The sequence below is a fragment of the Sitophilus oryzae genome, unplaced genomic scaffold, assembly GCF_002938485.1.
Source record: "Sitophilus oryzae breed Bouriz unplaced genomic scaffold, Soryzae_2.0 scaffold_1385_pilon_pilon, whole genome shotgun sequence".
In the NCBI taxonomy this organism is placed as follows: domain Eukaryota; kingdom Metazoa; phylum Arthropoda; class Insecta; order Coleoptera; family Curculionidae; genus Sitophilus; species Sitophilus oryzae.
This window is the reverse complement of record NW_022146043.1, coordinates 1,040,880-1,184,922: the sequence shown is the minus strand read 5'-3', so window position 1 is coordinate 1,184,922 and position 144,043 is coordinate 1,040,880. Positions and strand designations below refer to the sequence as shown.

At 32.0% G+C, this 144,043-nt stretch overlaps 10 protein-coding genes across 20 annotated transcripts; 3 read left to right on the top strand and 7 right to left on the bottom strand.

Moving 5' to 3' along the window:
* Positions 1 to 2,428: 2,428 nt before the first annotated feature.
* On the bottom strand, positions 2,429 to 4,573 carry LOC115875421 (ankyrin-1). 2 transcript variants are annotated; one of them, XM_030890877.1, is made up of 8 exons: positions 4,340 to 4,573; positions 3,984 to 4,182; positions 3,817 to 3,932; positions 3,616 to 3,765; positions 3,388 to 3,561; positions 2,921 to 2,998; positions 2,686 to 2,861; positions 2,429 to 2,611 (listed from the first exon to the last, which is right to left on the bottom strand). In XM_030890877.1, the coding sequence occupies exons 1-8, from the start codon at positions 4,410 to 4,412 to the stop codon at positions 2,429 to 2,431; spliced, it is 1,149 nt and encodes a 382-aa protein (XP_030746737.1). In that variant the 5' UTR covers positions 4,413 to 4,573. The 2 variants fall into 2 exon arrangements, with proteins under 2 accessions (XP_030746737.1, XP_030746738.1); XM_030890878.1 differs by having other exon boundaries at positions 3,394 to 3,561.
* Positions 4,574 to 5,000: 427 nt separating this feature from the next.
* On the bottom strand, positions 5,001 to 10,074 carry LOC115875420 (transcription elongation factor S-II). Its single transcript, XM_030890876.1, has 5 exons — positions 9,830 to 10,074; positions 9,153 to 9,552; positions 8,926 to 9,100; positions 6,111 to 6,217; positions 5,001 to 6,046 (listed from the first exon to the last, which is right to left on the bottom strand). The coding sequence occupies exons 1-5, from the start codon at positions 9,896 to 9,898 to the stop codon at positions 5,904 to 5,906; spliced, it is 894 nt and encodes a 297-aa protein (XP_030746736.1). The 5' UTR covers positions 9,899 to 10,074; the 3' UTR covers positions 5,001 to 5,903.
* A 701-nt stretch (positions 10,075 to 10,775) lies between these two features.
* On the bottom strand, positions 10,776 to 16,039 carry LOC115875419 (putative defense protein Hdd11). The gene is made up of 5 exons (XM_030890875.1): positions 15,924 to 16,039; positions 13,586 to 13,811; positions 11,227 to 11,333; positions 11,067 to 11,155; positions 10,776 to 10,975 (listed from the first exon to the last, which is right to left on the bottom strand). Exons 2-5 carry the CDS (start codon positions 13,794 to 13,796, stop codon positions 10,906 to 10,908), a joined length of 477 nt encoding a protein of 158 aa, XP_030746735.1. The 5' UTR covers positions 13,797 to 13,811; positions 15,924 to 16,039; the 3' UTR covers positions 10,776 to 10,905.
* A 10,906-nt stretch (positions 16,040 to 26,945) lies between these two features.
* On the top strand, positions 26,946 to 32,646 carry LOC115875418. Its single transcript, XM_030890874.1, has 6 exons — positions 26,946 to 27,389; positions 29,690 to 29,907; positions 30,657 to 30,765; positions 30,829 to 31,010; positions 31,070 to 31,251; positions 32,344 to 32,646. The coding sequence occupies exons 1-6, from the start codon at positions 27,331 to 27,333 to the stop codon at positions 32,509 to 32,511; spliced, it is 918 nt and encodes a 305-aa protein (XP_030746734.1). The 5' UTR covers positions 26,946 to 27,330; the 3' UTR covers positions 32,512 to 32,646.
* Positions 32,647 to 36,403: 3,757 nt separating this feature from the next.
* On the top strand, positions 36,404 to 42,976 carry LOC115875417 (isovaleryl-CoA dehydrogenase, mitochondrial). Its single transcript, XM_030890873.1, has 8 exons — positions 36,404 to 36,709; positions 36,824 to 36,950; positions 37,967 to 38,151; positions 38,366 to 38,527; positions 38,598 to 38,793; positions 41,062 to 41,216; positions 42,534 to 42,702; positions 42,763 to 42,976. The coding sequence occupies exons 1-8, from the start codon at positions 36,581 to 36,583 to the stop codon at positions 42,894 to 42,896; spliced, it is 1,257 nt and encodes a 418-aa protein (XP_030746733.1). The 5' UTR covers positions 36,404 to 36,580; the 3' UTR covers positions 42,897 to 42,976.
* Positions 42,977 to 43,947: 971 nt separating this feature from the next.
* On the bottom strand, positions 43,948 to 46,231 carry LOC115875416. Of its 2 annotated transcripts, XM_030890872.1 has the most exons (3): positions 45,797 to 46,231; positions 45,670 to 45,757; positions 43,948 to 44,842 (listed from the first exon to the last, which is right to left on the bottom strand). In XM_030890872.1, the coding sequence occupies exons 1-3, from the start codon at positions 45,806 to 45,808 to the stop codon at positions 44,235 to 44,237; spliced, it is 708 nt and encodes a 235-aa protein (XP_030746732.1). In that variant the 5' UTR covers positions 45,809 to 46,231; the 3' UTR covers positions 43,948 to 44,234. The 2 variants fall into 2 exon arrangements, with proteins under 2 accessions (XP_030746732.1, XP_030746730.1); XM_030890870.1 differs by having other exon boundaries at positions 45,670 to 46,231.
* Positions 46,232 to 48,050: 1,819 nt separating this feature from the next.
* Positions 48,051 to 100,918, bottom strand: LOC115875414 (PDZ and LIM domain protein 3). 8 transcript variants are annotated; one of them, XM_030890868.1, is made up of 11 exons: positions 91,807 to 92,178; positions 86,380 to 86,528; positions 75,670 to 75,782; positions 73,945 to 74,084; positions 62,049 to 62,183; positions 60,133 to 60,183; positions 57,558 to 57,646; positions 56,383 to 56,394; positions 53,736 to 53,877; positions 50,291 to 50,332; positions 48,591 to 48,729 (listed from the first exon to the last, which is right to left on the bottom strand). In XM_030890868.1, the coding sequence occupies exons 1-10, from the start codon at positions 91,918 to 91,920 to the stop codon at positions 50,300 to 50,302; spliced, it is 978 nt and encodes a 325-aa protein (XP_030746728.1). In that variant the 5' UTR covers positions 91,921 to 92,178; the 3' UTR covers positions 48,591 to 48,729; positions 50,291 to 50,299. The 8 variants fall into 8 exon arrangements, 7 of the variants coding, with proteins under 7 accessions (XP_030746726.1, XP_030746723.1, XP_030746729.1 ...); XM_030890866.1 differs by lacking the exons at positions 50,291 to 50,332; positions 91,807 to 92,178 and adding an exon at positions 100,792 to 100,918 and having other exon boundaries at positions 48,051 to 48,729; XM_030890863.1 differs by lacking the exon at positions 50,291 to 50,332 and having other exon boundaries at positions 48,051 to 48,729; positions 91,807 to 92,177.
* Positions 100,919 to 102,023: 1,105 nt separating this feature from the next.
* Positions 102,024 to 119,236, bottom strand: LOC115875413 (protein ELYS). 2 transcript variants are annotated; one of them, XM_030890861.1, is made up of 23 exons: positions 119,012 to 119,236; positions 118,651 to 118,943; positions 118,449 to 118,593; positions 118,249 to 118,395; positions 118,025 to 118,193; positions 117,749 to 117,968; positions 117,441 to 117,687; positions 117,235 to 117,387; positions 116,991 to 117,181; positions 114,665 to 115,256; positions 112,833 to 113,011; positions 112,552 to 112,779; positions 111,507 to 112,205; positions 111,112 to 111,455; positions 109,245 to 109,651; positions 106,647 to 109,184; positions 104,990 to 105,182; positions 104,809 to 104,933; positions 104,572 to 104,751; positions 104,317 to 104,487; positions 102,385 to 102,582; positions 102,229 to 102,326; positions 102,024 to 102,149 (listed from the first exon to the last, which is right to left on the bottom strand). In XM_030890861.1, the coding sequence occupies exons 1-23, from the start codon at positions 119,100 to 119,102 to the stop codon at positions 102,108 to 102,110; spliced, it is 7,650 nt and encodes a 2,549-aa protein (XP_030746721.1). In that variant the 5' UTR covers positions 119,103 to 119,236; the 3' UTR covers positions 102,024 to 102,107. The 2 variants fall into 2 exon arrangements, with proteins under 2 accessions (XP_030746721.1, XP_030746722.1); XM_030890862.1 differs by having other exon boundaries at positions 111,759 to 112,205.
* A 4,192-nt stretch (positions 119,237 to 123,428) lies between these two features.
* Positions 123,429 to 134,425, bottom strand: LOC115875412 (palmitoyltransferase app). The gene is made up of 10 exons (XM_030890860.1): positions 134,112 to 134,425; positions 133,886 to 134,054; positions 133,669 to 133,829; positions 133,430 to 133,614; positions 133,266 to 133,377; positions 132,759 to 132,913; positions 132,577 to 132,698; positions 132,256 to 132,349; positions 131,156 to 131,228; positions 123,429 to 124,600 (listed from the first exon to the last, which is right to left on the bottom strand). Exons 1-10 carry the CDS (start codon positions 134,161 to 134,163, stop codon positions 124,113 to 124,115), a joined length of 1,611 nt encoding a protein of 536 aa, XP_030746720.1. The 5' UTR covers positions 134,164 to 134,425; the 3' UTR covers positions 123,429 to 124,112.
* A 201-nt stretch (positions 134,426 to 134,626) lies between these two features.
* LOC115875411 (DNA-directed RNA polymerase III subunit RPC2) lies at positions 134,627 to 141,888 on the top strand. The gene is made up of 17 exons (XM_030890859.1): positions 134,627 to 134,800; positions 134,852 to 135,006; positions 135,068 to 135,244; positions 135,300 to 135,588; positions 135,650 to 135,964; positions 136,139 to 136,390; positions 136,444 to 136,644; positions 138,178 to 138,340; positions 138,394 to 138,648; positions 138,704 to 138,904; positions 139,083 to 139,276; positions 139,333 to 139,530; positions 139,985 to 140,225; positions 140,285 to 140,428; positions 140,481 to 140,682; positions 140,842 to 140,955; positions 141,239 to 141,888. Exons 1-17 carry the CDS (start codon positions 134,726 to 134,728, stop codon positions 141,456 to 141,458), a joined length of 3,396 nt encoding a protein of 1,131 aa, XP_030746719.1. The 5' UTR covers positions 134,627 to 134,725; the 3' UTR covers positions 141,459 to 141,888.
* Positions 141,889 to 144,043: the final 2,155 nt, after the last annotated feature.

The following is a 144,043-nucleotide window of genomic DNA, read 5'->3' as shown; positions in this document are numbered from 1 at the left end:
GCAGGTAAGTCAAATTAACATATCTAAATTCTTTGACATCTAATCTTTGACAAGTAATAAATAAAAGCTAAAATGCTTTTTTAGTTAATTTAAGTGAATTTCATAAATGATCAGTTTACTACACGTATGTATATTATATAGTCACTTACTAGCGAAAAGTTGTTCCATTATTTCACTCAATTTTTGCCGAGATCTACCGCACGCTGCACAACCAACGATTTTAGAGTCTTTTTCGATAAATCGCTATAGTGTCACTGTTAATTTAAGTTCTGCCACAATTTCCATCTAGATTTACTACCTTTATACAACTATCAGTAGTAGAATAAATAATAAATAACATAAAATAAGCTCCGTAAAGACTGACAAATCCACAAAATTTCAAATCAAATTCAAATGTGTCAAATGAATCGTCGAACAGAACTGTCAAGGATCCCCACCCTAGAGTGCTTTTTCCGCCCACCGTGCATGAATACATGGATAGCATTATGCTCCTTCCTTAGTCTTCTTATTCAAAGATGACATTGACAGTTTTCATTTCTACTCACAAGTAAATTGTATTTTCCGTAATTTTTTGAATGTCGTGTGCCAAAATCATTCCTGGCTCGTTGGGCAGTCTTTAGTATACTGTGAATTAACAGTTAACCGGAAAAAAAACGGCGTCACAGTGATCTTTGAAATCAGTGATAATTCCCTTGAGCATTAACTGTAAGATCGAAAAGATGCCGTTAAGTTGGCTTGAAAATAACGATTGATGACTCCATTTATCATATAATTTAAATATAATATGACAGCGATCTTCATTTCCAACTCTGACTCCATTTTGTGTTCCAAAAACTTGTGAAAAATTAACATTTAAATGGAAAAAAGTAGACACGCTAATCATTCATGCGCAAATCTAATAAATAAAAACTAATATTTTTTGAAATAGAAATTTTTAAATCAATTTTTAATAAATGATATAGAGGTCATAAATTGTCATTTCAAACGCCACTTTGACATTGTTTTTTAATCATAAATATACAAGTGACAAATACTCCCAACTATAACTTCACCTTTAGAAAATATAAAATAGACTATTTCGGTATAAATATTCATTTCTATATAAAATAAATATCAACAAAAATATAAATCATTAAAAGAAAACGTGTTTAACAATGTTTAACGGAGCTTTGCAAATTCGAAAAAGTGATTTTTGTTTATCTTAAAATATTTTTACGTGTAAAAACATTTTTTTTACATTACGGATTTTTACACGTTCATCCTCGATATTAACCATTATCTAATCAAAATTTGACGACCTGTGTCCTTAAAATTATAACCTAAATATATGAAACTCGCGACATGAAAAAATCATCTGAAGTTAAAAGACACAGAGAGAGAAAACGTCTATTTTATATTAAAAGAAGTGGGAGCCATTTGTATCATCTAGTATAAAATAAGTACAAAAAGTACTAAGTAATATAGTAATAAATTTGTGCATTTAAAAATTCACTCATAATAAATACTAGAGTTAAACAGTTCTTAGAATTAAAAATACAACTTCGTGATTTGTTTTTAAGCTTTAAAAATAAAAATAAATAAAGCATTTTTACGCTTAGAATTTTGAGATCAGGAAAGTCCAAAAATATCTATTTAAAACCACCCAAATTCGTCCATACATAAATATTTGTGGACACTACTTGGTAGGGGCAGTGTTTTTATTCTATTATGTAGTCGATTTGAACCCATTTTTCGTCTTATTACTATTCTACAAATATCTTTTAAACTCAATGTTTGAAACTTCATATAAGCAATAAATTCATATATAGGATCCTTAGGCCCTCTTCTCAAATTGTCTGGATGTTTAGTAAAGTTTCTAAACTATAGTAAAAGAATTAAAATTTTCACACCAATCTTTCTATATATCCCATACTTACATCAAAACCTGCATATATAATAGTTTTACAAAGTCGCAATGTTCCATATCGATGAGCCATACTTAAAGTATCCCAACATAGTTTTTCTTCTTTTAAATTTACGTCAGCCCCATGTCTTATAACAGCAATTGCTGCACAACTGTTTTCTGCAGAGGGCAAATGTTATTAATAATAAGAAATATAACATGTTTATGAATTTTCTAGTATAGTCTGTGAAACGAATAACTTTGAATTTGACAGTTCCCGCGGGCTTTTCTAGTGTTAATTTTATTAGGTTAGCACTTGGTTAGCAACTTGCGGCCATGCTGACGCAATGCCGTCTCTAATAGAACAGCCTGGAGCGAGATTTATGACGTCACACTAGTTAGATACTACAGATTAATAACTATGTTGTAGAATACATGGGAAATAATTATTCCTCGATTTGTTGGTTTGTATTTTAAAAATGATATAGTTTACATGAAATATACATAATATACAGTTAATAAATACAATATATATACCTATTTATATTAATATGTTTTTCTAGTACAAGCTATCATAATTGGGGTGTATCCATATCTATCAGGTACATTAATAGGTGCACCAGCATCTATAAGTGCTATTACCATCTCCAAGCTATGTTGTATTATAGCTGCATGTAACAAATGTCTTGATGGAACAATCCGTGCACCTCTTGCAAGTAGCATTTTAAGCTGTACAAAAAAATTGGTTGTTAAAAAGTTTATTAGAAATGTACACACACGAAAATATATATTTCTATTCTTACTATATCTTCACATCCACTATGAATAGCTAGTTCCAAAGGAGTTATATCGCCGCGCTCCTCACAATTGACAAAACAGCCTGCTTCGCATAATATTTTTACAGATTCCAAGTCACACTGTCTTACAGCCCAACTTAATGGAGTCCTGTCCTCTGAATCCAGAGCATTAATATTGCATTCTGAGAAAATATTCAACTTAAAAATATCAGATATGGGTATACATCCTATAGGTTCTTACTTGATGCAATTAGAAGCTTGATGATTTCATGATGACCAAGTTTTGTTGCTATATGTAATGGTGTTTGTCTGTTTCTCCCTATTAAACAAAATATAACGATATTCTCCTAGCAAAGTTGACTGGTAAAATCAATCCAAACAAAATAATAGATGTACCAAAATAATTAAGAAGTTAATAAAGTCAATTTAATCTATGAAACAAGAGATTAAACAATAACTTATAAGAAGAATGAGTTGTGTTATTCAATGATTTTTTAAAATCATGTAATCAAAATATATATTTAAAATGAAAAAAGCGTGCTCTAAGGATATAATAAATTAAATAGGAGTCAAAAATGTTGATGATGTCCATATTTCAACATATCACATATAAATATACCTTATTTTCATTTTCATCAGGAGGCATATAATTTAGTAATAGATCTCAGAAAATCAGACTTCAGAAAGAAAAATAATTCAGACACTTACACTTACCCGCCAAGGCATCAACATTTACTCCTTTTTGGATTAAATGTCGCACAATATCAGTATTTCCATAAGCAACAGCTTTATGAATACAGTTATACCCAGTAGAATCATTTTGTTCATAACTTAATTCTCTACCAAAGTTATTTATTAAATAATCTGTCATTTCTAAGTTTCCTATAACAAAACTCTATTCAATTATTAATCAGTAGCTAAATATAAAATAAATACCTGACTGAATAGCATAATGTAAAATACTTTGTCCGTGATGATCCAGTCTTCCTAGGTCTTGTTCTGGGGACACCAACATAATTGAAGTTCGATTTAATATACGAGCATACCACTCATAAAGATTAGTATTTTCATCCTCAACTGGTTCTTCTAAAATTAAGCAATTAGAATAAATAATTTTATATGTAATACCTAACTTACCTATATTAAAATCATTTGTATCATTTACTTCCATGTCCCATTCTAATGCTTCCATACCTTCAGGTGTTGGACCATCACCAAATTCATTGTCATCTTCCCTTATTACAACAAAATATCTAAAAATATTAAATTACTAATGTTTTATGGTAAAATCTATAATATATTACCCAATATTTTTACAGCGCTTTGGATTACTACCATCTAATTGTAAATATTGTGGTTTCTTTTTCTTGTCTTTTGTGTTTGGTGGAGAACTTATATAATTGTGAAAATCTAATAATAATTTAAGTAGAGGTAAATTTCCAGTTTGAGCAACAGCTCCTAAATGAGTCATTCCATTGCGACAAATTTCATTAACACGAACATCTAAAAAACAAACTGTATCTTTAGACAATCTGGCTATATCAAATGTTTCATGGAATATAAATTAGTTTAATACCGCAGTAAAAACGTTCAAAACTATAATAATTCTTAAACAGTATATAATCTTTAGTTCCGCAATACTAAATAAACTCATATCAACCTTTGCTTAATGTGATCACTTTCAGGTCGTTATCATGGATTGCTTTCATTAGACGCTCGTTTGATCCCTCCATCTCGAGAAAACTTTTCTACCTTAAGATATTTCTAGGAAGCACCATTTTTAACTACTCACAGTTTTCATTTACTAAAACTTAAAAAAAGTATTTTAAAACAATGATAAAATTCATTTCCAAATTTTTGACAACAACTTGACTTCTTGCCATAGAAGATAAATCACGAGAATTTGACAACTCAAAAAGGGATCACCCAAAGGGATTACCTGGTCTTCATCACCATTATTCTAAGGATAGCTCTTTTATAGTTAGGTATTTATATTTATTCTATGGAGTTATCATCATATATAAAAAAGATTTCTACATTTTCGACATACTGTACCGCTTTTATTTAATCAATCGAGGTCATATACCTATTTATACAAAGTATTTATATAAAATATTTCAACATTTAAGGATGTTACAACACAGATTACAACATTTATTTTAATTTATATACCTAGTTTAATTCAAATAAAAAGGTGTTTATCTTGGCCAAATTCATTTTTCCCCTATTTAGATTTAGTTTTTCGTCTCAGTAAATTTCTTTTAAGAACAATAATTCTTATTTTATGGGAAAAGGATATGTAGGAAATAAAAAAAATATAGTAAATTAAGATCATACAATTTAATTATGAAAAAATAGTACACACAAAAACCAATAATGTTTGAATAAAATATCAAATCTGCACAATAAAGAATTATTTTGAAAATGTTACTGAACAGGCTAAACAATCAAATAAAGAAAATTATTATTTCGAAATATAACTAATAACTAAATAATGGGTATGTGTAGTGTACCGAAACAGTGAACAGAAGCAAGACTGTGAGAATTCTAATTAAATTAACAATATTTTAGGTCCGACTTTTGTGATAGAGCGTCTATTAATGGATTGTTAATAATGTTATTAATCAGAATATTTTAACAGCTTCCATAATCCAAAATCCCAAAAAATTATAGGATACTTTTACCATTCATATGTTACACATTGCCCTAAATAATATATTAACTTACTTTGGGTTTTCTTATTACCGATTGTGAACCGTCCTAGAACTGTGATACGCATGCTCAGAAGCAAATATGTGGAAATGTTTTCATCTTCGCATGCGCTGTAGAGTTCTAGGATACTTCAGAATCGTTAACAAAAAACCGAAGAAAGTTAATGTAAATAAATATGACCTTTTAAAAAGTTTTATGAAGTGGATTTTGAATTTAATCAGTTAAAAACATTTTTTTGTAATTTTCTAGATTTTTATCTGTCACCATACAAAGCCCACTTGATCATATTGTATTTAAAATACGTCGAATAAGAAATTTGTTTACCAATTTAGTCATTTTTAGAAAATTTAAAATAAAAGAGCAAAAATTTTTGCATGTCCACAATTTTTTTGCAAGGCAAGCCTGTCAAAACCATTCATTGTAAATGCCCTTAAGAGACATGTCATCACAAAGAAATATTCTTAATGAAATATTTAAGTTTTTCTTCTTGTATTGTACATATTTCCAAATACTTAGCAAAACTTCCATCTGTTGCCGCACTCGTTGCATAACACAAACGTTGTCATTGGTTCGTCGGACGATCTTGTTTGAAGTTGATTATAGGTGCAGTTGCGTTTCTTGCATTTGCCACATTTCAGCATGTCTGTTTTAGTGCCTATAATTAACCATAATATAAATATTAGATATGGAAATAAAGTTTATATTGAAAAATAACGTACCCTGGGCAGTAGCCAATTGTGCATCGTTTATAGCTTCTTTGTTGAATTTGTCTCTCAACTGTTTCATATCGTCATTTGCCATTTCCTCGGCGGACATTGTTGCCAATCTACAAAATATTAAAAGTAAAATAACGCACATACAAAAAGAGCGTCAAGTCACATCATAAATACTGATCAGTGACATTTACTATATAATTTTACATACAGGGCACGCCAAAAACTTGGGGAGAATTGGCAAAATTTTTATTACCGAGTCAAAAAAAGTTTATTTCGGCGTACCCAATAAAAAAATGGTTTTCTGATAACCTTTCAAAACAATATTTAAAATATGGTATTTTATTAGTCTTTGCATATTTACATATTTATGAAACTTATTATAAATGTACAATAAAATTTCAAAAATCTTTTTACTTTTTTCGATATTTTATCACTTAATATCCCATCCTTTGCATATTTGATAGAATTTTTTGTAATTTGCCACCATAACAATAGTTGATTTGGTTTGAACATGAACATGTCAAAATTATTTTTTTGTTAATGGACATGCTGAAACAATTCCGCGCATTATCTTTTTTTAATACCTCAGTAACAATACAGTTGAGCGTTGGAACCTTTGGTGTTTCAAACTGCAAAATAAAACACCAATTCACCACAATACACCAAAACTCTTTTACACTGGACGCGCGTTTCGCTAACCAAGTTAGCATCATCAGCAGGTGATTAAAACTAAACTAATATCTACAAATATAGGTGCTACCTTTATATAGGCGCTCAGTTGGCACTGAGTAGGCGTCAGAAAGGTGGAAGAAAACTGGAAGGATTGAAAGGAAGAAATTGGATCCTTATCTCTGTTGACGCTCTCATGAGTCAAATTAATAAATTTAAAGATAATATGAACAGAGATAACGGTCCACTTCCTTCTAGTTCTTTGTTCCTATTGCTCTAGTTTCGGTAATTAATTGTATTAGCGTAACTAGCAATTTATCCTGGGGTGGGCCTTAAATAATTTAAAAAAACACATTTCTTGAATAAAACGTTTACATGAATTTCTCTATCAATAAATTTCACAGACTTGGTTATCAAACCGTGTTCCCGTAGATTACTTAAATACCTACAAATTTTCTAAAAAAATAAAAATTAACACATGTTTTGTTTGTACAAACAAAACTAGAAAACGTCATTTTTACTGCATCACAAGCAAATAAAAATTAATACATAGCCAAAAGTCATAATTCAGGATTCCTCTGGGGGGTGCCCAGCAGTACATGGGGGGAGGGGCACCCCTGTAGTTATGCCAATGATTAATTGGTTGATTTTGACTCGCTTGGCTAGTTCTGCCACGCCTACTTAGTGCCAACTGAGCGCTTCTATAAACGCTCAATTTATAGCTATTAATTTAGTTTTAATCATTTGCTGATGATGCTAACACTGTTAGCAAAACACGCGTCTTGTGTAAAAGTAAAGTATTTTGGTGTATTATGGATAATTAGTGTTTTATTATGCCAGCTCAATACATAATTTTTTTTTGCCATTTGTTACAAACTTAATGAAACACACTGTATAGAAGAAGTGTGCTTTGATTTTGACAATTAAAGAACCTAATTTAAATTCCCATAAGAACTGTTTATTTGTCACTATACAAAATTACTGTATATGGTGTGTTCAAGAAATTTGTACAAAATATGTATAACATAAAAAAATATATTACTAACAAGTTTATTGCATAGGATTTTTCTAATTCTAGTAAGTTTTAAATCCAAAGAAGCAGCAAAAAAGTAACAAATATTTTTAAGGATGTTTATTTATATACCGTGGACATAAACTACTTATTTTGGAATCAAAGTAGTCACACAGCTTACACAATTTACCTCTATCCAAAAGTACTTTGTTTATCCGTTAGAGGGCATCAAATTAAAAAAAAATGCCACCGCGCATACTTTTTGAGGAAAAAAAATATTTTTCCAAAGCTGACTACCAAAAATATTTTTTGTCACATCAAGCTATGTAGGCGCATATAATCTAGTATGCACTAATAATCTAATTGGCGAAAATATGGAATTTTGTGTTGGTATCACAAATTATATTTGACAGCAAGCTTCAAATAAATTTTAAGCCCTCTAACCTCTCTAAATTGTGCCGAACTAACTTATTTTGATTCAAAAATACATAGTTGTTCCATGTCCACGGAATATTGGGACACCCTGTAAAGAAGGAAGCTTCTTCAAAAGTAGAGTTTACTTAAAATAGATATATCGACACCGTGACCCGATATAAAAAGAAGTAATAAAATATAAGGGTTTTTTTTCAAACATTTTGTTCAAATTTCCGAGTTAATTTTATATATGGTTAATTTAGATTGTCATTAATTCCAGTACCCTATGATTAGTTAATTTATCACTCAGTTAATGCTTTACATTAATTATGTATAGCACGTTTGTGTGAAATATTATAACTGTTCTTATTCACGTATATTGGTAGTAAGTAAATACAGGACTAAAGTTAAAAAAATACTTAATATATTATTGTAGTAAACTGTGCCTAAAAATAACATCTAATTTTCAAATTATATAACTTTCTTCTGTAAATTTTTATCTTATTCATATTCAAATGACATTACTCTTTTAAATTTTTTAAGCTCCTCTGTATAAAAATTAATATTCTTAAATTTTGACTAGAATATTTGTGGTTCGCTGAGGTGCTTAAAATTTTATCACGAATAAAAATCTGTCAGAAACTTTATAAACTTTTTCTGCATAATCAATATAAATTTCTTGAAAGCATATTACTTTCTACTAGAGCAATTTTTAGTTTTTACCTAGTCGCTCCAATAGCGCCGATTCTAAAATTGGTTCTTAGAGTTGGATTTTTAGGATCTTTTAAGTTAGCAAGTCTAGATCTGATTCTGTTTTTGTATCTCATATCTGTATTTTTGAATTCAGCGAATATAGCTTCCTCTAATTCTTGTGCAAGTTCGTCCGCACTAGCACAACCTTAAAATAAATATTTAATTAAACAAATTTCTTTCAAATTACAGCAATTCACCTTCAAAATCGTCTTCCTTAGAATTTGTCTTTATAGCAGAAGCCAACATTTCTCTACATTTTAATCTTACAGAATCAGTTGTGTTTGAACTTGGAGGAAAAGAACTCGGTAACTTTCTATCTTTTTCTCGTTCCTTTTCTTCCTTTTTAGGTTTTTCTTCCTTTTTCACCTTTTTACTTTCTTTACTATCAGAGGAAGAAGACGATTTATTACTTTCTGAATTAGATATAAACTTCTTCCAGTTCTTAATTAACACTTTAGCCAAAGTAATTACTTCATCGTCTTTGCTTGATTTACGAAGAGCATTTACAGTCATACCAATTCTTGTTTTTGTTAAAACGTCTAGGTTTACATTTAGACTTTGTAGTTCCTTAAGAAGGTCCAAAGCCTGTTCTTGTCCCTATAATGACACTATTTCAATATATGGACAAAAATAAAAGAGCATATCATAAAATATAATTAATAAAAAAGATGCAAAATGCATATTATATTTGTTGTAAGTACATTTTTAAATTAGAAATTTCTAATATATGTCCATTGAATTGCAATTTAATTTTTTATGGTTCTATTGCAGTATAACGAACTGAGTTTAAACTTGTAATGAATAGAAATCATTTCATGTGACTACCGTAACACAATATTTTGTTACTAACAAAACACACGAGAATTACACCTACACTGCCATCATCTGATGTCATTTTGCTCAATTTTTTTTGAATTTTCATTACTTCCTCCTCGACACTCATTGTTGTTAATTTGGATCTTTAAATAAAATCCTGTGAAATCACCAAAATCTCTATTTTCCAAAAAATGGAGATAAATACGCACGACCTAAATAAATGGAATGGAATTCGAGAATGCTGAATGACGCTCCATTGACGCTCTCTTTGACAGTTCCCGCTTCATTTTTATTTTCATAAATTCTATAGTACCCAGAGATATATAGCACCTTGTGTCTTCTAATCATATACGTTTAATGGGTAGTAGTTGCTTGACTGCGCCCTGACTGCGCCAGACGCCAGACACCTGGCTATAGCAACATTGTAACGTAAAAGTTCCAATCATATATAAAATTATCAGATTGATCAATTTAAAATTTTACAGCGTTTTATCTAGGCAAATCTAGGTTTAATGCGATTAGTTACTTATTCTATGGTTATATATAACGTATGTAAAAAACGAGCGTGTTAATCAAAGGTGTTAACAATTTAATTGTATATGATGATGTCAGGTAAATAATCATGTCATGTCATATGCATCATATGTACTTAGCAGAAGTATTTACGATCTACATTTCGGCTTCTGTGGCAAGCTTTCCCACTACCCGCTAATAATTCAAATTTTGAATTTATATAAATTTAATACTGGTATATTTTTTTATCGAAATTATAAACTATTGTGTAAATAGAAAATAATGTTCAATATTTTCGAAGAATTTGTAAAAAGAAACCCTATAATAATGAGGTGCAGTTTTATAAATTTCTGTCTTGAATTGTGTTTATTAACGACACTTTGTGATTACGATTTGTAGATTTTAGCACTTTACAAACGGTAGGATATTTTTTGATGTTACTTTTTGCCTCATTATGTTATTTTAGCTCCAATACGCTGAGTGTATAATATGAAAAAGACTTAAATCTACACAAGGTGCGTTTATTAATTTTCTTAGAAAATATTCAACTTAGCACATATAAAATATTTTACAGTTAGATCCATCAAAATTGATAAAAATATTATATTATATCTTATAAACTTATGCTACTTTAATGGTTCCACTTGGTTTCGCTACCCAGAAGACTCCTCCATCTTGTGCAACAGTTGCGCTGTAAAGAAAAATTATAAATTATTCTCAAATTAATTATATATAGTTGTATAAATAAGTCTAATGTCAATAGAAATAAAAAGATTACTTACTAGACGGTGTATTTTCCGGGAGTTTTTGGAGCTTGCCAAATGAATGTAATATCTTTCTTTGGTTCCTTGTTTTTGTGAGTAGCGCTGCTCTGTAAATAATATTAAGGTTATTAGATAGAGACAGTGCATGCATGGTTTATATAATGTTTTGGAAACTTACTCCTTTGTTTCCGTGGCAGTCTATGGCTTTGAAGTATTTGTCGTTTCCGGGTATGGGGAATGTTCCTACAGCCTTATTTTTTTCGTTTCTAACTTGCAATAATACTCCTATAACATGATATCTATGTTAAAATTACAGATAAAAAAAAACAAAACAAAAAAACGACATCGCAGCTCTGATCGCAGCTAGATTTTAGAATGACAATGACATAATGACATAATGATTTCTGTTGTCCTGTCCTCTATATGTCATTATAGTCATTATTCGAGAATTAAAAAAAGACACATTTCTTCAATTTTTGAGAAGTTTTTATGTTCATTTTTAAAATGATATACTCTAATCTATATACTATAATCTCATTTATGGAAAGTCTTAAAAAATGGGACAGTATATTAACATGTCGCTGAAAGCTGTTCGTTTATACAGGATTTCAAAAAAATTGTGTATCTAACTTAGGTGGTAATCACAAAACTTTAATCTATTTTCGTATTGTAACGGAATTTTAAATTGTCTTTATTTTCGAGAAAATTTAGTCCAAACCTAAGGAATATTTTGGTGATGTTTGACAATCAAAATCTTAAAAATAAAGAAGTTGTCTAAAAATGTGCTATAATTCGGATATAGTATAATCCTTTATCTTTAATTTCCTTCTTCATTTGTGTAAAAATACCTAGCCAGTTTTACATAAAACGTTAAATGCCGAACGCTTATTTTGCTACTTTTTCGGTTTACCAATGTTCTTAAAAATAAATAAATAAATATATTATTTTTATTTCACCTTTCGAGGTCTGTAATTTCTTGGGGAAGCATTTTAGGGCATATGTTCATAGGAACTTTTTGTTTTATTTTTATCTGTAGAATCGCCCACTGAAGTTATAGATACACTATTTTTTTGACATCCTGTATATTCCGCATATTATTGTATCAGCATATTCTGCAGATAAAAATAAGTAAAAAAGTTTGTATAAATGTATGTCCTAAAATGCTTAGTTTCGGAGATACAGGGTGTAGAAATTTCATTTTTATTTCGATTTTTTCCAAATAATTTCTGAAGTAAAGTCAATATTTGGATGAAAATTGGTGTCTAGGAGTTTGTTGACATGAGAAATTTGATTTTGATGTCAATATGACTCCTACTTGTAGGGGGCGCCACCTACATATTTTTTAACTGATTCGAAGAGTAGTAACTTTTCGTCCGTACCTGTATAAAACTACTGAGTAAAAAAAATATACATTTACCATATTTTTTACGTAAAAAAGGTCTCTTGGTAAAAATAGCTACGAGTAATGGTTCTCGAGATATTTGGAATCGAAATTATCAATGCCTATCATTATTGAAATAAATTAAACATGTTCACTAAATACAAGCTAAATACCGTATGATCGAATAAAATGGCGTCAGCGATGGCTATGAAATTAAGATCGCTGTCATTTATAATATGTAAAATTATATGGGAAATGTCATCGATCGTGATTTCATAGCCATCGCTGACGCCGTTTTTATTCGATCCGGTAGTTATTAGACTGAAATCATAAATTCAAATGTTTTTGTGCCTAAAGTTCAACAGAAATAGTTTTATCATAATTTTTTAATCACAACTTTGAAATGTTTTTGTGTCAAAAGATTAACAGATACTGTTTTATCATTTTTTCGCAGAAAAATTTATGATTAATTTAAAAAAATAAAAATTTCCCAAATTTATTATTTCAGTCAAATAACTATCTACGCAACGTGTTTATTTTTTGTCAATAATGACTATTTCCATTCTAAATATCTTGAGAACGGTTGCGCGTAGCGATTTTTGCCAAGAGATATTTTTTATGTAAAAAGTCACGGAAATGTATATATTTTTTCACTCAGTGGCTTTATACAGGTACCGACTGTGGTACCGACTAAAAGTTATTACTCATCAAAACAGTTAAACACATATACGCCCTCTACAATTTGACATTATCATGTCAAAAAACTTCCACCAATTTTCATCCAAATATTGACGTTATTTCAAAAATTATTTGGAAAAAATCAAAATAAAAATGAAATTTCTACACCCTGTATCTCCGAAACTAAGCAATTTAGGACGTACATTTATACGAACTGTTTTACTTATTTTTATCTGCAGAACGCTGCCGAAGTTTCCGGAATACAATTTGGACCACCCTGTATAGTTCAAATTACGTTACTTTTAAATTAATCATTCAAAGGTTAAATCATTGAATTAAAGAACTCTAGTTCCGGTACAACAGGAAGTCCGGAAGTACTACGATACTGAACATTTACACACACCGAAAACAGTACTGTCTCAAATATTTAGATCATTGGGTATTATTTATTGAGATTAATTATAAATATAAATTATACCTAAAAAGAACTTTCCGCCAACTTTGATCTCGACTTCTCCTCCAGGTCCAACTTCTTCCTTATTAATGGTGATTTTGTAAGGCATTGTGGATTTTTGCGGATCCACAGGGTGCTTGGGCAACATGTCATCGCACACCGATAACGGAGCTCCGGCAGAGAAGCCCCAAGCAGTGGCGGCGAACGACGCAACGAGGATTACCAATTTAATCATCGTGTAATATTTTATCTGAAAAAATTTGCATATGATTTCGAGACAGTCCTACGCAAACACTGCTTGTTACTAAAATTAAGGTGCAAAGTTTCACTAATTTATGAATTACATGTTTATTGATTTATTCAGATATAAGTATATGTTTAAAGATTGCATATTGCAACAGAGTTTTGGTAGATCGTTTATCTCTTGAGGTGACAGGATTTTCGTAAATAGTAAGAGTTTAGACAGATTTTTTGGGTCGGTAAAGGTCAGTAGCGGCTCGTGAGGAAAAAAATGATTGTGGTGTGTACGCTCACCCCTTTTTTGTCTATATATACAGGGTGACTACGTATTTATGGAATCAAAATAAGTTCATTGGACACAATTTACCTCTATACAAAAGTGCTTCGTTTGTCCGCTAGAGAGCATCAAACTTTAAAAAAACAAACACAATTTTTCAGATATTTTGAGAACAGTTATTCTGATTTGAATTATATTTTGGGTGTCTATGTTTTGGCAAGTGCTTTAACATTTGGCTTTCACAAAAATTAAGGAAAAGTACGGAAAGGGTAAAAACTACCTCCGCACCGAAACAGTATACACGGTGGCGTTTTATTACAAGAGACAAAAAATGTAGTAAATACTAGAAGAACAATTTTACATAAAAAATCGGTCGTCGGTCGAGTTGAAAAATATTTATACTAAAATTTATGTATGGGTGGGGGTAATTTTCACCCTTCCCGTATTTTTTCTTGATTTTTGTGAGAGTTAAATGTTAGAGCACTTAGTAAAACATACACACCCAAAATCTTCTTCAAATCGGAATAACGGTTCTCCAAATATCTAAAAAAATGTGTTTAATTTTTCAAAGTTAGATGCCCTGCGCTAGAGGGCAACCAAACGCAACCTCTCGCCACCAAACCAAACCAAGCACTATTGTATAGAAGGTGATAGAAGTTAATTGTGGCCATTGAACTTATTTCGATTTCAAAAATACATAGTAGTTCTATGTCCACGGAATATTGGGACACCCTATACATAATTAAGTACCTCTCGGGACGCTACTGGACCTTGGATTTTAGTCTAGTTCTAAATGATATTTTTTATGATATTTCATTATATTGTTATATATATTTGTGTATATTGTTTAATATTTATACGAGTATAAATACGTTAAGTTATAAGTTGTTTTATTAAAAAAATCGCTATATGTCTGATATTCATTAACCTTTTATATGTAAAATGAAAGACACTCTCCCCTACCGCATATTTTAGTTCAGAGATATATTATAAATAAAAAGAACTTCGTACTGTAAGTTATGCATTTTCCACCAATAACAAAGGCAGTTCTTTCGTCATTAATATACTGTATAATTAGTTTAGCCTTAGAAAATCCTTTTCTACATGAATATAATGATACTGCCAGTCATTACTATTAAATAAAAAATAATGACATTATAATAAATTTGCATATTTATAACTATAATTGTAAAAAAACTAAGTGTTAAACAGATAAGATTTTTATTGCGCGGTTTCTTACTTCAAAAACTACACATAGGCAAAGATATTTGATATTTTAATTAACAATTAAAATATCAATTAACTAAATGAATATAAAGAGCGTTATTAAAACATAAAATGAAAAAATCGAATAAATGTACCTTTAAAGAATCAAAATTAAATTAATCACAATGTTAGTAGTAATATTAATACACACATTAAATACAATGTGATTAATTAATTATAAAACTTTTTGATTATGCTATCATAAAACTATTTTGAAGAGTGCTTTGTATAATGATTAAAGAATGACTAACAATTCTTATGAAAACTTACATTTGAATTTGTTAAACTTATAAAATTAAACCCTGTTTGATAAAACATATCAAACATAAACCTTTTTGCTTCATACAGTATTTACTAATTATACCCATTCAAATAAAAGTTTAAACACCTCTATAATTAATTATGTTAATTATGTACTATAATTAAATAATTATAAATTCTTTATATTATCATAATTTCTTTAAAAATTACAAAAATATCAAAACTTTTAACAAGAAAATAAGAGTAAATAATTTGAAAAACATGAATATACACTCTACTGATGATTTTTTTTCTGTAATATATAAATCGTATACATACCTGCAAAAACAGATTAAAAATTCAAAAAATCTTAGACCCCGCACTGGTAGTGGCCCGGCAAACTTGAAACTGGCTAATAGCGGCCAAGAATTGAGTTTACTTTCAAATCCACCGAGTACCATTGGAAGGGGTTCTGTAGCACCATAAGTACTAATTAGTCTTATTACACAATAAGATTTAAACACATTAATTAAGGGGAATAAATATCTTAGAAATACTTGTCCTTAATGTAAATTAGTTGAAACCGATATGGATTAAATTTGGAAGTTTTATACTATGTTTAAAAGATAAATGTATGTAGTAGCCTTATCCAGCTTATTCAAATACTCCGAAAAAATAACTTAAAAATGTTACTAATCTAAATTTGGAGGAAAATAAAATGATATCTAAATTTGGATGAAAAAAATATACAGAGAGTGGGTCTTAAATAAGTGCAAATATTTTAGGAGTTCATGAGGATATTTCAACCCCAGAAACATGTATGTATATGAATTTTTTTCGCAAAAAATGGATTTTTTTAAATTTTTAGTTAAAAAACATATTTTGATTATATCGCACATACAGGGTGGCGCACCTCATTCGCCTTGGTTGATTATACGAAAACGGAAAGATGTAGAAACAAAATATTTTATGGGTATATGTGGGGAGACAATGTGCACAATTTGAAATTATTTTAAAATATACAGGGTGTCTCAGAACTAAGATCCATACCAAAGTTATATTTTTTCTTATAGAACACCCGGTAATTTATTTAATTTTTGGATTCTTGAGCTCAAAAAAAGGAATTTATTATAAGGGTTAAATATGTTCAAAATCTTTAGTTTATGAGATATTTAAATTTGCGTGCTACAATAGAATAGATTATTAACACCCTGTACATTACTTTTCAGAATTAATTATTGTGCTGAGTTTAAAGGTAGAGAAATAAACCAAAAACCAAACATTTTAAACATATACCTTTTTTTGGGCCCAAGATTATTCCAAAAATGAAATAAAATACGGGGTAAGAAAAAAATATAACTTTGGTATGAATCTTAGTTCTGAAACACCCTGTACATTTCAAAATAAATTTAAATTGTGCACATTACCTCTCCACATATACCCATAAAATATTTTGTTACTACATCTTTCCGTTTTCGTATAATCAACCGAGGCGAATGAGGTGCGCCACCCTGTATATAGGTAGTAGATTAAATTTACAATTAGCTCTTTGAACACCCTGTATGTGACATATCTAGATAAGTATTCTATAAAAAATCACAATCAACAATTTTTTGGTGACTAATTTTTAAAAAAAGCATTTGTGAATTTGGTTCAACCTATATAGAGTATCTGTCCTATATAGAAGAAAACATTCAAGATTTAAATTTCAGAAATTGAAATTCAATTTGAATTTGTTAAATTTATTCAAGGTGCCTAGTGCCTATTTTGCCAGCGTATAGTAAAAAATATTTTCATTAAAATTAAAATATTTTATAGAGTATATATATTGTTAAATGTATAGTTTGTCCAACATATTGAGTGCGATAGGGTTTATAGGTATAGTTCAAAATATGGAAGGTAGAGGTAGTTTAAAGGTCCAACAGAAGGATCCCTGACAATGACAGTTGTATCTGTCATTTTAATTCAGAGGCAAATTTAATTTTCTGCAATTTGTTTGATATCGTCTGTGAAAATATTCCCTGTCTCGGTGGACACACTTTATAGTTTATGCCTGTACTATTTACATCACCCTATATATTATTCTTTTACTAAATTGAGTTAATACAAGAACTTTTTTTAAAAACTGGAAAAAGATCAGAAATATTTACTGAATAATTGCGTTAAATAAATATATATTATAAAATGTAATGTTAAATAAACATTGATTAATAAGAGAAATGTTAATGCTTTTAACGTATTTATTTTGACGGGGTGTAGAAAATACAAAGACGAGGACAATACCATCCATCTCTAACAATTTTTTTTGCATATGTATTAAGTATGTACCTTTAAGAGTTGTATTGTATTTTTAATTTTTGGTTCAAGGTTCTTAATGTGGTTACTACAAGAGTCAACTAATCTATAGATCAGTATCGTTTAGATTTACATATACATACGTATTAGCACTGTATAGAGAGGTATACCATATTTCCTTAGAGTATATATCTCGTCTAATTTGTAAGATTCCCATATTCTGGTATTGGTATATAGGAATTGTAGAAGAAATCATAGAAATAAAAATAAGTAAATAATCATTTTCAATTTTTATAATTTTATTTCTAGTATATTAATAGTTTCTACTATGGTAATGGTACCTTATATTTTACTGGTACAGAATAATATATGGTGTGTAAGTTTGAGCTCTGTTCTGACTTCTTATGAGACTTGCGCTTTGACTGCTGACATGTGTACGAGTACAGGCGCGGCAGGTGAAACGCGAATACTCCAAAAAAGTGAAGATGGCCAGCTGGTTGAAAGTAAGCTGTGATACGTATATTCAATATTTTGAATTGAAATTATTTATCTTGAAATAATATTTTGCATTAACGTGAAATGGATAGATATAAAAAATAAGTGTAGGTACATCAGATTTATCAACGCTGAGCTACTTAAATGTTAAACAATATGAACGAAATCATGAACATTTTAGTGTTTAAATAGGAAAAGCAACAATATCTTAAATCTTACAATATCGTCATTGAAATATTAAATACTTTCATTTTTATTACATTGAACAGTTTAAATGTATTTTAAGTTTTTTTTAAGAACCTCTACAAGGGGTTATAAAAATTTAAATATTTTAAGCGGCCTTTTCATTACTATTAAAAACAATAAATTGTCTTTTAGTAATTATTTGTTTAACTATTCCTTCTTTTTTATACTGATCATTTTTTGAGAAAAACTCATTATTAATGGGTACCAAAGTAATAATCTTTGTACGACAAGAATGTAATTATATAGTTTCCGCAATTATTAAAAACAAATTAAAATATTTAATGATAGAATGTTTTCATTTAAAGGAATTAAATTGAGTAAATACCTACGTAATATAACATGTAATTTTTATTAAGAATATTTATATATTTAACGCTAAAATAGAAAAATATATATTTCTAGTTTAAACATCAAGTTAATGATGAACTAAATAATGAAAATAAATAACAAAAAATGAATACCATGACTAAACATTTAAAGCGATTGTTGGCTTCATCTTTATAGACAGTTTTTATGTCTATTTTACCTTGTAATTTAGTTTGTTCATTAGCCCAAGCCAACCTTTTTTTCTAATCCCCAGTAAGGTCAACCACAAATCAGATTGGTTTGTACGGTAGATATCAATGTCTGTCCAAAACCCAAAGCATTTTTTAGGTATTTATAATTAATAGTAGATTTTATAATATATTTTTATTTTATATTATCTTATCTTTGCAGTCCAATTACCAATATCACATTTTTAAATGTATTTAATAATATATAAAAAATTAGTTATTCAGAGTACATTTTTACATATTTTATAATCCCCAAAAAATATTAAGTCCAATAAAATTCAAACAGAAAAATATGGCGTTATAGTCTTTGCCTTATACCAGTCTTCATACTAGTTAGAAAACATATTTATTAATCCAGAACAATATAAATTCTAGAAATACAATACTTGTTTTTTAATAACTGTACAAGGAAAGGAAAGCTATTTGCAAATTATAATCATATATATACTTTGAAGGACTTTATTTCTTTAGGAAGTAACGTGAGTCTAAGATAGTTGTGTGTAAATTGTATGTACTTTACATACATATATCCTCAATTACTGTTAAGAAGAGTTAAAAAAATATTAAACCATGCCACCTTATTTTATAAAATTTATATTACTTTTTTTAACACAGCAACATAATTATTTATATAATATACAGGGTGTAAATTATTTTCCCAGTCTAACAAAGGCTTTAAATTTGAATATGGATTTTGTTTTGGACCATAAATTATATCTATATTAGCAACATTTCTAATTAGATTTAGATCAGCATTTATCTCAATTTCAGTATAGGCAGTTAACATTAAAGGAACGTCACTATAATACATTAATGAGCTTAAACTATTTTTCCAACTATCATTTTTACTGTCAACAAATTCGTGTAAACCACTATTAAATGCTATCACAATGTCAGGTTTTCTTAATTCAGATATTTTTTCATGATACAGACATTTGTAATACTCTGCATTTATATCTAAATTTTTATTTTTACAATTATTACAAAGTTCATTTTTTACATTTTTAAAAAAATAATTTTGAAAGCATTCTGGTCCTACAAATATAAATGTAATTTTTTCCAAATTTTGTATATAATGAATAAATGTCTCTGTAATAAAAATCCAGTTTAAACTTAATTCAAAAATTGAGGCACCTACTAAATGAACTACTAATGATTTATCATATATTTTACGATTAGTAACAACCTTTCCATGTTCCAAGCCAAACAAAATTGTTAGACCGCTTAATATTTCATCACAACTATTTATAAAATGTAAATCTCTATTTGATACTGAGGAATCATATAGTGATGTGAGAAAATTTATATCTTCTGGAATACAACTAATTTCATCACTAATTTTTTTAGATTTTAAAACAAATAACGGTGTGTTGTTATAAAAGAAACAATCTAAGTCTAAAGACAATCGGAAATCCTTGCAAAAAATTTTATGGTGGGTTTTATGTTTATCTTGATGGCCTTTAGAGCAATAATATTCTGTTAAACAATCTGTACATGGAAATACATCTTCTTTGCAAAAACACACAGCACAGTATATTGGAAACAGCCACATTTGTGATTCATACTGTTTTAATTGGCGTCCCAGTTTATATTGCCAATAACAGCCTCGTCGTTTTTTATAATTTAAAAGATCGTTATAACTATCTACTTTATATTTCAAAAAGGTACCTTCATTCGCAATAACTTGGCATAGCCTTTTATGGCTTTTCCAATCTTTAACTTGATGATCCTTGCAACAATAAGCTAATATTTTGCAGGATTTGCACCTGGTTATAGGAAGACAAATTTTTTTACAATAATGACAAACACCAGATCGAAAGAAATTTTTCTGGTCATCTCTAAAATCTTCCATTAGTTTTAATGTTAATGTTTAAATTAGAGAAACTGCAAAATTTGGATAAAGAAAAGGAATTTTGAATTAAAAAGTAAATATCTGAGATGTCACAGTTTGAATTTCTAACCAAATTTTTGCAAACGTCATACGTCAAAAATAAATTGATTACATTTTATGCCGATTAAAATTTATGATGTTCAAAATACCGAATATGATGATGACGATGATATAATATTTATGTAGCAACAGTCATATTCTTGTCAGCTGCCTGGCCTATGATCACCTGTGCTCGCCACAGATTTGATTGTATTTTATATATGAATTATTAATTATATATGTAATGTATTTATTTTGAATTATTATTTTAGCTCTATATCTCTGTATTAAAAAGCATTTATCTGAAACTCATATATTTACGCTATGGATTTAGGCGCAAATTATAAAAACGCGTGGAACCCCCTGAATTTGTAATCTTGCGTATACATGCTGAGATCGATCGCAAAGTTACTGCGATAAAAAATTGCCAGCAGCTAGTTTTAGAATAGTTAAAATGTCGGTTCGGGATTTATATTTTCTAGAAAACAACTTTTTACGAAGAAGAATACTCCCCTTCTTTTGCAAATAATTCTAATTTTTGAAATTATTTGACTGGCTGAATTAGATAGTAAAAAAAATGAACTTGTTGAATTTTAACATCTTAGAATGTACTTCTTTCCACAAGGAGCTTTGTAAGTTGCGATAGTGATAATTCGGTTCTCGCTGATTTCATAATTAAATCCGTTTCCCGTTCAAAATATTCTAATAAAGTTGCGATGGGTTTTTACGGCTATTAAGCTATCTTGTACACTTCGCACTAAAAGAGGTTCTAAAAAGAACAAAATGTTCTATTGCCAGGTCCGCTAGTAAACTCTTTAAAGCTTAACGTATCACAACACAATTTATTTAAACCAAAAACTCGTAATACAAAATTGAAGACAAAACGAATGACAATATCAGGAAATAAATAAATAAATGTGGCAAATTAACATTTTTTACAGCCGAGCTACAATGAACTTAAAAATCGGACACTCGATTACGTAACTAAAAGTTTAATTGGTATTGAATATAGGCCCCAACTAACTATGTATATTTTATAAATATATAGGTATTTTTATTAACTAATAAATCCCTAACTGTTTAAGTTAAAAATGTATTTGTTAAAAAATATTAGTAATGTTACGTTGGCAGCTACCTACCTCTGTCTGAATTATTAGAGCCGCTACAGTTAACTATGCGTAATTGGTACAATTACACCATATCATGGAATTTACATATTTCTGCAAAACTTTAATCGATCAACATTCTTGGAAGGCCGTGCGCATTTGCTCCATATCTATATAGCTTTGAAAGTAAAAACCATAATTATTATAATTTCACTGTTAAATTATAATTTTTTCGATTTAATCAGAATAGGTACATAATTCCGACAAACATAATTCAGAGGTATATGTAGATATATATGTTTATTCTTAGTAAAAAACATGTTTGTTTTAGTTGGAAATGTTAAGAGCTGTATTATTTATATTCTTTAAATTTTGGCACCGTGTCAACAGTATGCTTATTTGTTTCATCGAAATCGTCAAAATAAACTTAAACGGCGGGGCTTTGAACTATGACGAATAAAAATTTAAATTACACTAAAAGGAGAATTCATAAAACTTATTAAAGATCTGCACAGGCTATACAGAGCGTTTTACGAAGAAGTACCTCGATTTGACCATATAAATGTAAAAATAAAGTTTCATTCATTTTTGATGATCATTGAAACAAAGAGAACAAAAATGGGATGAATTTGTGGATACCTTGGATCATATGTATCAAATTTTTACAAGAATATAACTAAAATATGACACCTTCAAATAAGAAGAAAACTTTTATTTAAAAAAATATTGATCTAGAATATATATAGATATAGAATCCAAATATAATATAATTTAAAAAAAATGCTTCCTCAGGGGCTGGCGCTTTCCTGAGAAACCCTGTGTAAGTAACTATATAGGGTGTCCCAGAAATAAATGCAGATATTTTAAGGGGCGGTAGATCTCGATAAAAGAAACATATTTCCTCTTTACCGTTTTTCAAAATTAGTCCAAAATAACCGAGTTATTTTACTTTGAAAATTTCCAAAAAAATGATGTTTTGCTTAAATTTTGAGAACCACTGGATCTTTTCTGGGTTTTCTTTCTTGTAAATTTAATCTACTACCTATGTTGCTATATTATCAAGAAATAATGTTTTTTAACTAAAAAATTTTCCAAATTTTTTTGAAAAAAATTCCAAATTATTATTTTTTTTCGCGAAAAAACCTCACAGGCGTGTTTCTGGGGTCGAAATATACTACCTGTTAAAATACCTGCACTTATTTCTGACACCCTGTATATTCCTGAGAAACATCCAAGTAAACAAAGTCTACACATAAATAAAATTCATATCAACTTCTTTTTTGTAGGACCTATAAGATGACCGACGCATTTTGTTACAGGACCCCCTAGTATAATTTATAATGTTTCTATAAGTAGAATACGTACTGGTGTCTGAAATTTGTATGTTAAATTAAAAAAAAATAAGCAATTGGTAAAATTTTCCTAGTGTGTCTCCTTCCCCACGTACTCCAATTGCATAATCTGCACGGGGCGCCAAAAAATAAGGTATAGGTACCTATCTTTCGATCTGCTATTTAATTGCTATTTAATATTGAAAAAAAAACTGTTAAACTTTTGATTTGCATCACAAATTTGCCCTCATAATATCTATTTAAAATATGTTATGTATTATAATAATACATACAGGTTGTTAACACGTCAGTTACTTATAGGGGAACAGAATGGCAACACTACCTATTGAGAACGCATGCAATTATAGGGTTTTCTGCCGACTCGTCCTGTCGCGTCGTCTATCGACGAGCGGGCCGAGGTTGCCATATTTCAACCATAAAGCTCTTGCCGCGAGTAATAAACAAATTAACAACCTGTATATGTTATGTGTATATTACCATATTACGAGTATAAATACGAAAATATTAGATACAAGCAACTTGTTTTACAGGATTTACGGAAATTTAAAAAATATTCCTCTAGTATATCAGTATGTTTTGTGGCGTTTGTCACAGGAAATGCCACAATTTTTGATAAGTTATTTTCTTAACTGTCCTGCTATTGTTAACAAGAATCTAATCATAAAAAGATAAATAAGACAACCACCAATTTAACCACATTTATTCTTTTCTGAAAACAGCTCGGTAGTTCGTAACAGAAACAAAAGATAAGAAATAAAAATGTTTATATTTTGTTAAATACTACTGGATTTATAATGCAGAAACACAAACTGCTCTTTTTTTCCTTCTGACTACGAAGTACCAGATACACCCCCTGAAGAGTTAAAATTATTTTTGGTTAGTGGGACAAATTTATTTACGACTAAAGAAGAGAAACACACAGAAGAAAGATTTTGTATCCTTGGATTATAAATTCAGTGGTATATTTTGCCCTCTTTCAGTAAGTATATGGTAGAAAGAAACGGCATCAGAGTAGGTTTGAGAATGAAGATTGCTGTTATTTTATATACCTATAAAATTATCATCATTTTCAAGCCAATTTAAATTTAACGCATTTTTTGTTCGATCATACGCTATCTCTCTACATTATCTGCAATGTTTTGCTTTGTTCTTAAACACTTTCGTGCAAATACCCTATAATAAACAAGGCCTATATTGATCCGCAGAAAACTGTTCACGTTGAAAATTATTAAGAAACACGCACTTTCTCTAGTCGGAAAATCTATTTATGCTATTTTCTGTTTACCTCACTGACGTCACGTATAGTTACGCGAATTTACGAGGACTAGGTATAAAGTATTGTTATGTTAACAGAACTATTAGAGAAATTAAATGTGCGATGAAATAATATGTTTAAAAATAATAATACCTGGTAAGATAATAATAAAGGTAATCACAGAATCTCTACAGCAATAAATATATAAATTCTGTTATTTATCTAATAAACTTTTTGATGGTTCGACCAATAAAATTAATATCGTATCATCGTATCGTCGGACAACGGATGCATGAAAATCAAGCTTTACTCCAAAATTTTCAGAATAAGTCTACAGGTGAATTCTCAGGGTGCAGCCACACTATCCTAAAAACGGCGTATCGGCGTAACGGCGTAATGACCTTGAATAGATTTCCAGCTTTGATTTCCAGTAATTCTATTGGCTGAAACATTCATCTGTCAGAAATTTTATCTGTCAAATTCATCTGTCAAAAATTTCAACCAATAGAATTACTGAAAATCGATTCAAGGTCGTTACGCCGTTACGCCGATACGCCGTTTTTAGGATAGTGTGGCTGCACCCTCAGTATACGGCGCAGAAAGATTTAAAAGGGACACGTTAAACGTAGCGTTGGATAAGCTGATTATGGATTTAAATAAAAGAAGCCAAGTCTATGAGACATATAGCAAAAATTCAAATTTTTAATGGATTTGCAAGACAAAAATATAGTCATATTATTGATTACTATCCCGATGACGTAAACGAGCATTTAGAGAACGAGTGCATTGAATTAAACCCGGACTCCAATCTAAGCCAGAGTCACCAATCTAAGCTATTACACCACTTCAGTGACATTTTTATGCTCATGTATGAAAATAAACTTATTGACGTGTTCCCTAACTGCTATACCATTTCAAAGATTTTTTTAACATTGCCAATCACTAGCTGTGAAGCAGAACGCTCCTTCTCCAAGATTTATGTAGAAAATAAATATAGGACAACAATGTCGAACCATCGACGAAATAATTTATCAGTTCTTTCCATAAATTGTGATCTAACAAAAGACTTGCAATGTGATGACCAAATAACTGTCAATTTCTGTGACCTATCAATTTATTTTACTAATTCATAATAAAAAAATAAAATTGTTTTATTTTATTTATATTCTTATATATTATATAATATCACTATTTCGGTTTCTCTCTCACCTAAAGGTTGCCTGGAAGAGATTGCTACCACAGCAATAAAGTCGCCTTTTATACAACTAATACTTGCGTAGATTTAAGTAGCATTTATGTTTTTTTTTGTGCATTAAAGAATATATAATAATAATATATCATTATAGAAACAGTTTTTTGATATGGCTATTAGTTGAGTACTTAGGTAGGCCTCTAAGTAGTTTCAGCCCAGGGCCCCACAAATTCACGATCCGCCCCTGCCTTTACTATAATATATTACCATATGTATTTTCTTAGAGTTTTAATAACTTAAATTATAGATGACATAGAGCTTTGGAATTTAAATGCCTACGTTAGTAGTATTCTTTTTCAGAACTGAACATTTTCAGTTCGTTCAGAACGAAAGAATACTACTGTTACATCATGAGATCGTCTTAGTATACCAGTCCAAGTCAAAGGCTACTCAATGTAAACGACGTCGCAGCAAGAATTTGCAAAACGAAGTGGAGTACAGCTGTACGATGTATAATGGTCGGAGAACCGCTGGACTCGCCGAACTAACGAATGAGAACAAGATGAATCTATGATATAAACGACTAGCCAACTACGGGACCAGAGACCCAAATTTGAAACGCATGGAAAAACTTTTGAAGAAATTATATGCAAAGAATGGACAAAAAACTAGGGGAAGCGAAATGCCACTATGGATTTGATTAAAACATTGATGATAATTCGAAAAAATATTCCGGAACAGAATTTTGAAACCAAAAATTACTTTTAGGGCCTTTTAACCTTTTAACAGATATTCTATCTGGTTGCGCAAATCAGGTCGGGTTTTACTGTTTGAACAGCTCTTGTAAATAGCGTGTCGTTGGGAAAGCCCAGCAGCTTTCGGTGAATCAGAAATGCAGCGCTGCCGTTCAGGGTCCCGCGAATTTCTAAAGGTTGACACTGGCGACCTGTCTGCAGCCGGCCGGTAATTTGCGAATTATAATTAAATCGCTTCGGTGGAAGCGGCTAAGTAATTTCTGAAAATTCCCTCGTCGAAAACGTTCAAAACCGGACGAAGCACGAGCGCCGCGGTCAATATTGTGGCGACGTTCGGTCGCAACACAACTCCATCAGAAATATTATTGTTTATATACAAGAATATCGGTATTGTTCTTCTGTGACTTGGCATCGGGCATCGGTAACGGTTCATCTGCATAAACAACTTGTGGTTAAACATATTTGTTTTTGTTGCGCTGAATCGCGTGCTAGTGGAAGACGGGTGTTTGCTGTTGCAGTCAGAAGGATAAAATTATTGTAATCCGTTTATTTTTAAACGCTGTTACATGGACATAACTTACGCACGTCTAAAGGACACTCAAGAACAGTTTGACAAAGACGCAGGGTAAGTTTTATAGTAAAATTTTATTTTATAAACTTAAAACATTAATTATGATGCAAATAGATCTTTGATAATATGCCAAGAAAATCACAATAATAAAACAATAATTAAAAGAAATATTGGGTTGAAAATGCATGGTGAATTTTTATTTAAATTAAAAAAAATAATTATTTTAAGAATTTAATTAATTATTTATACCGGGTGCGTCTCGAAAGTGACTCAACCCCTATAACTATTTTATTTTTTCATATAAAAAACAAGATTTGGAATGTTATTATACGACAGAGATTCGGATTAATTGACGTATTCAATTGTTTTCGGTCACTTCCTGTTTCACCGGAAACAACTACAACTTTTGAATTTTAAATGACACCCTCGGTATATTTCTACTCTATTCGATAGGCAATGACACTCTGAATAGAATGACATATCATATCTTAACTTTTGACATATGATATGTCATTCGACATGACATTTTCGCATAATGGTTTATTTTGACATTTTAACATGCGATTCATAACGACAATTTCACTCGAAATGCCAAGTGTGTGGTATCAAATTATTCGTGAGAAATGCTTTTTCCAAACATGCTAATGGGCCATCCTTGTTCCATTTGAAAAAATTGAGATATGATTAAAAATACGATTTGGGCATTTTTAAACCGACCAGAACAAGACACGAAAAACATTAGACGCCGATCAAAAGTATTTTTCTAAAGCTCCTTGATTAAAAATTAGTGTTTTTAGCACAATCATGGATGGCACTCTAGTTTGAAATTTAAAATACGATATTTTTAAATGAAAATGTCGAAAGTTGACATATGATTCATATGCCATTCTATTCAGAGTGTTATTTTTTATCGAATGAATCAGAAATATACCGAGGGTGCCATTTAAAAATCAAAAGTTGTAGTCATTTCCAGTGAAACAGGAAGTGACTAAAAACAATGGAGTACGTCAAACATCAATCAATCCTAATTTACGTCATATACTAAGATACCAAATCTCGTTTTTTTATCTGAAAAAATAGAAAAGTTATAGGGGTGAGTCACTTTCGAGACGCACCCGGTATAATATAAACTATATACTTGTTTTGTTTTTGTTATTGCTAAAAATAAGCTAAGAACTAGAAACAATAATAAATAAGAAAATTAAAGAAAAAATAAATAGACTTGAAATTATAGATAATAAGAGTTTAAGTGTAAAATTGCAGCTTAAACAAAGAAAAATAGAAAAAAATTCTCAGTTCCCTCAATTTAAAATAATTACATACAGTTTTCCATTAATTCGGCGAGAAAAAAATAAAGAAAATTGTCTTTTGCTTTATTTGCAACTGACAATAGATAATAAAGAATTTGTTCTCTCTGTTACCAAAGAAATAAATTCCTATTTTATGTTTATATCAAATTTGTAGTGTTTAATATTTTAGGAACATAAATAGTTTACTCTAAATTAATATATGTTTCCAAATTCTATTCCTTCAGAATTTTCAATAGGTTTAAACGAAATTTATTCCTAAATAGTAATGGAGGCTGGTACTAAAGGGTACAGGGGCAAGTATCCACCCAACCTTCAAGACAAAAGACAAGGAAGAAATTAGTATACAATTGAGGGCATGATAATTTTTTTACGTTACACCTCATTTCGAGTATGAAATCTAGGATAGACTTAATGCCCTAACAATAATAGTAGATAAGTTTTTTTCTTGTGGAGGCTGTCCTTCAGAACTCACGAGCCGCCACTGGCATACATATTACTCTATCATAGATTTTTTGTATTTTTAAATTAAAGTGTATGGTGTTCCGTATGAAAAATATGTTAATTGTTTCTAGTAATAACAGAAACCAAACGTCGGAAAACGTCTTTTGATATATTACAATCTATAATTTTCTTGTTTAAAAATACATATGTCAATTTAAAAGTAATAAATACACATTAATCGCTGCAGGTGGTTATTACATATATTTTTCAAAATTGCCTAGAATTGAAGATTAGAAAGATTTTTTATGATTTGAATTGCTTCATGACATAAGCTTAGATTATATCAACAGAAATGACTGAATATCTAACTATAATTATTATTGACTTAATGTTTGTCTTGTGTTATGAATACTAACTGAATAAAATTGATCCTAATACAGTAATACCCTATTCACGAATGTTGTATTGACGATGTATTAGAAAAAAAAATTAAATTATGAAATTGGGAAAAATTTTCATGATTAAAGCTCAGATAGTGTTGAATGGTGTTGCAGAAATATAAATGTTATCACACATGGTTATCTTTAATGATCTATTTTCTAGACATTCAATAAATATGATGCTGAAACCTTTGACTAATGGCACCGATAGGAGTAGGAGTCCATCACCAAACGCTGTCAGGCCGTTGCTTCACATTGAAGGAAACAACACCTCTGATGCCCCTTTAGCTCATATAGAAACTGATGATGAACATGATGACAGAGAAGTAGTGAATCGTCCATATCCAGGTGTTGATGATGGATTCTTTACCAATGGCACAAGTAAGGAAGTACAATAGATAATAATCATAATGCCAACAAATAACATAACTCTATAATAAGAATAACAATTAAGGACCAAATCTTTAAAGGAATATTAATTAATGAAAGAGTAAAATGTTTTTTTCTTTAAAATTACGACAGCTTCTTTAAATTTCAATTAACATTTTCAATTTTTATGCAATATCTCTGCTCATATCTGGCAGTAGAATACCATAAGCTTTTATATCACTATTTAACTGTAGTACCATATAAAAATAATTCTGTATTTTGATAGAAGTTTGAATGTATAATAAATTCAATGTTCACTAGCTCTTTTGCTAAAATATTCAAGAGAAGTCAATTTATAAAATCAAACATAACAAGTAATTAATATGCAATTCTCTGAGTATAAACTATAGCTTAACAGGACAATGGAAATTAAATAAAGCTATGGTCGTAAGCTTTTTGATAAATTATCATGTTATGTCCGTTAAAATGAGATAAGTATCTATAAATACGAACAAGAAAAGATATTAAAAGAAAAATTTTACAAAAACACATCATTTATATTTAGATACATTTTATATATGTCCAAGATTTATTAATTTTTATTTGAAGGTGCCTATAATTAATGTCGTCTAATTTAAAATTAAAGCATACTTACCTAATATATTATTATTTTTATTCTGTATTTTTGTTAATCCAATATGACTATATCGCATTTCGTATGGAATGGTACATTTTTTCTAACTTCTTTATTTTGGTTTAAGATACCGAAAATGTTAAACCATCTGGTGAAGATGACTCTGGACATCCAGATGTCGAATTAATTAACCATAAAGAACCTGAAGATATTCCTACGTTCAGTATAGTACCCAGGTAAGTTATCTTTGAGGAAAATACGGTCAAACAATATTATTAATAATCTTCTTATGGTTCTAGACTGGGTCCAGACGACAATGATGGAAATCCACAAGTTAATCCAGACCAGCCAGACGCTGCAAAACCACCAACCGATGTTGCCAAAGTTAATCCGACTGGTTTACCTGATTTTCCAGGTAGTCCAGGTTTTAGGCCGTGGGGATACGATTTTGAACTAGGCAACGGGGTAAACACGCTTCCAAGTAAGTTAGCAAGCTCTTTTAATGTTATAATTCTTACTAAATCGCTCCGTGTTCCATAGGCGGTGAGACCATTCCAGATTTGAACGTCTACCAACACAAGAAAACTCTGGCTCAGGGAATGATGGATCTAGCTCTGTTCTCAGCAAATGCAAATCAACTCAGATACGTCTTGGAAACTTTTAGGACTCATCCATATTATTACCCTAGTTTAGCCCTTATTTCTATTAGTTTACTTTTACAGGTAAGGATTAAAATTATAATGTATTCAGGTAAAGCCATAAATAATGCATTAATGTTGGAAATAATCAAAATAGTATTTGAAATATAACTTCATGCAATGTTGCGTTTCTACTTTGGATTATGGAAAATATAAAAACACTTTTTTATTTAAAACGAACTAAAAAAAACCTTTTTTAATCTCGATTTTCATATTTAAATGAATCATATTTTTATGAATATCCTGTGTGGTATATTTATCAAGTTATAAAAATTTAAAGTAATGTAAGAACTAATTTAAATGAAAGGCAACATAAATTTATTTTAAAAAAATATTTATTTTTGAAATTAAATTTTGAACTTAAATTGAAAAAAAATCAAAAACGGTTAAATTTAATAAAATATATAAAATAAAACTGCTATTACTTTGAAATTGGGTTATCACAATTTAACCGCCGTTTAGTGCTATTCAAAAAAACTTTTTAGAAGGTGAGTCTTAAATATGTGCAAATATTTTCGGGACTGGTAGATCTCAGTAAAAGAATCATATTTTCTCTTTGAGAGCCACCGGTTTTTTTCTCTATTTGCATCTTTTTTAGTGCCGTAATCATAGAGTAAAGCTGTAACCATGGTAATATCAGAGATTAAGCAATTATACCGTGGGAAAATTTGCGGTGAATAGGCAGTTCTAAAAAGTTTTTTAAATATACAGTAAAATTTAAAAGAAAATGTCTTGCCTGTCGAAATATTTCCAGAATAATTTTACAGACTTTACAGAAGAAAGTTGACTTAATATGTCATTCTATTCAGAATGTCATTTTCTATCGAATAAAGTAAAAAAATACCGAGGGTGCAATTTAAAAATCAAAATTTGTAGTCCGGTGAAACAGAAAGTGACCAAAAACAATTGAATACGTCAATCAATCCTAATTTATGTCATATACTAACATATCAAATCTCGTTTTTTTTTATCTGAAAAAATAAAAAAGTTATAGGGGCGAGCCACTTTTGAGACGCACCCGCGGTATCTGTTATATTTCAAGCCACCCTGTATATTTTAACTCTTAGATTTTATGTAATATTGACAAATATCTGACTTTATTATTTTATCTTGCAGGTTGCTGTTGGTATAGGACTTGTATGGAATGCCACTTACAACGTCAAAGACAAAAAAGCGTTGTGTATAGCGAATAAAATTAATAATTTTACCATAATTGGCGTATTTCTCGTTACTGTAATCAACGTATTTATATCTGCTTTTGGAGTTGCTCCAGCGCCGGCTTAGAAAATAGCATAGCATTTATTTAGTACATATTTTTGCCTCTGGTTGAGAAAGTTTAATCTCTTTATATTGTGATATTAGCGTATGTTAAGAGTGAACGAAGTTAGATTTTTTTTGATATGCCTATGAATTAGATATTAAGGAATAATATGCTTGGGACTGATTTTATAAGACACTAATATAAGTTATATATTTACTGTAGTTAATTTTAAAAGTAGGTTATATTTCTTATAATAAAATATAGTTGCTATATAATACTGATTTTTATTTTTAAACTAGTTGTCCTTCACATGGTTCATCGACTCTACCTTCAGCATGGTGTAAATTATTGTAGGTATATGAAAATAAAAGATAAATGTTGTTAGCATAACAGATACATGTTAAAATACGCCAAATAAGTAAGTTTGGAGGTGAATAAGTACTAAACCGTTGCTTTATGGAAATTTATTTTTATTGTTTTCAAATTATTAGTGAATTTTTACATGTTTACACAATGTTTGAAGAAAAAATATATTAGATCGTTATTTTTTTCCCTTAATTAAGAAGATGATTATTTTTTTTTAATTGTTTGCTTCTCTGTCTGCAGACAACTTAGAATAGTTTTTAATATTACGCAGTTTAGATAACCCACTGTATCCGTAGATACAGAGATAAAAATTGCTTAACAAAATTCTTTCTATAAAGGGTGTCCCAGAAATAAGTGCAAATATTTTAACTGGTACCTAGTATATTTTGTCCTAGAAACACGCCTATGAGATTTTTTTTGCGAGAAGAAATTGTTGAAAATTATATATTTTTCTTGACATTTTCCGGGAAATTTTAAAAAACTTTTTAGTGCCACTTGTTTATTCACCTGAGGCTTCGAATAAGCTGACAAACCTCGTGAAAAACTCATAGCTGGTTATCGCCCGCGTTTCTCAAAATGTTGCCATTATTTTTTGATATATGTACTATGTATGTATGTATGTATGTATTATTTTTTAAATTTTCAAAGTTAAATAACTCGGTTATTTTCAATTTATTTTAAAAATGGTAAAGAGAAAAGATGTTTTTTTTGACCAGATTTACTACCCCTTAAAATATCTGCACTTATTTCTGTGACACCCTGTATAATATGAAAAAAATGGTTTAAAGTGTTTTAGACATTCTGTGGAGATGAAAAAAATGCTTTTTATACACAGGGTGAGTCTTAAATTAATGCAAATTTTTTCAGGGCTGCTAGATTTAACTAAAAACTAAAAAAAAAATTCAAAACTTTTTTCAAAAAATTCCAAATTTTCAATTTTATTTGCGAAAAAACCTCATAAACGTATCCTACTATATTCGTATCTTAATATATTACCTCTAAAATATTTGCACTTATGACTAAGACTCACACTGTATAAAAACCATTTAATAAAAATTATTCATTCCGATTATAATAAAAAATCAGTTTTAATGACGTCACATTCGCCATTTTTAAAATCTAATAAGGTGAGCATATACCCATTAATTCCATTTGAATCCAGTGGATCAACATTAAATTTTTATTTTTCATTTTTCTGGTTTTAGTTTGTACCACCTTGGACATAGTATATGCTACAAAAAATTTCTCATAAGAGAAGCATAAGAGGGATAAATCCTATTGAAAAAAAACTATTACGGAATTGTCAGTATCACTGTGTCAAAAATGCGTTGTTGTAAAATATGTGTAAAATGCACTTGACCTTTACACTAATCAGAGCACTAATGCTGAAGACCGACTAAAATTTTATTGTACGTACATTAGATGGAAATTAAAAGCTGGAAGATAGTTTAGGGTTCGAATGATAAATGGTTAGGAGTAAATATATTACACATTCCAATTATTTTGTTAACTTAATCATTATTTTTTCAAAGAATACGCAAATTGTTACAAATAGCTGGTATTTAGTAATTGCGATTATTTAACAAAATAACGTTGTTTTCAACGTTTCAAAATACGTATTTGTCAACGCCATATACATGGTGGCTCCTCTCATACGACGCGGAGGCTCCAATGAGAGCGACATTGAAATGAAATTTTGGGAGATGAAATGAAATGTAGGTTAATTGAAAGCAGAGCTTACAGAATCCCACTACTGTTATCTTGGGGGGCTCACTGGCTTACAAAATACAAAAAAATGCATAGATAACAAAGAGCAGATATACTAGCCTTGTAGTTGGATGCTGTAAGCTCCGTAGCAAGAAATTTCTTGCCTAGCCTATGTTATTTTTATACGATTGATAAGTCACTAAACAGGAAATATGTTTACAGGATCGCGCTGCTGGTCACTTTATTTCCGTGGTCTGTATTTTAATGCATACGACAGAGATAAATATATTCGACCAGTTGACAGACAGAGAGACGAAATATAAAGCGGCATGCATTGTTGCCAGTTCAAACGTGAAATAACATAATAAACGAAGCTAATATATCTAAGCTATTTAATGATTCCATTTCTGTTAGACCGTTGCTTCATAGATTGATATTAAATATCTGTAGCCACTCTTTACAAACAACCATAGATATATATAATATAATTCATTGGTTTGTTCAGCTTAGTTCAGAAATAGTGTTAGTAATCCTATTTCAAGGTGTAAAGCTGCGTTCTAAAACTATGCAGTGTCATGGGCTGCACGCCATAGAACCAATAAAATTTGACTAAATTCAAACAGGTGTCAATATTGACCTTAGTTACTAAACCATAGTCCTAAACCATGTCCTAAACTATCAACTATGATTGTTTTGATAGTTTCGCCAACGACACAACGTTGTTCTGAGACCGAGACTTAATAAGAAGTTATTACAGTTGTAGTAAAATGAGTAAATAATTGTGGAAATTAAAGATCCAACCCTAGATGCAATATTTTTTGTACACGCTTAAGCTTGATTTTTATGCGTTATCCGTTGATACGATGGTCTGACGGCGTTCTGATTGGTCATAGCGTTTTCACGCCACTTTTTTTATGTCTATATTGAGTGAACGCTCTCTTACGCTATTGGGTCCTTGAGAGACTCTTTTAAATTAGGAGTATGTCCCTAATATTCACTACTGAGTAGAGACACAATGATGCGATTTTTACATTACTTTGCTACTTATTTATGAAACTAAATATGCTACACATATGTTTGCCCTTGCCTCCTTAGTTCCTGAAATACAGGGCGAATTTGTGATGCGCAATAGTGAACAGATGTTGAATACAGATATGATGCGTAGTAGTGAACGGCAACGTCTACCGGCAACCAGATGGTCCGCGCTCTGTTCAGGAGAGTATAACAAAAGATATATTAAAGAACCAGCTTTCTTAAAATTCTCTCCCAAAAACGTTGTTAGCTCTTAGACTATAAGTAGAACAGCGAAATCGTTATGGAAATGAAAATATAAAATTTCACCAATCACAAGCAAACCGTACATCCGATGAACGGAGGCATGAAAATGTAAAAAATTTAAAAACTGCGAAGACCAATCGAAGTCTTTAAATTCAACCAATAAAATTAATATCGTATCGTCGGATAACGGATGCATGAAAATCAAGCTGTAGTTGGGCGGTTTGAAATTTTGAAGCAAAATTCGGCAATACCGCATAGAAGAAATGTCATCCTAAATGTTAATTTTATATTTTAAAACATTAAGTTAGTAAAGATTTTTGATCATTTTTTTGATAATTTCTGAATAAGTATGATTGTGAGTATGGCCAAAGCGTATTATAATTAAATAATAGCTATATTTGAAAGAACTAGACACAATATCCAAGCGTCATTAGAAAAAAATCATTGGTTGGGCACTATCAATAAGATTGTATTTTTCATCAAGAAATCTTTTACACAGATAAACATCATATACAATATATCGTATGGCATGCTAAAACTCCAAAACATTAATTTAAAACCGTTTAATCAAATTGTCCAATAGCGCACACAGTAAAACAGCCTTTAATTGCCTTATTTCGAAATGCTGTCGCGATAAGATAGATAGTGATTTTCAACTTTTCTGTTTTGAAAGAATACAAAGAAGATTTCAAGTTAGTTGCAAGACAGCGCGAGTTTTTGTTAAATTGTATTGCCTCGAATATGGCTAGAAGAGTTGGATCGTTTCTTTTAAGAACCCTAAATAAAACAAATATTCTTCAGGAAAGGCATGTGTCACAGTATTATCCAATAGACGAGCACATATTCGGATTAACTTCAGAACAAATTCAGGTAAAATACACATAATTATTATAAACACGTTTTAGCAAATATGCGCTAAAAATAAAAATATATCTAGGTTCAAGGTTGAAATAATAAAATTAACATTATTAAAATTTGTTTTAGCTTAGGGAATCGGCGTTTAATTTTGCCCAAAAAGAATTAGCATTTAAGGCGGCTGAAATAGATAGAACAAATAATTTTGAAGATCTTAGGATTTTTTGGAAAAAGTTGGGAGACTTGGGATTTCTAGGTAATTTCACTGAAAATAATCACTAATTACTGTATAATAATTTTATGACCGTAATTTCGTAGTTTAACATTAAATATTTGCTCTTTTAAATATCCATTAAATAAATAAACATTGTTAACATTGACGTGGAATGTTATTATTAAAACAAAATCTGATTTACCTATTTAAAAACATTTACTTATTAATAGCATAAAATATAAAAAATAAATATTGACTTATTCTAGCATTACAATTTTGAAATTTAAAATATTTCCTATAAATTTAAAAATAGAAAAAAATACATACTTTGTATTTAACGTTAGGTTATAGTATATATTTCATACCAATTAAACTTTTAGTTACGTAATCGAGGGCGCGATTTTTAAATTCATTGTTGCCAACAAGTTGCCAACCATGGACATATTTGGCGCCGTGCTGACTAACTGAAATTTAAATTTCGCGCTGGGGATTCAGGTGGTAGCTCTGCTGTAAAAAATATCAAGTTGCCGCATTTATTTATTTATTTCCTCATTGTCATTCGTTTTGACACTTTAGTTTTACAATACGAGTTTTTGGTGTAAATAAATAATGTTGTGATACTTCAATCTTGAACATGTTTATTAGCAGACCTTGCAGTCGAACATTGTTCTTTTAGAACCTCTTTTAGTGCGAAGCGTACAAGATAGCTTAATAGCCGTAAAAAACACATTGCAAGTTTATTACAATATTTTGAACGGGAAAACGGCAGTAATAGTCCTTTATTTCACTTAAGTGCTGTTAAGAACGTGAATTTTGTTGATGTAAATAATAACTGTTTATATATTGATAATTAATCTATTTTTGTTTCCTAAAAGATTTTGATTAAAAGAAAATATGTAAAAGTGGGCAACGCTGTGTCGGTCAAGCGTGACTAAAAGTTTATTTGGTGAACCATAGATATTTTAATGAATAAATATTATTTGCATTGCATCTACGAGTATAAATTTCATTACAAATGTCGACACACATAATAAAGCAATATTTTAAAATGATTTTAGGTATAACAGCTGAATCTGAATATGGTGGATCAGACAGCGGCTATCTGGAACAGATAATTATCTTGGAAGAACTGTCCAGAGCCTGTCCAGCAATAGCGCTGTCTTTCATAGCACACTCGAATTTGTGTCTAGGTCAAATTCAAAGAAATGCCAACAAAGAACAAAAAAAGAAGTATTTACCTAAAGTATTTATTTTTTGCTTTAACTAATGATTTTCTTGCTAAGTTTGCGTCTTTCACTTGTGTTAACATCTATTTAGTTATTAGTTTTTGTCTGATACTATGTTAAAATACCAATTACAGTGTATTCCAGAGAATCAATAACACATTTTTATTTAGTTTTATCCTATACCAACTGAACATTTTAAATAAGCTAGGTCCAGATTATATTTATTTTTAGTTATGCACTGGAGAGCATATCGGAGCATTGGCAATGTCAGAACCCAACTCTGGATCAGATGTGGTATCTATGAGATTAAAAGCTGAGAAATGCGGTGATTACTATATACTGAATGGTACCAAGTTTTGGATAACTAACGGACCAGATGCCGATGTTCTAGTAGTAAGTATACAGGGTGGCTTCCTGTGTTCTTTAGTTCAAATGTAATAAAAACTTAAACATAAAAATGCAGGTATATGCGAAGACTGATCCAAAAACTACAAAATCTCAGCATGGGGTTTCGACCTTTATAGTAGAAAGGGGCTTTCCAGGATTTAAAAGTGGCATAAAACTGGATAAACTAGGAATGAGGGGTTCCAATACAGGAGAGTTGATTTTTGAAGACTGCAAAGTGCCCAAAGAAAACTTAATAGGAAGTGAAAATAAAGGTAAGAATAATTAAATAAACTATAATAATCATATATTTTTGTTATTCAATTTATTATTTTAGTAGATATAGTACCAAACTGAAAGTTAGGCCATTGTTTCTTCTTTAGTATTTCTTTTTTTCTTAATTGTTATAATATGATCGAAAAAAACGGTGTTTGCGATAGCTATGAATTAAAGATCGCTGTTATTTTTTATTTGTAAATTATACTAAGGGTTGGCATTTTTGGTCTTGGGTGCCGGTTTTCATATGTACGAAGAGTACGGTCAACACGCTTAGTAAAATAAGATGTACTGAATAAAGACAGACGGCGAGTATTTTCCCAAGCGCATGGAATCTAGCGTCAGATTAAGTAGTTATGTAATAAATTCTTCGTATTTTTGCTCATTCCGACTGTGATTCCGACTTACTACATTGCCATAACGACTCACTCCTATACATGTAAACGCCGACCTAAAGGTTCGCTTGCCAGCGGCCCAGCGGGGTATGGGAAATGTCATCGATCATATTTTTTAATCATATGGTATTTACCAACAAGGCGACTATAGTAAAATAGTAAAATAGAATTATTATCAAACATTGTCCTTTTTATGATGCAAGATATACAAGTCGCATTACATTAGAATTTTTAATTGTGTAATTTCAAAATGTGCTGAAAAGGGGTTTATTCTATATAGAATAGTAATTAAATACACAAAAACAGATATTTTTGTGATGTAGTAATAGATTGACTGCTTTCTGTTCTGTTTCTGGTAATTATGTATTTGTTATTATTTATTATAGTAACATTGAACCAAACATAATAAACATATCTATTATTAAATTTGTGTAAGATCATTGATGAGAAATAATCAAGTTCATTTCAAAGGTTATCTGATATACAAAATTTTGTAATTATTAATATCAAATGTAACATGTCGTCATTTTATAATTGTGAAAAAAATATCATTCATATAGCTGTATAAGAATATATAAACAAGGGCTGTATATAAAACCATCAGTATGATCGGTTTAAATATACATAAATTAAGTTTATATAGGTACCAGTTAAATTTTTTTTTTAATTTATTAATATTTTAAAACTGGATAAAATGAATTTACAATATATATTGAAATAAAGGGTAATAAGGTATTATATTTTTTAACGTTATATCTTCTCCGTGCTCTAAATACAGTATGATCGAGAAACAAACGGCGTTGGGGATGGCTATGAAATGAACAAAACGGCGTTGGGGATGGCTATGAAGCTGTCATTTTACAAGTAAAATTATATGTGAAATGTCATCGATGTTCATTTTCAAGCTAACTGGACGCCGTTTATTTCGATCATACTATGCATTAGGTAAGCGTAGCAATGTTACGTCAACTTGGGTATGGAGTCACGAGGGTCACAATTAGGGTTCAAGCCCGGGAAATCTTGGTACCGAAAGTACCGGGAGTTCCCTATTCTTTAAGTTCTTTAACCATTTTATATGTATAGTAGTATCAGTAAGTATTCAAATTAGAATACTTTTTGAAAAGGATAGACCACAATAGACCCAAAAAGGTCGCAGTGGAACAGGTCAATAGTTACCTCAAAATCTAGTCTAATCTAAGGTACTTTTAAGAATTATAGATAATATTTAAAAATGTTATTAATTTGTTTAAGCTGGACACACAATCAAAATTTAAATACTAAAAAACTAGAGGAGCAAATTCAATATAACTTTGCGTAATCATAATCAATATGCAGGTACACGGGAAATGCAGGATTATGTAAAAAAAACATGGCAGAAATGAGAATACATTTCAATAAATAAAACATAATTGATATGTATGGTGTGCATTTCCGTTTAATCCAATTACAACCTGATTTGAATTATTTTTATTATTTACGTAGTAAGATTGGAAGAATTGTGGTGAATCATTTTGTCTGTATTATAATTATTTTCTAGAGTCTATCTAGCGTAATAATATAATTATGATATTAATGACAGTTTTGTTCTGTCCCTAAATTCAAAAGTAGATATTATTTTGTCATGTTTTGTTCTGAATGTTGTCTCTTGAAATTATGCAGGGAGAGTCTTAAATGCATTAATGTATAACTATTTTTATTATTAATATAAAACCTAATAAATTTCAATAAACAAATTAAAACTAATTTAATGCGATTTGCGCGCGTTTTTCTGTTTTGATTCTATGAAAACCCCATGTTAATAAATACATCAATAATGCATCTGTTTACGTACATACATTTTTCCACATCTTATTCACTGCATTTCCTTTTTAGGCGTGTACGTGTTGATGAGCGGACTGGATTTAGAAAGGCTGACCTTAGCCGCAGGCCCGGTGGGCATTATGCAGGCCTGCTGTGACGTAGCCTTTGCTTACGCGCACGTCAGAAAGCAGTTCAACAAGCGAATAGGGGAATTCCAGCTGATTCAGGTAATTTTCTTGCGATTTTTCATGAAATTGGCAGAAAAAAGATGTGGTCCAGAATGAGGTAAATGACACTGTGGGTTTTCTGCACCGCCTACTTTCGTCTGCTCTTAATTGGTTAATGGGGATTTTTACATGAATGTTTATATTCTGTTATACGTAATTGATCATACAGACTGCAACAGTGTGTCGGGTGCAGTGGATTATATACGGGAAGGGTATTGGGGGTAATTACTCCTCCCAGGAAGAAATTTATGAATAAGATAAAATGTTTTATAGATTAAAATTATCCCAAAAGAAGTTAATAATACAGATATGAATAATATAGAAGCTATTAATAGGTACCAATCAAAATAGAAAATACAAACCTCTCAAACTATATTTTCTTCCACAGGCACAGTCACAATACCTCTCAAGATACAGGATGGTCCAAACTGTATTCCAGAAACTTCGGCAGCATATTCTACAGATAAAAATAAGCAAAAAAGTTCGTATAAATGTATGTTCTGAAATGCTTAGTTTCGGATCTCCGGGTGTATCTACAGGGTGTAGAAGTTCCATTTTTATTTCGATTTTGTCCTTTGAATAAGAAGACTAAGGAAGGAGCATATAAAAAATCTTAGGTCCACCGCGATGGGCCTCAAATATGGCCGACTTAAATTCCGGTTTATCAGTGCCGTTCTAATTTTATTTAAAAATGTAAAACTATGATGTAGGGTAGACGTGCGGTAGACTCAATATTTTTTTTTATTTTACGTTGCGAATAAATGTTGGTAGTTATTAAAATTCTTATAAAAATATAAAATTCTAATAAAAATAGTTAAGTTATAATAATTATTTATAACTATAAACATCCGATACGCTACTGAAGCAGGTAAGTCAAATTGACGTATATCTAAATTCTTTGACATCTAATCTTTGACAAGTAGTCAATAAAGCAAAAATCTAAAGTTATTACTCTTCAAACCAGTTAAAACACATGTAGGTGGCGCCCCCTACAAATAGGAGTTATATTAACATCTAAATCAAATTTTTCATGTCAAAGAACTCCCAGACACAATTTTTTTTCTAAATATTGATATTACTTCAGAAATTAATTGGAAAAAATAATATTTCTACATAAAAATGAAATTTCTACATCCTGTATCTCCGAAACTAAGCATTTTAGGACATACATTTATACGAATTTTTTTACTTATTTTTATCTGCAGAATATGCTGCCAAAGTTTCCGGAATACAGTTCGGACCACCCTGTATAATTTAAATTTAGTACTTTTTTTAAATTTGCCCAATAAATAAATAATTATTATAATTCTTATGCAGGGTAAATTAGCGGATATGTACACCACCCTTTCGGCATGCCGCAACTACCTTTACAACGTTGCCAGAGCTTGCGACAAAGGAAAAGTAAACAGCAAGGACTGCGCAGGAGTAATATTGTATTGCGCAGAAAAAGCTACTCAAATGGGTTTGGACACTATACAGATTTTAGGTGATATTCATAAATTCTTGTTGTAGTACTAGTACTACAAATATATTGATGTTGTTTTAGGTGGAAATGGATATATTAATGATTATCCAGCAGGAAGGCTCCTAAGAGATGCTAAACTTTATGAAATCGGTGCGGGAACGTCAGAAATTAGAAGAATGCTTATAGGAAGAGCTATTAATAAAGAATACTCATAATAATTAAAATATTAAGTACTTTAAATTAAAATTGATTTATATTGATTCCATATATTAAGTATTTACATTTCAAATATTAAGTATTATTTTATTTCATTGTTGATTGAAAGAATCGGGAAGATACGCAACCTAATGGGTGAATTTGTGACAAGGCTGATTTGATTTCCCCTTACGTCTCAAGTGCATCTTATGTGCCGTACGGTGGAGACACCAGTCGTTCTGTGGTCAACGCATAAAACATTTATTTTCTCTAATTCGGCCAGCGAAGGCATATGAAAGCATATATGAAAGTCGGTGTGGATTTAAAAGCAACAACAAAGCAACCATATTAAAATGTGTAATATCTGTAATACGTTTGACGAAAATATCTTTGGATAAAAAATCCGCGTTTATGTTTTGAAAATTTATTCGTGTTAAACATAGAATAAACAACAAACATAAAAATTCTTTTATAGGTACTGAATATGTCGTATGATCGAAAAAAGTCGTTTAGTTGGCTTGGAAACGACGATTATTGACATTTACCATAATATTTTACATATGAAATAACAGCGATCTTTATTTCCAAGCCAACTCTGACGCCGTTCTTTGTTTTATAATATAATATTTTATTAAAATGTTTAATTATAGAAAATCCTTGTTATTAACATACTGTGTCCAAAATCCGGAAATCTACGGATTAATCAGTAGTTCTGGCAACACTGTTCCCGGCAACCACTCACTCTGTCGACTGAAAGCAGAATTACGCTACAGTATTCTTTATCCGCTGCCCTGTAAACGACTCAGCGCGCAGCGGCGCAGAGCTAAATTAAATCTCGGAATTCTCAGACAGGCTGACGGTAACGCCAGCTACATCTCTAGGAAAAAACACTTCAGGGTGTAGCCACACTATCCTAAAAACGGCGTATCGACGTAACGGCGTAATGACCTTGAATAGATTTCCAGTAATTCTATTGGCTGAAACATTCATCTGTCAGAAATTTTATCTGTCAAATTCATCTGTCAAAAATTTCAGCCAATAGAATTACTGGAAATCGATTCAAGGTCGTTACGCCGTTACGCCGATACGCCGTTTTTAGGATAGTGTGGCTGCACCCTCAGTCTTTTTTGAAAGAGAAAAGAGCAGATGGAAAAAATAAGTTCTTTTTACTTAAATAAGCCCTTCTTCTTTTGATTATCTATTGTAAATAATTGATAATCAAATTTGGAAAAAGAAACATATGGAGACGAAGATTACTTCCTCCTAGATAAGTTTTATTTATTGAACAGTATAACATTTTACATATTTTAATAAGATTGGTAGGTAATGAAATATTATGTCAAATTGGCCCGGGCTGGTTAAGTCTGATCTTGTGCCATGCTACTGCTTGAAGAATTTCGGGCGATTTCTTCTTCCTCTTCATCCAACAACTTATTTAGCGATAACATAATTTCTGCTTTAAATTGCCGATGTCTCTTGCTTGATAATTTCTGCATGTCAGGTATTAAACTTTTGAAGAAATTTAAATCACTGGCATTAAGCTTTTCCTCTGTCTGTTCAGTCTTCGATTTCAAAAATGCCACCATTGACTCAGCTACTCGGTCCGTTGCACTTTCTTTACAATGCTTCTTAGACACATCTTTCGATTTCCTAGGTGGATTTAGCTCGCATGAGATAGGGGGAGGGGATGATATTGAAAATTGGGAGTTGCTGCTTTCAAAATCAACCATATTTTCATATACGTCATTATTTATATTATTTGTTTTTAAAATAGTTGGTTCATCATAATTACTGCTTCTCATTTTCTTGTGTTGACTCATAAAATCTTTTAGAAATGACATAGAATCGAAAAGATACCATATCTTCTTTTTAGAAGATGCTGCTCCGATGGGGTTGTTTTTTATTTCCCGTAGTTGTCGAGCATATGAATTACGCAACGAATTCCACTTTGTTTTGCAATCTGCAACTAAATAATCGAAAATTAATTTTAATTGTTGACATAATTTCTTCTAATAATTTTAATTAGGCTATTAAATTTTAAGAGTGTCGTTTGTTGGTACTCTTGAAACTTCTAAGAGAACTTTTTAAACAACTGGATAAGATCAGGCTACCTATCAACATTAGAACTCTTCTCCTAAGCAATTTTTAAATTATTGATAAAATTACGTCCTTAAAAAAAGTAATATGTACAGGGTGGGTCAAATTCGACGCTTTTAAATGGAAACACCCTTTTCTATAGGAGATAGACGAAAACTAATATCGGTTTCTGGAGCTCAATTTTCATCAAAAACATGATGGTGAAAACCGCACATCAATATCTGTTACCGTTTCGGAGTTACGGTGTGTTTTTCAAAAATGTGCATTTTTAACAAATCGCTGTAACTTTTTTGCTATGGAAAATTTTGTATTTCTATGAAAACATTTCCAAACCACCTTTTTACGTAGAATTTAATGGTTTGAGTATAATTTTTTTAAAATTAATAATTTAAGAGTTATCTTAAGAGTTTTTTTAAATATATAATTTAAGTTATTTTTTTTCCATTTAAAATAAGAAAGTTGTGGATTTCCGGAAGTATCGCCATATGGAGAATATTTTTGTATTCTCGATATGGTATGGGTAATAGTTCTCTATAAACTTCTAATGCAAACTTAGATTGGGATACCCTGTATATCATTAAACTCGTTTTTAATCAATAATACAGCTTCATCGTATGGCGGAGGAATAATTATAATTTTTTATTTTTATTTGGCTGCTTGAACCCACTATAAATAAAACTAATAACTAATTTTTACCTGGTGCTTTCATTTCAAGCGCAATTTCATCCCATAATGCGTCTCTCAATTCCCGGTTGTGGTGATCTTTCAGATGGTAATTATACAATGATGGCCTGCTCTCTATGAGCGCAATTATTTTTTCTAAGTCTACTTCCATAATTAAGTACAGCAAAGCACTGCATCAGATAAAGAACTCGTCGCGACTAAAAATGTTTTAACATAAAACGACGATCCAGCGATCGAGGTCGAGCAGCCTGACTGTGACTAAACGACAGTGTTGCCGAGCCCAAAAATCAATAGTCGGTAGTTTCGGAATAGATTCTATCTATATTTTTTATTTTATCTACTATTCTATTTACAGGGTGGTCCAAATTGTATTCGGGAAACGTGGGCAACATATTTTGCAGATAAAGATAAGTGAAAAAATTAGTATTAATGTATGTCCTAAAAAGGCTTCGTTTCGAAGATACAGGGTGTATATAACAGGTGTTTCATTTTTACTTCGGTTTTTTCCAAATAAATATTGCTGCCTGGGAGTATTTTGACATGGGAAATTTGATTTCGATCAATACAACTCGCATTTGGTTTATTTGAAATTGTAACATGCGGTTCATAACGATAATTTGACTCGAAAGATCAAGTGTGTGGTACCAAATTATTCGTGAAAAAAATGCTTTTTCTAAATATGCTAATGAGCTCTTCTCGTTCTATTTGAAAAAATTAGATATGATTAAAAATACGCTTTAGGCATCTTTTAACCGGCCAGGACAAGATAGTAAAAACATTAGAAAATGAAATATATTTTTCCAAGGCTCCTTGATTAAAAATTAGTGTTTTTACACAGCCATATGGTAATTCTTTTAAGCGAAAATTTCAAAAGTTGACATATGATATGTCATTCTATTCAGAGGGTCTTTTTCTATCGAATAAAGTAAAAAATACGGGGGGTGCTATTTAAAAATCAAAAGTTGTAGTAATTTCCGGTGAAACAGGAAGTGATCAAAAACAATTGATTACGTCAATCAATCCCTAATTTATGTCATACACTAACATACCAAATTTTGTTTTTTTTTTATTTGAAAAAATAAAAAAGTTATAGGAGTGAGTCACTTTTGAGACACACCCGTATAATTAAAATAACTACGCCACTGATTTTTCAAGACAATATTTTTATCTTGATTGAACATCCTTTTTAAACAAGATTGATCTATTGAGTTGTTCTGGTCCATCGAACGTTTAAAAAAAAATCAGCCAAGAGCACGCCTTTATATTCAACAAGTTAGTTGAATTGTTTTGGAAGAAAAGCAACTATGAATGTATTTTTTTTAATTTTAACAATCCTTTAGTATTCCTTATCAGAAAGGAAGTACCGTATGATCGAATAAAAACGGCGTCAGCGATGGCTATGAAATGAAGATCGCTGTCATTTTATATGTAAAATTATATGGGGAATGTCAACGATGTTCATTTCCAAGCCAACTGGACGCCGTTTTTTCTCGATCGTACGGTACCTTAGACCCCATTTTCATATATTTGTTTTTCTTAAATACACAATGAGGAATCACACCCTAAATTTTTGACTACTTGGGAAACACCTTGATACTACAAATTATTATGAACGATGTAAACATTTAGAACTTGTGATAATTTAACATTTGTTCTTTTCTGTGCATCGCTATTCTTTGTGACACAAGATGAAAAAGAAACAGCGCCAAAGGCGCTTAGAGAATGACAATGGATGATAAATTTGGTGAGGTCAATCTCTAGCCGCCATTTACTAAAAATTGACATAAAATTTATCAACAATTAACACTAATAATAGAAAGATTAAAAAAGGATAGAACGTTTCCAGACACATAAATTTAACAGATATCTTAAAAAATATATTTCGAACATTTCTAAAATATTCGTTGTTTTAATAAAAATGGAGAAAATTTGCGATACTGGCTTAAACTGAGAAATTAGTATTTTGGCTCCGACTTGTCAGTGTTCAATATGCAGAATAAAAGAGATAAATGGTTTGAAAAAAAGTGTAGAGGTACTTACTCGTACCTAAAAGTACTGTAATTTAGTTATAAGGTATTTTTTAAATAAAAAACAATATTACATAAATATAACTTTATATTTTTGTATATTTTTAAATAAATAAATACATTTTTAACACTCCTTATAGTTTTTTACAGAAGTAAATAGCTCTCTCGATAACAAATATCTAACTTATTAAAAACTAGTACGTGCAACAAATAGTTTAACCGCTATTTTAGTGCTTTATTTATAAACAAGAAATTTATTAAACTATAGTTTGACACCCCGAACAAATTATTATGAACGATGCAAAAAATTTAGAACTCGTGATGTTTTAACAATTTTTTTTCTTCTGTGCATCGTTATTCTTTGTGAAAAAAAGATGTTCACTAACTAAGTACATTTTGACTAGATTTCACTCGTTTATAGAATCTCAAAACATAATTAAAAGAAACGAAAAAAAAACACAACATCACGGACTACTGTTGACCTCTTCACGATGAATAAAATTTATTTGACAGTTGGTCAAATATCTAGTGAATGCTGTCAAAAGTGTCCTGCTTTTTATAACTAACAAAATATAAATAGATAATATATGTAACATTTAATAGTAACAACGCATACGCTTTTTTTTCATACCCCTCAAACTTATAACCAAACAAACGATGGTTGTGTTCTGACTCTCAAATGGCTCTCTCTAAGTCTAAATTGGACATAAATTTGACAGATATATTAAAAAATTATTTCGAACATTTTTAAAATATTCGTTGTTTTTAATTGATTCGAAAGGAACTGTAGTCTCAAATTCTCTACTTGAATAAAAATGGAGAAAATTTGCGATACTGGCTTGGACTGAGAAATGAGTGTTTTGGCTCGGACTTCTCAGTGTTTTATATGCAAAATAAAAAATAAATGGTGCGTTTAGTAGTTGCTTCCTGGTAGAACGGACATCATCAGCCTCCTGAAGGATCCACTTTGCTGAATGACCTCTGGATCGTTTCCTATGGCGCTTAAGTATTGAGGGTTACTTTGGTTAACTACGTGGGGACCTTTCTAAAAGGAACATACAAGTTAAATACTTTAACCAATTTTTTTCTTATATTTATATCATTATTTGTGCTTTAAAAGTGCAAAACAACCCAAATGTTTTCAGTCTTTAGATTTTTGTTTCGTTTGTTTTAAAACCAAATCATTAAATCTAAGAATGATCAAACTTTTAAAAGAATAGAAACGAAAAATACGTATTGCACATTTTGCAAGGAGTTGTATTCGATATACAGGGTGGTCGGAATTGTTTTCAGGAAACTTTGGCAGCATATTATGCAGATAAAAATAAATAAAAAAGTTCGTATAAATGTATGTCCTAAAATGCTTAATTTCGGAGATACAGGGTGTAGAAGTTTCATTTTTATTGAGATTTTTTCCATATAATTTCTGAAGTAACGTCAATATTTAAATGAAAATTAGTTTCTGGAAGTTTTTTGACATCAGAAATTTGATTTTGATGCAAATACGACTCCAATTTGTAGGGGGCGTCACCTACATGTGTTTTAACTGTTTTGAAGAGCAATAACTTTTCTTCCGTACCTGTATCAAATTACTGGTTGGAAAAATATACACTTCCATGATTTTTTACGTAAAAAATTTCTCTAGGTAAAAATCGCTACGAGCAACCGAAATGATAAATTTTGGAATTTTTTATTTTTTTAAATTAATTATAATTTTTTCTTCGAAAAATGATAAATAAAACAGTTTCTGTTAAACCAAACAAAACCAAACATTTCAAATTTATGATTTCAGTCTAATCACTATTTAGTCAACATGTTGAATTTATGTCAGGTATCGATAATTTCGATTTCAAATATCTCGGAAACCATTACTCTACTTGAGATTTTTACCAAGTAACCTTTTTACGCAAAAAACGCTGTAAATGTATATTTTTTTACTCAGTAGTTTTATACAGGTACGGACAAAAAGTTATTACTCAATCAAATTCCTCATGTCATCAAACAAAATCAAATTCCTCATGTCATAAAACTTCCAGATGCCAATTTTTATCGAAATATTGACGTTACTTCAGAAATTATTTGGAAAAAATCGAAATATAAATAAAACTTCTACCCCTGTATCTCCGAAACTAAGCATTTTAGGATATACATTTGTACGAACTTTTTTACTTATTTTTATCTGCAGAATATGCTGTGGAAGATACCGGAATAACAGTTCGGACCACCCTGTATTATTATTTAAATTTATTCATCAGGAAAAAGAGAATTTCATGAGGAATTCACTAAAAAATTTTCTCAGCATACTTGAAATACAAAATACATCAGCATGTATTTTTAAAGCTGTTTTATATTATTAAAATATAATTTTATTGCAAGTTTATGTTACTATGTTAGCCAAATCTCCAGAGCTAAAACAAACCGTTAATGAGCAAGTCCACACAGTGTTAAAAATAAACAACTTACAAATAAATTGGTGAGCGCTAGTAAACAATATTTTGTGCCAAAAAAGATGATAATTAAATAAGGATGTTAATGTGAAGTGTCGGTGCGGAAAATTGAATGAAAATTCGAAAAAAAAATTTCGACACAACAACGACGATACATACAAGCGCGCTTTAAAGAGCGTATCTGCGAGGAATCGGAAACACCTAAAACATAAAATATTACGTACTTTTTTAACAATATACAAGAACTTTCTCAAATGCATGCGCAGTAGAGGCCAACGATTCTCCCATTTTATAAACGGTAAAAATATTTTGTAAAATACAAGGTACAGAGTGTTCCAAACTTGGCGCACTGGACTTACACCAGCAGCAGCAGGTAAACACTAAATAAAATGCAATTTGATTAATTTAAAATTTTGGAATTCAAGAGCACAGCCTATTCACAACCAGCCTGTCGACTTATATACAGTACATCTGCTGGATCTGTGTCTATGAAAGGAATGCGGACAAAAAACATTTAAATAAACAGAAATATATTTTATACGTCGACTTGACGAGTACGTACCGCTAATCGCTCCGCCCACTCATTTTATTGGCTACGTGCAAATTTGTCGAATTTTTAATGATGGGAGGCGTCGTCTAATTTTTTACGAAAAACATCGAGAGAATATCGTTTCCCCTCTCACGGATACCCCGTAGCTGCAGAACGGACAGACGTACTGTAATTTGCATGGAAAGTACCTAATAATAAATACCTACCTATTATACGCTTATCTCTGACCACCCAGCTGATTAGTTAAGTTATTTGGTAAATTGTTGATTGTTTGAGAAGGGGGGGGGGGGTTAATCTCCGCGACTTATAAGTTTATTGTGTTCTCCCCTCTTGAGTTATAAATCATCATACAGTTTCAAGGCTTTGACAACAGCTAGTATCGGAGACGGTTTTACAGAGGGTAGTTCTCCATTTTACTTAATAATAATAATAATAGCTCCCGTATATAGCGTTTAACGCCTTGGGAGTAGCAAGGTACAGAGCTTGCCATACTAGAACCGTTCGGTATACAAGGAAGGTAATGTGGCTAGCACTACGCTTCAACCGCCAATTACTACCTCAGGATTGTGAATCCCAAGTACTCATTTAAGGCTGAGTCGACCTAAGTACCCAAACTATTTTTATTTTAATAAAAATATTCGGCTGATGCCATGCCGGGTGTGGGATTCGAACCCAATACCTTGCGATTAGTAGACGAGAGCCTGTACCTCTACGTCACCGGGCACCTTTAAATTTCTATTAAATTAATTATTAATTCTATTTCGAGAATTTTTTTATTATTTAAATTATTTATAATAGATGACATTTGAAAAGAAACAAATTTATCGACATGGTAGTTGGTAGTACTATTGTTAAATTCTAATAAATGTTTAGAAAAAAACATGTTCAAAAGTAATAATTGCGTTGCGGAATAAATAACTTTGATGACAAATTTTCAAGCAAAATTTGACGTCTTTTGCAACCCTTGCAACCCAGAATGTCCACTGGAGGAAGAGACAGGACCACAGGCACAGCAAGGCCTTTATTCAAGGACCTAACTCTAAAACATAAAACCACAAAAGAACTGCTAATGCTTAGCAACTGTAATAAATAATAAAGTGCTGATTACAACAGGCCTCTTGACAGGACACATGGCTGTCAAGTGTTACCTGAACAAGCTCAACCTGTATCAACGAAGTCTTTGCAGACTCTGCGATAAAGATCCTGAAACAGCGGAGCACATACATATGTCACTGTGAGGCTCTGGATCACAAGCGACACTTTTTATTTGGGAAAGCTAGGCTAGAACCGGAGGAACTATGCTCACATCCTATCAAGGTACAGGAATAGGAGAATGGGTGCAGAGGACAAACACTATAGGTCTCACAGGTCGCAGTGTTTCCGGAAGAGGACGCGCGGCCCCTTGTTATTGAAAACCCTTGACCCTAACCGGTCCCTGTGGATACTATAGAATAATTTTGTATTTTAATTTTCCATTTTTCTAGTATTAGGTAGGTATAAAATTTGAATCACTCTGTACAAAGTATTTCTGACAAACTATTTTTCTAGATTATTAGGATGCATTATTCTAAATCTTATAGAACATATTTAAGATTATTAGTGTTTAGTTAATCATGACACCATAATATATCTTGAAAAGTACGTACAGATGTGTAATGAAGAAAAAATAAATACAGAGTCATCATTGGCACCCACATGTACTAATATTTTTCTTAACACAATACAAAAAACACGAAAGATCCAATCAACATCCAAAATAAGACAATAAAAACGAATGAAAGATGCAAAATCATAAAAAAATAAATTGTTTACATAATTTTGGCACATTTCGCATTCAAATCAATAAGCATTTTAGCATTTTAGTGCGTATCATTCAAAATACAAACATATAGTCTTTCCAAACTCGAAAGTCAGTAATGCAAACATGTCTGCAGGCTCATAAAATTTTACAGTACTGTTCGTGTAAAATCCATAAAAACACAAGAAAATAATTTAAACAGTACAGGGTGAGTGTTAAATAAGTGTTGTGCTTTAAATTAGATATCTCTGAGACTTGTCTCAGTGAGCTCCCACGATAATGTGATTGACGTGACATACATAAATAAAACTGAATAACGTAGAAGATATAAAAACTCTCGCCAATATATACAGGGTGGTCCGAACTGTATTTCGGAAACTTCGGCAGCATATTCTGCAGATAAAAATAAGTAAAAAAGTTCGTATAAATGTAAGTCTTAAAATGCTTAGTTTCTGAGATACAGGGGGTAAAAGTTTCATTTTTATTTCATATTACAATCATATTAAAATCTAGAATGCCACTTTATCTAAAGAAGGAAACATTCGACAAATGTTTACTACCAGTCCTGACCTATGCATGCAAAACCTGGACAGTTAAAACGGACATCATAAGGAAACTGCAGATCGCACAACGCTCAATGGAACGAAATATGCTGGGAATAACCAAGAGAGACCGCAAAATAATAGAGTGGATACGACAAAAGACCCAGGTAATAGATATCAACCACAGAGTCAAATCCCTCAAATGGCAATGGGCAGGACACCTGGCAAGAAGAACGGACAACAGATGGACCACAAAAATGACAGCATGGTACCCACGAGGAATTAAGAGGCCTAGAAGACCGAACGTGAGATGGGACCATGATATTAGCAGGGATAACTTGGGCCCAATGAACCCAACTACAAAGAGAGTACCTAAATATGTGAGTGAGGATACATCATAATTGAAAATGGTTGAATAAGCTGAAAATAATGATGATGGTGATGATGTAAGTGTTTAAAAAAACTTTTTAGCTTGTTAAAGTGCAGATGTATCTTGAAGCAACGCCGAAAATGATGCAAGATTACGCAAAGTTTGATTTAACAAGTTAAATTAACTGACTTTCGAATTTGAACTGGCCACATTTATTATAGATACTTCAAAACAAATCACCTACTTGTGAGCAAATAAGGCATCAACGCAGCCACGACTAAAGCGCATTCTAGTGCCACGAGCTACAACTAAGCCGTCTTAATCCTACTTTTAATATCGTTTACCTTGGTGGGGGCGTATATTTTACTCTGCGGAGGCACGCTGATCTCTTGGACGGGACCTCCGTAGCCGCCATGTTCCTCCTCCTGCAAGTACTTAAATGTTTCGCTCTCAGCAGGATTGAACTTTACCGATCTCTTAGGTGCACTAAAACATTTCAATGTAAAAAATTAATAAGAGTTATGTTCGTTAAACTTCTATAGCTATATGACTAGATGTTAATCGAATGACGTCATGCTTGTCAAGAGTATATCTTGATTTGTTCAAATGAAACATAGAGTATATAATTAAGAGGAGTATCTTGTGTTTAATACAAACTACATTATTTACTTAAATGTAACTGTATTTTAATTCAATTTAGTCGTTATAAATGTTAGATTCAATTGTTATAAATTAAAGTTGTGAGAAAAAAATTAACTACTCTAAACGTCAACGTGTGATGTAGTATTAGTGGAAAATTCAATTCTAATGGGGTTTGAAGATGGTACAGATAAAAACAACTATTTATTTTATTCTAAATATCTACTGTCTAAATAGTATTTACATTCTACAAGTAAAAGTAAAGAATCTATGATTGTAGTTCTTAAATAACATTGGATCATTTTTAAATACTAACTACTACCTGTAGTAAAACTTATAACAATATATCAAATCCTGACCATAGCACTTGAAAGGGCTCTAATTATATAAGGTGAGTATTAAATAAGTGCAAATATTTTCAGGGATGGTAGATCTCGATAAAAAAACATATTTTTTCTTTGCCGTTTTTCAAATAAGTCCAAAGTGACCGAGTTATTTTACTTTAAAAATTTAAAAAAATACATATTTTGCTTAAATTTTGAGAACAACTGTATTTTTTTCTGTTTTTTTTTTCTTATAAATTTAATCTACTAGCTCTGTTGCCATAATATTATGTTTTTTAACTAATAATAATAATAATAATAGCTCCCGTATATAGCGTTTGACGCCTTGGGAGTATAGCATGGCAAGGTACAGCTTGCCATGTTAGAGCCGTTCGGTATACAAGTAAGGTGCCATAATGTGGCTAGCACTACGCTTCAACCGCCTATTATTACCTCAGGATTGTGAATCCCAAGTACTCATTTAAGGCTGAGTCGACCCAGGTACCCAAACTATTTTTATTTTAATAAAAATAGTCGGCTGATGAAATGCCGGGTGTAGGATTCGAACCCACTACCTTGAGATTGGTAGACGAGAGCCTGTACCTCTACGCCACCGGACACCTTTGCTGTGCGCGTCGTTTAACTAAAAATTAAAAAAAATAATTTTTTCGGAAAATACCAAATTTTCAAAAAAATGCGAATAAAAACTAATACATGCAAGGGGTGCTGGAAGCCTAGGGTACGGAGTTTTACAATATACGTGTTTCTGGGGTCGAAATATACCAGCCTTAAAAATATTTGCATTTATTTGAGAATCACCCTGTATAGAGCGACTTGACAATTTCTATATTAGGATCTGCTCAATGTGATGCGAAAAATACGATTTTCTATTGCAGTTATTTATTTATTTATTCCATAGTTTAATTTATTTTTGATATTATATATGGCATAGTAGGAATGTTGAGAAGAAATTATTTGTATTATTTTATTAAATACCAAATTGTTAGAATACAGTTGAGGTTGGAACCTTTGGGGAGTAACAACAGGAAATAAGACACCAGTTTCCCACAAAATACACTAAACATTTGAACATTCGCGCGTTTCGCTAACAATTTCAATTTTCTGCCGATGAATCTGAACATGGTGAGCGAAACGCACAAAGACAGTGTTCAAAGTAAGTTGTAGGTATTGTGGAGTACGAATGTTTTATTTTACCAAATAGTTACCTCATATCTTCTTGAGTCAATAGCTTTTCAATATTTTATCTCAAAAATATAACTGTTTTTAAAAGCCTTTAAAGGCGGATTACACTTGGATATTGCCATGTAACTCTAGGCACTAATAATGCTGCGCGCGTCTCACTTGTACGCTGCTTGTATCGTATTAACTGTTATATCACAGATAACACATACAATAGAAGCAGCGTACAAGTGAAACGCGCACAGCATCCGTATACGTATACTAACATGGCAGCATCCAAGTGTACTTAGTCCAAGTACACTTGGACACCGTGTCAACCGGGCTCTAACTACATTGAGATTCACTAAAGATTTAAAATATTTATATCTATTTTACAGACAATTTAAGATTATTTCTGCAATAATAAAAATCTTTTATACCAGCGGTAAAACCAACGCTACCTTGCAATTGAAAACTTTTGTGTATATATATCTAACCACAATGAAAACGTTGTATACTAATTAAAAACATACAGGCAATGGAACATAAAATCATCTTTTTTTAGTCAACATTATTTTGTTCACTTTTATTGAAACGCTTATAAACTTTTCTATATTATTTATTACTGACTTAGTTTTATACCTCTTCTACATATTTATGACGCATTTAAAATTAATCCAATGTTATAAGAGACCTACAAATAAATAGAACGCATTAAATGAAATGTTATTTATATAAATATGGGGGGCATGTACATCGAATGTATGCAAGCTGACGTTTTTACCTACAAACCCGACCTTCACAATATTTTTGGTGCTTGCCATTAGTTAGTACTATCTAGTCTACTTGCCTGTTTATTGAGCTGCAAATGCCAAAAAAATACCCGGTTAAAATTATTATGTTTTTAGATTGAATTAATTCTTGTTGGAATAAGAATTTGTAAGTGTATATTAATAGAGATTTTCATTTTTATATGACATTGAACGTTACTATTTCAGTAATAAAAAATGATTTGCTATAGTCCATTCAGAAACACTAGAAAGGACACAATAGTAAGATGAGCTTAGAAGAATAATTTTGTATAATATAAAAGTGATCACAACAGAATACAACATTAGTTTACTATAGTCTGTCCAACCGGAGGATTTCTGATAAAGACAGTTGTGTCTGTCACATTAATTCAGAACTCAGAAGCAAATTTCTGCCATTTTTTGGATTTCGTCTGCCGAAATCTTTCTTGAGTCATTGGACAGACTATATAGTATACTAAAACACTTTACTTCTAACACTGGATGAATATTTTGCTTACTATTTTAGCATCATCAGTAGATGATTAAAATTAATAAAGTGTTTGGTGTATTGTGGTGAACTAGTGTTTTATTCTGCTACTTATAGATTTAATTGAATAAGTAAATTAAATGTTATTATGATATTTTTTTACTAAAACTACTCATGGAGTCTGTATTTGTAATAAAAAATTATAAATTATCAAACATAAATCAATACTAGTTAGAAATTGAACAGTGCATGGGAAACAGGGTAAGCGCCGTTTTATTAATTTTACAGGAGAGTCTTGTACGGCTAGTGGTTATCAAGTTCTTTCCCTGTATAGTGTATATCATATTATTTAACAGCTTAATGATTTGCAAAGTTTATATATTTTGTAGGGACCAATTAGATACACTATAATATTTTAACACTTTTTACTATCATGTTTTTCCGCTGGACTCTTCAATTTTAAAATAAGCTTAGAACTCCAACTAATATAACTAACTTTAAAAAATAGGAGTATCTACTTGGATTTGTTACTCTATAGTTAAATTTTAGTAATCACGTACGCATACCAAGAATTGTGTTCTTTAAAATATTTAGAATGGACTACAACACACAAATATCAATCGAGTTATAAAAGTGTGTATTTTTATAGTGAGCATAGCTGCTAAAAATAATTGGCTTTTAATATAATAAATATATAAATTAGTTTAGTGTGAGGCATTAGATTGTGTTTTTTATCAATACACTTACGCCTGAAGTCCAGTTTGCCTGTGGATAGTGTCCACTACATTTGGCTCACTGTATAGGTTGAGTGGTGAATTGAATTGTTTGTGTACAACCTAAAATTTAAATATATTTTGTCAATTTAAGATAGAATAGTTTTAACACCCTCTGATATACCAACTATGACATTTGTTATAATGACAGTTAAGAAATTAACTAATCGCTTAAAAATATTATGTTAGTAATATATCATTATCTATCATAGATTTTTGTTTGTTGGAATAATCAGAGTGTGAAGGAAAAGATGCAACGGAATTACACATTAGTTAAGTGCCCAATACGAAAATATATTTATATATTTTTGTAAATATATAAATATTTACAAAAAAGTGCCAACATACTATGAAACAATTTAAGAGTTGTTTTTGGGAAATGTACACGGAATGAAAAGATTGCACTTGCATTTAATGTAATATGTAATTCAGGTACATCGTTTTAATATACATAGGTACATATTAATATTAAAAATTAAAAAAATTCAATGGCGGTGATACAACGCCATGTTTTTTGACTTTGTTAACTTAAAACAAACCAATCCAGAACATAAAATTATCTGAAACTTTTTTTTTTAAATAAGTAGCATATAAATATAATACACAATTTTCAGAGCGGGTACTTTGTGTTTTGTTGGTTTGTCACATTATACAACTAAAGTTTTTTGATCTGTGTAATATAATAGTTGAATGTCTTTTTAAAATAAAAAAATAAATTTTGAAGCCTAGGTAACAAATTTAGTTATAGACATAGGTAGCGACAACACAAATATCAACCTCTGACTATATTCTATTAGAAAGAATTCGTAAGAACATTTTAAAAACATGCATAAACAAAAATGAGCAATAGAACAAAAGAAAATATAAAGACGTTCACTGAAAAAATTAGTCTAGTTATCTTAGACGGTTTTAATTATTTTTTCTTTTTAAAAACTAAAATATGTGTAGTAAGTGAAAAGTGTAAGATTCCAAAGTAGAGTTTGTTCACCAAAAGAATATATGACAGTACTAACAATACAGTAGTAATAATTCTCTGTCGTTTTAATTTAAATATATATCTATTGTTTCGCTTAATAATTCTTTTTGGTGTAGTCTGTGGAAACTTATTCTCTTCCAAAATAAACTAAAATTACTAGTTGTGTCTAAAGTTGTACAGAATGTACTATTTTAGTTTGAAATTCAGTATATTTTGCTTAATAGTAAAGACAAAACTTTGCTTTTCAGGCATCTCATATTCTGAATGTCTGCTTTTTTGAGAAATCACATACCGTACGATCGAATAAAAACGGCGTCAGCGATGGCTATGAAATGAAGATCGCTGTCATTTTATATGTAAATTTATATAGGAAATGCCATCGATCGTCATTTCCAAGCCAACTGGACGCCGTTTTTATTCGATCATACGGTATAACTTAAACGTAAATCGATAGCAGTTATCATGCAGTTTTGTGAAGCTTATAAAAAGGAAAATTGTCTTCGTGACAAATATAAAGAATATCTCAATTTAGGGTACTTATATATCAAAAATGAAAGTACTAAGAAAAAACTAACTAACTAATATAAGCCACTGAATTGTACGTAAAAAATTATACCATTCTGGTCGTCATAAAAGCGTGGTCTGGAATTTAACGTGTATTATAGTGATGGAAACAGCATAATGGAAAATCAAATGTATTAAAAAGAGATAAAAGTTGTGTTGAAACATTTCTTCTATGCGATATTGCCGGATTTTGTATCAAAATTTCAAACAGCACCAATATAAACGTATATAAAAAAAAATCACAATTAGTTACTCAATTTACTACAGCTGTAATATATTATTATACCGTCTGATCTAATAAAAACGGCGTCAGCGATGACTATGAAATGAAGATCGCTGTCATTTTATATGTAAAATTATATGGGGAATGTCATCGATCATCATTTCCAAGCCAACTGGACGCCGTTTTTTTTCGACCGTACGGTATTTAGCTGAGATATATTATCTTAATTTCAATAATATATATTGAAGTTTTTAAAATAGTTTATTTTTTCTACACACATTTTCCTACAAGGGTAAAAACCGGCAACACTGTGTGCCGCTTTTTATTTTGTCTCTCTGTCTGCCAACCGGTCCTTTATATTTATCTCTGTCGCTTACGTTAAAACACACACCACGTAGATGAAGTGTCCAGGATGGTATAGTAATTTTTACCTTTTTGGAGATTGCCAGAAAACACAAATATAAAGTGTCCTAAACTTTGGATGCGCATCTTAAGTTTTGTTTAAAAAGTAGCTAAAATGTTTACAAATCGCAATATTTTATTTTTGTTAATAATTGTAAAACTCTCAATTGCAAACAAAATGAGACACTGTACAAAATTAAATATTTAGATAGTTTTCACTACTCATATATAGAGTAGTTTAAAAAAGATGTTAGTGTTAGTGGATAAAATGATGTAAAATAGTTAGGACACACTCGTGCAAGAAAAAAAAAACATTAAATCAACAAGAAACAGGTTTAAAACAAAAAAAGTAAAAATACAGTCGTTTCATTCAAAAATAATAACCTGTTTGTTTGGATCACCTGTAGATATTCTATCTAAAAGCGAGTGAGCAACCTGTTGTACAAAAAAAATCAAAATTACCACAGGAAACAGCAATACTGTATTTTGGTGCGTGTGTTACGAGAATAGCGCAATCTAGACCTGCTTTATTGCTTATTTTTAGACGTTCCATATTAAATCCAGATGTTATTTCTAGTCAAATCTTTTATTTTCATCAAAAACACAAAATATGATCTAAAGATACTGGGTGATATTATTTTAAATAAATGAATTGGAAGACGTTTGATCGATAACGAATTTGAAGAACGATGAAAGACGAAAACAATAATTAGGAAAAAAAACATTTCAAACAAAAAAATGTGGGAGTGGTGGGCAGTTTGATAGAAAGCCAAGTCAAACTTTTAGTGCTACACGTTTTGACCACCCACTTGATATTTTCAGAAATAAAGAAAGATAAAGTTTAAAATAGAAAATTAAATAACAGTCTTTTACATTTAATTCTCATGGTCGTTATAAACTAGGAATTTAAGAACCCATATGATATGTCTATTAGAGTATTAAAAAATATAGAGAAGTCAATACTTTTAGTCTTTTTCTCAATATGCATTTTGAATGCATACTCCATTGTAGAGGACAGATATTTCTTTTTGTATTTATCAAGTAGAAAATAAATATTGAAAACTAAAACAGCTAAGATTCTGGAAAGAACGAAAAGTAATCAAATTAAAATAAACTTTCATATACTTTAAATTGAAAACTTCTTTTTAATTATCTTCATAGATATTGAGAATAATTCCTTTAAAAAAAATCTGAAGCCTAATTATTAATCTAATACTATATAAAATTCTCGTGTCAGTTTTAGTTACCATACTCCTCAGAAACTCAGAGATTTTGATAATATTCTATATGTATATTCAGTAGGTCTTAGAATAAGCTGTTATCTATTTTTATACCCCAAAGTCATAAGGGTGGTCCACCCCAATTTTTTTTTTATTTTTTGGACAATTTTTATTTTTTATTTTTTATGAGGTGGTATTAAAAAATACATACAACCCAAAATTTTCAATCTTCTACCATCAACCTCTATTTTTTAGTAGTGCTATTAGTATCGATTGATAGATATGATTGAATCATTTTGAATCCCGTGAATAAAAATGACTTGACCTCCAAATTAGTGGAATAAATTAGCGGTTTCAATTAGCGGTAGAAGTTTGGTTCCTCTAATATCAATGTAAGCATTCACAGCGACAAAATGAATAATAGTAGTAATATTCAATTAGTGGAAAAAGTTAACAAACTTTTAACTTTTCCACTAATCATACTTCAAAATTTGCGAGGAATGTCATTTTGGTCTTTGATTATCATCATAGATAAAAGAAAATAATCTACCATTAAATTATCATCATCCGTCAAGAGAAATTAAGGTTAGAAATCAAAAGTTTATTGTTTTTTAAGCTAAATATTAGGCTTTATCTATGGATACAACTGACTACCCCAGGCTGTTGCTAGGATATTTTATTAATTTTAATTGTCTTTTTTAGACATTGTGAATAATCGTAAACTAAAAAGTATAAAGTGTAATTGAAGCCACTAATTTATTCCACTAATTGCGAGGTTCTGAATAAAACTTAAGTTTTTTGTATCATAACTTGTTAAGTTACGAGACACGTTTTTTTTAAATAGGATTCTTTTGAAAATATCAGTTTCTTTTTAATCTTAAGCATTCAAGACGTTCAGTATTGACATCTGTATATTCTTATACTACTCTAATATTAAGCCACAATAGGCCCTCGCGGCCTCAGTGGAGGGTCCCCTATGGGACCCACTCTTAGTCAAATACAATACTCTAATATTAAAATTGTAAAATAAGCAAAAATTAAAATAGCAATTGTTATTTTCAGAAGCCAATCGTGAGATACCTTTTGATGTGGAACTAAATGCGGTGGTGGCGCTCTGACACTTGGGTTAGGATGATGACGTAGGTAACTTTCTGTCGGTCCGGGTTCCCTTTTCACCTTGGCACCGGGAAGTACCAACGGTGTTGTACGGTACGGCTACAACAAATGGGGACACATATACACATACACATTATGAAAACGAGTACAAATGTTTTGTAAAATATTCAGATTAAATTAGACAAGTAGAGGTTTTATGAAAGGAGATGAATTTATAATGATAATTATTGATATTACATAAGTATCTACTAAAGAATATAACAATTAAAATATGAATGGTGATGTAACAGTCAATTTTCCTCGTTACGAATTTTGTGTACCAGCGGATAAATTATAACAAACCTTTTTTAATAATAACATCATGTTTATTATAATTTTATTATTATTTTTTTTATATAGTACTTTACTGTTAGTGAACCAGATATATATAGCGTTGTCACTGGTTGCCGTCACCAGAGATCTTCTCTATATCTATGGTCGTCACTCGTCACAGTCAAGTCAAATCAGCTGTTTTATAAATATATTTAATCTGTTGTCGCGTTTGTGAAAATTTGATAATTTTCATTTAAAATTTGTAATCGAATCGCTGATTTTTAAGTATATTTTTATCGTTCGAACTATAGTTTTATTCGTTGGACGACAACCATTGTTACTTAGGTTATTTGTTTATTCGCCGTCTGGATTCCATCTAAAAAGTTCTACAGCTGGCTGATGACAACAGTGGTCCATCGAGCTACGGTATACCGTCCGTATCAGATCATGGTATCAGACTGTATATAGTACTAAGTTAGATAAGGGGGATAACGTCTTTATTTTGGCAGATTTATAGATTATTTTCTTTTTCAATTATACAGTTCTCTTTTCTTTCCTTCATTCTTTTTTTATATATTTAACTTTTTATCTTTTAATAAATTGTTACATTTGCTAGTATTATTTAGTCTAGTATTATAGTTAAGATAGAGTCACCAAGTTAAAATAGTATATAAGAATGAATGTTGAAGTTTTGCTTAATAGTTACATCCTTTATTCAAAGAGTCATTATTAGTGTATAATCTCGTGGCGCCCTTTTATTAATATTTTTAAACTCCGACCTCGGGTGGTACAAGTAAATGGGCGCCCAACGTTGGGCGCCAAAATTTTCAGTCAGAATAAGTCGTATAGAGGCCGCTAGCTTTTTAATTGTAACAGCCGGGCGGACGGGGTTCAAAGATATTAATAAAAAGGCCACTCCACCAGATTATACTCTGAGAGAGACCCATTCTTACTTAAGCAAACTTTGTGTTTAAGTGAATTTCAAATTTTAAAGGTGCCGTATCAATAATATACAACGAACTAAAATATTTTGTTTTAAAACCTTGACGGCTCGTCATTTTGTTAATCATGTTGGTATGATCAGCAGATGTAATGTTTTTTTAAAGTTTGCCCAAAGCATTAACTGACACTGTGCATAATTCACCCCGGAAAATGGTAGATTTTTTATAGATTGCATTACAAGCCAATATTTTTAAAAGAAAATTTAATTTTTGACATAAAACTGGTCAAAAATTAACACTAATTATGGAAAGATTAAAGAAGGATAGACTGTTTCCAGACACACCAGTCTATTTTCAAAAAATACACACTTTTCCTCGAATTTTAAGCTACACCATTTAAAGATAATTTTTACTCATTATAAAAATAAATACATCTTTCTTAAGGTCAACTTGCAGTAAGCGCTTTTAAAAAATAAAGAGTGCGGACCAAGTAATGACGTATAAAGCTTGACCTCGCCAATATTATCATCGCCTCTCATTTCCCAGCCGTCTATGACGCCATTTTTTTCGATCGTATGGTATATTCCATGAAAAGCAATCGAATGGGGGCTTGTGCAATTATTTTGTTGCCACTCGGTAAAAAATTGTTGTAATTCGTAAAATTTTCATTTTTCATAAATAAAAATCAAATTTTATTTATGAAAATTGAAAGTAATCCAGAATATTTCACAAAAATAAAGATTTGATGAACAAATGTAATGTAACATAATTATGAATTTGACACACGAGTGAATATAAAAAACGGCGTGTCGTGGTAGGTCCGATTTTTCGAAATAATTGAAGGCGTCTGGTCCCCATATTAACCCAGATCTGGATACCGAAATAGATTTCTGGAAAATTTACATCAAGAAGTGAATATATGCGAGCCAAGTGTTCAATGGAGGTTAATAATTCCCAGCCAGATGAGTATTGTGCGCGATCTTGTTTTTTTCATTTTTTTTCTCTTCGAAATAACTTTGGAAAAACGTAAATACGTTAAGGATCCAGTAAAACCCGCGAGTTTTATTTTTAGAAGTTTTAATACAAATAATGAGAAATCTTCGAGAAAAGCGTATGATTCAAAAGCGTAAACACTTTCCTTTTGTTTTGCGATAATTTACAACACCATAAAATATAGAAAATATTTTTTTCTTTCTTGGAAGTATTATATTTTTGGGGATTTTCTTTTCATGCTAAAATGTGTATTATTTTTTTCAGATTCAATAAACGTACGTGACTGAGACAAGGTTCGTTTATTTTCCAATTTCTATTTTCTATTCCACCGCACAGAAACAAATATATAAAATGTTAAACTAGCATAGAAATTTGATTGCCAATTAAAGTTTAGGATAAAGAGTATATACCGGGTGTTTTTTAAAAGTAGCTCAGCCCTATACCCTTTTAATTTTTTTAGATTAAAAAAACGAGATTTGGTATGTTAGTACCTAAGTATATGACATAAATTATTCAATTGCTTTCGGTCACTTCCTGTTTCACCGGAAATGACTACCAGTTTTGATTTTTAAATGGCACCCTCTGTATTTTTTTACTTTATTCAATAGAAAATGACACAATAGAATGACATATCATATGTCAAGTTTTGACATTTACGCTTTAAAAAAAATCGTATTTTAAATTTTAATCTAGAGAGCCATGCCTGTGTTAAAAACACTAATTTTTAATCAAGAAGCCTTGGAAAAATATATTTGATCGTTTAATGTTTTTCGTGTCTTGTCCTTGCCGGTTAAAAAATGCCCTAATCGTATTTTTAATCATATCTCAATTTTTTCATCAATATCTCAAATTGTCGTCACGAACCGCATGTTACAATTTCAAATAAACCATATACGAAAATGTCAAAATTATATGTCATTCTATTCAGAGTGTCATTTTCTATCGAATAAAATAAAACAATATCAAGGGTGTCATTTAAAAACCAAAAGTTGTAGTCATTTCCGGTGAAACAGGAAGTGACCGAAAACAATTAAAGGGTCCAGGGGAAAAACTTGATAAGCGCCAATTTCTTAATTTTAGGATTTTACAATATTATAGGAGGTCCCTAACTGGTCCCTACAAAATGAATAAACTCTGCAGGGCCAGGGCCGGATGCAGAAATTTATTTTAGGTTGGGCCCAGATAAAAAGTAATATTAATGAACAATATGCTATTTAGAGCGCCATTTTTAACCCAAAAGCCTAATATTTAACGCAATTTATAGATTTTAGGGGGGGGGCGGGCCCCATGGGCCCCATGGGCCCCCCTTTGTATCCGCCACTGTGCAGGGCAATAAGTTGTTAAATCCTTTGGTATATGCCTAGTAAAAATATAGAATACACGGCAAGAATCTGATAACTACCAGCTGTCCAGCGCTCTCCTGTAAAATCAGTGAAATGGCGCTTATCGTGTTTTTTTTTCCTGGACCCTTCAATAAAATACACAATAAATACAATAAATACAAATCTCGTTTTTTACCTGAAAAATAAAAAAGTTATAGGGGTGAGCCACTTTTGAGCCATTATCGCCAAGTATTTCTACGAAATTCTGATAAAAAATTAATAATAAATAAAATCAGATTTGTTATTCTCTAAGATATTTTCAATATTTACACAAATATAATATCATATGCCTTTAGAAAGTTAGTCGCGTTAACGTCTCGGTTTTGCTGCTGGACGGGGTCTACTTAGTTTACGCGGAATCTACACCGAGGTTCTCGGCCATATCATTTCAATAGCCTACCGACTTGGCGAGTTTTTTATTCGGCTCATACTCTCGAGATACTCGTGAGACGTCGTGGCGCCGGCGTGAATGAGCAGAGTGTGTCAATAGATTTTAGAATTGCGATGGAACAACACGACAGAGTTTCCAGACAGTGAAATATTGTTATTGTCTTCTTGAATTCCCAATTGTTTCAACTAATCTTCTGTGATAATTTTTTAAATACCATAATTCACGAACTACGCTCACTGAATGTAACTTTCGTATGCATTTGGAAAACTAAATGTTTTAATTAGAGATGAGCAAGAAATTTTACAGAGCAAGATTTTGAAATCGCAACCTGCGATTGGCTATCATAGGAAATTGCGATTTCTTCTATTTGCGAGTTTCAATTTAGGCAACCAGTATTACTATAGCTACGATTTGCGACTCTGTTGCGATTTGAGATTTTGCTGCGATTGTGATTTTGCAAACTGGGACCCTGATTTCAATCTGCGAGTTTGAAATTTTAGCGATTTGCGATATTGTTGCGAATGTAATTTTGTGGTTTATTGAAGCATTTTATAGTAAACTGCGATTGAATTTTCACTCTGATATTATTTATTTATAGAGAAGGTCATATTTTCGAGGGTTATCATCAATAAACTACCGTGTGTTTCTCAAGAGTGGTTCACCCCTATAACTTTTTAATAAAAAAATGAGATTTGGTATGTTAGTATATGACATAAATTAGGATTGATTGACGTATTCAATTGTTTTTAGTCACTTTCTGTTTCACCGAAAATGATTACAACTTTTGATTTTTAAATGACACACTCGGTATTTTTTTACTTTATTTGATAGAAAATGACACTCTGAATAGAATGGTTTGGTTATAAGGCATCTTTTAACATTTTCGAAAAAAATCGTATTTTAAATTTCAATCTTTTCAACACTAATTTTAATTAAGATGCCTTGAAAAAATATATTTGATCGTCTATTGTTTTTCGCGTCTTGTTCTGGCCAGCTAAAAGATGCCCAAATCGTATTTTTCATCATATCTCAATTTTTTCAAATGGAACGAGGGTGGCTCATTGGCATATTTTGAAAAAGCACCGTTTTACGAATAATTTGGTTGAGTAAATATTAAAATTGCAATCGCAGGTTACAGTCGCTGCGATCCTCAAATCGCAATCGCAGTTTCAATTGCGATTGAAGAATTGCAGTTTTGCTCATCTCTAGTTTTAATGCCTGAATCAAATACAATTGTTTCCTTTGAGCCTTCTCAATACACACGAATTTTTCTATAAAATAAATGTCCTAGACATTGCTGTTGTGTATGTATTATTAAAAAAAAAGAAAAATTGAAAATGATTCATTCCAATATTACTAATAAAACATCGCGTAGTTAAATCACCTTACCGAAATATTTTAGTTAAGTCTAATTCATCTTGGCAACTTTCACAAACTTAACAACTCATTGTGATTCATATCTATGAATGCATTCAAGTCTAATATGAATCGACTCTTAGATATAAATCAACAAAATTAGATGCATTAAAAATATTTTTTTCAGTAACAACTATATATATTTTGTGAATGAACAGGTTAATGATCTCCTCCAGGCCACAATGCTCCAAAAATACCTGAACGAATTTTTCAATGCCGTTACGTATTTTCCAGAGATATTGGTATTTCCACATATTTTTTTTAGGATTTTTGATCTTACCCAAGCTTGAGCCGCTTCCTGAGTTTCACGGTTAAACTGTTCGGTGGAATAACTCCTGGAAAGGATCATTTTCCCGACACTGACTAACTTCTTACGTAAGATTTTTCACTGACTACCTTAGATTAGAGGAAAAAAATGAAAGGTTCTGTCTGGAGCAGATATTCGCGAAAAACTAACCCGTTTGCCAGAGTGAATAGAGCGTTCGACGTATTTTTGGAAGCAAATGCTCGGTAAACAGGTAATCAGTAATAAAACGTTGGACAACGATGCGGGATTTTTTTCTAATTAAAAACAACTAAAAATATATCGACGCCAATCGGGAAAATAATGGCGTATAATATACGTCAGCTGTTTTTTCTCAATCTTTGTTTGGCTAAGAAGCATTCGTCCTAATTTTTTTTACTGAACCTGTTAATTTTGTATAAACATGTATAGCAAAGAAATAAGTTCTTAATTTAAGCAGATTATATTCTGTTTATTACTATCGTTTTTCCTACATTGGAAAAAAATGTAAGTATAAATTTACAAAAAATAATATGGATATATTAAAGTATCTTTAATAAGCTGTCAAAAATTTAATACTTTTGTATATTTTCACAAAATACTGTAATCTTACAAAACTAGTTAGAGATATTTAATGATTATTACTAAAAACGATGGGTGAAAAAAAAACGAGGCTACAAGAGAACATAGTCTTAGAGGATGGTAGCGTGATAAAAAACTGTGACAAATATAAATATCTTGGATTAAAAATAACTAAGGATGGAAAACTCGATGAGGGTATAAAAGATCGAATAATGCACGGCAGGAGGGCAATATCTATGTTGAATGGTGTATTGCGGGATTAAGGAATTTCTAAAGCTAATAAGAAGAACGTACAGTACGTCTGTCCGTTCTGTGGCTACGGGTTATCCGTGAGAGGGGAAACGATATTCTCTCGATGTTTTTCGTAAAAAATTAGACGACGCGTCCCATCAATAAAAATTCGATAAATTTGCAAGTGGCCAATAAAATGAGTGGGCGGAGCGATTTGCGGTGACGTACTCTACGAACTGTATATACAGTACATCTGCTGGATCTGTGTCTATGAAAGGAATGCGGACAAAAAACATTTAAATAAACAGCAATATATTTTATACGTCGACTTGACGAGTACGTCACCGCAAATCGCTCCGCCCACTCATTTTATTGGCTACTTGCAAATTTGTCGAATTTTTATTGATGGGACGCGTCGTCTAATTTTTTACGAAAAACATCGAGAGAATATCGTTTCCCCTCTCACGGATACCGCGTAGCTACAGAACGGACAGACGTACTGTAATACTGTAGTGAAAAGTATAATAACTTGCGGAAGCGAAGTTAAAAAGCAGAACGGAGAACATGCTATTAGCGACCGAAATGGATTACTGGAGGAGATCTGCTGAAAAACCGAAAAGAGAAAAAATAACCAACGACAGAGTAAGAGAGATTATGGGAGCAAAACACGCAAGTGGACGACACAAGAACAAAACAACTCATATGGTTTGGCCATGTGCAACGAATGCCCGACCACAGAATACCAAAACAAATTTTACTCTGGACACCGCGAGGCAGAAATAAAAGTGGGAGGCCACGACTAAGCTGGAGGGAGGGTGTGGATAAAGAACTGGAAAATAGAGAAATACCTGATGATCTTTGGCTAAATAGAGAAGAGTGGATGTTAGGTGTCGGAAAACGTCGTAGAACGTTCTGAACCGACTTATATACATATACACTAAAAACGATACAACCTGCTTGCGAAATGCATGCGAAACCTGATGGACACGTTAAACGGACATCATAAGGAAAACACTGATGGACTCGTTAAAACGGACATCATAAGGAAACTGCAGGTTGTACAACGCTCAATGGAATGAAATATGCTGGAAATAACCAAAAGAGACCGTAAAAGAAGAGAGTGGCTACGACAAAAGACCCAGGTAATTGATGTCATCCGTAGAGTCAAATCTCTCAAATGGCAACTGGTGGGCAGATCACCTGGTAAGAAGAACGGACAATAGATAGACCACAAGAATTACACCATCACGGTCTTTCTGCCGAGGAGCAAAGGAAAAGACACCACCTACCTACTGAGCCTTATCCAGCCTCAGAACTCCAATGTAAGGACACCGAGTTGGCGAGTCATCAACTCGAGGGAGGAGGGCCTTCGGTCAGATATTCACAATAGAAATGAACCTCAAATCCAAAAAGGCAATAGAAAAAGAAATATATATCGTCTATTATAGATTCGGGACAACGCAACACCGGTATCAGATCTAAGGAGAGACAAAGTTAAAGTGGTGGAGAGCATGGAGGGCCAAATTCCAACCGTGGAAGGGTGAATACGGTGTAGGAAGGGTGTAGGAGGCAGATGCCCACTCGCCGGAGAAAGAACGTCTGTTGTCCAGAGGAGGATGGAAAATACCCTGTCTCCCCTACAACAAGAAAATCACCATGTTATAACTCAAAAAAGAGGGACACAATGAATCTTTAAGTTGCGCTGATTATAACCACATTCTACATTCTCAAAATCAAACAACCAGTGATATAGTAAAGTGTTTTAGATGGTGTTCTCAAAAATGCCCTGTACAAATACTAAAATCTTTGATTTAAACATTCTTTGATAAAATAATACAAAAATATATAAAACAACAGAAGTTCACACTACTAAATCGTACTGCTTATAAAAGTTGACGTTTTGATAATAACTGCACGTTAAAAATAAATTTCAATCTTGGCACTAACCATCTGTTTGTGTACTAAATCATACATAACATCCACACTACCGTAATATACAAATATCCCAACAGAAAAAAGTCACACAAAAATGTATGCATCTATGTTAGGCTCCATTTTCAATAAGTCCCGAGAATATAGCCAACAATTATGAGAATTAGTTAAGTAATTCCTTTAAAAAAATGTATACGAACGGGGGATAACAGCTTCATTTATCAGTTCGGGACGAAGTTGGATAGCGGCCAGTAATGTCACAAAACAAGGTCCTTTATTTATAGAACACGCCATGCAAGCGGACACGTTGGAATTGAATTTTTGTTGTGCACAGTAGCCGTTCGAATCATTTTCCATTAGGGATATGACAACTTAGATTTTTGCTTTTTGTTCACGTTCAAGGTAAACTAGATCTATAGTTGTACTATCCAGACAGCAAATTCAGGCTGTTTTGACTGGTGGTTAATGCGTCACTTTTGACGTCATATTCATTGCGTAGTCGTTCTTGTTTTTCATCTGAACTTCGGTTATTCGGTTATTATTATATTTCGGTTATTATTATTCGGTTATTCGCATATAAAGAATTGTTTATTTTATATGAATAAAATAATTGCAAGCAACTTAACGCAACAACACAGTCTCCTCTATCCCTGGGTCCTGTACCAGCTTGTGCAGGGCTTAGCCTTGCTATCCCAAATAGAAAGTATCGCTTGCAATCTCGAGCAGTGACATAGGATATACTCCCCCCTGTGTTAGGATATTTAACATAAAGTCTGCAGTGAAGACTTCTTCTCTTGGAACATGTTGATCTTGTTAAGGTAGTACTTGGATAGTCATATATCCTGTCAAAAGACCTGTTGCAATCGGCACTTTATTGCATCTGAGCCTGTATGTATGGAGGGTATGAGAGTTTGTATGGGAGGGGAAGTAAATTACCGCGACTTTATATATCTATTGTGTCCCCCTTTCTTTAGCTATAACTCACTATACAGTTTCAGGGCTTTTATAAAAACTAGTATTTGAGACGGTTTCACAGAGGGTAGTTCTCCATCTCCAATATAAGTCGTACTAAAGTTTTTTACTGGGCTTTCCTCATTTTCCCCACAAAATATGCATTCTCCGTTGTTTCTTAGCTTCAAGGTGAGGTGTTCATTGAGGAGACAGCATCCTCTTAAAAATCCCGTGACAATCCGAAGATTGTTCTTACTTAAATCAAGAAAAATCTTTGATTATACTCAGTTGTAAGTCCGAGTGTCTTAAACCGGGTTGGAGGATTCTCAGTCCATCAGGTTACTGATGAAGTCCTCCAGGTTCTGAGTTCTGCTTTAAGTTGGTTTTCACTTGGAAAGCAGAACGGTTCTGGTTTAGTTAGTGGAGTATTCGCTCCTTTTCTAGCTAGATCGTTTGCTTTTTCGTTACCTTCTATCCCTTGGTGGGCTCGCACCCAGAGTAGAGGACTTTATTTTCTGTGCTTAATTTGTTCAGCTTCTCTAGTCATTCCTTGACCAACTTTATTGATGGTTACTGAATTGGTCGCACTTAAAGGTACATTCAGGCTGAGAGCGTCGAGCGTCGCGTCATTGAACTCGACCCCCGACGCTCAGCGGACGCTAGCGCAACGCCAAACGCGACGCTGTCTGCCTGAACGGTCTAATTTAAGTAAAGTGAATTGATTCCATTTCGACACGCAGACGCGACGCAAATGCGACGCGACGCTCGACGCTCTCAGCCTGAATGTACCTTAAGGTTGCTTGACTATCGGAAAATATGGCTATTTCTCGTTTCCGCATCTTGTACGCATATTTTGGTAGCATAGATTTCTCTCTGAAAGATGCTTACGAAGGTGCCCATTGGTCGGAATATTTAGTTTTCGGCCGAAATACTCCTATCCCTGTTCCTGCTTTGGTTTTGGAAGCATCGGTATACCACGTTATAGTATGGTATTATAACTGCTGAGAAAACGTTTCTCTCTTCCAATTATAACAATAGAACATAGTTCCTTCGGTTCCAGCCTTGCTGTCCAAATAGAAAATATCGCATGCAATCTAGAGCAGTGACAATATGATTTGCTCTGCGTGTTAGGAGCGTCATCACAAAGTTTGCAGCAAATATTTCCTTAATACAGGTTGAACTTGTTCGGGTAGCAATTGGCAGCCATACTGCCTGTCAAGAGACCTGTTGTAATCCACACGGTACTCTTTTGATTACTAGCAGTTCTACTGTATTTTTAGAATTAGGTCTTTATAATGAAGGCCCTGTGCCCCTGTCTATTTCTACAGTGGACGGTCTGCTTTTCTCAGAGTTTTAAGCAAATATTTTCGATTGTAATGTTTCGATGTACAAATACGATATAAGTTGAAAGTTGGCGGATAAGTTGAAAGACTGGTTCTTAATAAACTATCATTTTTGTCGTTGTCTATTCACGTGAGCATCTCCTTACGTGTCTATCATTCTCATTTGTTATCTATCAAGGATATAAGATTGTTGATGCGGCTCTCCGCTGTTTCATGGAGTGTCAACTTTTGAAGGTCAATCAGGGTTGTAAAAGATTATAATGTCCTCTAAATATGTTAAATATTCATAATGGCTATTCATTTTTCTAAAAAAACTTTTTTTTTATTATGTTTCCGTCGTGTATCTCTGTCCGATGAAATCCATTCGCCAAGTCAAATGGACTAAATATTGGCACTTTCCAAATGTATCCAACAGGTTAGCAATATTTGGCACTGGGTATTATATAGTGATGACATAGTGTATGCATTTAGACTTGCTCTTATGACTGTTGTTATTATTTAACTAACAATTCGTTACTCTTTATCATTGAAGAGGTGCCTATAAGATGGCATGTCACATATTGATTGTTATTATATATACTTTTCAATGGAGTTATTTAACCTATCTACACGATGTCTTCCGATCGAGACCAATATGTGAGCGATGGTGCATATGATCCCACCTTGCAAAGTTGGATACGACGTTTCATTTATATCTTCATCAGGGTGGGACTAACAATTTGATATTGAAGAAAAATGTGGGTCGATTTCGGCATAATTGTGGACGGGCTACAGGATGGCGCTCTCGACCTTTTATACTGATGCCTCTAAATGGACGACATCATCAGCATTTTTCTAAATTATGGGTCGATTGGAACCAAACTCGGCACTTGGATAGAGGTACCCGAATGGATCCCTCAAACGGACAGACGGGTAGATGGACAGACAGGCAGACGGACGTAAGAAGTTTCACTTCAAATATGCGCACATAGTGCACACAATTTTTTTTATTTAGTGTTAACTAAGAACTATTTATATTTATGTATGTCACCCAAAATTGTTGGTTTTAAATTTACATGCACCAATCAGATTAATTATATAATAAATAAAATATTATTTTGTACCTGTCTGGTGACATGAATGTCACCATTTTGGTCCTCTCCCCTCCTTCCTGGTCCATATTCGTAAGAATCAAAGTAATTATTGTCGATTGAAGTTAGCGGCGTGTACGTTGGAGTTAACGCCGACCCTCCTGTGCTGTATCCTGAAAATTCACAAAACACGCGTCAAAAAACTGCCAGATAAAAAACACGGCGTCAAGTCGGTTTGAAAATGACGATTGATAACATTCCCAGTATAATTTTGCATTTAAATTGACAGTAATCTTAATTTCAAAGCTCACTCTAAAATTTTTTGCATTGCGGCAAAAAAACCTTATTAATATTGACTCAATTCTTCAAATGAATTAGTTAAATATGCGAGTCTTGGAAGGCACATTACAAGATTATCATTTTACAATAATTACCAACGTATTATTGGTATTCACCCGTGAATTAGTTGGGCGCAGTCAAGCATAAGGTTGTCCACTAAGAATGCATTGGAGCATTTTATGAGTGGTTGCCATATTGTTGAAATGTCCATACTTGGATTGCTAAAGATTTTATTATTGTTAGAAATGAATACGGCCTCTTTAAATTTGGGCTTTTTCCAATGGGTTTCTTTGTGGACAACCCGGCCTTCCGACCATTTCGCGTTGTGGTGCTTGGACCACACATGATCTGCAATGCCCGCCTTCATTGTTTCGCCGTTTTGCATATGTTTTTTATGTTCGTCAAGTCGTACATGTATAGGACGTTTTGTCTCTCCAATATACGACTCACCGCACTCGCAAGGTACCTGGTAGATGCACTCTTTTTCTTGGTTTGATGATTTCGGTTTTATTTTTGTTAGGACACTTCTTAGAGTAGTCTCAGACTTAAAAACAGTTTTAATTTTGTTCTGCCTGGCTATTCGCCTGGCATATGGAATCGTCAAAAGAGAGAGAGCATCCTCCTCAGGCTGGCGCACCAATAAGTCAGACTTGCAATTGGATATTATATTGTCTAGGGATTTTGCAGAGTAACCATTCTAAGGCAAATTGGTTTTAATATTACTTAGTTCAGAATTCATTCTTGGTTACTGCATATAGTGATTGTGATTGCTCATTGACATAATATTTTAACTAAACCTCTTTTGGTTGCTTCAAAATGGTTCGACTGAGAATTTAAATATCGTCCCGTATGTATGGGTTTTTTTACAGCAGTGCTAATGGATTCATAGCTTCTACCGACAAGAACATCCAGAAACGGTAGACAGAACTTTTTCTCTTTCTCGTTCATGAATCTGATTGAGTTACTCCGTGAATTAAGATGATTAAGAAAGAAATCCAACTGTCTATCTGTTCCGTTCCAGATTATAAAGGTATCATCAACATATCGAAGCCAGATTTTAGGTTTGACAACTGCGGTACTATTGACATTAGTCTCGAACCATTCTATATATACATTCGCTGCCACTGGAGAGAGCGAGGAACCCATAGGTAAACCATCATTTTGACCATAAAACTTTTCTTTAACTTAAAATAAATAAGAATTATGTAGACAGCACCTCAAGAGCTCCATCACTCCCCTAAGAGATAGCAAAGTCCATTCGGAAAATGCTACGTCATCCCTCAATCTAGCCTCGACGATGTCTAACGATCCCTCTAAAGGAACGTTGATGTATAAATTATCTACGTCAAAACTGACAAATTTGTCTGAAGGACCTAATATTTTATATCGATGGTGTAAAGTTAAAAAGCAAAAACTTACCTGGACTAAGTGGTTGTCCTCTAGGTGATAAATTTGGTGACACTGATAACGGACTGTAATGGGAACTGTTTCTGGAAGAACCTGTGCTAGTATTGTAACGTGGTTGTGTTTCTCTGGAAAATAAATAACGGGAATTAATAATTAAAATCCAGAAGTCTGAAGTATTATCTTATTTCACTTAAAAAATTATAATTTTTAATTTTTAGATTTTTTATTAAATCATATATGTGATTCCTTTTGTTTTACTAGTAACCAATTGTAACAATAATATTTTAAGTAGCTTTTAAAAAGAAGTACATAGAACGAGATGTACGTAATTTTCTTTCTGTATTTACTATTATGCTTAGTGTACACCTGCAGTTGATGTTATAAACGTTCTAAAGCGTTTGGTAAACTTTGCTCTTTCAATAAATAAACAAACATTAGTTTTATCCGTGTCTATTTTGGATAGAGGTCGTTGGTAAGGTCTCTGGCGTCGTTACATTTATTTAGGAGAGTCAAAGTGAAACGTTACAGGTTCAAGAAGATGTTATATAAAACGCTTTTATAAACTTAAATAGAATAGTACGTATAGAGAGAGAGAGAGTTATAGGCGAGAAAAAATATCAGCAATAACTCAGTTTTATATTGTGTATGGTATTATAATAAAAATTAAATTCTTAGACTATTAAATAAGAAATAACATGTAAATGTAAATACTCAATGTGGATCAATTTATGTTTTGATTTTCTATTCACAAAATGTCTTTTATTTTTTGTCTAATTTATAAAATCGTTATATACTGGCAACTGGAAAATAATTTTATGAAAAACAGTCTAAACTACTAAAAAATGGTTTTAATTAAAATTTAAAAATTTCTAGACAAAAATGGATATTAAACATTGTTCACTACATTAGAAGACAATAGGACAATATTTATTCTGCCTTGGAGAGTGATCACGCCCTCACGAGTCTGAATTACCTGGATCGCCAAAAGTAAATGATGGGGTATTAACCCATTAGTGCATATGATCCGATAAATCGCATGAACGTAGTTTTCCATTTTCGAGAAATGTCAACATAACTTTAAAATTTATTTGGGTTAAAATCAATACCGGCAAGGTTAGTCCGTATTTTTTTGCCAATAATATTGATTTTGTTTGAGCTTGAATTGCAAAAAGTAGTGTTTTTCTGAAGCATGGATTCGTCACTTTACAACAAGAGGCACGGAGGGTAAGAAAACATTTAATTATTTTTTAGAAAACGACTCAACTACACTTCATGAGGTAAAAATGCGTTGAGAAAAGATCAAACCAAACTCCTTTGAATGAAGTTAGAATCAGTACATCGAAGCTAAGAAACAACGGCGAATGCAGATTCTGTGGGGAAGATGGGAACATCTCATCACTACCATCATTCGTGCTTGCCATAAACTTTGGTACGATATGACTGATATCGGAGATGAAGAACTAACCTCTGTAAAATCGTCTCAGATACTGGCTTTTGTCAAACTGTATGATGAGTTATAACTCAAGAAATGGGGACATAGTAGGGAGACTACAAGTATTTTTTACTCTAATAATATTTGTTTTGACTTCTTCTTTCTCAGCCTGGTTCCATCCAGTGTTGGATATAAGCCTTCTAGTTTTTTCCATGCTTCGCGATCTCTAGCCAATCTTATCCATTGTCTTCCTGCCACTGTTCTGACGTCATCGACCCATCTCTTTTTTGGTCGGCCCATACTTTTTGTTGTTCCCCTAGGTCTCCATAGAATGACTTTTTGGGGCCATCGGTCTGGATCCTGTCTTGCCACATGTCCGATCCATTGCCACTTCAGACTTGGCACTCTTTTAACAACATCTATTAGTTTTGTTTTTTGACGTATGTTCCGCATTTTTTCCCTCATGGTGACCCCTAACATGATTCTTTCCATGGCTCTTTGTGCAACTCGCAGTTGTTCTGCTTTTTTTCGTGTAATTGCCATAGTCTCTAAGCCATACGTAAGCACAGGTGGTAGGATGCAGCTATCGTAAGCCTTTTTCTTTAGGTTGATGGGCACCTTTTTATCTTTGAAAATATCGCTCATATTTCCAAATGCTACTCATGCCAAATGGGTTCCTGCGTTTGATCTCCGTATTTTGGTTCTCTTCACCCAGCTTGATTTTATGACCTAAATATATATATATATATATATATAATGATCTACGTTTTTAATAACAACGTTGTCTACGTTTTGACTTATTAGTCTTTATTTTAGTTGGAATATTTTCTATTGCAATCGCATTAAAACTGGTTGTTCTTTCAATCATCAGTACTGTATCCCTTTTTATGCGAATATTTTCGATTTGTTTGCTCCAGTTCAAAAATAAACTTAAAGCTACGAGAATCGAACTCTGGCTGGGGGAATGTTAAATATAAACAAATCACCATGATATCTGTCTGTTTCTTTTTTCTTGCTCTTTTATTTCGAGATATAATCTTGCCAAGAGTGCCAGTTTCCAACGTCCAGCACAACAATATCAGACAAAACAGAGTAGGACGTGTAGGCGTATCCAGTTGAGATTCAGTTCCTGAATAGAGATAATTCGATGTTTTACTTATATCTATCGTTTTAGATTAAAAAAAAAATAATTCCGAATTTAAACCATTTATACACGGTGAGTCATAAATAAGTGCAAATATTTTCAGAGTTGGTAGATCTCGATGAAAGAAACATATTTTCTCTTTACTGCTTTTCAGATTGGTCCAAAATAACCGAGTTATTTTACATTGAAAATTAAAAAATAAATGATTAGATTTTTTGCTTAAATTTTGAGAACCACTGGACCTTTCCTGGATTTTCTTTCTTGTAAAATTAATCTACTACCTATGTTGCCACATTATCAAGAAATTATGATTTTTAACTAAAAATTAAAAAAAAATCATTTATTTCAAGAAAAAACTCGATGGTGTAGTCTAAAATTGGAGAATTTTAGACTACACCATTTAAAAATAATTTTTACTCAATGTAAAAATAAATTACAAACTTCTTAAGGCCAACTGGCAGTAAGAACTATTAAAAATAATGAGGAGTACGGGCCAAGTAAATGATGTCTAAGACTTGACATCGCCAAAATTATCAACGATTGTTATTTCCTAGTAGGCTTTGATACCTTTTTTTATCGTGTAGTATTATTAAATATTAAACCAGTAAATTAATAATAAAAATAAATTCAGTCACGTAAATAAATAGTAGACAATAATTTTCAGTTGAATATATTACGAGTAGACATATCGTGCTTGTGATCTATCAATATTAGAATCTATTTTTTTTATTTTGAACGAGTTATTTCGAGTTTTTAATATGTTATGGGAAAATGTGCCAGAAAAATAATTTGTAATATAATTATAAAGATCAACAGCAGATGGCACAATGTTACATGCCATGATTAATCTGACATTTTATAAATTATAATACATACTTCAAATAAAATGTTAGATTGTGATTAAATATTAGATAATAAAATACATTGATTGCCACTCAATCCTGCCAAAAAATGGTAAAAATGGCAATTATATATGCTTTTTTAAGTAGAACGCATACATAATACTCATTGATCAAAATACGTTACAGTTCATTATTTAAAAACTGTATTTATACAGGTCCCAGAACCAGTTCAACCCAAGAAAGTCCAGAAACACACCTATGAGATTTCTTTTCGCAGAAAAAAATTTTTGGATTTTTTTTTTAGTTTTTAGTTAAAGAACATAATTTCTTGATAATATGGCAATATAGGTATTAGATTAAATTTACAAGAAAGAAAATCCAGAAAAGATTCAGTGGTTCTCAAAATTTTAGCAAAAAAATTTTTTTTTTGGAAATTTTCAAAGTAAAGTAACTTCCTTATTTTGGACTTATTTGAAAAACGATAACGAGAAAATATATATATCTCTTTTATCGAGATCTACCAGCCCTTAAAATACTTGCTCTTATTTCTGGGACATCCTGTATAAACCGCATCATATCATACGATTGAAAAAATCCGTGTCAAAGTTGGTTTGGACATGAAGAAAATCGCTCTCAAATTCTATGTAAAGTTATATGGTCACGCCATTGATCATTATTTACCAAACCCAGCCAACTTGACGCTTTTTTTCGATCATACTGTACTCATTAGCTGGTGTTCCACTTGGAAATAGATAATTTGATTTAATTGAGGCAGGATCTAGGAAAAAGTCTGGTAAAAGTAATTCGGGTCTAATCCCTCCAATCCCCCAATTAAAATAAAATTACATTTCTGTTACAAAAAACATGATCTAAAGTCTGCCCAACGAGACGGGAAAAAATTCGACAGACAACAGACATACAACTGTCACTCTCAGGGATTCCCCAGTAACTATTTAGGAGTTACTGCTATAATACCCATTTCGGGTTTCTGGTTGTGTGAGTGTATAATAATAGTATGTTGCTTTGTTGTATATTAAGTTTATGAGAGTACTCATTGCTATTTTCATATCACGATTAAACAACGTTGCCTTTAAAACTATTAAACTGGTCACTATAACTTTAAAATACGGATGTCATGCGTCTATAATTAATGTTTTACACAAATATCAAACAGTTAAAAAAAATCGTATCCTGTGATAGCGGTTTTGAAATAAAATTGCTTCTATCCCACGCCAAGTTTTCCAAAACTTATTTTACTCGTCGCTATCTAGTTTCGTGTTACACTAATCCAGTTAAATATGAAAATATTAAAATTATTTGATGTTAAACAGTGGGAAAATATTTTAGATTTGCCGTGAAGTTAATATGCATATTTTATTTAAACTGAGACACTTAAAATCTTAACGATATTTTAAATTTGGCACAGCTTATTGATATGCTTGACATTTCCCCGGTTTATACTTATGAATTTATGATATACGCGTATATATAAATTGTGAAATAGTATTTAGTTCACGTAGTTTTTGAACGTTTTATTTCAATTCAAATCCTCGTAAACAAATGCTGAAACAAAATATCGGGCTATTCCTCACTAAACATAATTTGCGACACTGTTGTTCTACTACTAACAGAAGAAAATCTATCTATTATTCAAGAATTGGTTAGTTTTCACATTATGCCATGATTTTTTTTATCAAAAAAGTGCTAAGTAACATGTTTATCAGCTCTGTCATATTTTTTACTCTATGCTCTTTGAATCTAAAGCCTATATCCACCGAGTCAGAGAAGATTTCGACAGAAGATACCCCAAAAAAGACAGAAAATACAATTTGCCTCTGAATTAAAATGACAGACATGACTGTGACTGTCAAAGATCCTCTGATTAGACAGTCTATAGATATAATTAATTTTCTAGTTATTTTCCTCAGTCCTGGACGATGAGACAGTCAGAAATGAAAAAAAATGACGCAACTGAGATGTACTGTTGGCGACGAATGCTCAGAATTCCCTGGACTGCCCGGCGAACCAATGAATCCATAATCCAAGAACTGAACATCACAGAACGCCTCTCAACTTCTATACAGTCACGTATACTTAAATATTTCGGTCACGTTATGAGGAGGGATACTGACTGTATGGAAAAACTCATTATACAGGGCAAGGTTCCGGGAAGAAGACCAAGAGGCCGCTCGCCCTCCCGATAGATAGACCAGCTATCAAAAATCACCCACAAGCCACTGCACACGTTTGTCATGAAGCACAAGACAGGGAATTATGGAGACAAACCTCACACATCACCTGACCACCACATTCCTTTTGTAGGAATAAAGATAGATAGAGAGAGAGAGAGAGAGAGAGAGAGAGAGTTTGTCCACAGACACACACAATATATTTCTGATCACAAATATAACTGATATTTCATAAAAAATTGTATTGTGAAACTAAAACGAATAAAAAAGGCATTTTCTGCAAAATATGAGTAAAAATAAACCAGTGAATAGAATCCAAACGGACACCAGCTTGCCTGTGGCATTTTGCTCATCAAGACACTTGCCTAACCAGCAAAAATGTTGAATATGTTTTAAAACTACACTTTTAAGATGCCTAAATAACTTACGGAAGAGTTTAGTGTTTTAGCACACAAGTCTATTAAAATTGTTGAAGTTCGAAACCGTTGAAATCTTAAGCATTTTTTCTTAGTTGTCTAGATCTGGATCCTGTAGGGTTGCGGTGATTAACCCCCTTCCTAAAAATTCTACATTCTATGGTCTATGGTAGCATGTAATATTTATCTGTATAAAGATGTCAAAAATATTAGTATATGCCCAATTTTTGAATAATAATTTAGTTTTATGGTTAGCAGAACGTTTATGTTTCCAATCTGCAGTACGATAATTCGTATAATGTGTGACCCGTTTTAGCTACTTTCCTAATGCAATTTCTATATTATATTTATTAAAATTTAGTTCTATGGTTAGCAAAACGTTCGTTCAGAGTTTAAAATAGTGTTTTGGTATACTGGTGGTTAATTAGTGACACAACTTTCTGAGTCCAAGCTGAGTCAAGTCTGAGAACAAGAGTCCATTTGCAACACAAGAGTCCATTTCACTAGTCCGAAAAAGTAGCAAAATAAGCGTTCGGCATTTAACGTTTTATGTAAAACTGGCTAGGTATTTTTACACAAATGAAGAAGGAAATTAAAGATAAAGGATTATACTATATCCGTATTGTAGCACATTTTTAGACAACTTCTTTATTTTTAAGATTTTGATGGTCAATAATCAACAAAATATTTCTTATGTTTGGACTAAATTTTCTCGAAAATAAAGAGATAATTTAAAATTCCGTTACAATACGGAAATAGATTGAAGTTTTGTGATTACAGTGATATATAATTTATATGATTTTGTAACAAATTGCTCGCTATTAAGTGATGAAGCTTTGGCAAGTGATGGAGCTCTGCAAACCTTAATCAAAGCACGTGTGTTTCGAATTTAATGTGTGATTTAACACGTCAGGATCGGGCTAAGCCTTAGGCAGATTTCTGAAATATAATATATATTTCCTTCGGCCACACACCCGCTTTACCCGACCCCTAAGAGCGACCCAGCATTCGCAAGAGCACTAAGCATTCGTAAATATTATATCTACAAAAATTTTATTATAAACTATGTGCATAACTTTGACCGTGAATAACTTTTAAAGAAATGTTTTTATGGAAAAAACCAAAGATTTTTGGAGAGCGTAAAATTAGAATATCTTTGTCGAAGCTGTAGGTTCATTTGCTTTGGAGATAAAAAATTAAATGCAAAAGGTCAGAAAATCCCATGATATTTAAATGGGAAAAGTATCATGATACCGGCACGGTTTAAATTAAAAATTAAGAGCTTGTTTACGTTGGATAATTTTTTAGAGCAAAAACTAAAACTTCGGAGACACGGAGACCCTAATAGACATATACAAAACTTACAGGTATCTGTTGTAGGATGGCATGGTTCTGGCCAGGAAAAATCCACTAAGAGCCGGAAAAGCGTTCGAGGGAGGAGGCGCCGGAGACCCGCGACCGACGAAAATCTACCGAAAACCACGGGAAATCGGACCGTGCGTGTGTGTGCGCGCCGCGATTGTTGGGAAAATCGACTCTCGCCACCAACAGAAACAACTCCGATGCGATTACAGAGGCAATATTTTAAGAAATCGTTCGCATAGTTCGAAAATATCGCCCGCTCTCTTGTCCTGGCCGGATTCCAGAAGGCGAGCGATATTTTTTATTGGCGAATAATCGCAGAAAAATATACGGGGACTCCCGCCCGCCGCGCCAGCCTGCTGCGTGGGCGGTTTTAGGGGAATCGGTGTATTCCCCTAATTTTGAAATTTTCAAAGTATCTTTATACGTAGAATTTAATGGAGAGTTTAAGTATAATTTTTTTAAAATTAATAATTTAAGAATTATCAACAGAAAATTTGATTTTTAAATGGGACACCCTGTATATTTTTAATTCAATTGAAAAAAAATTAAAATATACTCTGTTTTTTTTCTCAGGTAAGATTTCGACAGACGATGACAGAAGAAAAGCAGATGACGTCCCATACCAATCTATTTATTTTACTAAAAAAAGTTTCTAATAATTTTTAAGTTATCTATGGATGGGTTTAAATTTGGTTTAAATATAAATCCGTCATGCGTCGTGTCTTGTTGTTTTTAACCAGTTTTATTGGTTTAATTAAAAAATGACAGATCGTATTTCAATTTTATTGGTTTGACGGAACGATGAACGACAAACGGACGCCGATGCGTATGAACTCGCCTTTAGATTTTTGTCATTTTTGACGCTTGTCAAAGTCTTGCCAAATTATAGGTTATAATTTTGTGTCAACTTTTGTTAAATACCCTGCGTTTGGAATTTTTGCATTGTCTTGGGCAGCCGTGGCTCAATAGTATGTGTGTCTGGCTGCTATCCGATATACCTGGGCATACGAGGCTTTGGGCCATAAGCTAAACATCGACAAAACCAAAATCATGTGCACTTCCCCGGAAGATCACAACAATGCTATAAAAATCGGAGAAGAACTATTGGAATATGTGGCTGAATTCAATTACCTCGGCATCGGCAGTTTGATTTCGGAAAAGGCAATACTGACTCTGAAATTCAGCACAGAATTATCAGCGCCTCAAGAACATTCTGGAAATTAAAAGACAGGGTTTTCTACAATCATGACTTGAGTACAAAAACGAAACTTGCAGTGTGCCGAGCAATTATAATCCCCACCATGTTATATGGGAGCGAAACCTGGGTGCCGCAACACATGAACGCATTAAACAAGTTGCAACAGAGACACCAGGTGGATGACACTTCTTATGGGAGAACTGGCAATGGTTCGAAACTTGACTACAAGCGATTTTCTAGGAATCTTCCTTACCGATAAATTATTGACAAGAGTGACTGATAAAACCTTGACGTTCTTTGAGTATTACTGTTCATCTCTTTTTCTTTTTAAAGTGTACGTTGAAAGGAGACAAAAACAATTTTTGGTGACCCATAATTTGTTATTCGAACACCACTTTTCTCCTTGACGGGTCGTTGACGTTGACAGCGTTGACTTGTCGCCATTTTATTTCTTTTGTTTACACGCTGCAGTTTGCTTTTGTTTGCTTTGCAAATTTAATACATAAATTATTTAGGCAAATATAGGTTTTTGATAAAACTTCTCGGATTAACGTGTAGGTAAAAGTGTTGATATATAATTTTTTTTCATCTTAACATGCTCATTGTCATTCTCCTGATTTAGGTGACAGAAAAAGATCATCAAATCAAATTGAATTTTATATTTTTTCATCCCAGGACCGATAGTAAAATATATATTTTATGGATACCTTCCTAAATATCAACGAGATGAACCATCGAAAGAAACGGACCATAGTACAAAACAGAAAGGTGATCTTTTTTCTTTCCACTTAGGATATTGAAATTATTATATACTATTTAGCAAGGCGCTCGCACTTCTTCTTGTGTATGTGTTTTGTGAGAGACACCTTAAGAATCCGGTGGTTCCATCATGTCTCAAACGTATCGGTCCTTGAAAAAGCTAACTGCGAGAGTATTGAAGTCATGGTTACAAAATCCCGCTTGAGATGGGCTGGTCACGTATGCAGAATGCAAGAAAACCGCATACCAAAATCTCTGCTTTACGGTGAGCTTGTAGACGGTAAGAGGAGGCCGGGTGGACACAACTGAAAAGGTACAAGGGCATTTTCCACGAACACTTAAAGGGGATTAACATGCAGAATGAGTGGTGAGAAGCAACTCACAATAGAACTCAATGGAGAAGAATTGTAAACTCAGTTAAGAGCGACAACCAAAAAGTAAAGCGGCAACAAAGTAATGACATTTTTGAATATCCGGAGTGCGGTAGGCAGATAACGTATCGGGCTTTTCAGTCACAGAAAAGCTCATGAAAGAAAACAGCATATTTCGACTCCAGAAACCTGTCTATGAGGTTTTTTCGCGAAAAAAAATTTGGAATTTTTTGAAAATTTGTTTGGAGTGTTTTTAATTTTTAGTTAAAGAAATATAATATATTCATAATACGGTAACATTGGCAGTAGATTAAATTTACAAGAAAGAAAACCCAGAAAAAATCCAATAGTTGCCAAAAATCTTTTTTTTATTATCAAAGTAAAATATATCGGTTATTTTGGGCTTATCTGAGAAGCGGTAAAGAGAAAATATGTTTCTTTTATCAAGATCTACCAGCACTAAAAATATTTGCACTTATTTAAGACTCTATACCCTGTATATGGTTCTTTTCAACAGTAAATTTTTATCAAATCCAGCTCATGATTTTTTGTCTTGTATTTTACTACTGAACAAACCATATATGTAATATAATACCGCAAATATCTGCAAAATCCCATACAATTTTAGGAACACTTTAAATAATCAGGGTTGGAAAAAATCATGATTTTTTTAAAAAAATCAAAAAAATCAGATTTTTTTTATTTAAATCAGATTTTTTTGATTTTAATTCAAAACAATATTTAAATCGGATTTCCAAATGACTAGGACTTATTTTCAATCTAAATGGCTAAATCTTTATAACTCTGCCCGATACCGATAATATTAACAATTCTAAATAGTTTAAAAGGAGATAACATAAGGAAAACATAATGCTAAAAATCACGCACAAGTATATCTATTACTTTTTCAGAGTTACAGGGTGTATTTCGAATGTGCTTTTTGAAAAAACCCCTGTAACTTTTTTGCTATAGAAATGTCTAAATCATTAAAAATTTCAAAACTTACCGTTGTACTACTACTCTGATATTGTTTCCCGCATCCCTAAACAAATTCTGCGCGTCTTGATGTCTTATATCTCTGGAATCGTAATTACCAACTTTGGTAATAATATCACCTCTTTGTAGAACACCCTGTGCTGGCGATCCGAACGACACCTAGAAAAATAAATACAGTGTTAATAACTCTAATATTAAAAAAAAATCTAAAATTCGGGAATATTCTTTCGTACTGACAACGTTGGTTTTAACTGTGGTTTTAACTATACTGAACGCCCTAGCACAATAATATTACAGAATAGAACTGTCCAATGTTAATACGAGTATTTTTGCTTTTTCTAACAATTTAATTATTTTTATTAGTTTTTTTGAATTAGTCTCTTTTGTTCTTAGATTCTCTATTTTCAGGAAAAGTACAATATCAAATGCCAATTGTTTTTTTTTCAATTTACTCAATTATGATCTTTACAACAGTGATGTCACTCATTCTTCACAGTGTTTAAATTTGGAAAAAATAATCGCAGATCATGTTTAGTCAAATCATCTCCAGATTCTGTGGTCCGACGCTGGATTTGTCGACCAGGGAACCGCACCGGTTGCTGATCGATTACCGAAGTTAAGCGACGTTAAACGATGTGAGTATAGATGCCATAGATGGACGGGTGAACGTCTGGAAACGTCTGATCCATGACAAAAACGTCAAATAGATTGAAACTGCCTGATCATTCACGCCGCGTCGGTGATAGCCTGGATGAAATCGGATATCTCGTGAGCATACAAATATATTTTTATGCTCGTGAGTAAGAGTCGACTTATTTATAGACACTTGCTAAGTTGGTAGGCCATGATATGGCTGAGGAGCGCGGTTCGGATTCCGTCCAAACAAAGTAGGTTGGATTCCTGTCCGCCAGGAAAATAGACCAGTAAATGAAGGTTGAAACCATGGCTTAGTTCGTCAACCGGGACTTTTCAGGCGGATTGTATACCTTTTGGGGAGTAGTTTTAGGGAGAAAAATTGTAACACGGTGCTCGGCCAGCTTTGGTTGAAAAAATGGTCCCAAATGGCCCAAAAATCAGTTGCAAATATCTCTCAAAATAAGCAATTTACAATATTTTTTAAGTACACACAAAAACGGTCCTTACCATTTTTTCCGTTGAATTATAGTACTTTTAGAGATATTCCGCCTCGAAGATCCCTGAATTTTCTCTCGCAAATCTTAACGCTCCGAAGATAGATTTCATAACCGTAACATTGATTGATATAACAAATTGTTTCGATTATTTAATGATTATTCAAAGTTCATTTTAAAGGTAGAATCAACAGCTATCGCATTTTGAAACTTGTTTGAATTTTCTCATATTTTGTGAAAATAAAAAACCGAGCAAACATTCCTTGGCCCAAAAATTTTCAGATTTTTACAAGCTTATTTTAATTTTCACTAATAATAGCTTACTGTCAAGATTGTTTTAACAATTGTTCTTAGAGTCTCTTTCATGTCTCTTTTAGCAACTCAGAAGGTAATTGTTTAATCGCATTTTAATAAAAAATAATTACTCGTAAGTGGTTTATTCCGCTTTTTTGTGATTTCGTAAGTGTCGTAATCAAAAGAAAATTGCTTAATTACGAATAGTCGAATTGCTTTCTTCTTACCTGCTCAAACCACTAAACGTAAGAAGCTAATTTTGGCATACAGGTTGATTCTAGGGTGTAGAGGTTCGATAAGAAGGGATTTTTCGAAATTCCAGTTCCAAGAGGGTGAAACCACCCCACAAATATTACAATATTTTTTATTTAAATAAAGGTCAAGTTTCCGAAAAAACGCTTAAACACGTATATTTTATTTTGATTTTTTACATATTTTAAGATTTTTTAAAAATGTATACAGGGTGTTTCAAAAAATCTGGTCATTGATTAATCACGATCCTGCTTAAAGCGCTTGAAGTAAAATGCTGATTTTTGGAAAACGGATTGACTTTAGGGTGTAGAGGTTCGATAAGAAGGGATTTTTCGAAACTCGAATTCTAAGGGGGTGAAACTACCCCTCAAATATTAAAATATTTTTTATTTAAAAACCGGTGAGTTTTTCGGAAAAACTCTTAAACACGTATATTTTATTTTGTTGTTTTACATATTTTAAGATTTTTTAAAAGTTTATACAGGGTGTTTCATAAAATATGACCATTGACTAATCACGATTCTGCTTAAACTACTTGTCGTTTAAAGCTGATTTATGGCAAAAGGATTGACTGTGAGGTGTAGAGGTTCGATAAGGAGGGGTTTCTCGAATCTCAAATTCCAAGAGGGTGAAAACGCCCCTCAAATATTACAATATTTGTTATTTAAAAAACGGTTATTCTTTCGGGAAAACGCTTGGACACGCATAATTTATTGTTTGTTTTTTTACATATTTTGAAATTTTTTAAAAAATCATACAGGGTGTTCCAAAAAATTGTTTAATTGATTAACCACGATTCTGGTTAAACTGCTTGACGTAAAAAGCTTATTTTTGGCAAACGGATTTTTCGAAAGTCAAATTCCAACGAGATGAAACTATACCCCTCAAATATGACCAATTTATATAATAATATCGCCATACTGTTTTTTCTCATGCTGACATAAATGTGAGAAAAATTTTTCCAGTTTGTATGTTAATGGAAATTCTTGATTTGATTTATCATCACCTTTACAAATGATTAATTCCACGCGAACGAAGTCACGGGTACATGCTAGTTTTTATATAAATTAAGTTTGGAACTCCACCATCTTCTGCAATTGACCGTCCCAAATCGGTGACATACTAGACATTATAGAACAGAAATTCTACGGAAAATAGTGGGAAAATATCATATTCAAATCTAGAAAGACTTGTTTCAATCATTCCATATCACTAAAATCTTGTACAAGACTGACAAAAAAGTAACATTTCACTTCACCGTTGGGCGGTATGGTGTTAGCCGGGTCAGCTACTGTTAAATAAAAAAAGATATGGTACCTTTGTAATAACGAAATCCTCCCCTCCGGCAAAACTAAAACCCCATGGTTCTTTGGTAGTATTTCGACGCAAATTTAGTTCAATTTTACACTGCTTTTCCATTAGAGACACAGTCACCTTCGAGGTGATGCTAAAATTGACGTGATTTTTTGACCAAAATACGTTCCAGTTTCCAGGTAATTTATAAATAGATCGTGCCTTATCAGTGGCGTCTTGTCCAGAAGTGTTTATAGTAATATTTAACATCTAAATTTGGTTTTTGTCCATAAGTTTTTATCCTTAACATTTTATATCTTTAGTGATAGTAATAATATTCAATAAATTATTAGTTATCTGATTTATATACTGTATAAAAACGGCGTCACGTTACCTTAGAGATACTGATGGATGACATATACACACAACCAAACTTATATGGAATATGGAATCACTCTTTATTTCTGACTAAACTTTTTGCAAGGAAAAAAAATGGTATACAGCTTTAAGATAAGGCCTTTTGTTGTAATAAAACATGATAATAAAGAATAAACGACTGCTGCAACTTATTTTTTGTGAATTTTGTGTTCAGTAGTAAAATCACGATTGTCCGACAATTTTCAATCGATCCAAAAAAATTAAAAAATGCTTATCTTGGATTAACAGATGTACAGAGGGGAATTATTGCTCTCATTGAACAAGGAATGTCCTAAAGAGACGTAGCAAAGATAGAAGACGCTACCCAGAGTGTTGTATCGAATACATATGCAAGGTACTTGGAACTAGGAACTCTCAAGAACAGGCCTAGACAAAGTCGTCAAAGAGTCACAACTGAACAACAAGATTACTTTGTGTGTCAAATTGCTAGAAGAAATCCCAATGTTTCTCAACCAGAGCTACAAAGACAACTTCTGGCGACTACAGGTGTGAACGTTTATCAGTTGAAAATGGTTGAAACCATAAGAAAAAGGCTTCGTGCTTGAGGGTTCTACAGTAGGAGAGAGTTACGGATCCCACAGTTATCTCGACAACATAAAATTGACCGGCTAAATTAGTAAATTGGTGCCTTCAACATCAAAACTAGACCATTGAGAATTCGTAAAATGTTCTTTTTTCGAGACCAGAATTGACCTAACAGATGACCATCGAATTTGGGTTCTCAGAGCTCCAGGAAGAGATTCCAGGCTACCAAATCTGTACCAAGACATAAACGAGGAACTGTAATGTTTTGGGGAGGTTTTATACTGGGGAGCAAAAACTCCATTGTTACCACTTCAACAAACTTTAACGGATCGGAGGCATGTTGATTTAGTGCTAGAACCTCCCCAACCCCATACCGGCGGAGTGGCTAGAGAATGTCTTGAAACCGAAAGTGTCATAGTTTTGGACTGGCCTGCATGTTCACCAGATCTTATCGAACGCTTGAGGGACTAGCTCAAAAGAAGGCTTAGAGCTCATCGAAACAATCCAGGAAATCTCGCACAGCTTATTAATGCAACATTAGCAGAATGAGAAAACATACCTCAAGACAACCTTGATCATTTTTAAGAAGCATTCCTCAGAACTTACAACCGAGAAAAATCAGAGATCAATCTTGATTTAAGTAAAACCAATCTTCGGATTGTCCACGGGGTTTCTAACACGACACTGTCTCATCAACGAACACCTCAGAACACGTTACCACTGAGTGCGTCGAGACGACGACCGTTCGTGCCATGAACTTCGTGCCATGAACATGTCAAGAATGGAGAGCTGACCTCTATGTAGCTGTCTCAGATATTGGCTTTTGTTAAAGCCCTGAGACTGTATGATGAGTTATAACTCAATACAGGATTTTTTGGAGAATTATAACTCGTTATAACTCAAGAAAGGGGAACACACAATAGATCTGTAAGGTCGCGGTGATTAACTCCCCTCCTAAACATCATTCTACATTAATAAGAAGCATGCTAGCACGGATAGAAGCTTGCATAAGGGATAGATGTGGCAACACGGATTATTAAAATTATTAACACAAAATGTTCACACATCTCAAAAATTATAAAAAATAATAGATGATTCCGTATAAGTTTGGTTGTGTTTATATCATAATATAATTTGACTACAGTATTAAAATCTTTATATTGTGATTTTACACACCAAATTTTATTGATCGACATTCCTAATATAACTTGATTTACTCTTTCAATCCAGAATGCCATGGCTGTGTTAAAAACACTAATTTTTAATACCTTGGAGTATTTAAATAAGATTGAACAGCTTGTAATGATCAAACCAGAAAAATTGTGCTGGTTGATTTGGTAAAAATAAAGAAAGGTATTTTTTAGCAATCGTGATCCGCGAAAAAACATAGAATCAGAACTAGGATAATTAAGAAACGGAATACAGCATCACTGTAAATTCGTGGTACAAATAACGAAACATAAACACTGATACGGACAATACACAAAACCACAATTAGAGCCTACCTTCGTAATTATCAAAGGGGTTTTAACGTCCGCACCCCCCACCAAACTGAAACCCCACGACTCATCCGGAGAGCTCCGCTGCAGATTCACCACCAACTCGCGAATTCTTCCCATGGGCTTACAAGCAATAAGCACTCGCTCTACTAAATACGAACCTTATTTATCGGAAAAGCGCACTCGAAAGTTTGTTTTGGCCAACGGTTTAGGCGAAAATATTAAAAATAAACGTCGATACAGCGACCTTGGTCGACGACTGTCAGATGCTGCCGATGAGCATGCTGTTCTTACGCGCGGCGCGTCAAAGATTTCAATTTCTTCGATATGTGTGTATCGAAAACCGATCGCCGGTCTTGTGGTTGTTGAGGGGCTTGGAATCGGCCAATTTGGCATTGATCATCGTGTGTGTCGGGTCTGGCATAGTTGAGCCCCTCCCGCGGGCGCATTGTGTTGCAGAAATAGCACGCCGCGCGCGTACTTGGGGCTCCGCTGAATGCATCGGCCAGGATGCGGCAGGAAAGCGGCCAAAAACGACACCGAATATTATGTTTGTTGAGTAATAAAGCCACGGAGGCTAAGTCGATACTTAAAATTATGAAGGTGCAAGTAAACAACCTGTCGTTAGTCGAATTAAAGTTGGTGTTCATTCAGTTGCTTCAGGACTCACTTGTCACGTCTTAGTTGCAAAATTATCCCAAAAACGTTATTTCGAGATAAAACGCGAAAACTGTTTTAGCAAATGTTTGAAGCGTTATTTTACAAAAACGTGTCCATTGAGGAGAATCATTGTTTTGTATCTTACGTGTTTTTAGAAATCTACGCTATCAAAAGACGTGTACAATTTATCTTACATAGGAACTATCGAAAACAGGAAATAGCCATCTTATCCGATAGTCAAGCAGCACTAAAAGCGATCAGCCCAGTAACCATCAATTCGAAATTGGTTAAAGAATGTCTAGAGAAGCTGAACAAATTAGGAAAAGAAAATAAAGTCCTCCTACTCTGGGTGCCTGCTTACCAAGGAATAGAAGGCAATGAAAAAGCAAACGATCTGGCTAGAAAAGGAGCAAACACTCCACTAACTGGACCAGAACCGTTCTGCTTTCCAAGTGGAAACTTACTCAAAGCGGAACTCAAGAACCTGGAAATCTCCATCCGTAACATGGAATGGGAATCCTCCAATGGCCTCCAAGAAATTTCTCAGAACTTACGAACGAGAAAAATCAAAGATTTTCCTTGATTTAAGTAAGAACAATCTTCGGATTGTCACGGGGTTTTTAAGGACTCTGTCTCCTCAATGAACACTTCTGTAGATTAAAGATAAGAAAAAACGACGAATGCAGATTCTGTGGTGAGAATGGGGAAACACCGGAATATCCCAAGTTAAGTTCCTTAGAAACTGATCTTAGCGCGAAACAGGCAGCGCTTAGTTTCTTTGATAAAGCTTCCATGTACAACTCCCATTTTAACGGTTGTCTACAACAAGTCCTAAGAATTTCACTGAGTCCACGACGTCAATAGTGGTCTTATTAAGTACAAAAGGTTGTATAGTACTTTTATATGACAAAACTTGTTTTTTGAAAATTATTGATATGTTGAGGCATAGGAGATTAGAATCGCACCAAGATTTAATGGTGCGTAAGTCACTGGATATAGTATTATATAGTACCGTAACATCTGGGCCGCTCCAAGTGAAACTAGTATCGTCCGCAAAGAGATAGATTTTACCGCTAATGTCTAGATTTGCAATGTCGTTGATAAATACCAGAAACAAAATAGAGCCAAGTACTGAACCATGAGGGACACCACATTCTATAGGCTTACAAGAAGACATAGACGTATCAATTCTCACAAGCTGCCTTCTGTTGCCAAGATATGACTTAAGACTTAAGCCATTCAAGCGGCACTCCCCTAAATCCATAGTATTGCAATTTGTTAATTAAGATATGATTTACACAGTCGAAAGCCTTAGAGAAATCACGGAAAATTGTAGCTGTAGAGTATACATGATTAAAAAGGTCGAACACGGCATCATTTGTGCAACTGTTACTTAGAAATCGAAATTGATGGGTAGTAAGTACTTTATATTTAAGAAGAAAAGATAGAAGCCTTTTTTTAACCAATCTTTCAATGATCTTAGATAATGTGGGCAGGAGTGCAATTGAGCGATAGTTCGAAGCTTGATCTTTATCTCCTCCTTTATGCAGAGGAAAAATTATTGCTGCCTTAAGGCAGTTTGGAAAATCTTCTTTTTAAAATTACTCGTTAATTAAGGTGGTAAGATGGATTAACTTGCATTCCGGAAGTTCAGAGAACATTTTGAGAGTAAGCCCATCAGTATCAGATGAGGATTTGTTTTTAATACTTTTAATTGTACTACGGAGCTCATCTAATGCTACGGGCGTGAAGAAGAAACTGTGTAAATTCTCATTTGCTTTAGGGAGATATGAAAGTGAATCATGGGAAGGAGTTATGGTTTTCACTAAACTTTTGCCACATTAACAAAGTAAGTGTTTAAATCTTCAGGTAAATTAAAAACTGTGCCAGACGAAGAAGTCTTATTCCTTAAGTCATTTAATAGCCCAAGTTTCCTTAGCAACATTACCTTGGCAGCTTTTATAGTCTTACGATAAACCCTTCTATATATTCCCATCTGCGGGTGGCATTAACATTGGTATTAGTAGAAAAACCCCATGGCAAAATCGATATTTTGCAACCTGCTCCAGAAAATAAATAAATAGCTATGCTTATGTAATTTTAGTAACCTAGCCATTATCGATTCAACTATCGACAGCCACATGTACCGTTTATAAGGAAATTTTGAAACCTATAATTGAATACATGATTATTAGTAACTCCAGTTTGTTATTCTATCAAATGCATTTTAATTTTTGCGTAAATTGCAGATATACGCAAAAATTAACACACGGTACATCCGGTCAAAATATAAACAAGCCCGATCAATGGCGAATCCTCCGTTCTATTGCTGGCATGACACTGTCCGGATTTTCGGTTTTGTTTAGCCAAGCCAACTGCACGCATCCAGAAATAACTTTTTTTCGAAATCGCGGTACACTCGAATGTTACAGTAACTATATTCTGTGAATATACTAGCAGTTTTTTAATGAAATTCTCTATTTTTTGGGTTCGGGAGATATCCAAAAATATCTCATTCTAATAATATAATATGATTAGAATATTTATTATCTGGTTTCAAAATTAAAAAAAAAATACATTAGATTTTATTAAATCATATATTATTAATGTCTATTGGGCAATTACTCTAGCAAATATGGTTTTAAGTCCAAAAGTTGATCTCTACCATGGTTAGTTAAAGCAACAATAGTCGATACTTATTCAGAACTTAAAACCATCTCTACTAGAGTAAACGCCAATAAACAATAATAATATGACTTTCCAATAGCAGTGACATTACAAAAACAATAAACACTATTTTATAAGTGTGTTGATGACACAAAATCAATGCTAGAAAAGCCGTAAATCGTTACTGTCTTATTCCAAAACGAATATCTCCAATCAAAAAAGCTATTGAGATGAATCAAAAAACAAACTATCGCGAAAATACGTACCTAGATGATAAAATGGTTTTTAAATTTGTTGGTTTGTTAACGTACTCCACAGGGTATTTCAAACTTTCACCGAAATTTCAAAATTTTGTTTTTCTTCGTATAATTGACAGACGGAAACTTTTATTTTTAATTTAGAAAGAGATACTAAAAAGTCAAATAATTTAGCTACAAGAATGTAGAATGTAGAATGTTTAGGAGGGGAGTTAATCACCGCGACCTTATAGATCTATTGTGTGTTCCCCTTTCTTGAGTTATAACGAGTTATAACTCATCATACAGTCTCAGGGCTTTAAGAAAAGTCAGTATCTGAGACGGTTCCACAGAGGCCAGCTCTCCATCCTCGACATCAGACGTACCAAGGTTCATGGCACGAATGGTCGTCGTCTCGGCGCACTCAGTGATAAGGTGTTCTGGTGTTTCCCCATTTTTCCCACAAAATCTGCATTCGCCGTTGTTTCTCAGTTTCAGCTTACTGAGGTGTTCGTTGAGGAGACGGTGTCCTGTTAGAAACCGCGTGACAATCCGAAGATTGTTTTTACTTAAATCAAGGAAAACCTTTGATTTTTCTCGGTCATAAGTTCTAAGGAACTTTTTCGAGTGTCTTAGACCGTTGGAGGACACCCATTCCAAGTTACGGATGGAGTCTTCCAGATTCTTCAGTTCCGCTTTCAGTTGGTTCCCGTTTGGAAAACAGAACGGTTCTGGTCCAGTTAGTGGAGTGTTCGCTCCTTTTCTAGCTAGATCATTTGCTTTTTCATTGCCTTCTATCCCTTGGTGAGCAGGCACCCAGAGTGGGAGGACTTTATTTTCTTTGCCTAATTTGTTGAGCTTCTCTAGGCATTCTTTGACCAACTTCGAATTGATGGTTACTGAGTTGATCGCGTTAAGTGCTGCTTGACTATCGGATAGGATGGCAATTAACTATCGAAAACAGGAAATTGCCATCCTATCCGATAGTCAAGCAGCACTTAACGCGATCAACTCAGTAACCATCAATTTAGCTACAAATTGCTACCTATATCATCAAAATCGGCCCACTAGAACAAAATACATACAACCAAATTTATATGGAATCACTCTTTATTTTTGACTAAATTTCTTGCAAGAATTATACAACTTTAAGATAAGGCTTTTTGTTGTAAATAAACATGATAATAAAGAATAAACGACTGCCGCGATTTATTTTCTTTTGACTTTTATGTTCAGTAGTAAAATCACGATTGGTCCGGTAATTTTCATTCGATCCAAAAAAAATAAAATATTCCTTATGTTGGATTAACAGATGTACAGAGGGGAAGAATTATTGCCCTCACCGAACAAGGAATGGTCCAAAGAGAAGTAGCAGAGATAGTAGGCGTTAATCAGGGTATTGTATCGAAAACATATGCAAGGTACTCGGAATTAGGAACACAGAAGGATAGGCCCAGACAAAGTCATCAAAGAGTCACAACTGAACAACAAGACCGCCTTGTGTGCCAAATTGCTAGAATAAATGCCAACGTTTCTCATTCAGAGCTACAAAGACAACTTCTGGCAGCTACAGGTGTGAACGTTTCAGTTGAAACCATAAGAAAAAGGCTTCGTGCTCGAAGGTTTAAGATCGAAGGCCTAAGATCAGATAACCATTGAATTCGGGTTCTCAGAGCTCCAGAAAGACGAGCGAGACTTCAGGCTGCTAAATTTGTACCAAGATATAACTGGAACTGTAATGTTCTGGGGAGGTATTATACTGGGAGCAAAAATTCCATTGTTACCACTTCAAAAAAATTGCAACGGGTCGGAAATATGTTGATTTGGTGCTAGAACCAATCGTTAGTCTTTGGGGAGCTGCAATTGGGGATAATTTTAACTTCTCGTACGATAGTGCACCTCCCCATACCAGCAGAGTGACTAGAGAATGTCTTGAAACGGCAGGTGTTATAGTTTTGGACTGGCCTGCCTGTTCACCAGATCTAAACCCTACCGAATAATTGTGGGACTAGCTCAAAAGAAGAGTTAGAGCTCGTCGAAACAATACAGGAAATCTTGCACAGCTTATTGATGCAGCATCAGCAGAATGGGAAAACATACCCCAAGACAACATTGATAATTTAATAAGAAGCATGCCAGCGCGGATAGAAGCTTGCATAAGGGCTGGAGGTGGCAACAAGGAATATTAAAATTATCAATTTTGTTTTTGTTTTTGCTTTTCGGCCATTAAAAATTTAAATCTTAATTTCGTTTTAGAAAACAAAAAAAAATACCATTTTGTTTATTTTGGGACCTGATTATTTTTTTTATTGCTATATGGATTATTTTTCATTAAAAGTCATAGGTAAGGACTGAGTTTTATTCATAAACACAAAATTTACATACGTATAAAAAATTATGAAAAATAATAGATGATTCCTTATAAGTTTGGTTGTGTGTGTATTAAACTTTAAAATACATCAAAATGTTAAGGTGCCCTTTAATAAACTACTTTCCCCTAATATATAGTATCCTCCTTCTGATCAAAACCAAGCCGTTTTTTTTGACGAAAATGAATTCATGGAAAATTCATTATGATGAATAATGAAACTTTATATCATGACATGATATTATTATTATTTTTCTAATTCTAGTCTACTACTAATTAGTGTTTTTATTTTGCTTTAATTCTAGTCTATCAATAAAAGCAACCTATAAAAAACGTATTAACCTAAACTTGAATCAAATCGCAATATCAGTTCGATTTTTAGCCTTAACTTTTGGCCACTGGCCATATGCCACACTAAAAATAAAAATAAATTTTTGCACGGCATATTTTTTCCCGTGGACTGTTATGATTACTTCGACATTTGATTGTACACAAAGACAAGTAGCGGACAAGTGTGTTAAATCACGAACAAATATTAAGTGGTCTTGGTAATTTGTTGGACAAAATACCTTGAGCCATATTTTTGAAAATTTAGGTCGTTCCAGAAATTAACCGCGGCATTTTAAACATTATTCCATAAAGTATTAATAACGTACACTCAATTTTTATTATTACTTTTTAAAATTTAAGTTAATTCTATAGCATCTTGATGTTAACTAAATATTCCTGTTTTGAAATTATTGTTCAAACCTTGTAATAAATAAAATCTATTTTAAAAAATAGTAGGGGTATATTTTGCAGTAGAGTAAAATAATTGGTTAATAGTTATTTTTTATACAAGACGATACAATGGTATTTTATCGTTGACCGAAAAGAATTTCGGAAGACGATAATGCAATTTTATCGTGTATAAAACAATATCTTTTTCCATAGCGAGTTACGTTTTAAAAAATATTCAGAAATTATTATTTCAAGGAATTTATTACGAGTAGAAAAAATATTGTGCTGGGTTGGCGTTGGTTTCTATGTAATTTGACAAATAAATAAAGCTGTCTCTTTAGTTGTCAGTTTTGAGTCAATATTTTTTAATTCTCTTTCGTATCGATTGCTGATTGAATTGGAGCCAGAAATGGCTCAAAACGAAATAAAGTAAATGACCAACAGATATTCAGGCTGAGGCGACAAACGCCATATCCAAACTACTTCCATTTAAATCCCGAATAACTTATGGACAGGAATACAAAAATTTTCAAAAATGGAAGCAATTAAAAAATGTGCGAGAAGAAATAAAGTTTTTAACCTATCCTCGTTGTTAAAGTGTCATTTAATCTACCCTTGAGGTTAAAGTACTATTTTATCTACTATTTTTGATAGATATATAAGACAATTTTAACAGCTGCTATGGAAAAAAAATACAAAAACAAATTTTAACCATCCCCGTCCCTAATAAAATTACGTATGATCGAAAAAAACCGGCGTCCAGTTGGCTTGGAAATGACAATCGATGACATTTCCCATATAATTTTACGTATAAAATGACAGCGATCTTGATTTCAAAGCCAAAGTGTAAACTGGCGTATATCATTGTTAATCCAGTTTCACATAACACATGTAATCTAATTAATAAATATGTTCATCACTTCTCACATCATTCATAAATTAATCATATAGATAATGAAATATAACAGTTTTACATTTTTTTTGTCGAAAGAATTTAATAATAAATTTTTGCGCCTGGCTTCTATCGTCTTAGGCATATTGCCAAAAAAAATAAATAATGTCTATACAGGGTGCTACAAATTCGAGGTACGAGCATTGGTAACCGTAATAGAAAGCGTCTATTTTTTATATACGAGTAAATTATATGTATTTTAAAAGATACTTTAAAAAATTATTATTTTTGAAAAATTTATTATTTTCAGTTCCACTGTGTTTTCTCATTTATCTCGAAAAAAATAATTTTGGTCACTTACCCCCTTTCGTATATTCTTCAATTAGCTTTTTGATTTTCTAAAAGTAACCACAGGAAAACCTCAAAATAACTCAGCAATCCTTAAAATTTTTAAAACTTTTTTGGTGGTATCTTCATATGGCACTGTAATAAGAAGAAGTATATTTCGACCACAGAAACACGATTATGATTTTTTTTCGCGTAAAAAATGGAAATTTTTCTAGTTTTCAATTAAAAATCATAATTTCTTGATAATGTGGCAACATAGGTAACAGATTTAATTTACAAGAAATAAAACCCTTAGAAGATCCGGTGGTTCTCAAAATTTAAGCAAAAAATCAAAAAACGGCAAAGAGAAAATATGTTTCTTTTATCGAGATCTACCAGCCCTGAAAATATTTGCACTTATTTAAGACTCACCCTGTATAGACATAGGTAAAAGAATATTTAAATTTAACCACGCATATAAAGCTATTTTTACCAAATTATAATTATTTTAATATCTTTTGGTTCGAGCTATTTAGGATTTTTCGAAGAATACAATATTTAAAAAAAATTCTCGAAAGACGTGTTACTGGTATCAAAATATACCGCCCTTAAAAATGTGCACTTTTTCCAAACTCACCCTGTATATGCCAAGAATGTTAATATAGATATGATTAAAATTTCATGTAAACTACATCATGATTAATTTTATTTTAAATTTATATTGAAATGGGCTTTTCAATATCTTAAAAAATACCCGATCTTCATTTCATACCCATCGCTGACGCCGTTTTTTTTTCGATCATATTCTAGCTATTCTAGGTTTCATCTGCTGGTGAATGTTCTCCTACTCAATGGAAAAACGTGCATTCAGAGTAACAAAAAAGTGTTTTGCTGTAATGTGGTTAAAATTGTGTAACTTGCTATTATTGCAACTCCAAATTTTGCCACCTAAGGTGTATAAAGGTGTTTGCAAACTAAAATTTCTCTGGTTATTTTTTCAAAACGGAATATTCCCAAATTCAAAAAACAAACTTTTCAAATCCAAACTACTCACATACTATCAATTTTAGTGATTTTAATTCGAGTCCCTACTTTGCTCTCAAGCGGACTCGAAAACTTACGTTTTTCTTTTGTTTTCCTTCGCGAAAGTGCCAAAAGGAGGGTCTTTGGTACGACATTTTATTTTTTATATATGTATATAAAATACTGACAGTCCGGCGGTCAAAGTACTAGCTTGCCGCTTTTTCGAAATTATTTCACGGAATATTGTGAAGTGGGAGAGACGGGATTTATTTATTTTTAGCTCGTGGTTTTTAGCTACGTTCTGGATTGAGTTTTTTACTACAATAGCAAGAGTTCTATAATTTTCAACTTCTTGTTTTAAAACAATACTCTGTAATCTGGATTCCCTATTAAGTGGCTCACCCCTATAACTTTTTTACTTTTTCAGATAAAAAAACGAGATTTGGTATGTTAGTATATGACATAAATTAGGATTAATTGACAAATTCAATTGTTTTTGATCACTTCCTGTTTCACAGGAAATGACTACAACTTTTGATTTTTAAATGGCTCCATCAGTATTTTTTTTTACTTTATTGGATAGAAATAATTGACACTCTGAATAGAATGACATATTATATGTCACCTTTTGACATTTTCGTTTAAAAAATCGTATTTTAAATTTCAATCTAGAGTGCCATGGCTGTGCTAAAAACACTAATTTTTAATCAAGAAGCCTTGGAAAAATAGTTTTGGTCGTCTAATGTTTTTCGTGTCCTGGCCGGTTAAAAGATGCCCAAATCGTATTTTTAATCATAATTCAATTTTTTCAAATGGAACGAGGGTGGCTCATTAGCATATTTAGAAAAAACAATTTTTTACGAATAAGTTCCATAACGGTTTTGCTATTTTACTTATGTTTTTATTAAGGTTAGATTAAATTTGTAAAAAAATTTCAAAACGTCCGTTATCGTATGAACGGGTCCGTTGACGGGCTGAAGTAAAATATTTGTTTATATATTGAAAATCGCTATGACCAATCAGAACACCGTCGGACAATCGTATCAACGTATAACGGATGCATGAAAATCAAGCTTTATGCCTAAGCGTTAAAATTATTTTATTACATTGTCAATTACGTCGTAAAAATTAATACTTTTGTGACGTTTGAAAAAAAAATACTTTACTTAAAGAGGATTTTTGTAAGTTGCCACCATGACAGTTATCGAATGACATACGCCAAACTTTTTTGGACACGCTGAAGAAATTTTGTATAAACTTTTTTTCATTAACGCTAAATCTCATTTGTGACGCACTTTTTGGGAATAATAAATAAAACAACTGATGTCACTTAATCACTAAAAAATTATATTAGTTTTAACCCTTTACAGTATTCAAAAATTTATAATTTCACAACATATATATTAACAAATTTTTAATGTTTCCTTTTTCTTGTCTTTTTCTTTTCGGAGTCATCCTACAAAAATTAGAAAAGACATATAGTAATAATTATTGAATATTACTCTAGTTTGAATATTCTATAATAAACATCTCACCTCCACCGAAGATTTCTCTTCCTGTATTTCTGGTAATTCGCTTTTTGCAGACTGAATTCTTCTACTCCTTCCCTTCGCTGAGCCGTCAGTTTTATCAGCTAAAATAACAAGACATCATCAGCAACGTCATAATTAAAGTTTTTGGCCAATACTTACACCTATGAGATTTAACTGAAGACACTGAACTAGATCTAGACCTTCCTCTTTTTGCCGCTACTTTTTTCGATTGTTCTTCATCTTTCATTGATGCTTTTTCTGTTTTCTTCCCTCTCTTTGATGGGCTTGGTGAATCAGACTGTTCAGATCCTACAGACGCTGTATCAGTCGACTGCCTCCTTAATCTTGATTTTATATCTGGAATATAGAATATATTTTAATATTTACATCTTTTACTTATTAACAGTGGAAAAGTAGTTTTAATATAGTTTCAAAATAAGCTATAGTTGGTACAACAATCGTTGAACGCTTAGATCCTTTAAACTTAGTGGATAAATATATGCCGTTAGTGATTACACAATACACACAACTTTAATTTTATGAGGAGGGCCCGCATTTTTTCTGTTTATTGCTTCATTAGAACAAGGTTAATTTATAAACCCATCCTTCGTTCCGTGTCAGCTATTTAAGCTGACGTTGGACATTAACGGCAATATAATATAATAATATACAGATTGTTAACTGGACGGATACTTATTGGGGAACAGAATGGCAACACTGCTCCTCACCCATCCAACTCCAAATGTGTGCTAAGCTAAGCTGCCGACTCGTCCCGTCGCGTCGTCTCTCGACGAGCGGGCCGAGGTTACCATATTTCAACCATAAAGCTCTTGCCGCGAGTAATAAACAAATTAACAACCTGTATACCGAGTGCGTCTGAAAAGTGACTCACCCATATAACTTTTTATCTTTTCAGATAAAAAAAAACGAGATTTGGTATGTTAGTATATGACATAAATTAGAATTGATTAACGTATTCAATTGTTTTTGGTCGCTTCCTGTTTTACCGGAAATGACTAAAACTTTTGATTTTTAAATGGTACCCTCGGTTCATTCAGAGTGACCTATTCAGAGTGACATTTCCTATAGAATAAAATTTAAAAAAACGGGGGTACCATTTAAAAATTAAAAGTTGTCATTTCCAAAAACAACTGAATACGTCAATCAATTTTAATGTTTGTCATATACTAACATACCAAATCTGTTTTTTTTATCTGAAAAAATAAAAAAATTATAGGGGGTGAGCCACTTTTGAGACGCACCCGGTATAATAACTTCAAACCAAAATTTGCTGCCTGGTCAAATTTGCTAAAAATTTAGCCATTAGAAATGATTGATCAAATGATAGGTGTATATTGTTGCGGACCCGTGTGGACTCGACCTAGCCTAACTATCCCGCCCCCATATGACCTTAATATCGCATTAAAGAATAGACAACGTAATGATTCATTCGAACTTTCGAGAACAATCGAGTTCCACTGGAATGGAGTAGTACATACGAGAACATTCGAAACCTTCTCTATGCACCTAATGATCTATGGATTATTCGAGAACTCTTTAGCTGTGGGTATATAAACCGACGGCTGGGGCTTGAAGAGGACAGAAATAAATAGACGAGTACAGTTGCCGCGCTAAATTCAAAATAAATTCTTTCTATATAAATAGTTATAAATCGTTTGTAAATAGTTCTTTAAGTCTTTTATTGTTATTGTTTTCGTTACTTAGTGTAGAATAAATTGTGTTTAAATAAATTGGCACTTTCTATCCACACGGAACCGATGAAAAACGTAACAATATATTGTTTTAGATTTTTTTTATATTATTTGAAGTCGCATTAAATATAAACTTCAAATAAAAACCAAATCATATAAAGCTAATTTGTATGTTAAAAATGCTTTAAAGCACTACTTGGAAACACAGCTACGATGAACTGACAATATTAATAGATATCTGACATATTTTCAACAGTTATGAAACAGATTTACTTATCTACGCAGACTATAAGATTCAAGGTTGAACGTTACGTCTTCATTATTTATCTAATATCCGTTTTAGACTACAACAAACTTCTGTTGAGTTTACAGTACATACTTGTTATAGTCGATTCTAAAGAGCTTTTCGGGGATTTTGGCTTTTTCTTTGGTGTTGATGGTGCATGAATGTCCGACGCTACAGAAGCTGATCGCGTATGTCTTGGAAGGTCTGAACCAACTGATGAAACGCTGGGTTCATATACCTGAGCTTCTGATAAGTCAGCTTGACCTAAATTTTAAATATACAACATAGAGACTGTGTTATATATAAAAAAATGTAATAAATATGTTGGTTATTTCAATTATTTGTTACCTTCAAAATTAGGCTTATCCATTAAAATTATGGGATCGATTTCTTCCAAATTAGGTAATTTTTCTATATGTTTCTCCACAGTACCAATTGATTTTAACATGCTGGCTTGCTTTCTTGTCAGTCTTCTTGAAGTAGTGTAAGCACCTACATCACTAGAAGCTTTATTTCTGTATTTCTTATCTAAAAACGTTTAATTTATGCTAAGATGCACAATCAAGTATGCCATTTTACCACTACCTTCCTGGGTTTCTTCATTTTCAGTGGACGGACCCGGAATTTCAGGTATTGGAGTTAGCAATACTTTGAGACCGGGCGCTGTGCTTTCTTCTTGAACAATCTCGTCTAGATCAATACTTTTACTTCTAAAATAAATATATTATTATATTATTATAACACTTTAAAAAATCTGGTCACACACCTAGTTTTTCTCTTTCTATTGGATGAAACTGGCGGCTGATCTACACTGGCACTTCTTGATCTTTTTTTGGGATTCGGGGTACTATCACAACTTGTTTCGACGTTCTTAGGTAAAGAAGCACTGCCAACTTTAGGTTTTGGGGTTCTTCTTAATCGGATTTTGGACTGAGATGGTTTTGTAACATTTGAGGGACCTAAATAGAAAAAGTAAGTATAAGTAAATTTAACACAGAAAAAAACGGTATTAGATATTTTTATTACATATTTCTCACAAAATGTGTATTAATAGTTCTGTTATACTGCAAATGGTGACTTTGACAGAAAATCTTTAATTTTTAAGTCTTCTGGCATTATAATGTTAAAATAAACACTTAAATCTATTAAAAATATTTGTTTTACTCCGAAAAAAAATATAAATAATTTTGGCTAAAATTTGACGCCAAATACCCCTAGTGCGGCGGCTAAGAAAAGACCGGAATATTCTAGGCTGTCTGTCTGTATGTATATGTTACGGTTAAGATCCGATTTCCGGTTAATGTCGACATTACCCGGTTAATCTCGAGAATAACACACAACAAAACAACCAAAAACATAACCTAACCCAAACATTAACATGTTAATGTCGACATTAACCGGACATCGGACTTTAACCGTAACATAACCGAGGTCTGTGCGAAGAGAACAGAATCAGTCGGTAGTCGTGATCGCGCCTTTTAAAATAAACTCAAAAAAATTCCTTTTAGATAAATAGTTGTAAATAAGTTTGTAAACAGTTCTTTAAGTGTGTTTAAATAAATTAGACTTTTTATCCACACGGAACCGACGAAAAAGGTAAGAATAATTTTAATTTAACAAACAAATTATTTTTAAAAATTGTTGGAACACCTAAAATTCAAAATGTGGGTAAGATTGGGTATATAGCGGGTGCAAAAACTTGGGTATTTACCCAAATTTCAATATACCGGGTACTTGCCCATCACTGACCTAGCCACAGCAACGCGTGGTCGGGTCTGCTAGTCTATACTAATATATAAAATCCTTAAGTGACTGACTCACTGATTAATCACGATCCTGCTCAAACCACTCTACGTAATAAGCTCAATTTTGGCATACAGGTTGGTTCTAGGGTGTAGAGGTTCGATAAGAAGGGATTTTTCGAAATTCCAGTTCCAAGGGGGTGAAACCACCCCTCAAATATTTGTTATTTAAAAAAACGGTTAGTCTTTCGGGAAAACGCTTGGACATGCATAATTTATTTTGTTTTTTACATATTTTGAAATTTTTAAAAAAATTATACAGGGCGTTCCAAAAAGTTGGGTAATTGATTAACCACGATTCTGCTTAAACTGCTTGACGTAAAAAGCTTATTTTTGGCAAACGGATTTTTCGAAAGTCAAATTCCAACGAGATGAAACTATTACCAAGTTATATAATAATATTGCCATATTGTTTTTTTTCATGCTAACATAAATGTGAGAAAATTTTATCCAGTTTGTATGTTAATGGAAATTCGTGCTTTGCTTTATCTTCACCATTACAAATGATTAATTCGACGCGAGCAAAGTCGGGGGTACACGCTAGTAACTTTATATAACTTTCTCTGTTAACGGATAGAGGTTAAATATTTTTGGGTAAAAAGTGACACAAAAGCACTATACCTGCTTTATCAGTTTCAGCCTCATTATTCTCGCCAGTTTCAGCTGGAACCTTGGACACGTCAACGGCAGTTTCCATTATGTCTGACTTGACAGTTTTATCTTCCAGGTCGCCGCCAATGGTAGAATCCAACTGACTTTCATTAAGCTGTGACATTCTTCTAGTTATTCTTCTAGAACTAGTTTGGGATGAATCAGAGTGTAAAGAACTTTGCGAACTAGTAACCGTCGAGTCACCCACTGATTTTCCTCCTGTTTCCTGACTTTCTGATTTTTTATATTCAGTACTGCTACTAGGAAATTCCGTAAGGACGCTGGCAGAACTTGTTACAGCTGGCCTCTCTTGATTAGCTAATTCACTTTCATCATGACTACTTTTACTTTGATCTTTGGTTTCAAATTCTGCAGCCTCACCTTGATCCATTAAAGATTTTTTGGAATATGTTCTTTTGATTAAACTAACTGCCAGTTTAGGTGTTGCGTCTAAATTTGAATCTCTTGAATATGTTTTTTTAACTGATTTCAATACCAGAGGGGTTCCATCAGTGGATGGAATATCTTGCTCTGTACTTTCTTCCGTTTGGAGATTTTTTGTTGAACCTTTATCTCTCAGTGAATAGGTCTTTTTTACAGTCCTTAACGCAAAAGGTGTTCCATCTTCGTTTTGCATGTTATCTCTAACTGCTATGGTGCATTGTAAGCTTTTATTCTGAGTTTCAAATTCTTCATTCCCTTCTTTTGAATCTTCACCCTCTGGATGTTGTTCATCATCTACTTTACATACTAGAGTAGTTTGGATACTTTGATTATTAGTATTTTTTTGATCATCAAATACCTCCTCTTCTAGAGAATCATCTTTAATTTCATTTAAATCTTGTTCATTATTAAGTTTGTATACCATAGTAGTTTGCATACTTTGATCAATAGTATTTTTTTGATCTTCAAGCACTTCTTCTGCTGGCAATTTCTCAGAAATAGCTGATATACTTTTATCTTCCATGTCATGCTCTGCACAATTATTATCAACATTTGTTTTTTCAACTGTATCATCTAGTAATACTAACGTATCCATTTCATTTTCTTCACAATCACTATTTGCTTTAGTATGCTCTTTAGTAGCTTTAATACTATCTTCATGTAATTTTGTATTAGTTTGATATTTTTCAGTTACATGCACATTTGAATGAAGATCATCTTTTTCTGCATTGTCAGATACTACACTGACATTTTCTTCCACTAAACTTTTGACAGCTACATCAGCCTCTCTAATATCTTGTTCCACATCTTCTTTCGAACTAACTAGTTGTTCTTCTTGATTGTCGTCAGAATTAACATAGTATTTTTCATCAGTAAATACATTATCATCATTATCACTGCTTTGGCCTTCATTGCTAGTACCCTTGGATATTTCTTCTTCTTTTTCTCCTTCATTATTCATATACTTTTCAAGGATATTATCAACAGAATTCCTGCTACTGTCGCTGGAAGAATAACTACTTGAGCTGTTAGAGGAGGAATACATATTTTTCACACTATCAGAATATTTTTCATCTTCACTACTAGAACCTATTTCTATCACGTCATTGTCGAAATTCACAAATGCTTTATCAGCTTCAGGAGTTACATTTCCATGAGATGCTACGGAGATATCTATATGTTTCTCTCTATCAACTTGGAAACTTTCACTTTTTGAGAAAGATATATCAGTATAAGTTTTATTATTTGTGTTAGCTTTAATTTTCTCAATGGCTTCCCTAGCATCTTCGCTACCACTTGATAAATCATCGTATATAGTAATTTCTTTTTGTTCAACACTTTCCCTTTCATGCAAATCTTCATCTTGCTGTAACATTTCTGTTTTGTCATCTTGAGCTTCTTCCATTTCTACATCTAATTCCTCATAATTTTTTTCTGTAAGAGACTTATTATTAGACTCCAGAAAATCTAATTTATGAGATGCATCACTAAATTCTTCAGTTTTTTTAGAATATTCTTCTTGTTTAAATTCTTTAGTCGATATTATTTCTTTTGTTAGATTTGAAATAGTAGTCTCCTTTCGAATTTCACTACTTCTGGATTCTGTAATTTTAGAAATTATTTCGCCGTGTTTTTTAGTCAAAATACTACTTTCATTTAATGAATTATCAGCATTTAAAGTCGATCCATATTTTTCTAAAAATATGTCAATTGAATCATTTGAGCTGTGGCCTATGTCTGTATCATTCAGACTTGAAGTGAAATCATTTGAGCTGTGGCCTATGTCTGTATCATTCAGACTTGAAGTGGAACAAATATATGATTTGTCTTTAAATTTATTTTCATCTTGTAGTGATTGTAATGCAGAAAAAGCGTTATTTTCTAAAACCGCTCTGGACAGGGAACGACGTCCTTTTAATTTTTCTGAGGCAACAGGTAATGATGATTTTACTGGAGACGCAGGTAAACTGGATTCAGAATCTGAATCTTCCTGATCTAAGACGTTGGATTTTTTCGCTAATCGTGGGCTTGAACGAACCGGTACTGGACTTCCACTAAATGACCCTGTAAAATAAATAATTTTTCAAAATTTCAAATAAAACCACTTCATTATTTAACCCTCACTTTTATAACTTCTTCTTGACCGTGGACTTTGGAAAGTAAACCTGTTAGATGACAGGTCATTTTCTGCTAACTTTAGATAACTCTCAACACTGTCATCGGATTTCTTAGGCTTAGGACTTGTATGTGGCGATGCTTCATCAAAACTTAGCTTTTCCTTAACTGGAGTTAACGATTTCTTAGATCTTTCTTGAACAGGTTCTGGGATTTTAAAGCTTTTGTCGTTGTTGATTTCAAAACTATTTTCAGGTGACAAAAATATGTCATCATCATTAGTACTCGCAGTGTTATCGGAAAGCCTTTTACTTGAATTTGCAGAGGAAGCTAAAGTAGTGTTACTGATAGTACTTGTATTGGCAGAACTTGAATATCTTAAGTCTTCAAACTTAACATGAGATTTTTGTGGAGTCCTAAAAATATAGTAAAGCAAATGTAAAACAATAATTATTAACAGGATGGCCTAGTGTTGCGAGAAAATCTCTAGATCAGGGTTCTGGTTTGAGATTCAATTTTTTTATAAAGAATGCGGACAATAGCTACGCGTATTTTAAAAATATTTTTGTCAGTATAAAGGATGATTCAAAAATATTTGCAAACAAAATGTTTACATTTTTAGATGGATTGGGATTAATATTTGATAATTTTCGGAAAGATTGCGAATATTCTGAATATTTTGTCTAAAAATTTATACAAAGTGTCCCAATATTGCGCGGACATAAGACTACCATGTATTTTTGAAATCAAAATAAATTCATTGGACACGATTTACCTCTAAACCAAACTTTAAAAAAATAAACAAAATTTTTAAGATATATTAAGAACCGTTATTCCGATTTGAATGGGATTTTGGGTGTCTATGTTTTGCTAAGTGCTTTAACATTTGACTTTCACAAAAAATCAAGGAAAAGTACGGGAAGGGTAAAAACTACTCCCACCCCTACAGTACTATAAATATTTTTCATCTCAACCGACGACCGATTTTTTTCGTAAAATGGTCCTTCTTGTATTTACTATATTTTTTGTTTCTTGTAAAAAAAACACCACGCAGCAATCTTTTTGAGAATAGAGGAAAAAAAATCTTATCTGACTTCCAGAAAATGTTTCTCGTCACATCAAGCTACATATTTATGTATCTATTATGCGCTTATAATCTAATTGGCGAAAATATGGAGTTTTATGTTAGTGTCACAAATTATATTTGATAATAAGCTTCATGAAAAGCTTAAAAAAAATAGTAAATTTTAAATTATTAACATTGGGGTTTATTTTAGCTTGATGTCCTCTAACGGACAAACGAAGCACTTTTTATAAACGTCAATTGTGTGTAATTAACTTATTTTAATTCAAAGCATACATAGTTGTTCTATGACCACGAAATATTGGGTAACTCCTATCTATTTTGTAGGTCTGCTTTAGAAAAATAAATTCTTAAAAAAAATCTCAAAAACTATGCAATGTGGCGTTGTTTGAATAGACAAAAATGTAGTAAATACTAGAGGAACCATTTTACAAAAAAAATCTGTCGTCGGTGGAGTTGGACAATATTTATACTAAAATTCATGTAGGGGTGGGGGTAGCTTTCACCCTTCCGGTACTTTGTGACGTTTTTGGTTTGATTTGGTTTTAAATTGGTACGTTATCACTGCCTGAATAGTTTATAAAATTGATTGGGCATAAAAATCTTAACCACAAGAACGATATAGGGCCTTTTCGGAAGCTGGGTCACCAGACAGCTGTATCTACAGATAGTTCATAAATCAGGACAGTATAAAACCCAATGACGCACTAAACTTCTCCCCACACTTCGATACAACTACTTAGTTATCAGAATTTTTTTCTAAATTAATAACACTATTATTAAGTAACTTACTTAGATATAGATTCTCTAGGCATCAATGCTAATTTTGACCGCCTAAATGAATTTTCACACTGTATCTGTGCTGAAATATTTGTCGAAGTCGTTTCATTGAATATAGAATCATCCAGCACAGATTTGGAACTATTTTTCAATATACTTTGAGGGAAACTTGTACTACTTGAATCTTTTGGTTCAATAGAAAACTTCTTCCTTTTTACTATTGGAGTACTCAGTTTTGAATGAAAACTAGTTGAAAATGACTTTGTAGGACTCCTTTTAGAGGCCCTAGGAGACAATTTGAGTTTTTTGCAAGGCGAGGGACAGTATTCGTCTTGATCTTCGTTTTGTTCAATCACCTAAAACAAAGCTAATAATAATTGTCATAAAATATTTTCATAGAAACAAACCCTAAATTGAACTAAAGGCGTTTCCTTTTTAGAAACGCTCTTAAACACCGTAGGAGTTCTCAAGAATGGTGTTTCTTCTGTTTTAACATCGTTATTTACTACAGAATGGTTAAAAGTTTGCTTTGCCTTTGCCAGAGATGCAAAAATAATACTGGACTTGTAATGCACTTGGTCATTTGTATTATGCACAAACACGGATAGAGGTGTAGGTTTGCTCACTTCTTTCCATAGATTTGTTCTTTCTTTACGTACCAGTTCAACTAAATTCCTGTTTACATCGGGTAAAAGCGTTTTAAACATTTTAATAACATTATCGGCTGTGGAGGCATCTTTCTGACCTATTAAACCTTGGTTTTCAGGCTTTGTTCTTTTCGTTGACGAATAACTATCAAAAGCTTCAAGAAATCTAGATCTCAGTATAAAATAAAACACCTTAAGATCTTCGCATCTGGAACTTTTTGTACTCTGAAGATATCTAAAGAAAGCTTTTTCCTCTTCATTATTGAGACATCTATACAAAATCGAATGAAGCAATTCTGATTTGTTGCACTCGCTGAAAATGTGCTTTAGTAAGGCGTGTTCGTTTATGATTTGATGTTGCTGTCTAAACTTGAAGGCTTCGTCAAGCATGTTTTTTGATACAAGAAGACTAACAACGGTAAAGAGATCCTTTTCATCCTGAATGGAAGGTTTTCTAATCTAAAAATTCGAAGTTAATCAGTTATATTATTAAGTTAATATTATTGTAAAGTATACAGGGCGATTCACGGCGATGGTACGTTAGACGTTTATGGAAAACCGGTGAGAGAATTTTTTTGAAAATTTGAATTTTTACAAAGAGGCACCTGCTCCATATAATTATTTGTACAATGTTGCCGCATCATAAAAAAAGTGGTAACATATTTCTTATTTTAAATGGAATACACGACATATTACATTTTTGGAAACTACTTTTATATCTCATAATTTTTCTATTATACTAACCTATACCTACCTGTCTCTAATAGTTTTTCAAATAAAAAATAAAACATGTATAAAAACTTACTTGCAAATATACAAGAGCCAAATTGAATTGTTCTTGCATTAGAAGAGACCTAATCATTACAGAATGGTGCCATTTATGAAGATCTTCAGCCAACACACAAGGATCTAAGATATATTCTAAAGCTGTTTCGTAATCGTCATGATCTAAGTGCCAAAAAGCTTGGATAATTTTAATATTGCTCTGAGTTAAGTCGAAAATTTGTGGAAACTTTAAAAGTAATTTCACAATCTACAAATGTATGTTTGGTTATCTCGTTTATCACAAATATTTATATTATTAACCTTATTATTCTCATCCACTGTAGTGGCAATATCTAACAAGGTATATGTGACCAAGGAGTGTTTAAATAAAATGTCTGGCCCTTCTAATAAATAAGTTCTTAAAACTGATTGCAATGAGGGGGCGGGGTATAGTCCACCGCCCCCATCTTCTTGCCATTGCTGTCTCAAAACTGTTGATCCTATAAAAAATTAAATATATGATATACAGGGTGTGCCAAAAATCACCCAACAGTAGGAAAAAATAATTTTGAGTTATCAAAAAAATTATATGACTGAAATGAACATGCCCAATTATAAAAATAATTATTGTATTAAATTAAATGAAACGCTTTACTTCGTTATATGTATTCTTGAAAAAAAATTGAATAACCAAAAAAATGTATTTTTTGAAAGCCCCTGTATATTTTGGAAATCTGTATATACAAGTAAAATAATATTATGAACAAATCTCTTATACTACGAATTGTAGCGGTATTGGTACTTCTCATAGAGTTAGAAAATAAAAGTACTTCTCGTTGACGTTTTTTTTTAATATTTTGTAATCTACTCCACTTTCTGAATTTGGAAATGTTTTTTTAATTTGCCACCATTTTTGGTGGCCATAGATGTCAAAATGATTTTTTGATTAATGGGGAATGCTGGAATGAGTCCACATTAACTTTTCTTTGATAACTCTTTAATGATGTTTCCCATTTGTTGCAAAACTTCTTGACATACCCTGTATATAGACAATAATTCAGTAGAATTATTGCGTATAGTAGGTGTGATAGAGTTGTCAAATCTAACGATTTTTTACGTTTTACCAATTAGAAAATATTGTTTCAGAAATGTTAAAATATCCGAGTTAACTAAAAAGCGAAGTTGCTATTCACAACAAACAAAAAGCATTGTGTACGCGCGACCGACAAAAAGGGAGATATTCTGTTTCTTTTTTCTACTGATATGGCGCCCTTATCGACTTTAGAAGTAAACATATTAGGGCCATCGTAAAAAAGATCGTCAGACACTGGCTCTAAATATAAGCAGGTAGAAAGTTTAGCTTCCAGTTATTTCAATGTTTACAATATAACGAAGAATCTACAACAGTAATTACTTCTATTTTTATGAATGTTTAAGTTACTTTCTAATTAAGAAAGTAACTTTAATCGTACGTTTATAACGTAATTAAATTTAAAAAGTTACTTTTTAGACTATATTTCTACTAGGTACATTAGTGCCTAGTAGAAATATAGTCTAATGAACCCTGTTTGAAAAACGTTAAATCAAATATAATATTTAAAATACAGTTGTCCTCCTTGTACATGACTACAATACAACTAAAAAAACTTTAAATATAATTTTTTTTATTTTTTAACATCGAAACTCAAAGGTATAATAACAGGTATCATACCAACCATAAATAGAGTAGCTATGTCATATAAAAATGTTTTGAGTTTTTACTAGAATCGGCCCTTGATAAAAAAAGGGATTAGATTTAAGTTTACCTTTGATCCAGTCTGTATACTATTTCTTTGGATTTTCTGCACGTGTGCAAAAACTACACTAAAACACTATATCTTATAGAAAATAAAATATTGTGCCTTGAATTTGAGGGATTTCATCTGAAAAATTATTAATTTGGAAGAAAACCGGCAACAAGCGGCAGAAAATAATAATATTTCCGTGCAGTCTTCTGGTCGCAACGACCAACGGACGGCCAGGACGTTAGTGTGCGCTATATCATTTGATTTAATGGTTTTAGAGGTAGCTGCAGCCTGGCCGGTGCGACCTGGTCGTCAGTGTGTTCGAGGCCTAAATTTTTAATATGTAGATAAAAACAAAATTCAACTTACCACTATTATTAATTAAATTGTCTATATACAAAAGGCAATCTTTTTCCACAAAAGTATCATGCGAAACCAACTGTAAATGCGCTCGTTTCTTGTTATAATATTCTGTTAAACTCTCAGCTAAATATGGCGCGCTCCAGTAATTATTATCCAAATAATGTACTTTTTCGGGATTGCACTCGGGCAGTAAACCAATATTAACCATCCACAGAAGCACCTCGAAATAATTCACTACATTTTTTAGAGAATACTGTTCAGCCGCTAAATGTTCCGTTTCTGACACAAATCGCCTAAGATTCACAATAATATGATTGTACAAAGTACAAAGATCCTTTATCTGGCTGACACTGCTGTTCAGTATCGCTATTATGTTGTTATCGAGCTTAGAGCCGGAATGATCAAACAGAGAGATGCAGTAACTGTCGCAGGCGTTCTTGAGTGTCAGCGCTCGCTGAAACGCCCACTCTGTCAAATTGAACAAGCTCAGACCGGAAGAAGAAAACGAATTTGTAGACAATTTAAAACTGCATTCGCAAAGCCAGCCTATTAGTCTTTGCTCCAATGCTACACTTAGTAAAACTTCACGTTGGTATTCCTTAAAAAAATAAACAATATCACCAACAAATTCCTACATACCACATGAAAAAAAAAAACGACGTCATTTTAACTTAGAAATGCCGATCAGTAATAATTGTATGTAAAATTATTAGGTGTATGTTATCAAAAGATATTAGACATTTAGAAGGTATAGACTTTTTTTCCATTATAAAGTATAAGAAATGAAGTTACGGTCACGTCGGTCATTAGTGTTGTAAAATGCTGGAGAATGTATTTTTTAGAACGTTCCCGGAGAACAAAACGTCAATAACGAGAATAAACGAATAAAAATGAGAAAGTGTCGAGACATTCTAATTACCACAATAAAACAGGTTATGAAATCAATCACTTTACTTTCTTAAACTTTATTTCGAATTGTCTCGTTTTTTCTTATTGTTGTGGAGAAAAATGGAAAGCTGTATTAACAACAAATTGGGTTTCCAACATTAAAACAGCTTTGGTTATACAGGGTGGTCCGAACTGTATTCCGGAAACTTCCGGCAGCATATTCTGCAGATAAAAATAAGTAAAAAAGTTCATATAAATGTTTGTAATAAGTGCTCATGTAAATAATTTCTGAAGTAACGTCAATATGTTGATGAAAATTGATGTCTATGAGTTTTTTGGCATGAGAAATTTGATTTTGATGTCAATATGACTCCTACCTGTAGAGGTGAGGTTAGGTTAGGCGCTACCTACATATTTTTAACTGGTTTGAAGAGTAATAACTTTTCGTCCGTACCTGTATAAAACTACTGAGTAAAAAAATATACATTTACGACGTTTTTTACGTAAAAAATCACGGAAATGTATATTTTTTCACTCAGTAGTTTTATACAGGTACGGACAAAAAGTTATTACTCTTCAAAACAGCTAAATCACATGTATATGGCGCCCCCTACAAATAGGAGCAACAAATTGCTCAATTGAGTCATAATGACATCAAAATCAAATTTCTCACGGCAAAAAACTCCCAGACACCAATTTTCATTCAAATATTGGCGTTACTTCCGAAATTATTTGAAAAAAAATCGAAATAAAAATAAAACTTTCATGTACACAATCCAAACCAAACCAAACCCTACACCCTGTATCTCCGAAACTCAGCAATTTAGGACATATATTTATTCAAACTTCTTTACTTATTTTTATCTGCAGAATATGCTGCCGAAGTTTCCGGAATACAGTTCGGACCACCCTGTATAACATTGGTGGCAGCGGTTGGGACAACATTAAAAACAACGAGTACACAACACTGGACATATTTATAACTAACACTAAATACTGCAATGTGTAAATTAATACAGCAAATAAGTAGCTAAATATATAATAGAGAAATCACCAAATACTGGGGAATCCCCAAACTTCTAATTTCGACGACAAAAACGGGCCATATTTTTCATGGTGTTATGTCGCTTGCTAAATGTTTATATAATATGGTGGATTATAAATACTATAGAGAAAATACTATTTTTGTAAAAAGTTTATACTATTTAGATTCAAAAATGAAGAATCACTTTAAGAAATGTAAAAAATGTTTATAGGGAACGTTCTTTATGCTCATACATGCTCTTATATGAAAACGTTGTTCATATATTGTTATATGAAAACGTTGAACATGTTCCCAAACATTCTCTAGGCAAAAATAGGAACATCCTCTCTATTACAACACTAGGTATGAGTGTAACTTCATTTCTCTTTTTATTATATACAATTTGAAGAAATTACTTACCATATCTTCACAAAGACTTGAAGTCATTTCACAAAATAACGGCGTGAGTCCTAAAGAAATTACTTGCCCAAAAATATCATCTGGTTTAAGTAAGATTAAGGGTCCTTCTTTTTGAATATCATCTATGAAAGATTTTTGTAGCCCTTTATTAAGCACCTTTGATACTTCATTCTCAGACAAACACCACAAATCTAGAACATGAAGAAATTAAATACAGTTAATACAATAAAGATATAATAAGAACCAAAAGTAAGTGCTGTTGGGCAAAAATGTTCCTCTAATCTCTGAACTCCAATAAACTGATCTAATGATTTCGGATCTAGTCTTATATCAAGAAATTTACTTTCAATAGTTTGCTTTATTAGGTAGTTTGAGCATTCCAACCAGTTTGGTGAATCTAAAACAAAAACAATGAACCTAAAACTTTAAAAAGTATATAATAATACTTACTAGGCATCTGCTCCTTGTACCATTGATTCAAATCAAATAGTAAGATAAAGGTACAAATTTCTCTATTAGTATTCCACACAAACCAAGATATCAAGCATAAAGATAAAGAATTCAGATCTTTGTTAATAGGATTCTTAGTCAACGAATGAATGCCCATACAACTACCACCTTTGATTCGTGACTTATAAGTTGGCATTCCTGCTTCTCCTAATTCTAATTGAAACCTTATAGAACAATGTTGAAAGTCCTACAAGAAAAAATAAAATTTATAAAACAAAAATTTATTTAAGCTTAAATTTGAATCTTACATCATACAAATAACCATAATCACTTAAATACTTCTTTGTATCGTAATAAAATGAATACATCACTGCAAATGGAAGCCCCGAATGAAACAGAATATCATGGCTGTACGAAACCCATATATAACAATAGGCTTTTGGATCATCTGCAGGTTCCTGAACTGTAAAATGTGTCACAGGAATGTGGTCTTCGCATACAGGAGAAGTATAAATAAGATCCAAAGTTCTAAAAATATTTTGCAATAATAAATAAAATATGTTACAAGATTTACAAAACTTTACCTCAAATCCCATAATTGAAAAGCACCAAAATTATATCCAATTAAGAGTGAAGCCAGTTGAGGTGAATAAAATAGTGAACTTACTTGAGCTTCACTACTGTCAACATGTACTCTATCTTCTCCCTTCTCTCCTTTCAATGTAAAATGTTCAGTTGACGGGTTTATTACAACTACAATAAATTTGTATTAAATGTGTATGCGCAGATGTATAAAGTAAAATATTACCATTTAAAGGTACAGCTAAATGGTCATCATTTTCAACAGCATGTTCTACATATTTCTTTATACTTCCTATTTTATCATGTCTTAGAATGGTCATCTGACAAGGATTTAACTCATCCCTTATAGTAGCAATATTATCATTACATAAAGCTAAAATGAATGCATAAATAATAAATATTATCAATAAAATATGTAAATCTAACCATTTTCACATATCTGTTGGCACATATCCAATAAAAATACATTTCCCCCCAATGTGCCAATAGCAATTACACCATCAAAATATTTCAATGGACTTGGTCCTGATAAAACTGGGTCTTCTGAATGAATGACATGAAGACTTGTGATCTATTAATTAAAAGAAAGGCTTTACTATTTATTGGAATTTATATCTTATATATCTACCTGTTTCTTTACTTGGATAACTCTTAAAACTTTTGATCCGAAAATATCAAAAATACAAATAAGACCTCCACTAATAGTACATTCTAATCCAACAACTAAAAGGGACAACCGTCCTTGAGACCTTTTAACTTCATCGACTGCAACAATTCTTGTATTTGAATCTTTTAATATTCCACCAAATATCCATGATCCTATTTTTCGGCCTGTTAGAATATTCCTGATTTCTAAACACGAACCTTTTGCTTGCCATGCGTGTTTTAAATCGGACAAAATACCTCCTAGTATTGGTAAATCTATCATAATTTAAATAATATTAACATCATATTTATCTAAAATACAAAAATAATTATGATTTTCTAACCTTCAAATGCATCGTCGTCTAAAACTTCTTGCGGTAGTTGTTGAAAAGGCGGTTGGAAGAATTCTATAGATTTCACTACATCGAAGGACATTTTAAATGCCTTTTCTCATAATTAAATATGGAATAAAACACGAAGACGTTACAACTTTAATTTTTAAATTTAGACCTTTAAAAACCAGTGATCGAAAATACGATAAAAACAGCGATAATCTGTCAAAGTGTGTCAAACTGTCCATAAACTGTCAAAGCCTGTAAACGCTTGTATCACGGCTTGTATGTCGATAACCAACAATACATATCATATATAATTAAGGATTAAGCATATCATTTCATGATTGACATCCATTATTAGATTTTTTAAGCAAATATTTTGATACTTTTATCGCTAATAATATAATATTGGATTTTTATATGTAGAATGCACAGGTAGAATGTAGATTGGTAAGGACAATGATTGATGGAATGAACGATAATCAATCCAAATCTTATCGTAAAAAGTACCACGGAAAAGTAGCTAAATTTTAGAATAATCCGAATTCAGAATAGCATGAAAATTTGAAACATTATGTTGCCGCCAAAAAATTCGCCTCGTTTTCAAGATGGTTGAGTGGTACTTCCGGTTATATCGGAACTAGATGTCGTTATTTTAGACATCCCATTACTCCAATTTGAAATTACGATTTCAGATACATTTTAACAGTTGAAGGGCTTCTTGAAATAACATGTTAAGCCACTCAACCAAAAATCAGTTTTATTAACTAGTAATAAGTGTTTTTCTTGCCTTATATCCAACAAATTTGTTAGATAAATACCGTACTTTGATACCGTATGATCGAAAAAAAAACGGCTTCCAGTTGGCTGGGAAATGACGATCGATGACATTTCCTATATAAATTTACATATAAAATGATCTAGCGCAAGGATCTAGCGATCATTATTAGCTATAAGCGATCTACATTTCATAGCCATCGTTGACGCCGTTTTTCTCGATCATACGGTACTTAGCGAGTTAAACTAAGGTAACTCTAAAACGTTTTCAAATTTATATTTATTAATATATAGTTAAATTTACACATTTTTTCAAATCTGCGAAGTCTAATAATTCAGAATTATGGATTTGTGGCATATCATGTGTGTCTTTTCTTGGCTGTTTTCCAAAAAACAGGCCTTTCCTGGTTAGTTTGTTTTATAAATTATTTGTGGGAGCCTGGGAACAGGTTTAATGGGTTTAATATACAGTGGGCGCAGTTTAAGAAGCCAGGAGCGTCATCAGTTACGCGCCTGCATAGGGACCGCCCCTTGCTTCTGATTCGTCGGTTCGGTAATCACGTGCGAAAGCTTAGATATTTGTATTTGCTATCAAATATAAAATAATATTTTGAATTATTGATGACGGCAAAATATTGATGACGCTCCTGGCTCCTATAATATATATAAAATAATACAACGTCTAAAGTCTACATTTATTTATAACAAAATTCACAATCAAATTAAGTCTTGGAAGCATATATTATGTTGCCTATCATCAAACAGTTAAATAAAATGCTTTCAATTTATCACTGAGAAAATTTTGATTTTATATGTACATAAGATCAAATTATTATAATATAATTATTGAAAAGGCTTTGAACTATTTGTACAGAAACAACTTTTTGTATTAAAATTATTGAGCTGTTCAAAATTCAAAAAAAAACTGCCATGATTATAAAATTTTTTGATTCAGGATAATTTTTTTAATAGGAATAAATCTATCTATACATTTCAAAAATAAACTAAATCACAAACATAATAATTTTATACTAGCAAAAATTTTCTTAAAAATGGTACTTGAAGTTAATACAAAAAATATTTGTCATAGAGAAACCATCATTATAATAAATTAGGATTAGTATAATTCATAACAACTGTATTATTTACATATTGTAGCAATGCTAGGTGTTAATAAAAACAAATTCTGTATAAAAATGTGCCATAATTTTGTACAGCTGATGAGCAAAATTATATCACTTGTTTATATATATTTAATCTTAAAAACAGCATTATATATGTAGGTACCTGTGATTTGTGATGCACTGAATATGAGTTTATACAAAGTTTATGTTCTAAAGAAACATTGATGATGTTACATTTTTAATAAGGAGATCAATTAGAAATATCAACATGTGAAGAGATACCGTATGATTGAAAATAAATGTAATGAAGTAGGCCATGAAACTGCATTTTCAATGCGACATACTGTATACAAATTATCCAATTTGTTGTAGGTCCATCTATTTATAGTCTGTATACAGTATGTCTCCGGAGTGTCTTTACAAAAGGAAACATAAAGGTTTTTTATTATTGACATTTTGAGAAAAAAATATATTACTATGATTTTTAGGACAATTATATTTTCATGTTTTTTTTTAATTTTCTCCAAAACGATATGAAAATTTGGAAAAGTATAATCGGTTTTAGAACAAGCAAAATATTTTATAAAGAATGCGTTTTTGTCCAAATGTCAATAATAAAGTTTATTCTCTTGTAAAGACAATCCGGGGACATACTGTATAAATAAATAAACATTCAACCTTTCCAGTTGTATTTTAAATCTAAGGTATTATATTGTAATAACATATGGACCCATAGATAGATATTTCATATACGGTATTAGTTGTCAATGGTCATTATAAGTTTTATAAAAACATATTTATAATATTTAACAAGAACAGGTAGATAACAGGTAGTAGATACAGTAATAACAGTAATAACACAGAACTATATGTAACTCAAAAATGAAATTTGATGGTTTACTTAATCACACTCATTTATATGATCATACTGTATAACAAACTAGAAATAATATTATCATTATTTGGTTAGCTCGTGTAGTCAGCTTTCAGCTTTTGGCGTGATTTTTACATTGCAGTCTAAAAATATATCAATGTCATTTTTTGTATATTATGTACCCCTACTTTATAATGTTAATTAATTAATATTAATGCAATTGAGCGTCCGGATTGCACAGCGACCTTAGCGCGTGGCCGCGGGCAGCCCAGTAGGCAAGCGAGACAGCGACGCGCCGATTTAACAAAATAAATAATTTTAAACCTGCCGTCATTTCGTTAATAATTATAGTAGCGTGTTGATTTTTGCATAGAAATACTCATGAGTTTTTAGCGCTTCCGACAAGCCTAAATACAAGCTACTACAAGCTCTCGCAAAAAAGCCGCATAATTCAAGTTTTTAAGCTAAAACAATGCAATATTTTGAAAAAAGAACTACATTATAACCAGGAGCATAGATAAATGAAACAAGTTTAGATTGGAAAGTGCCCATAAGGACAATGTAAACACTATTTGGCGCTATTCTTGCAACGGTCGCGACCCAAAACTTTTGAAAATTTCGGAGCGGTTCGGCTTTTTCCGGAATTATATCGCCAAATATTGCTTATTCAAATTTATTATTATTTTCGTTTAATTTTATAAATAAAAGACAGTGTGTTGCATACAAGAAACTTTATTTTATATAAGGACGCATGTATGAAATACCTATGAAACATTGGAAACCGACGTTATGCCACGATCCACGATGGTTTTTGCAGTTCACAGTTCATAGCACAGCTTTTTAAGTTTTTAATGCCACTTTTTCACAATTATCACCGGTTGGAGTAAATAAAACTTGAATTAAACTCACAAGATAGCAATTATTACTTTGAAAATGGACGCTATAAACACTTTTCGGAATTTCTTTAATGAGAGCAGTTTAGATTTTGAAAGATTATTATGATTTTTGAAGATTCTGACTTTGACAAGAGAAAATTATTTCTGTTTTTGTTTGCAGTTGTTCTTAGCGACCGCTATAGCAGCGCCAGATCGCGTATAACGGTCGCGACCCAAAATAATTTCGCGACCCAAAATTTTTACGGGCTTTCCAATCTAAACTTGTTTCATTTATCTATGACCAAGAGATATCGGCAATGATAATGTTCTTGTCATTTGATCAAAATTCAGAATTTATTTTCTGTCAAAATAGCGCTAAAAATAACCCCAAAGCTGAACGTGCGCTAAAAACGGCGAGCGTTGTATTGACCATTTTTTTTTATTTATACTCGTTATTACTGCTAGCATAAACCGATAGACCTAAGTTTTGAATATAAAAACTTGTAACTAAATGTATAACTAATTAAATGATAGTATTCATATGTGTCATTTTTAAAATTTATAACAGAGATTTCTATCTCAAAGTTATAATATGTTCGAGCAATGTAAACAAATCGAAAATATAAAAAATAATCCAGTTATTTAGGCTTGTCGGAAGCGCTAAAGATTCATGAGTATTTCTATGCAAAAATCAACACGATACGATAATTATTAACGAAATGACGGCAAGTTTAAAATTATTTATTTTATTAAATCGGCGCGTCGCTGTCTCGCTTGCCTACTGGACTGCCCGCGGCCACGCGCCACAAGGTCGTTGTGCAATCCGGACGCTCAATTATTTCCAAGATCACAAGCCAAAAGCTGCATTAAGTTTCATTTTAAGGTTTAAAGTGTAAAAATACTTTTTATCCAATTTATGTCTTAGCGAACAAATACCAACTAATTGCTACATAGATTGCGCAACACCGTAAATATTGTTTGACGGTAAAAATTGATCAATTAAACAATTTGATTTTTATAAATAATATGCGAAAAAATAAATTCTAACTGCAATATGAAAATAAATATAAACATATAACATAACTTAGACATTACTACTTATTGTAAATTTGTGACAAATATTACAGCATAATTATGTCATAGGTAGAGAATATCTTTATATATATACAAAAAATGCTAAAATTAGAGAATGGTTGCGGTAAAGGAATAAATATTAATATGTAAAACGCGAGTCCCGCTCTCTTTTACAACCGCTATTTTGTTTCTTCTTAATCTACTATACAAAAATAAATATTTTCAATATTATCACTATATTTATAAGACCTAGTTGCTAAACTGAACTTTATACTTATAATATATTTATGTATAAATTTTTGTGGGCTTAAAGCTCTTGAACGTTTCATTTATCTTTTATACGCGTATCAAAAAATAATAAATTTCTTACTTCCTTAATAAAGCTGCTAAACCAGTACTTTCATCAACCCTGCCTGGCTATTGGCCCCCACGCTCGAATCTTCTAGCGAATCAAGATCCAACGCGCTCTCGATCATCGTCGTATCCTGCAACAGTTTCAGTCTACTAGCGCTCATCAGGTTGTTCTCTTTCTCCGAAACCGTCAAGTCGTTATCCATTTTTAGCTCTGGATACTTGGCTTTTTCGTTGATCTGAGCCAACATATGACTTTCTCTAAGTATGACGGGATCTAAATGGAGGTCGTCATCCACTGCGGTCTTTGATTGTTCGACGTTGTTCATATTTTCCGCGTAACTGCGCGATTTACTCATGATCTGAACAGTTGGGAGAACGTTGTTGTAAACTGGGGAGTGATTAAGGCTAGGTTGGCTTTTGTAGTGGCTGGACGAGTCTTCGGACAGTCTTTGAAGTGCTGGGGCTACAGCCAGGGGGTGCTCGCTCGAAACCAGATGCGTTACGCTACCCGCGTTACTTTCTGAAATCAAAATGGACTGATTTTAGTATTTTTAAAGCGTCTAAGAGGAGGTTCTCAATGGAAAATTTACTAAGTGCGATTGTTTATGTAATAATCAATTCCAATAAGCGTTCAAAAACCATATTAACAAAGGTAGAATATATGGTATACCGGGTGTTTTTTAAAAATGGTTCACTCCTATTACTTTTTCATCAGATACCAAAGCGACTATCTTTTGACATATTATTTTATGTTAAATGTCAAAAAGATAGCTGGACGCCATTTTGAAAAAAACTAAATAAAAAAAGGTTAAGTAATATCTTAATTGAAAGGTCATTTCATTCTTAATATATGACCAAATTTAAATTAATTAAATTAATTAAAATCACTGTCCCTTTCCCAAACAAAATTGCACCCTGCCAAAATTTTGAAAATGCTAAAATAATTTTAGTTTTTATTTTTTTTTTATTTTGGATCAAGTTTTAGTTTTGGTTTTATGAATTTTCAAGCCTGTATAACCAAAATGAATATAAGTGAAAATATTTTTTTAATAAAATCCATTGAACCATTAAACTTTTATGTTGAACACTTTTTTTCCAAACGTCAAATTAAAAAGTTATTAATTAGGAGGGGTCCATTTAACTGTGAACACCCTGTGCATGCTAAAATTTGTTGACCAAATTGATTAAAAAACACTAGAAACACAGATTTTTAACGTTCAGGTTATTTTCTTGTTGCAAAATATGTTTTGCCACATTTCGACGAAAATCGACCAGTGTGCGCCGTTTCTTTTCGATCATACGGTATTTGTTTTTTATTTTAACACTGAATATTTTCGTAAACTTTTTGGAATAACATTAATGCACAAAGACAAAAGCTCTTAGTAAATATTTTAGACAAGACTAAAAACTTTTCAGAATCAGTGTCTACATACCAGTAAGAATAATGAAAAAAATGTTTAAATACAATGAATAAATCCAATAAATAGCAGATAAAATAATAAAACTAAGCCACACAATATTCATCTCACGAAACCACTGACACAATTTTAACTCAATATAAAGCTCCTAAAGACATTCAAAGTACCAATATACTTATAAGCCAATGCAAAAAAATAAAATTATTTTTTTCAAATTATTATCATCTTAGTACAGTCTTATAATATAATGCAAAGATGATAGAGTGAAGCTTAAAAAATCTAACTCATGCTCAAACAACTTACCACCAATGATAGTGAGCCCACAAAACCATAGACCATTTACCTCCACCAATGAAATGCAAGGCGGAAAAAATAAGCCCATTTAAACAAAAAAAAATGTATCTTACTAAAATAATTGTAACAAGAACTTATATATCTACCAAAGCCAATAACTATCGTGTTTAGTTTCAAATGGCATATTTGATTTGAATAAAGTTGTGTTTGAATCTAACATTGAAATCGTTTTTCATGCACTCTCTTTGAAATCAAACATACATTTTAAATGTTAATAAAAATTCTATTCTTATAATTATACCAATGTCATTATAACATATTTTAAATCACATTTTAATCACTATACTGACAAAAACAAATTTTATATATATATATATATATATATATATATATATATATATATATATATATATATATATATATATATATATATATATATTTATAATTTTCAGCGCACTCAATTATCACAAAGATTTCAATTAATAATTACTTTAAAAACCTTAACAAATCCTACTAAATTTGTTACAAAATAGCAACATTTCTGTACCACAGGCTAGATATAAAAATTTGTTACAAAATTTGCTTGATTAAGCTCATTAAATATAGAAGCACATTGACAATAATTTAAACATTTAAACAATGTAAAAATGCTAAGATGTTTATCATAGATTAAGGAAGCCCTTAAATGGTATGAATGGAATGATATAATGAGATAAATACAGAAAAGAAACGTTTATCCTTTCTGTACAAATCATATAAATGAAACAGAAACATTAATTAAAAAGATTTAAAACAACATTCAATAATTTTATGAAATTTTTTATATAAATTTGTTGCTGAGGTCCCAATTAGGTTAGAAAATTATCTTTTGATAAGTTTCATTCTAAACTTCAGAGAGAGATGAGAGCCTTTAGAGTAATAATCTCTTTTTCTGTCAGTTTTTAGGGGACGTCTGTGTAATCGTCCCTTTCCTCGCTGGACTCGGCTGGACAGAGTTTATTTTGATTGACATTGTAGTAAAAGTTTATATATCATTTAATTCAATAAATAATTATCATTTAATTAACTCATTTAATTATTAAGTCATATCAACCTTTGGGATACAAAAAAGTCTAGCTCACGGCTACACAGAAAGCGTTTTGCGTCTAAAGCGCTTTTTGCGATTTTACCGTATTAAGCGCTTTTTTCGATTTGTATCCATTAAAGACACGCAAAAGACGCGGCAGGTCTGCAGTTTCTATCAAGATGTCAATTAGTAAAGTCGCAAGCTCGTGGATTCCCGGCTCGTCCAACAATCAATCCTGTGAGAAAGTGATAGGCGAGATCGGCGCCGTTAGCGTTGAAGAGACAAAGTTAAAAGATGCTGGGATTGAATTGTGGACGGGCCGGGGCATAGATTCGGCGACAAACACAATCTACTGCTAGTGCCAGTGGTGTGTGTAAAAATAATAATTATTTATTTTACGAATTTTACATTAGAGCGTGAAGCAGTCCACGTGTTTATCAAAAATATTGATATTTTAATACAAATTTTGTAAAAGGATAAAAGTGAATCCAATTGTTACGTGTAAAAAAACATTTGTTACACGTAAAAAACTATTTTTATTATTTTACGCGTATAAAACTATTTTTTACGCGTATAAAACTATTTGTTACATGTAAAAATTTATTTGTTCCACGTAAAAAAACTCTTTATTTACGCGTCAAAACTTATTGTTTCTGGTAAAAAACCTTTTGTTACGCAAAAAAAACACTTTTTACGCATAAAAAAACTATTTTTTACGCGTAAGAAAATATTCCTTTAATTTATTACTTTTTCAACATTTCAAACTACACTTTTTCAAATATTTCCTTCAAACTTTTGAATTTAATAGAATCTTCCTAACAGTAGATGTCCTTTATAAAAATATTTTTAGATAATACCCTAAAATGAAGAAAAAATGCATACTATTTAATTTATTTTTATTGTATTATTAAATATAACGTCCGCCTATGACGGGGTCTCATCTTAGAAAACGCTAAAGACGCTAAAGAAAACAAACTGATTTGTTTTCATTTACGTTTTTTGCGAGACACGCCGAAAGCTACACGCTTTTGGTGTAGCCACTCCTATATAATCCCGTTAGTGTATTTTGTTTTAGTCGCTAAAGACGCTTCACGCTAAAACGCAAAAAACGCTTTCTGTGTGGCCGTGGGCAAATTAGTCATAAATATTAAACGGTAATAGATACTTAAAAAAAGAATATTATATCTTTACCCTTTACTCCCATATTTTTGCAAATTCGCAAAATTTTTAAAATATCTTGAGTTTAGTAATATCGAGTATCTATAGTTTTTGAAATACAATATTTAGAAAACTATAACAGCAAAAGTTACTATACCACATGTTTATTGTCGGCTTTTAAAGTATTAAAGAGACTTTAATGACACCAATATTGATAGAAACAAAATATTCTTGAAAATTGTCATTAAAGTTTCACCGTATTCATATTTTAACCCAATGTTCCCAATTTGCAATTTCTTAAATATGAATTTAGAAAATATATTTCAATATTTTATTAAGGCTTGAATGAATATTATTGCTTAGATTGATTTCACCACTGAATAAAAAGACTAAAGTCGTGGCTCAGCATAGCTGGACGCGTAGAGCGTACCGTACAATAAAAAGTAAAATACACGTCAATACGCTTCGCCTGTATGTGGGGCCACTTCCATTTACTTCAATGCGTTTAAACGCTTCGCGGTCCTCTCCGCTCTCCCACACGCCTCATGTGGGGCCACGCACTAAGTATGGATTCAAATATTATTTTTTCAATCATACATTAAAAACGGAAGCTTTTCTCTTGACAAATTTCAGTATATTATATTTCTCATTATAACAGACATGATATTAATATTTATATCATTATCACGTTTATTTCTAGTATTTCTTGTTAATTTTATAATTAGTTGCAAGTGGAGAAATCTGAAATGACATTCATGTTCATGTCTGTGAACTGACATATATAATAATACAGATTAATAATAGGCATTAGTTGTTTCAACAGCGTATACATATTTTTGTTATAAAGCCACTAGTAACCCAAATTCAAGTCAACTTTATTGAAACCTCTACGCGATATCGCCAGGTTGATGGTATAGGCTTGGTGCATTCTCCGCCGGTGCTGCCACCATCGGAGAATAACGTAAACAACTAGTACTTAAAAATACATGAGTTTAAATAGCGGGAATACAAAAAATGTATTATTTAATTATTCTAAAAATGTTAGGAAGTATAATTTGTGAAAATTCTAAAAATAAAAATAAAAAAGTAAATATTTTAATATCTTCAGAAGGTCTAACTTGTATTATAATTTATTATTCCAGTTAAAAAAACTTTTTAGATGACTTCAACTACGGTAGCGAGCATAGTTTTAATCACCAGTTTTACTAGTTGGGCATAATTGAGTCTATTTCGGTTATAACAAAAATTTTTAAAGGTAATAATTATAATTTTAGAAGATGTTCATAAAACATTTAACCACTAGTACATTAAAAAAAAAGTATACCATTAATAATGGAAATTATATATTTTATCCTCTCATAGTATAAGTTTATTTAATTTTTTGATTATGTAACGAGCACTTTGTTTACTCACTTGTTTCGTCGAACTGCCTGAATCCATTTTAGCTTTTGATCAAATTGGTTAAGAAACTATGAAGCTATAAAATGCTGTCTCGGGAGAGTTGAATATCCGGGAAAGTTGAGTTATTGAATGTTATTGCACCCAACAACGCCCTCATTACGCTCTCCTTCACGCGTTAACATCTTTTCGGCAGTTTTATTAACATTTCAAATTGTCACAACACAACACTTATTTTTACTACCCGAACAGCGTTACGTCATACAAACCTCATACCTGAGGTGTTTTATAGTCTCAATAACTACACTAGCAAAAAACTAAAATACTTAAATATTATGACAAAACCACGATTTCAATCAATGACTAAAGAATATAAGGACATGTAACGCCCATATACGGGCTGCAGCAGAATTTGTGACCTTAGAGGCCATTCTTTTGATGGCAAACAATGAGTCATCATTTGGTCACCAGCGACAATTTTAGCGATTTTTAATAGTCTGTGTGTAGTGAACTTTATATAAACTTTATTACAATGGTGATTAGTTGTTCAGCTTTCAAGTGTAAAAGCAGCAGCGATAAGAAGAGCCAGGAGTTACGTTTCATAGGTAAATAAACAGTCCACTTCAACTTTTTAGCGTTTTCTTAATGAATTCGATAATTATTCTTCAATTTCAATTAACATCTATATGTACTTGATATGTGTTATACGTCGATACTAGTTTTGTATATTTTGTTAACATTTTAATACGTTTTTTCGTAATTAATTAGTATAATACACCATAGGCGTAGTCAAAACAATTAACAAAAAATATAAATATTGCTTCAAACAGGTTAAGAAAAATATGTGCCACAGCACTCTTTGGTGACATCGGCACAATTTGCTCTCGGGTGTTATTTGTCCTTGGATTCTTTAGTCATTGATTTCAATATTATTTTAATGCGATTAACATGACGGCGGCGTGAAGTAGGTACTTATAATTTCTGATTTTTTCCGTTGAAGCGCAGCGGTCGGAATTTGTTGAAATCAACTAAAATGCACCAAGCCTATACTCCTTTCTTAAGCTTTTTAATCAATGGATTTCACCCAAAAAAAGGTTAATTTATTTTTGTATTCAATTTAAATTATTTTGTACGTACATCTGACTGAATTCGGGTTTGGGATAACCGTCGATTTTGACGTTTTGTACGTTATTTTTTTCGAAATGGACATGTTTGGCGGACGTACAAAATTCGTCGGCTGAAATATGAACGTTCTCATAAATACAAGTGCTCTGTGGCCTGGGTTTCATCCTCCCCACATTGTTCTCTCTAGTTCTCACCCTCTCTAAAGTCGAAGCAGGTAGATTCTTTCCAAAAGTAGACATATTGTACCGTTTTTCTGGGGGTGTGTACGGTCTAGTAAACGGTTCTTCGTCCACGCATGGCGGAGGAGGTTCATGTCTAAGTCTATTGGTTTGATACAGGGTCAATTTCAAGTCGTAAGGATTGTGGTACTGTTCATAATCGTAGTATTCGTCCACGCATCCGTCTAGCCGTTTCAACTGAGGTAGACTGAAGCTATTTTTCACCCTTTGATCGGTGAAATACGCTTGGCCGTTGTGTGCGATGTTTGGTCTTTGGTATAAGTTATAGGGCGCTATGAAGGGCGTTTGAGAAGGGATAACTTTGGGGTTGGCGCAATTCCTGGACGGGATGATTTGTTGCGCGCGATACAAGTGACGTTTCAAGGGACTGTACATACCTGTGATTTCTGTCGTTTGACGGTAAATCCCCGGCAGTTCTGTAGAATTCATTGTTATATGGTTTGGACCATTCTAAAAAAAATATTTTTTTTGTGTAATTCATAAATGTATCTCTATATAGGAGTAAAACTCCCTGTATATAAATAAACAGAGAGTTTATTTATATACAGTATATTTTGATGTGGTGTTCTACCGAACATTATTTCCACACACACAAAGAGTATAATATTTAAGTAAATAATATTTTGTATATTATTATAATTACTAAATATTGTTTATAACTTTTTATTTTTTCAGATAAAAAACGAGATTTGGTAAGTTAGATATGACATAAATTAGGATTGATTGACGTATTCAATTGTTTTTGGTCACTTCCTGTTTCACCGAAAATTACTACAACTTTTCCTTTATAAATGACACTCTGACGAATGAATGACATAGCACATGTCAATTTTTGACATTTTCAATTAAAATAAAATAGAATTTCAATTTAGAGTGCCATGGCCATAAATGTAACGACAATTTGACTCGAAATACCAAGGGTGTGGTACCAAATTATTTGTAAAAAATGCTTTTTACAAATATGCTAATGAGCCACACTTGTTCCATTTGAAAAAAATGAGATATGATTAAAATACGATTTGGGCATCTTTTAACCAGCCAGGAAAAGACACGAAAAACATTAGAAGATCAAATGGATTTTCCAAGACCCCTTGATTAAAAATTAGTGTTTTTTACATAGCCAAGGCACTCTAGATTGAAATTACGATTTTTTTTAAGCAACGATTTTTTTAAACGAGAATGTCAAAAGTTGACGTATGATATGTCATTTTATTCAGAGTGTCATTTTCTATTGAATAAAGTAAAAAAATAGAAAGGGTGCTATTTAAAAATCAAAAGTTGTTATTTCCGGTAAAACAGGAAGTGACCCAAAACCAACAGAAAACCTCGATCAATCTTAATTTATGTCATATACTAACATACCAAATCCCATTTTTTAAATCCCATATTTAAATAAAAAAGTTATAGGGGTGAGGCACTTTTGAGACGCACCCGGTATAATTACATTGTTATAAAAAGATATAAAAGTTCAACTTACTTGGGTCTTTAAACCATAATTTGCTAGAGGCACTGGGGCTTCAGTAGTTGTCTGGCATATTTCTAACCTATAGCATTCTGTCACTATTCCTCTTCTAAAAATGAACATAATAGTAAGGTCTTATTAAACACATAGTTCATTAAAAATAATAATTTTCTTCCAAATGTAAAACTTCTATTTAAGCAGATAAGTTATATTGATACTATAATTTAAGATAAATCAGCTTACTAAAACTGTATCTTTTTTAAATATGGAAATAAATTACGTTAAAACTCAAAATTTTAGAATAAATAATAAGCATATTTACATATTTCAGTTTACCTATCAATCAGCGATGGAGTAACTGGTCCACATAAAATATGAAAACAATTTAAACATACATTGCCCCTAGAATAGGGGTTGAAACTTTCTTGCCCCCTTTTTCCTGTAAATGAGCCCTTGATCTACAAAAAAGAAACATTAAGAATTAAAGAGAAATATTGAAAAAACATCTTTTGTCATACATCTTCATTAGTAGTTTGATTACTAGTAGTCAAGTAGGTATGAAATCCTGCTAAACCCAAAATACTCCAAACACTAAAGAAGCATATAACAGCAACAATAACACTAGGGGGCGATTCTTTTACAGCTTCTAAAAATTGTTTATCTTCCCTAGTCACTAAAAAATAAACATATTAAACATTAAAATTCTAATTATTTGATATTAAGATTTAGATAAACATTTAAAAAGTATTTTCATTAATAAATCAAGTTTTTATTCCTATAATAAAAATACAAAATTTTATAGATAAAAATATCATGACTAATAATACCTTTCTAACTTCAAGTATTACTTTACTTTTTTAAAAGTAATAATTTAATTTTTGTAAGGCATGTCGTAAATATAGGTATAATCCCAGAAATTTATTTACAAAAGATAAAGTACTACTAAAAAAATAACATTCTAGCAATATTGACGTTTCTCAGTACATGAAGGACTTAACATTTGATTGATTAGTAAATGTACTCACTTAAAATGAGATGAGCAACAGCACAGGCAAATATAAAAACTGCTAGAAATGCTAAGGATATAATAAACATATAAAAGAACCGATAATTTCTTCTACCAACACAATTTCCTACCTAAAAAATATAATAACTTTATATACCATTTCTTTATTACAATTATACTCACCCATGGGCAATGATGGTCAAATCTGTCGACACAATTATCACAAATACTACAATGTGATGCTCTAGGTGGTCGAAATAGTTTACATGTAAAACAATACTTTAATTTAATTGTTTGTCCTTTAATCAAAACCTCTTTTGTTCTTGGTGGTGGTCTGTAAGTTGGGCTATTGGCAGAATTCGTTACCTCTAATAAGAAACAAATATAACTGCTTGTCAAAAACTGAGTTTACTTAATTGTACCTATTTGTTTCTCAACATAAGCTGCTTCTTCAGATGTCGCTCTTGGTATAATTCCAGGATCGGACAAGCTTGTTCTTAATAAGGAAGACATAGTGAACAAGAATAAAAATGCCCCAATGATTGGTATTGCAACAGTAACATTTTCAGCTAAGTATTTACAACTAAAAACAAAATAGACAATTAATGTACAATCAGATATGTTATTATTTGAACTTACTCAAATATAAAAAAGAGAGTACATGTTCCTGTAATCAAAAACACAGTCAACAAAAACACCCCAGCATTAGGAGCTGTCATAAACCTGCCGCTACAATAAAACTTGTTTCTACCTTGAAAGATTTCCCATTTTCTCGTAACATGATCTTGTGCCATGGTCATATTCGTACCTAAAATACAGCTTTTAGTCAATAACATCAGAGAAACCTTAATCTTAAGATACTTACCTGATACATGCGTACGACATAAATCAGGCAAATTAGAACGAAGTAGAGTCATAAATTTTGTAAATTAAAGAAAATTTAACTAAGAGAAACCTAAATATAAAAACTAAAAATTAATTTGATTGTTCAACTTAGCATTTTATCTGCAGTAAGTTTTTCTTTTAAGCCTACATAATTTGCACATTACTAATAATAAACAATTATACATTTTACTTCATAATTGATTTTAATTGGAACACAGTGCTTTTTTTGAAATTCGTCACTATTCTAATCAAAATAGATTGTTGACTGACAAATTAAGAAAACATTCCGACATTTTTCCGATTATAATCCATAATCTTTGACGTTTCGTTGCCCTTGACCTACAATTACAATTTTTGAGGTGGAAAAATAGCAACTGTTGCTACAGGTGTTCATATTTAGTGTCTTAAAGCCAGTTATCATATACGTTTCTATCTTCACTTTAATATGATAAACTGAGCTGTGGCCCTAGTCTACTTAATTATTCTGTGGCCTACTGTAACCTAAAATGTTTTGAGAGATTTGAGCATTTATAATTTGGAAAAAGTTTTTAATAGTTATTTTGATAATTTGATAATTGTTAAAAACTATTAAAAATGACGATTACTGATAATGTGATACTCGAAGATTTTGGAACTGGTTCTTTTCGAAAACCCATCAAAGAAATAGAAGTATGTTAAAAAATTTATTTACCACTTTTTATTAATATAGTTTATTTACAGGAAAAATGGAAATTAGTGCCGGCATTTTTAAAAATTAAAGGATTAGTACGACAACATATCGATTCCTTTAACTATTTTATTAACGTCGAAATTAAAAAAATTGTGGAAGCCAATAATAAAGTTACCTGTGATGCAGACCCTTTGTTCTACATTAAGTAAGATATTGGATATTCTTTCCATTAATACATTCTACAAATCTTTCTATGTTTTGTAAAGGTACACAAACGTTCATGTAGGAACCCCAGATGTAGATGAGGGATTTAATATTAGCAAACCGACAACACCGCATGAATGCAGATTGAGGGACATGACTTATTCGGCCCCAATATCTGTGGACATAGAATATACAAGAGGAGGTCAAAGAGTGGCTCGAACTGGTTTATTAATTGGAAGGTAATTGGAGGAGGAGATATTTTATTTGAAGTGCTTAGTTTATTTTTATTTCTAGAATTCCTATAATGTTAAAATCTTCAAACTGTGTTTTAAGTAATAAATCAGAATTTGAATTAGCTAAAATGAACGAATGCCCTCTAGATCCAGGAGGCTATTTTGTAGTGAAAGGGCAAGAAAGGGTTATTTTAATTCAAGAACAATTATCAAAAAATAGGATGTTGGTAGAAGAAGGAAAATGGGGAACTCAGTGTCAAGTAACGAGTTCAACTCATGAGAAGAAGACTAGAACGATTGTTTTTATTAAGGGAAACAAGTATTTTATGGGACATAATATATTTACAGATGTAAGTGAATAATTTTGGGTAACTAAACATTTTCTTTTTAAAATAATTGACTTTTTTTTAGCCAATACCTGTTTCCGTTGTTTTCAAAGCAATGAATGTTTTAAGCGATAAGGAGATCTGTGAACTTATAGGTATATCAGACATTCATAAACTTACTCCAACTATGGAAGAATGCCACAAATTAAAAATTTATACTCAAGAAGCTGCCCTTAGATATTTAGGCAGTAAGATCATAGCAAAAAGATATGCCCCTTCTGCATCCAAGGTAAAAACTCCAACCGATGAGGCCAGGGATCTTTTAGCCACAACAGTCTTAGCACATGTTCCTGTAGAAGATTTTGATTTCAGATTAAAAGCAGTATACTTAGGTCTAATGGTAAGATATTTGATTATGAGTGGTTGTACAGAACTATTTGAATATAATTTTTTAGCAGCTTTTAAAACCAATTTTTCACTATTGCCTAGTGTTTGCCGACATTAAAAAATTGTTTTTTTATGTTTTTCAAAAAAACAATTTTTATAACCTTTCTACTACTATTTTTTATTGTAGACTAAAAGAGTTATCCAAGCACAGACTGACAAAAAGTTTCTTGATGACCGTGATTATTATGGTAACAAGAGAATGGAGCTTGCAGGATCCCTCTTATCTTTAATGTTTGAAGATGTTTTTAAACGATTTAATTATGATCTGAAGTCTATAGCCGAGAAAACCATACCCAAAATTAGGGCAACCCAGTTTGATGTAGTAAAATATATGAGGTCTGAGTTAATAGCCAACTGTTTAGTATATGCTATTTCGACAGTAAGGATTTTCTAAAAGTATGTTTTCGTTTGTTTGATAATATTTTTCTCTAGGGCAATTGGACAATTAAGAGATTTCGTATGGAAAGATTAGGGGTAACACAAGTTTTATCTAGGTTAAGTTATATTTCTGCCTTAGGCATGATGACGAGAGTTAATTCACAGTTTGAGTCGACTAGAAAAGTTTCTGGACCGCGGTCTTTACAACCTAGTCAGTGGGGCATGTTGTGCCCTAGTGACACTCCAGAAGGAGAGGTAAGTTCAATTATTTGTCTCTTTAAAAAAGTCCTGTGGGTATTTCGCCACTGTAAGGAATTCTACAAAATAAAATAGTTATTTTTTGTAGGAAGCAAAAAAGAATTTTTCTGCTTCTATTGACGGGACGAGATATTCTTCCCGAAACGTTAAGCATTTTTTTGTCCGTTAGGCAAATTTGTTTATAAGTAAATCCCTGCAGGAATTTTTTGAAGATTTTTTCAATTATTCAGCTATGATTATACAGGGTGAGTCTTAAATAAGTACAAATATTTTCAGGGCTGGTAGATCTCGATAAAAGAAACATATTTTCTCTACCGTTTTTCAAATAAGTCCAAAATAACCTACTTTTTTTTAGAACTTTAGAATTTAGAATGAATGGGAGGGGGGTTAATTTAATAATTATTCCGATCCCGAGGTTAATTTAATTAATATTCCGATCCCTGTTCCTGCATTGGTTTTGGAAGCATCAGTATACCAAGTTATGGTATGGTCTTTTAACTGCTGGGCAGACGTTTCTCTCTTCCAATCCTTTTTATTGCTCAACACTACATTGAGATGTTTCTCAAAGTTGTACGTTCTTGGCATATAACTCACTGAGAGTTGCAGGAGTGGTATTTTCTTTTTGAGGGTGTTCCAAGCCCCTGCTCTGACAATTCTCCCACTACTGATTCCGTTAGTAACTATTCTAATCATTGTCGCATTTTCATATCTACCAATGACAATGTGCAGTGGTGTTAGATCTAGAATGGCCTCCATTGCTGCTGTTGGACAGGTTCTCATGGCTCCTGTGATGCAAACGCATGCTAGTCTCTGGACTTTGCACAGGTTTAGCCTTGCCGTCCGTTGCTCTAGTTTTGTGTACCAGGCAACTGCTCCATAAGTAATCATGGGTCTTACTATCATGGTATACATCCAGCGCAAAATGTTAGGGGAGCAGCCCCATCTATTTCCGGCCAGTCTTCTGCATATCATGAGAGCCTTTGTGGCTTTGCTGGTAGTGTTCTTAATATGCCTGTTCCACAGGAGTTTACTGTCCAGGGTTATTCCCAGATATTTAACTTCCTGTGATGGCAGTATTTCCTTTCCATCTAGTTGGATTCTTTTCAAGCTTTTCAGACTTCGCTTTCTGGTAAATGGCACTATCGCGGTTTTATCTGAGTTGATACTGAAAAACCTACTATTAATAGATCTAATAACCTAGTTATTTTACTTTGAAAATAACCTAACCAAATTTTTCAAAAAAAACTCATAATCGTATTTCTGAGTTCGAAATGTTCTAGCCTATTTTCTTTGGCCTAATTACACATTCTCGGTATCTGCACATTTATTCTCATTCTTTCTGGGGGAACGTTCTCCAAAAATAAATTCTCTAAAATATTATATTTGGGTCACCCTGTGTATAGTTGTTATGTTATTGCATGCATTTTTTTATAAAAAAAGATTGCAGTGAAAATATCAAATAGAAAACTGAAATGAAACTTTTGCTATACTGTACTACTATACTTATATGTCATTTATTTTAAATTTCAGTCATGTGGATTGGTCAAAAACTTGGCTCTTATGACACATATAACCACTGACATAGATGAATATCCTTTAATCCGATTGGTTAGAAATTGTGGTGTAGAAAACATTGAAATGGTTGCTAGTATTGCCATACATTCTTCTGCGGCCTTTATTGTATTTTTAAATGGTAAAAGAGAATGTCTTTTATATTTTTTGTTGCTTTATAGTATTTATTTCCAGGTAATATTGTGGGAATTACAACAAATTACAGAAAACTTTTGAAAGTTTTCCGCTTAATGAGAAGAAAAGGAAAAATATCGAATTATGTGTCAATTTATCCCAGTTTTTTACACAAATGCGTCTATATTAGTTCAGATGGTGGTAGATTATGCAGACCGTATATTATTGTAGAACATGGCATACCGTTGGTTAATAAACACCATATGGATGAACTCGAAAATGGTATAAGAAGTTTTGAAGATTTTCTCCATGATGGTCTGTACCTATAGGGTTTTGAATTATATTCTTTTTATGATAAAATGTTTTCCAGGTCTAATAGAATTCTTGGATGTCAATGAGGAAAATGACAGTTACATTGCTTGTTATGAAAAGGATATTACCGTGCAAACAACCCATTTAGAGGTAGCAACATTTACTCTCTTGGGTGTATGTGCCGGATTGGTTCCATACCCCCACCACAATCAAAGTCCAAGAAATACCTATCAATGTGCTATGGGAAAACAAGCAATGGGTACTTACTGTTATACAGGGCGTCCCAAAAAATTCGTAACAAATATAATTTTTTATTATTGAGGTATTTATTTTTTTTTAAAAAACCTAAAAATTTTCCCATTTTGTTGCGAACTTTTTGGCACACCTTGTATACTGTTGCGCATTTTTTGATTTAATATAACGCTAATTATTTATAGGAACTATTGGATACAACCAAAGGAATCGTATGGATACTTTATTATATAATTTGGTATATCCACAAATACCTATGTGTAAAACAAAATCTATTGAACTAACTAACTTTGACAAACTTCCTGCTGGTCAAAATGCCACTATAGCCGTAATGAGTTACAGTGGTTACGATATTGAAGATGCGTTAATTTTAAATAAAGTAAAAATTAACATTTTTAATTAAAAAAAAACGGTTAATATATAATTTATTTTTAGGCATCTATTGACAGAGGTTTTGGAAGATGTTTAGTTTATAGAAATTCCAAATGTATTATGAAAAGATATCCAAATCAGACATTTGATAGAATTCAAGGACCATTAATTGATACGCAGACAAATCAGAGTATGTGGAGACATAGTTGTCTGGACAATGATGGGATAGTAAGTCCAGGAGAACAGATACAAAATAAACAAGTACGTTATATCTACTTTCTTCAATGATTCTTTCAATGTTACATTGTATTACTGTCAATTATTGTATTGAAGATATGTACTTTCTCTTTCACATGAGCAAGAGATGATATTGTTGATATCATTAAGGCATTTCGTAAATTACTCTACATTGTTCCTCGTAAATGTCATTGTTTGAGGTTTGAGGTTGATAATTTTATTGACAGATATCAGCGGATATTGATCATTGTCAAAATTTAAAATCGGTTCACTGTCAATTATTGTCACTATATAATATTCAATATCATAATATAACTAATAATTTCAGTAACTCAATAAAATAATTCTTAAGGCATTTAAGGTACCTTTTAGCACATCCTGTTTTAAGACATAACAATAAAGCAACAATTGACAGATATGTCTATATTTTAAAAATAATCTTTTTTACTGGAATAAAAATTATTTTATTTAATTGTAGATTTTGGTTAATAAATCTGTGCCCACTGTATCTGCAGTACCAGGCGCAACTAGTAATGTAGCAGTTGAATATAAAGACACACCATTGGCGTACAGAAATATTGAATCTAGTTATGTAGAAAAGGCATTGATTACTACAAACGAGGAAGATACGACCCTCATCAAAATTTTGTTGAGGCAAACTAGACGTCCCGAAATCGGAGATAAATTTAGTTCTAGACATGGACAAAAAGGGGTTGTTGGTAATAAAATGAAACCAAATCTTCTTGTTTAACATCTAAGTTATAAAATTTATTTTTAGGTTTAATAGTAGAACAAGAAGACATGCCTTTTAATGAACAAGGTGTATGCCCGGATATTATTATGAACCCGCATGGGTATCCATCCCGTATGACGGTTGGTAAGCTCATGGAACTGCTTTCTGGCAAAGCAGGAACTGTTGAAGGTATGTACATCTTCAAATAATAATATCTTGGTTTTAAAACATTTTATATCAGGCAAGTTTCACTATGGGACAGCTTTTGGAGGATCAAAAGTAGAGGATGTGGGGTATGAGCTGACAAGGCACGGCTATAACTACCAAGGTAAAGACGTATTTTACTCGGGAATAACGGGAGAGCCTTTAGAAGCTTACATTTATTCTGGTCCTGTCTATTATCAAAAATTAAAGCATATGGTTCAAGATAAAATTCATGCCAGGTAAGAAACAACTACTATTATACAATTAAAAATATTGATATAGTCTGTCCAATTGAACAATCCCTGACAGTCTGGCATTTTAATTCACAGGCTAATCTATATTTTCTGTCATTTTTTGGATGTCGACTGTCGAAATCTATTCTATCTAATATTTTTCAGAGCAAGAGGTCCCAGAGCTGTATTGACTAGACAACCTACAGAGGGCAGAAGTAGAGATGGAGGATTGAGGTTAGGTGAAATGGAACGCGATTGCCTTATAGGCTATGGTGCTAGGTATGTTATTCATATAATTAATATCTATTCCTTCTTTCAGTATTTTTAAACGATATATATATATATATTTTTATTTATGTAGGGAACAGAACATTTTGTACGTACATAGTTAATTAGGTCATGATTTTTTTTTGCAAAACAGCAAATTGCGAAACTTGCTGCAATTGGGGGTTGGAACCATTGGTGTTACAACCTCCAACTGTAGTAAGTTTCACATACTGCTCTTTTGCAAAAAAAATCATCACATCTAATTAACTATGTACCTACATGTTTTTTTTTACAGCATGATGTTGGTAGAACGCCTTATGGTATCCAGTGATCAATGCGAGGTAGACGTTTGTAACCAATGTGGAAGATTAGGATATTGTGGCTGGTGTAATAGTTGTAAAAGCTCAGGACAAGTATCTACGATTACTATGCCCTATGCTTGTAAATTATTACTGACAGAGTTGCAAGCTATGAATATTACAGCTCGTTTGTCATTGAGCCACTACTGCAAATAATAAATTATTTATGTATTTGTAAAAAGGTAAAACAAAATAGTTACCTATCATGATACAAACAAAACTTTTTAGCATGAGTTTTCTTTGTATCATGGTTACCTATTTTTTCTATACCGTATAATCGAAAACAAAACGGCGTCAAGTTACCTTAGGAACGACGGTCGCTGACATCATATAATTTTATATACCACAAAATGTCAACTATGTCGTGATTTTTAAGGTAAGTTGGCGCTGTTTTTTACACACTTAAAAAAATATGCTAAAGATTACAAATTATATTATTTCAGATATTTATGAATTAAAACTTTGGGTTTATTTATTAATTTATTTTTGTGGGATTATCGTCAGCGTTAAATCAGTTGTTTTGAATGTATTTTTTAATTGTTAATATCTCCTTTGTAAATATAGATTAAGCTAAATGTTTAAATATTGTATATTGTTAATTTTTCTGCATTTTTATTTAATAAAAATAGAAAAACATATTTTTTTATTATCATATAATCAGTAAATTCATCGTCAAGGACCTATTAGACAAAAAAAAGTTAAAATAAGATCTGCCGTGCCCAACGAGAGAATACATGACAGTGGCAGTTATCTGACACTTTATTTCACTGGCGAATTGCATTTTCTGTCAATTTTCGGATGCCGACTGTCGAAATCTTCTCCGACTCGTTTGATAGACTCTTACTAAGTGATTATTTTTGTTCATTTAAGCTATCAAAAATAATCCAAACGATTTTTTCTCTATAATAGAAAGATATGACAACGATATGCGGTCTTAGCGGAGGCGTTATTTTGGCAACTATGACATTTAAAGTGTCATAATAACCGTTTGTGCGCTATTTACGTTACCGCATGCCGGTATTTAGGTGGAGAAGACCCAGGTAACCTTGGAAGAAGAGAAGACGCCGCGCGCCGTGCGGTTATTTGACAGTTTCGGAACATTATTTTATCAGTTGAGATACTGTATTTTTTATAAAAATTGAGATAACTCTTTATTGGGCTAAATTGTAGGTATTCTTTTTTAGACACACTTTCTTTTGGACACTAATTAAAACTTCTGATATATTTAATACCTATTCTTTTTTGATAAAAATAAAGAAAGAATATAATATAGAATGAATATAGATGCTCTTTTGATTGACAAAATTAGAAAACTAGGTTAAGGCTAAATTTTTAAAAATGTTTGCATAATCTGGCATAAACATCAAAATCAATCAACGCTATTTTGTGTTGCCATAACACGAAGTTCGACAAACGCAAATATCAAAATAACGTCAGCGCTAATAGCGGAATTGCGGCAGTATTGGACATTGCCATATCTCCCTAATAACTTAAATAATACTCTTAACTAATTTCACAATTTATAATCTAAAAAATAACTTTTTATTTAAAATACCAGATTTTTTCTTAGTTTACTAGTCATCTTGATTCCACTTAGACACTTTTCCCCTAAAATGCCCTATTGCATATTTATTGGTTATAGGAATAAAAGACAAGTTTCATTTTAAATATTTATTAAAACAAAAATACAAATTTTATAAATGAAAAATTTTACAAAATAAATCCAACAACATTGAAAATTACATTAAGCTTGTATTGATTATAATGAATAAATACAAAGCATAAATAAACATATTTCATTTGTTTACATATATACACACTAACATTAAGATGTGAACCTTAATTTTTAAGAGATCTAAGGTATATCGACATATGGTACACATTGAAAAACCTTTTAGAGCCTAAATTCACATTTATATTCCAAATCCTAAAGCTGCAATAAAAAATTACTTATATCGATAAATAAACAGCTACTTCTTATTTATTTACTCACTCTCGGTTGGTTTTCAATAAATCACACTGACGTAGAGTTGAATTGCACATAAATTACAATAATTTTGTATATCGTTAATGGAATAAATTCTTTATAAAAAGTTTTTTTTCTGCCAAAAGGTCCATTAAGTTTTTTTTCACAAACTATTTAAAATATTTTTTGTCTTTTAATTCAAAAAACATGAAACACAGTTTGTATTTATAAATATTACGTTAGCTAAGCTCAAAGCAAAATAAAACTAACAACCTAGGCTACATTTATAATTTAATAATATTAAAATAAGGTAAACTACATCCCCTCATTATTTTGGAATGAAATTATATCATATAGTTCCACTTCCTTCAGTTAAATTTTAAAATGTTTACAGTTCTTTCATTTTGCAAAATATTAAAACATAATTGTTGTCAGAATATCACCTGATAATATATAACAGATCATTTTTGACGCATACAATATAAAAAATAATACATAAAGTTGTCATGTCATTCAATACGAGTATTACAAATATTTTTTTAATCTAATAAGGTAAGATTTTGTTAGTAAGTCAAATTGAAAAAAAAAATATTGAGGTTATTCACCTCATTTGACACAGAGTATTGTAGCCACGCGATTAGATTTCTAGAAATTGCGAGTGATAGGATCGTTGGAGAACTACTAAAGCTACTATTTAAAATTATATTCAAAATGTACAGTGTCCCAAATAAAGGAAAAATATTAAAGTTGTATTTTTTAGATTGAACACCCTGTA

Coding starts and splice junctions, on each gene's coding strand:
- LOC115875421 (XM_030890877.1), bottom strand. CDS start 4,412: ATGGAGGGATCAAACGAGCGTCTAATGAAAGCAATCCATGATAACGAC. Junction 2,999..3,387: donor TGATGCCTTGGCGGGTAAGT/GTAAGTGTCTGA, acceptor TTTGTTTAATAG/GGAGAAACAGACAAACACCA. Junction 2,862..2,920: donor CAAGCTTCTAATTGCATCAA/GTAAGAACCTAT, acceptor ATATTTTCTCAG/AATGCAATATTAATGCTCTG.
- LOC115875420 (XM_030890876.1), bottom strand. CDS start 9,898: ATGAGTGTCGAGGAGGAAGTAATGAAAATTCAAAAAAAATTGAGCAAA. Junction 9,101..9,152: donor TAAGGAAGACGATTTTGAAG/GTGAATTGCTGT, acceptor ATTTATTTTAAG/GTTGTGCTAGTGCGGACGAA. Junction 6,047..6,110: donor ACAATTGGCTACTGCCCAGG/GTACGTTATTTT, acceptor GGTTAATTATAG/GCACTAAAACAGACATGCTG.
- LOC115875419 (XM_030890875.1), bottom strand. CDS start 13,796: ATGATTAAATTGGTAATCCTCGTTGCGTCGTTCGCCGCCACTGCTTGG. Junction 11,156..11,226: donor ACTGCCACGGAAACAAAGGA/GTAAGTTTCCAA, acceptor TATTATTTACAG/AGCAGCGCTACTCACAAAAA. Junction 10,976..11,066: donor CCCGGAAAATACACCGTCTA/GTAAGTAATCTT, acceptor TTTTCTTTACAG/CGCAACTGTTGCACAAGATG.
- LOC115875418 (XM_030890874.1), top strand. CDS start 27,331: ATGGACATAACTTACGCACGTCTAAAGGACACTCAAGAACAGTTTGAC. Junction 31,011..31,069: donor CGGGGTAAACACGCTTCCAA/GTAAGTTAGCAA, acceptor CGTGTTCCATAG/GCGGTGAGACCATTCCAGAT. Junction 31,252..32,343: donor CTATTAGTTTACTTTTACAG/GTAAGGATTAAA, acceptor TTTATCTTGCAG/GTTGCTGTTGGTATAGGACT.
- LOC115875417 (XM_030890873.1), top strand. CDS start 36,581: ATGGCTAGAAGAGTTGGATCGTTTCTTTTAAGAACCCTAAATAAAACA. Junction 36,951..37,966: donor GGGAGACTTGGGATTTCTAG/GTAATTTCACTG, acceptor AAATGATTTTAG/GTATAACAGCTGAATCTGAA. Junction 38,152..38,365: donor AAAAGAAGTATTTACCTAAA/GTATTTATTTTT, acceptor ATTTATTTTTAG/TTATGCACTGGAGAGCATAT.
- LOC115875416 (XM_030890870.1), bottom strand. CDS start 45,808: ATGGAAGTAGACTTAGAAAAAATAATTGCGCTCATAGAGAGCAGGCCA. Junction 44,843..45,669: donor GCTTGAAATGAAAGCACCAG/GTAAAAATTAGT, acceptor TCGATTATTTAG/TTGCAGATTGCAAAACAAAG.
- LOC115875414 (XM_030890863.1), bottom strand. CDS start 91,920: ATGGGAAGAATTCGCGAGTTGGTGGTGAATCTGCAGCGGAGCTCTCCG. Junction 60,184..62,048: donor ATTTAGTTCCACATCAAAAG/GTATCTCACGAT, acceptor TTTGTACAACAG/GTTGCTCACTCGCTTTTAGA. Junction 57,647..60,132: donor CAGGTGATCCAAACAAACAG/GTTATTATTTTT, acceptor TTTAAATTTTAG/GTTGTACACAAACAATTCAA.
- LOC115875413 (XM_030890861.1), bottom strand. CDS start 119,102: ATGTCCTTCGATGTAGTGAAATCTATAGAATTCTTCCAACCGCCTTTT. Junction 111,456..111,506: donor CGCCTTTAGTTCAATTTAGG/GTTTGTTTCTAT, acceptor GCTTTGTTTTAG/GTGATTGAACAAAACGAAGA. Junction 105,183..106,646: donor GGCTGAAACTGATAAAGCAG/GTATAGTGCTTT, acceptor TTTTCTATTTAG/GTCCCTCAAATGTTACAAAA.
- LOC115875412 (XM_030890860.1), bottom strand. CDS start 134,163: ATGACTCTACTTCGTTCTAATTTGCCTGATTTATGTCGTACGCATGTA. Junction 134,055..134,111: donor ATGTCGTACGCATGTATCAG/GTAAGTATCTTA, acceptor GCTGTATTTTAG/GTACGAATATGACCATGGCA. Junction 132,914..133,265: donor TGTTGCTCATCTCATTTTAA/GTGAGTACATTT, acceptor TTTATTTTTTAG/TGACTAGGGAAGATAAACAA.
- LOC115875411 (XM_030890859.1), top strand. CDS start 134,726: ATGACGATTACTGATAATGTGATACTCGAAGATTTTGGAACTGGTTCT. Junction 138,905..139,082: donor TATGGGAAAACAAGCAATGG/GTACTTACTGTT, acceptor AATTATTTATAG/GAACTATTGGATACAACCAA. Junction 140,956..141,238: donor CTTATAGGCTATGGTGCTAG/GTATGTTATTCA, acceptor TTTTTTTTACAG/CATGATGTTGGTAGAACGCC.